The 124,816-nt window shown below is 36.9% G+C and overlaps 19 protein-coding genes across 29 annotated transcripts in view; 12 read left to right on the forward strand and 7 right to left on the reverse strand.

The window, feature by feature from the left end:
* Positions 1–807, reverse strand: part of LOC125192106 (isoleucine--tRNA ligase, chloroplastic/mitochondrial) — a 7,449-nt gene extending 6,642 nt beyond the window's left edge. Inside the window, exons 1-2 of the mRNA XM_048089560.1 lie at positions 619–807; positions 1–164 (exon numbers count right to left, since the gene is read on the reverse strand). The exon at positions 1–164 is cut by the window's left edge and continues 32 nt beyond it. Of these exons, the coding sequence (XP_047945517.1) occupies positions 1–164; positions 619–696 (242 nt within the window). The 5' untranslated portion in view covers positions 697–807. The remainder of the gene's footprint in view (positions 165–618) is intronic.
* Positions 808–2,104: 1,297 nt separating this feature from the next.
* LOC125196244 lies at positions 2,105–7,908 on the forward strand. 2 transcript variants are annotated; one of them, XM_048094682.1, is made up of 12 exons: positions 2,105–2,527; positions 2,717–2,900; positions 3,618–3,686; positions 3,771–3,869; positions 4,004–4,083; positions 4,197–4,995; positions 5,301–6,004; positions 6,361–6,445; positions 6,570–6,621; positions 6,716–6,765; positions 7,351–7,398; positions 7,488–7,908. In XM_048094682.1, the coding sequence occupies exons 1-12, from the start codon at positions 2,202–2,204 to the stop codon at positions 7,539–7,541; spliced, it is 2,550 nt and encodes an 849-aa protein (XP_047950639.1). In that variant the 5' UTR covers positions 2,105–2,201; the 3' UTR covers positions 7,542–7,908. The 2 variants fall into 2 exon arrangements, with proteins under 2 accessions (XP_047950639.1, XP_047950637.1); XM_048094680.1 differs by having other exon boundaries at positions 7,495–7,908.
* Positions 7,909–10,833: 2,925 nt separating this feature from the next.
* On the forward strand, positions 10,834–15,429 carry LOC125192176 (ubiquitin-like-specific protease ESD4). Of its 2 annotated transcripts, XM_048089683.1 has the most exons (9): positions 10,841–11,940; positions 12,024–12,103; positions 12,183–12,276; positions 12,366–12,464; positions 12,653–12,742; positions 12,856–12,975; positions 13,791–13,894; positions 14,291–14,363; positions 14,826–15,429. In XM_048089683.1, exons 1-9 carry the CDS (start codon positions 11,140–11,142, stop codon positions 14,886–14,888), a joined length of 1,524 nt encoding a protein of 507 aa, XP_047945640.1. In that variant the 5' UTR covers positions 10,841–11,139; the 3' UTR covers positions 14,889–15,429. The 2 variants fall into 2 exon arrangements, with proteins under 2 accessions (XP_047945641.1, XP_047945640.1); XM_048089684.1 differs by lacking the exons at positions 14,291–14,363; positions 14,826–15,429 and having other exon boundaries at positions 10,834–11,940; positions 13,779–13,896.
* Positions 15,430–15,649: 220 nt separating this feature from the next.
* On the reverse strand, positions 15,650–21,591 carry LOC125192175 (kinesin-like protein KIN-13A). Of its 3 annotated transcripts, XM_048089681.1 has the most exons (14): positions 21,437–21,573; positions 21,188–21,333; positions 20,811–21,067; positions 20,245–20,472; positions 19,958–20,146; positions 19,745–19,849; positions 19,514–19,591; positions 19,333–19,414; positions 18,238–18,400; positions 17,640–17,978; positions 17,130–17,348; positions 16,450–17,047; positions 16,286–16,351; positions 15,650–16,154 (listed from the first exon to the last, which is right to left on the reverse strand). In XM_048089681.1, the coding sequence occupies exons 3-14, from the start codon at positions 21,021–21,023 to the stop codon at positions 15,972–15,974; spliced, it is 2,463 nt and encodes an 820-aa protein (XP_047945638.1). In that variant the 5' UTR covers positions 21,024–21,067; positions 21,188–21,333; positions 21,437–21,573; the 3' UTR covers positions 15,650–15,971. The 3 variants fall into 3 exon arrangements, with proteins under 3 accessions (XP_047945638.1, XP_047945637.1, XP_047945639.1); XM_048089680.1 differs by lacking the exon at positions 21,188–21,333 and having other exon boundaries at positions 21,437–21,591; XM_048089682.1 differs by lacking the exon at positions 21,188–21,333 and having other exon boundaries at positions 20,811–21,054; positions 21,437–21,569.
* A 7,086-nt stretch (positions 21,592–28,677) lies between these two features.
* On the reverse strand, positions 28,678–30,190 carry LOC125192428 (translationally-controlled tumor protein homolog). Its single transcript, XM_048089993.1, has 5 exons — positions 30,104–30,190; positions 29,547–29,620; positions 29,343–29,471; positions 29,103–29,260; positions 28,678–28,907 (listed from the first exon to the last, which is right to left on the reverse strand). The coding sequence occupies exons 1-5, from the start codon at positions 30,129–30,131 to the stop codon at positions 28,790–28,792; spliced, it is 507 nt and encodes a 168-aa protein (XP_047945950.1). The 5' UTR covers positions 30,132–30,190; the 3' UTR covers positions 28,678–28,789.
* Positions 30,191–30,716: 526 nt separating this feature from the next.
* On the forward strand, positions 30,717–32,286 carry LOC125194573 (E3 ubiquitin-protein ligase RFI2-like). Its single transcript, XM_048092832.1, has 5 exons — positions 30,717–30,813; positions 30,976–31,106; positions 31,276–31,340; positions 31,659–31,868; positions 31,992–32,286. The coding sequence occupies exons 1-5, from the start codon at positions 30,717–30,719 to the stop codon at positions 32,284–32,286; spliced, it is 798 nt and encodes a 265-aa protein (XP_047948789.1).
* A 2,277-nt stretch (positions 32,287–34,563) lies between these two features.
* Positions 34,564–38,486, forward strand: LOC125195822 (chaperone protein dnaJ 49). Of its 5 annotated transcripts, XM_048094070.1 has the most exons (4): positions 34,742–34,756; positions 34,889–34,945; positions 35,039–36,124; positions 38,192–38,486. In XM_048094070.1, the coding sequence occupies exons 2-3, from the start codon at positions 34,929–34,931 to the stop codon at positions 36,120–36,122; spliced, it is 1,101 nt and encodes a 366-aa protein (XP_047950027.1). In that variant the 5' UTR covers positions 34,742–34,756; positions 34,889–34,928; the 3' UTR covers positions 36,123–36,124; positions 38,192–38,486. The 5 variants fall into 5 exon arrangements, with proteins under 5 accessions (XP_047950028.1, XP_047950030.1, XP_047950027.1 ...); XM_048094071.1 differs by lacking the exons at positions 34,742–34,756; positions 34,889–34,945 and adding an exon at positions 34,564–34,698 and having other exon boundaries at positions 34,983–36,124; XM_048094073.1 differs by lacking the exon at positions 34,889–34,945 and having other exon boundaries at positions 34,740–34,756; positions 34,983–36,124.
* Positions 38,487–46,847: 8,361 nt separating this feature from the next.
* Positions 46,848–47,539, reverse strand: LOC125196633. The gene has a single exon (XM_048095228.1). The coding sequence runs from the start codon at positions 47,401–47,403 to the stop codon at positions 47,053–47,055; it is 351 nt and encodes a 116-aa protein (XP_047951185.1). The 5' UTR covers positions 47,404–47,539; the 3' UTR covers positions 46,848–47,052.
* Positions 47,540–57,019: 9,480 nt separating this feature from the next.
* Positions 57,020–62,710, forward strand: LOC125196709 (putative E3 ubiquitin-protein ligase LIN-1). Of its 2 annotated transcripts, XM_048095321.1 has the most exons (16): positions 57,024–57,902; positions 58,361–58,418; positions 58,501–58,716; positions 58,796–58,851; positions 58,917–59,876; positions 59,952–60,093; positions 60,181–60,426; positions 60,516–60,810; positions 60,879–61,000; positions 61,083–61,202; positions 61,280–61,411; positions 61,495–61,617; positions 61,704–61,958; positions 62,035–62,160; positions 62,268–62,384; positions 62,466–62,710. In XM_048095321.1, the coding sequence occupies exons 1-16, from the start codon at positions 57,241–57,243 to the stop codon at positions 62,481–62,483; spliced, it is 3,648 nt and encodes a 1,215-aa protein (XP_047951278.1). In that variant the 5' UTR covers positions 57,024–57,240; the 3' UTR covers positions 62,484–62,710. The 2 variants fall into 2 exon arrangements, with proteins under 2 accessions (XP_047951279.1, XP_047951278.1); XM_048095322.1 differs by lacking the exon at positions 62,466–62,710 and having other exon boundaries at positions 57,020–57,902; positions 62,242–62,372.
* A 1,197-nt stretch (positions 62,711–63,907) lies between these two features.
* Positions 63,908–65,736, forward strand: LOC125192674. The gene is made up of 3 exons (XM_048090295.1): positions 63,908–64,093; positions 64,197–64,287; positions 65,297–65,736. Exons 1-3 carry the CDS (start codon positions 64,024–64,026, stop codon positions 65,430–65,432), a joined length of 297 nt encoding a protein of 98 aa, XP_047946252.1. The 5' UTR covers positions 63,908–64,023; the 3' UTR covers positions 65,433–65,736.
* Positions 65,737–66,860: 1,124 nt separating this feature from the next.
* Positions 66,861–70,036, forward strand: LOC125191739 (UDP-glucuronic acid decarboxylase 4-like). The gene is made up of 8 exons (XM_048089141.1): positions 66,861–67,647; positions 67,886–68,184; positions 68,622–68,769; positions 68,855–68,934; positions 69,025–69,108; positions 69,313–69,387; positions 69,483–69,575; positions 69,661–70,036. The coding sequence occupies exons 1-8, from the start codon at positions 67,383–67,385 to the stop codon at positions 69,877–69,879; spliced, it is 1,263 nt and encodes a 420-aa protein (XP_047945098.1). The 5' UTR covers positions 66,861–67,382; the 3' UTR covers positions 69,880–70,036.
* LOC125191738 (probable 3-ketoacyl-CoA synthase 21) lies at positions 70,011–71,441 on the reverse strand. The gene has a single exon (XM_048089140.1). It carries the CDS (start codon positions 71,422–71,424, stop codon positions 70,090–70,092), a length of 1,335 nt encoding a protein of 444 aa, XP_047945097.1. The 5' UTR covers positions 71,425–71,441; the 3' UTR covers positions 70,011–70,089.
* A 975-nt stretch (positions 71,442–72,416) lies between these two features.
* Positions 72,417–73,387, forward strand: LOC125191740 (phylloplanin-like). Its single transcript, XM_048089142.1, has 2 exons — positions 72,417–72,609; positions 72,917–73,387. The coding sequence occupies exons 1-2, from the start codon at positions 72,417–72,419 to the stop codon at positions 73,201–73,203; spliced, it is 480 nt and encodes a 159-aa protein (XP_047945099.1). The 3' UTR covers positions 73,204–73,387.
* Positions 73,388–77,542: 4,155 nt separating this feature from the next.
* On the reverse strand, positions 77,543–78,715 carry LOC125194575. Its single transcript, XM_048092833.1, has one exon. The coding sequence runs from the start codon at positions 78,713–78,715 to the stop codon at positions 77,543–77,545; it is 1,173 nt and encodes a 390-aa protein (XP_047948790.1).
* A 6,714-nt stretch (positions 78,716–85,429) lies between these two features.
* On the forward strand, positions 85,430–85,879 carry LOC125194576. The gene has a single exon (XM_048092834.1). The coding sequence runs from the start codon at positions 85,430–85,432 to the stop codon at positions 85,877–85,879; it is 450 nt and encodes a 149-aa protein (XP_047948791.1).
* Positions 85,876–86,617, forward strand: LOC125194577. The gene is made up of 2 exons (XM_048092835.1): positions 85,876–86,051; positions 86,245–86,617. The coding sequence occupies exons 1-2, from the start codon at positions 85,876–85,878 to the stop codon at positions 86,615–86,617; spliced, it is 549 nt and encodes a 182-aa protein (XP_047948792.1).
* Positions 86,618–88,037: 1,420 nt separating this feature from the next.
* On the forward strand, positions 88,038–95,080 carry LOC125194578 (Fanconi anemia group I protein). Its single transcript, XM_048092837.1, has 13 exons — positions 88,038–89,083; positions 89,415–89,496; positions 89,844–90,035; positions 90,248–90,312; positions 90,393–90,552; positions 91,069–91,314; positions 91,622–91,738; positions 91,891–92,091; positions 92,173–92,254; positions 92,541–93,460; positions 93,638–94,139; positions 94,218–94,408; positions 94,488–95,080. The coding sequence occupies exons 1-13, from the start codon at positions 88,038–88,040 to the stop codon at positions 94,959–94,961; spliced, it is 4,278 nt and encodes a 1,425-aa protein (XP_047948794.1). The 3' UTR covers positions 94,962–95,080.
* Positions 95,081–103,148: 8,068 nt separating this feature from the next.
* Positions 103,149–103,936, reverse strand: LOC125193314 (FCS-Like Zinc finger 15). 2 transcript variants are annotated; one of them, XM_048091082.1, is made up of 2 exons: positions 103,644–103,936; positions 103,149–103,567 (listed from the first exon to the last, which is right to left on the reverse strand). In XM_048091082.1, the coding sequence occupies exons 1-2, from the start codon at positions 103,832–103,834 to the stop codon at positions 103,366–103,368; spliced, it is 393 nt and encodes a 130-aa protein (XP_047947039.1). In that variant the 5' UTR covers positions 103,835–103,936; the 3' UTR covers positions 103,149–103,365. The 2 variants fall into 2 exon arrangements, with proteins under 2 accessions (XP_047947039.1, XP_047947038.1); XM_048091081.1 differs by having other exon boundaries at positions 103,638–103,935.
* A 3,189-nt stretch (positions 103,937–107,125) lies between these two features.
* On the forward strand, positions 107,126–108,228 carry LOC125194579. Its single transcript, XM_048092838.1, has 3 exons — positions 107,126–107,588; positions 107,676–107,997; positions 108,171–108,228. Exons 1-3 carry the CDS (start codon positions 107,126–107,128, stop codon positions 108,226–108,228), a joined length of 843 nt encoding a protein of 280 aa, XP_047948795.1.
* Positions 108,229–124,816: the final 16,588 nt, after the last annotated feature.

Here is a 124,816-nt window from a genome sequence, read left to right on the forward strand (position 1 = left end):
CGTGATCTTCTCTTTGATGACGAACAATATTCTTGACCAGAGCAAGTAGAATAGCGGGTCACATTTAAGAGGGATAAGACTCTCGATGAAGAGGTTCTTCGTGAATGTAATAGGCTGGAAGCATTTGTATTCCTAAAATATGAGTAATTTTGTAGCAACGGAGCCTGACCAAATTAGAGAATCCATATTAGATGCTCCAATTATAGAGACGACGTTGACAGTTAATATTTCACAGTGAAAGAAGCCAAGCTGTTTCTGTACATGTAAAATCAACTCTGCATTCAAACCAAAACTTATAACAAGCATTTGATCAATCGTTAGAAATGCGATAAACTCTGAAGAGAATGAACTAAAGAGTTAATAGATATCCACTTAAAACTATATTCACCTACAAAGGATATTCAGCATCAACTAGCTAAGAAAAACACATTACACAATGTCTCCTTAATTCCCATTACAACCCCATAAACTACACTATGAAAATTAATCCCCTATTTCTGCACAATCAATTTCCACAATCCAAACTACACCAAGAATAGAGAGATAACAAAAGATTTAAACGGGATTAAAGAGCACATAAATTTATGCATGCTGAATGGAATATCTAAGTATTCCTACCCTGTGAGAAAATTTCTGCGCAGCCATTTTGGTGAGGGAATAGAAAGTTGTGGGTTTAGTGAACAGGGTGGAGTCCATTTCTACTCGCTCTCATTTCTGCAGTTGCATCCATTACTCTTCCATTCAGGAAAAAAAAACACAGACGAACCCCGAATATACCTGATTAGACTGAATTGGTTTCTTGTATAGTTGGGTTTTTTAAAACCTTGAGGATAAAATGCAGTAATGGTGATGATTGACGTTCCAATTTGGACCTTCAGTTGGATTGGTACATAAAACGGCGCCGTTCCATTATTGTTCAAACTAATTTTTGAGCAAATATTTCCACTAAATTAATATTTATAACTGTATTATATTTGTATTGTATTTTTAATAAATTATAACTCTAATTTCAATACTTCTTTGTGTGGAAAATTTAAAGTTATACTCCATGAGTTGTATCTTTTTAATCATTTATTTTAAAATATAATTCAATTAACAATTTAAAATGAATATCTAAAGTGATTATTTAGTTAGGTTTAGCCATTTTCTTCATAATTATACACTTTATAATTTCAATTTTCCAACATAAAGAAGTTCCTATAGTATTTTCTTTTAGAAGTAAATAAAAACATAATAAAAAAATAGATTTTAATCAACCTTGTTAAACATAGAGAGAGTATTAAAAATTGAATAGTAGTAAGAGAATCTCCTACAATAATTGTGCAGGGATTTAAATTGTAAAATTTATTTAAATCATAAATTATCAAAACCGTATAGAGTATAGATGACAAATAAATATAGAACAAATAATGTGGAGTGGAAATACTATTTTCGATTGCATTCTGCACTGAATTTTAAAGTTGATTAGATCCTTAAAGAGAGGGAGTTGCTGATGGAAAAGAAGCATGAGAGAAGGTTGTATAATTTATAGAACTTCTCAACATTAAAACATACTCCTTCCGTCCTATTTCACGTGACACATGTCTTTTCACACATGTTTTGAGAAAATCATATTAAATGTTAAAATATATAGAAACTAAAGTAAGAAAGAGACTAATATAGATGAGAAAATCATAATAAATGTTAAAATACATTTACTTTAGTTTACACGTACTTTAACATTTATTGCTATGATTTTCCTAAAACACGTGCGAAAAAGAAATGTGTCACATGAAAAGGATCGAAAGGGTAGTTTATACAAGGCCAAATTATTCAACTACATATTTATTATTTTCATGTTATATAAGTATTTATTTTTCTAAAATTTGGACATATATAAAAATAATTAAGGGTCTGCATGAACTTAAAAAATTATGTATACTCACTAGTATAGATTTCAATCTTTTCACTAGTAGTATCAATCAAAATGTGAGGTGGACTACTTGTAGTAGATGCCAAAAGTCCAGGGTTGAATCAATAATAAAACAAGAAATATGGGCCAATTCACCACAAAATCCAAAACTTTCAATTGCTTTCTTCCACAATATGAAATGCCCCACTTCATAAAATCTGGAACCAATTCTGTGTCGCATGCATCCTCATTTTCCAAAATTCTCCACTGAATTTGCATCTGCGCACACAATTCATCGTATGCATATGTTATGGAGCCTCCGCCGCCACAATTATTGCCATCGCAACCGCAGCATTTCTCCGTCAGGCGATACAACCACCGCGGCGAGGGCGGCGGGCCGGTGGAGATGACGAAGGAGCACTCCCACCCGGATAATATCGATAGCAGCAGCGCGGCGGAGAGGCGCGGCGGAGGCGAGATGCGCCGCCCCGCGTTGGATTGCAACCTGGCCTCGCTCTGCGATCATATCCAGTTGGAAGGGTTTAACAACGGCGTGTTCTCCGACGTCGTTTTGAACGCCATGGGATCCACCTATCACCTCCATCGCCTCATACTCTCCCGGAGTTCCTACTTTCGGTACGTCTTCATTCCAGAATTGCGTAATCTGTTCAAACACGTCTTCGTTCTGCAGCTGCAATAACTATATAATTGAGGTTGGAAATGAAGTTTCAATTACTTTATGTCTATTGTTTCCTGTTTTTCTGGAGTGAATTATGCCTCCTGCACTTGATCGCATTCGACATCTATCTAAACTGTTGTGTGCAGGAACATGCTCCAGGGACCTTGGAAAGAAGCCAACGCTCCACTTTTAACCCTGAATGTGGATGATAGCAATGTCAATGGTGAAGCGATGGATATAGCTTTGGCCTACCTCTATGGTCATTATCCCAAGCTCAATGATAATAACGCTTTTCGTGTTCTAGCAGCTGCTTCTTTTCTTGACCTTCAGGTAACTAATGGCAACCAAATGTGTATGTCTCACCTTTGAATAAATGATCTTGTATAATTTAGTGTGATACACATTTATAGTTGCCCCTGTGGATATCAAACTCGATTATTGGACTGAATATGCATAACCAAAAATTGTCCTGGTCTTTATGTAGCGTTTGTGCTTAGTTCTCCAAGAATAGTATTTCATTCCTTTTGTTTAGAAGTGTGGTAGTTCCATTAGTTGTCAGAACTTTATCCATTAAACATCACCACAGAATATAATCTTTTTTAACCACTGATTTCAGTTACTACGGGCTCATCCTTTTTTTTAACATCATACCTTTTCAAACATGTTTTTTTTTAGATTTGCATACACACACACCCTAGATTACTCAAACCTCGGACTTATTGGTTGGAGGGGAGCGTCTCACCAACTATGTTTCACTTCATCATCAACCAACTTTCTTTTTGATTTTTCCTAAATGCAAATAAATAAGGTGACTAAATTTTGTGGGTGTCAATATATTTGTAAATTATGTGGTGAGGCTGATGTGGGTCCAATAGCTGAACTTGAAGCTGTTATCATTGCCAATAGCTCTGTGATTGATCTTCCTTCTCATTGCGGGGAAATGCTGGTTATCTTTTAACTATCTGCTCCGCAAGCATCGTTTAAGCTTGTTTCTTAGACCTGTATTGACAATTGATCGTGGTCTTTGTGCACTGCCTTTACCTACAGGATTTATGTGCTATTTGCACAGACTTCATTATTTCTGAATTGTGGTCTACCAACTTCTTAACATACCAGGTCTGAATCCTTTTGGATATAATAGCAATTATAGCATTTAGTCACTTGGATATAAGCATTTATAATGGAATCTTTGATATGCAGGTCTTTGCGGAGAGCCAAGATTATGGCTCACATGGGGCACGTGTTAGAAATGCTTGTTGGGGCTACCTTTGTCAAAGTGGGGCTCAAGAATTGAAAGAGGTAAATGCGCCAATCTCCTGATTCTGTAAATTTGCAATGCTGTTAGCTTTAAAAATTTATTTTCATTTACCTTCTGAATGGTGACAGAATATAGGTATACCTTCTCTTTTCTAAGAGTCTCCTATCTGTGTCAGGTCCTCCCAAAACTTTCCTCTCAAACATTGCTTGCTTTACTCACCTCAGACGAGTTATGGGTGCCCAATGAAGAGAAACGGTGAGGAGAACTGCAGAAGTAATTCAAAAGTTATTAGGAAGGCTGAATATCTTCTAATTTTTCTTTCTTTCTTTTTTTGTCCCCCCCCCCCCCCCCCCCCCAAATTCTGGAAGATTTGAACTGGCACTATACACTCTTCTTGCAAAAGGCACACTTTGCAAAGAAAATCATGAGCAGGACAGTGTAGGTTGCAAGGTCATAGATAGTGCTGATTCTTCAAGAGTAAGCAGAAAATATGTTGGTGATGAAAGCACTAATGCTTTGCCGGAAACTAAAAAAGAGCACAGAAAATCAAAAGATGAAGCTGAAGGCCAGGACACTGCTCGTAAAATTTTGGTGGAGCTTGCCGACTCCATAGTGGATTCTCATTCTAATGTCGGCAACTTTGGTGAAGCCCGAACATTATATGGTGAATCTAATTTGGATTCAAGTTATGATTGTAGCCGTCAATGCCCTTCATCAAGCAATACACTTTATGTGGATGACATTAGTGCTTCATGTTCTTATTCAACTGTTGGACAGAGTGAATTGGCAGGCAGTGGTTTGGCGTTAGAAGGGCCTCCGGATGGAGATCCATGCTGCCAACTGAACAGGAGCTGGGCACCAGGAAATCAAATGCACTGCTTGTCGATGAACTCTTCCTGTAATATGCTGATGCCTAATGAATGGGAAAGATGTAATGTGTCATCTTTGACATGGGGTGGCAGGACTGTGGGCAGAAGAGAGGTAAAACGTTGCCTAGAACGGCTCTGTGGGATGAGCAGAGAAGACTATGATTCTTTTGTCAACATTTTTGAAGGTGGCTCTCTTTTATACTGTAATATGTCCTTTGAGGCCCTCATAAATGCAAGAAAACATCTTGAAGAAATGGGATTCCCTTGCAAAGCAGTGAATGATGGTTTATGGCTGCAGGTATATCACTGGTTTCTTGCATATACTCTCGTCTATTAAATATAATACTACTCAGTTGACAATGTTAACTGTCCATACGTATGGCACACTTGCTTATCTTACTATCTACGCTGGCTTCAGTTCATTGTGTTTAGTTATTTACGCTATTTAACGTTCAGTCCATTTATTTTCACTTTTTGCATTCTTGGAACTTGTATTTGCTAAGACACCCACTTTTGATAATTTATTTATATTTCCTCTGTACTGAAATCTTAGACACAGTTTCATCTATTCAGAAACTACTCATCATTGTCTGCATTTCATAGATGCTCTTAAGCCAAAGAGTGCAAGAAGTTGGTGCTGATACATGCAGAAACTGCTGCCGCGTTAGTATTGCATGTATGTGCAGACAGCCATTTGGATACTCAACTGGAGTTACTGCACCTGGGTACTACATGCAAGATCATGAGCACAATAATCTACCCCCAAATGAAATTGGACATGTCTATAGCAATAGTTCTGCTCAAGGGGAAAGAAACGGCCTCTTTAGGCCAGTCCGTGTACATGACAGAGGCCCTATTGATGGACTTGCAGGCATTGGCCGTGGAAATACATTTGCGCCTGTAGCTACTTGGCCACCAACTCGTTATGTCTTCTCTCGTGTTCCATTTGGAATTGGCAACCGAAACAGTCAGCAAGCTCCTGCCAATGATGGACCAGATAATAGACCTGACAGCAATGCGGACCTTGCTGGGGATGGGTTAACTGTTTTGGTTGGGCTCAGTATGGGATCAAACGACGCCACTAATGTGCATGAGGTGCATCTAGGAAGAGAATTTGAGACAGGTCAGCAGAGCAGGCAGGTGGGATCTTTAACCCCTGGATCAACTGGGTTAACTACCAGTGGCATTCCTATGCAACTGATAGACTCACCAGAGCATGCTATGGGGGTTGAGTGGGAGAATGCAAATAGTTCTATACCATTGGACCTGAAAACACCTTTGAATCACTTCCCACCACTTCGTTTTGCGTAAGTTGTACCTTGTTCTTGCATATCCATTCTGTTTTGTCCTTTTAAGAATCTCCCTTCCATTTCATGGTAATACAGTCCGACTGATGTTTCAACAGTCGATGATAGTTGTCTAACTGGTCCTATCTACTTTTTTGGCAACTCATATACTTTTTAGAAAATTAAAGCCTTATATTTCTCTTCAGTTTTGTTCTGGAGTGTAGTTGAACCTATGCATTACAGTCGAATAAATTTATTCTATGTTTGATTGATTTTATTCATATATAACTTTCGAATTATCTAAATGTCTGATATTTTGTAGTTGATCAGATAAGAGTAATTGTATGTTTTCTGATCATCGGCTGCTGGCTTTTCAGGGTCGAATTCCAGGATGTGCATAGACTCTGTGATGGCCAAGTCAAGCACTCACCTGAAGCATTTTATGCAGGTTCCCTGTGGAAGGTTTGACAAATACATTTTCTCTTTCAAATCTGTTAAAATTGCTATGTAATTATTCATCCATCAGTAATGTTTGCTTTTGTATTATTTTATTTACTTTTTTCAAAAATCTTTTTTGATTTCAAAGGTTAGTGTCCAGGCTTTTAGTGATGAAGATCCACAGGGACGCCGTACACTTGGTATTATGCTTGAACCTTTTGTAATAAACGAAATTATACCTTTGAAGAAATGCCTTGTTCCAATGCTGTTCTCTCCTTATTGCATGTTACTCAGGCTTGTTTCTTCACCGGCGCAAGGCAGAAATCAACGATCCACTGAGAAAGGTACTCAAAAGTCATGTTTGTATGGTGCATTCTGGGCTGCAGACACAATCCTAAAACACATTTTGGGGCTCTGTTATCGGGACCATATTACTGAAATGTGACTTTTAACATTCTTGGCAAACCTTGGTCTGTAAGGGCTTAGGAAGCATGGTATCTAAAATGAAATCCCCTTAAATTCTCTGAAACATGCTGACAACAAAGATTACCAATGATGCTCGCAGACAGTGACGTCTTATTTTTCAGAGCTTCCATACCTCCCTTGTGTGCTATTTAGAAAGATTGAATGAACACTTTGTTGCTGTATTCAGATGAGGTCTGAACAATACTATTTTTTCAGTATCTTACTTATTTCATAAATAAGTAAATTCATTGTCACTGCTGGTCACTATAATGATTAACGGAATCTTATGATAAGGTCAAACACATGATAAATTATTGTGTGAAGATTGTTGGATAATGTTGAGACTTGAGCCTTTATATCATTGGTCTTGCATATTTGTAATTTAAACTCCTAAGTAATGTAAAATGATCATATTATGTTATTAAAACGTAATCCATACCATATCTTCTCTTTTATGATCTCAGGTCCATATGTATGTTGATTCTAGGGAAAAGGTTACTGCTAGATATCAGGTGAAGTAACAAAGCTGTTTCAAGGATATTGTACCATTAGTTAACTGGCTCGTGTTGTTCACTAGTTGGTTTTTTTTTTCTCTCTTGAGATTTCAGTTGATATGCCCGTCGAAGAGAGAGGTGATGGTTTTTGGGAGCTATAAACAAACGGGCACGCTTCTACCAAAAGCTCCAAAAGGATGGGGTTGGCGTACAGCTTTGTTATTCGATGAGCTCAGCAATCTACTCCAAAATGGAACCCTACGAGTTGCAGCTGTAGTGCAGCTTATCTGATTCTTTTAAAGGTTATTAGTAGCTGCTCATGGTATTGGTTGAACTTTTTTAACCACATTAAGGAAGTTGCTATATATCATACGTCTCTAGTTTAAGGTGTAGTAGTTGAGTGAGTTCAGTTTTGTTTTTGTCCAGAGTCGCATCAATAGCTCTATTTTTCTTACAGTTTGTGCAGTTACATTGTGTATATATGAATATGATCAGTCAATGAAAAAATAAGGCTGTTGCCTTGGTGCATGAAAACGGGAACACATCGTTCAAAATCCAGCCGAAGGTGATGGTATTATTTCCATGATATCTTATTAACAAAATGTATTTTGCACCCAAGTTTAGTTGATGCGTGCGCGACTGACATAGCCTCTCAAAAATGTCAAAATTTCAAGACTTACAATGAAGTGTCTTAAGATGCGATTGACACAGTATAATGATTAATGGCCTCTCAAAAATGTAAAAATTCAAGACTACAATCACAAGATTAGAAGAATTTGAGAGAGGAGGAGAGCGGAAACAGTGGGAGATCAATATAGACCACAGCTCGGCGTCATCATGAAATGGAAGAAGAGTTGTCGTCGCCCCCGTCGGGAGAGAAAGAATAGAGACAAGAGAGGAAAACCACGAAATAAAAATGGGTAAGCCCTAATTGCTAATTGAATTTGAGTTGGTCAAAATCGGATAATAGTTGATACTCGAATTTACAGAAAAATCACTATTTGAACACGAACCCATTATCTGATTTTTCGGGTATCGGGTGCCCAAAACCCAATAATTTTCAGGTCGTATCGGGTTTACCCGATACAAGATAACTGAATTGACAATCCTAATTGTGGGGGTGTGAAATGGTTGTTTTCTTTTGTCTTGTTTGGCTATTGATTCTTCATGTCATTTTTAAAATGTGAAATTGAAATCTATATTCGACTTTATATTGCATAATACAAAGCTTTTGAGATATTGCGCATCATTAGTTTCTAGATTTTTTTGGGTGGCTATAGAATATTTCAACCTAAAAAAGATCGATTGCAGTTTGGTGGATTACCATGCATCGCTCAAGGGTCGCTACACGTGTAACTTCAAAATTCCAAATATTCATTATGTGTGTTAAATCTTATATGGTGAGACAATGTATCATGGTAATCCTCGCAATGTTTCATTCAGACATATATGCAATTTTATATAATTATAATTTCGATAGATGTAGACAACTTGAGTCAAGATCATCCCATTCATTTGATTAAAGATGATAGTACAATTTATTTTCCTATTTCGCATATACGGATAATGAGAGACAAGTTAATATTTTGCTAGGAAGTGATATCGAGATAATGAGAGACAAGTTAATGTTTTGCTAGGAAGTGATATTGAGTTGCCTTGAATGTTAGTGAAACAAAAACCAAATATGGAAACGTATGTGGAAATCAATATGCCCTCGAACTCAAAGTAAATTTGAGAGGCGGAAACTGAAGACTAGAGCACGATGTGATGTAGTACTATATCACAACATGCCACCCGAGGGTGAGATATTGGATAATTGTGAAGACGAGGAGAACATGATATGCATAAATATATTTCCTCCATCCATGAAATAATGTCCCAATTTGCTATTTTGGGATGTCCCAATTTGCTATTTTGGAATGTCCACAATTTAAAATCTCACCTGTGGACTTCACACTCCACATTCTACTAGTATAAAACTCATACTTCGTTCCACAATAAGAGTCACACTTTATTATTTTGGTTTGTCCCACAATAAGGGTCATACTTTATTTTTACCAACTATTCTTTATATTTCTTAAAACTCATGCTCACAATAAGAGTGACTTTTATTGTGGGACGAAGAGAGTAGTATATAAAAGTGGGACCTACATTTTATTAACTCTTTTCATCACTTTTGTTTACATTTTTTAAAACCCATGCATGCACGTTAAAATGAGACAATAAAATCGTAGACGGATGGAGTACTTTGGTATCATGCCTTGAGAGTTACGTGGTTGCATTGCAGAGGTGCCATAAATGGATGGGTTGTTGAGAGTGTGAACAGATCGGGAATCCTCGTTCAAGAACCATGATGTGGGTATCACTAACCTATCCCCTATCCACAAAGAGTCTGATACTACGGAGATAGACATGACGATGGGAAGAACAGGCGCGGATGAAGAAGAGAGAACAAAGGAGTTCGAGACAGTGGAGCGAGAGGAGCTTGCGTTGATGGTGTGACGACCAGTTCACGCTCACAGTCGTCCGGAGAAATATGGAGATTGTGTCTCACGTTAGAATTGGTTATTAGTTATTATTATTAATATTTTTCCTTTTTGAATTATTTCCTTTTTAATTTATTTTATTAAACCATTATGTCTAGCATAATTATAAGCTCTTTTCTGAGTTTTCTTTATTGACTTTTTTCTCGGATCGCATTAGAGAGTTGAATTGATAGGACTTGGGGTCCCATCGTTGAGAATTGAGCACCTGTTTTGTGAATGTGGAACGGAAAAGATAAACCTAGCGGCAAGCTAGGGTTGAGAAAACTAGGGTTTACGAGAAAAGATTTGTTTCTTATTTCTCGATGATTTTTGATTCTCTAGTGAACTCTTTATATATAGAATTGGACCCTGATTGATTCAACTCTGCTATTCGGGAATGAATCAAGAAGAAAATCTGAAAAGATTTAATAAATCAAAACTAAGTAATTGTTCGAAAAGTAAGGAAATAAAACATTAAAATAAAATAGATTCCAATTCCAATCCAATGAGATATATGAAATCCTTGAACTTGGCGGGCCTCGGCGCATTCCTCTTCGGATGTTCCTTCCTTGTTTGCGATGGGATCATCCGCTTTCTCTCTCACCCTCTTGCCGGTTCGTCTTCCTTGCATGCTGTGGCTGGTTCCTCCTTGTGCGTCTGCATGGCTATCTCGGTAGAATTCCCTATCATGAATTCACCCTAGTGTTCTTAGATTATAAACGGACTTCTTGTTATTGCTTGATTTACACTCAAGAAATAATAGAGTACCTATCATGACTTAATTTCTTACTACATTAGTATTCATTTTTAAATATGAGTACGAAGTAATTTAATCTCGATTTTAATTGTGATTTTAAATAAATAAACTCTAGCAACCGAAAAGGCGATGAATTATTTACTTCATCTCATCATCTGAGATGCTGAGTGCAATATCACTATTTATGTTTAACAAATCATTTTAAAGTTTATAATTCCAAATCCCTTTTCGTAGCTATTTCCATAAGCCAAATCCTTCGTCGATTGCTCGCAAAATCTTGAAATTAGTTGCTTGCCAGCGAACCTCTCCCTTAAAAACCCTAATTCGCCTCAAATCCGCGACAATTTTCCGATCAATCTCATCTCGTGCACACCCTTTTTTCCCAAATTCAAAAGCCTCACGCCGATTTTACCGCAAAATACCGAACGTTTCGATGATTCAACGGCTGGGGTTTTCACCTGCGTAGTTGCTTGGATAATGGGGGCTCTAACCAGCAACAGGAAGCGAGGAGACGATTACTTCAAAAACCTTTTGTTTGATCAATCGCACGGCCACATCTCAAAAAAACCGAAGCTTTCAGCTTCGATGAGTCAAACTAAGGAGGATACTAATCGGGCGGCGGCGGCGAACTCGTTTGCTGCCAGAATTGCTCAGTATCCGGATAGGAAATTGGGGTTTCCGAGAAAAGTTCACGCCCCAGTTAACCATAGATTTGGAAGTTCTTCTTCTAAGAATACTGTATCTGCTGCTGTTGGTTCTAGGGAATCCCCATCTGATCAAATGGGGAAATTTAGTTTTCTCTCGCGGCTTTTAAACTTGGAAAAACTGAAGGACTCGGCATTTAGATCTATCAGGCATATCATTCCAGTGAAACAGAAAGAGAAGGAGGTGATTGAGCTTGATAGCAGCGAAGACCAGGATTGTGATGCTGTCTCTGATGATTCTAGCATAGAAGAGGTGGAGATTGTGGATTCCCAGGAGAGAAGGTGGAACGGGGGAGAATGGGTTGTGGAGAAAGAAGTGCGGTCTTTAGATTCTTCTGTGGTCACTGATGTTAGCAACGCGGCAAAGGTTGATGATTTGAAGAATAATGGATTGTCGTTGTTGGACCGAATGACTGATGATTCGGAGGTGCCACTGTATAAGAGATGGTATGATAATACAAAGAAAAGCGATGCTAAGCTTGCCCACATAAGTTTTAATATAGATTTACAAGAAAAGAGGGCTCAAGGGTTGCAGTTATTGCGGCCTCCAAAGAAAGAAGAGCCTATTAAGAAGGTGGGCTTTGGTTTTACCGTTCTATCATTTGTGAAATTGCATATTTAGTCATATGTTTTTAATTAGGTTGTACTTACTTGTAGGATGTGACTGAGGAGTGCTTCGTGCCTCTTACTCGTGACGAAAAGGATGAGGTTTCTCGTGCCTTGTCTAATTCCTACAGGTTGTTATTCCTCTCCTATTGAACTGGATGTCTTTCATGTGCTTTTTACTAGAATCTTATATTTGTTCGGTATTTGCAGGAGAAAAGTTTTGGCCACTCATGTGAATTCAGGCATTGATATTTCTGGAGAAATACTACAATGTTTGAGGCCCGGAGCATGGCTTAATGATGAAGTGATTTTTGCTGCATTTTTTTGCATGAATTTCATAAGACTTGGTGGAGATACGCCGAGGCTGTGATTAAATATATTCTTGTATTGCAGGTCATTAATGTGTATCTTGAGCTGTTGAAAGAAAGGGAAAATAGGGCGCCAGAGAAGTTTCTGAAGTGCCATTTCTTTAATACCTTCTTCTACAAGAAGGTTTGCTCATCGCTCATGGATCCATTCTTTAGTACCATGTCCCATTTATTAAATTGTTAGCTTGACATACCTAATGCACGTTATAGTTTCTCTTCCACGAAGATTACACTTACTGCCCCTAAAATTTAGAAGTGCGATTCTAAGTCTAATTATCTAAAGCCTTGTATTGTCACTTGGTGCTTTCTCAGCTCAATGGTCGGGGTGGCTACAATTTTCAATCAGTTCGAAGATGGACTACACAGAGAAAGCTCGGATATAGTCTTTTAGAGTGTGACAAAGTATGTTTCTGGGAATTTTCATTTCATTATAAGCTTTTTACTTTTATTTGTCAAAGTCTCTCCTTATCCCTTTGAATTAATTCATTCATGGTGCTGTTACTTAATTTTCTTAGATTTTTGTGCCTATCCACAAAGAAGTCCATTGGTGTCTGGCAGTAATCAACAAAAAGGATGAAAAGTTTCAGTATCTTGATTCGCTTGGTGGTCATGATTATCAAGTTCTGAATGCACTGGTACGCTTAATTCCTTATTAAGCTGGCTGAACTTAATTTCTGTATGTTAGTTTATAGCTTATTTTCGTTTTTCTACAAGTTCAGCTGTCTGTAGTTCATGCTAGATCTATTATACATGCATATGTGGGATATTTTTTTGCTCTCTTGTATTATATATCTGTTCTATCACTGTCTCAAAATAGCTTTGACGTTTGTAAGTAGCAGTTATGGGAAAAATAAGGAGAGAAAGGAAGGAGGGAGAAAGGGGAAATGAATTAATTGATGCATTAAAGGTGGAATAGATAGGTGTTGTAAAATTGAACTCTGGTTGTTGCACCTATTGAATATATATCATGAAAGCTATTATGCATATTTGTATTTTGTCATATTTATGTTTAACTTTTTCCGCAAAATCTGTTTCCATATAATTTTATTCACTGTATATATAATTAAGAAGTCTTGCAATCTTAATTGCATTCACCACACTCCCACTCCCACTCCCACTCCCTCATTCTATTACTTAGGTCAGGACTCATCTAATCTATTTTTCTTTTTTTTTTTTCGGTGGGGGAGAGGAGGAACTGTACGTGTAAGATCACAATACTGTAATTTATATAACAACTCTTTTGAGAGTGGAGCAGTATCCATCCAATTTGCTGGGAAAATAATCCATTTATGTTACATCATCATTTTGGAACTATAGTCTTCGGTTGCTCTCTGAGGATTGCATCCCATGTTGCGTGGCATTTAAGCTACATAATCGATTTGTTCATAGTTTTTTCTGGTTTCTGTAGTTTTTTGCTATGGCATGACTCTTTTTGAAGTTATAAATGTAGGCCAAGTATTTTATGGATGAGGTGAAGGACAAGTCTGGAAAGGATATTGATCTTAACTCATGGGAGAAAGAATTCGTCACAGAACTTCCAGAGCAGTTAAATGGGTAACTTGTGAAACTTTGAAGTGTCTTAGTTTTTGTGATTGTGAATGTGAAAGCTTGAAAATATATTGGCAAATAAGAGAACAAATTGATATAGCTGAACTAATGTGAAATTGAACTAGCAATTCTTGAATTAATCTGTCAAAAGTAGTCCTCCCTTGTCCCCCCATACCAATTATTATATACTCAGATATCTGTTATTCTGTTTTTTCATCATCAATATTTTGCATGGTGTTATGCTATTGGTGAAGGTACGGTGAAATAGGGTAAAAGCTTTGCTGTATAAACTTCTGAAACTTTGTGGCTCTGTGCACATATAACGAAACAAGATTATTTTTTTACTTAGTTGATGAATAATGTAATTTTTTTTCATTATTATGATAAATTGCTCGTGGACAGGTTTGATTGTGGTGTGTTCATGATTAAATATGCCGACTTCTATAGCAGGGATATTGGACTTTGCTTTAGCCAGGTAAACACTTCAGTGTAGCTTGTAAAAGAAGCTCCATATTTGCCTGCTTTTCATCTTGTCTGTGCCTGACATCTGCCTAGTGGCATACATAGTACTGATATTTAATTGCTACGAAGATAATGACACAATTTATATGATTCATCTGCATCATATTCCTGCGCGTCAAATTGGGCTTTCCTCAGATACATTTTCAAGAAGTGAGCTTATTATTGTTTACCCTTGTTTTGAAAAGTGTTTTCTCATCTGTCATATTAACATAAAATTCATCACATTTCTTTCCTTTCCTTGGCCACTGTGTAGCAGTTCACTTCAATTTTTGTGTGGAAATGTACTTAGTGTCCTCCAAAATTGAACTTTCCTCAAGGAATGAGTAGAGCGCTTGCAAGTCACCTTGTTATGTCATGTCTATTTTTAAAATTTTAAGCGTAACTGAGGTTGATTTGATTGTTTTTTTGGCAATAGGATGATATGCCATATTTTAGGCAGAGGACAGCGAAGGAGATTTTGAAATTGAGAGCAGACTGATGAACAGAGATCTGTTAGATGAGAATGATAGAAATTGGATTATCATATTGTAAGATGTGCTTTCTGTAAAGTACAAAGATGGAGTTCACATTGGGGTGATACATCCTTGCAAATTCAAACCCTGCAGTTGCTGAAGTTGCCAGCCTCTTTCATCAAACTTGCTTGTAAGCTTCAGCGAAAGCACCGAAACTGTACATGAATACAAGTGTTGAGCAACATGGCTTGATGGTCACCTGGTTGATTATAAATAGTCGATCATCAGATTATAAGTTCATAACCATAGCCCATTCCTGAGTTGGTCTAGAAGATCTACTAATTCTTTTTTTTAATTTTACTACAGTGATGATTCGATGCGGTTTTTATTTCATGTAATGTGTCCATAGTAATTTTGCAGTTTAGCTATCAGATTTTGTTTTTTTTGGTGGGGCTAAGTCTCTGATATGTCTTAGTCTTGAGTGTTTAACTTTACTCAGGAAATGTAACTCCATGTTTGATAAAAATTGACGCGGTTAATGGAGATTTTTCGTGTAGATTTGCGTGACTTGCCTGAGTCTTGAATTCTATTTGTTGCATGTACTATTTTTGTCGTGGATATATCTTAATATACAAAAACACGAGGAAACAAATGCAGCTATTGAAATTTATTGAGTAGAAGCATGTTGAAATTCCATCCATTGAACTATTGAAGATTGGTAATGAAAATGGATCGAATGCAAACGACGAAATACAAACAAACAAATGTAAAATAGAAGAAAGGAAGATACATTTCCAAAAGAATTTCATTATAAAATATTGAATTCATAACATACTGGAACTCGAAGAAATGTACAAATTTGCTTAGCATTAGATGTGCGACAGTTGCAGCACTAATTGCACACTGATGTGATGCAAATTGACTACCGTTAGTTTCACAATAGATTTCTTCAACAGTTCTTAGCATTTTATCTAAGTCGCTTTCTTCTGCTTCACAAATACAAACCTCATCTGGACGAATCGTATGTATAGTTGACAGTAAAGGTAGGCTGTAGTCGGTACAATAAACAAGAACAAACGTAAGATTCCTGGGCCTCCGTTACTGTTGCTTCAGCGGGGTACCCTTTTACGACTCAATATTTCCTGCTCCCTTAGCCTGTTCTGGAACCTGGCAAGGCGAGCTTGAAGGCTGACGAGGCTAGCTGCTTTGCGTGATAGCACAAAACTCAGTTGCGTCACATAGTTGTCGATATGGGAGCCTGGTTGATCCACTTCCGCTAATAGTTTCATTTCCTGCCACACAAAGCAAACAAGAAGTAGCTATCTTGGTATCACTGCTTAAAAATGAAAATATATCAATACAATTTTTTTTTAAAAAAAGGATTCAGATTGACATCAAAGAAAGAAGAGAGCACGACTATTACTTCACGAACTATCTCCATAGTATCTTCAATCTCCTTGCGGTGGGCTGTAATGAGGGCCGCTTCTTCCTGTATTCACAAAATAATAAGCAACATAATCAAAGATGAGTTTATAAATGTTTGATGCAAGAACCTCATCATGTATCGCGAGAGACTCTAGAGCCAACCTCGAGTATCTCATTAATACTTTCATCACGAGGCTGCTCAGGTTCAGGCTTAGCAACAGGGTTATTTGCATTAGAGGTGTTGATATTTTGTTGCTTATAACTGGTGGGTGACATTATATCCATATTGTCGAAGTCCCTTCTTATTTCAAGCCCCTGCTTTTCGAGCCTATCATTTCTGTAAGCTTTTTGCCGAGGTGGAGATATTTTCTGCACCTTCTCGTCTACATCATTCGAACTCTGAGTGTATCCAGCAGAAGATGTCTTCTGACTGGTAGAACCCCTCAAAGAATTTCTAACATCAAACCGTTCCTTTTCCATACCAACCACCCCGCTCTCATCACGGCCATTTATGCTAAAATTGGAAGAGAAACTGGAAGGCAGTTTTTCTTCCTCAGTGGAAAAATTATAAGATGAAGTTTCCTTCTCCAAAACTCTTCTACTTGTATCCATTAATTTAGATTCTTGATGTTGCTCATAAAAATCCTCTGCCTCAGCAGCAGCAGATGAAGCTGTAGCTGATGAAGATTCCTTGACGTTTGATGGCAATAAACTAGATTGATCTTTCCTTGGGTTCCCACTTTTTGAAAGACTTTTAACCCTGTCAGACGACGACGATTTGTTAGCTTTGGGTCACACTGATAAGAGGATGAATGACAGCACCGGCCCAGGGGGGGACTCACCTATCAGCATATCTCAAAGTGTTGAGTGTATGCTCGCATGAACCAGCATTTGGAGAAATGCAAGAGATCATAACAGTCCTTGAGTTGCCCACAAAGGAGTCACGAAGAACCTCAGTAAGCTTGCTTCCTCGGAATGGGATGTGAATCTGGTCATTGTCAAGAGCACGAATGCATTCCTTGAGTGCCAGTAAACTTTTATTGATTTCTGCCCCTTCAATCCTGTACAGGAACAAAGACATAATCTGAATAAAAAACATCACCAAATCCTGTAATAATAGGATGATCTTAGAAAAGAAATTTTGTACAACAAAACAAACATGTCAGTGAAAGTGTAGGAGTATCAAATTAACTATACTTGCAGCAAGTAAAAGACACTCGTCAAAGGAACATCAGAAGTAATGTAAACTGAGAAACCTGTCGGTAAAAGTGGAAAAAATTACACTTGGGCAGCATAAACAAGTGCATGTAAAAAGCACGGAAGCACCTGCTGGTAACAGCAGAAATTAATACCGTGTTTGTCGATCATTATCTGTAGTGTCAGCACCCCTCTCACTACCAGCAAGATCAATAAAAGAAATCTTGCCTACAACCTTCCCAACCCTGGATTCATTTCCATCATTATTGTAATTATTCCTCCTAGATTCTTTCACCTCAGGATGCTTCTTCACAACCAGTTGCAAAATAGCATGGGATCTCGAAGACTCCTCATTAGCACCTGTAGAACCGGTGCTTCTAGAGGAATTTCCCCTCTCAATATATTCTTTTACAATAGCCACATCAGAGACTTCAAATTCCTGCAGTCCAACAATGCAGACTTGTTGTCTGCCATCTTCTCTCATGCATAGTTTCCTACATAAGAAGAATCCAAAATCAATCAACATTTTGATTTTAAGAAAGTTAAGTAATGAGGATATATTATGTATACTTGGTGATCATTTTTTATTATTTTTTGGATATGAGGCTAAGCTAATTTCATCAAGGGTCACTTTGTCATATTGTCTACAACAGAAGCATTTCTCATGGATAATTAATTTAGGAATGGTTTCTCAGAAAAAATTTAAAAAGATTCACTACTCCAATTCAAGTAATACCAAGTAAGAGTATTAACTTCCTATCGCTCAGAAGATCATAAAGTTTTCCTCCATATATCTCAAAATAGCTTAGCCACAGCTTGAATCTTTGATTACGATAAACTGGCTGGTGCAGCAATCTCACAAGGTGTTCTGCTGCTCTAAGAGGTAGTGGCTGCATGGTGTATGTCTTGCCACTTCCTGGTAAAATGGGAGACAAAGATTTGTTATCTACCGGTATTTATAGGATCTATATTACAGAAACAGGTAAACATTCAGCTAAGCAGACATAAATAGATTCAGAAAGTTCAGTGTTTCCACAACTGGAAAGCTCATCTAAACTAAAATGATTTTTAGAAAGAAATGTTCCAAAGTTCTAATCATATAGATTTAAATTCAAATATATACAAATGATTGCTTACACCAATTATTACAAGTACAAATAATGCATAGTTAATATTCCATTCGTTATTATAACAGTAGCACAAACACAGATTTTTACAAATAACTATCTTAATGCCATAGAATGCATAAAACTGCGACAAGAGCTTGGCGCAAAATGGACCATACTTGAATAAGACATCTTAGGATAATATAATAGTCTAGAATTGGATCGTCCACGCATATTTCTTATGGAGATTTATACACTAAAGCATTCTTCCTAACTCATCAAACAAATCCTTCTTCCCCCAAGCCCCTAAAATTGTGTTTCCTAATATTTCGTCCAAAAACAACAAAAGTAACAGCTGGAGCTGTTGGGCCTTGCCAGTTTTTTGAAACTTTTTGCAGCTTTGTTTACATGTTAGTTGAAACAAAGACAAACTAAATGACCTTAAGAGAACCCCACATTACATTTGGAATCCTGCACATACACCAATTATCCACGATCAATGAACTTTCACATGCATTAACAATAATGCAATATTACGAAGAACACCAGTATGATTTGAGAAGGTCTTATATACAGCAGTATAAATATACAGTATGACTGACACAAAAATAGGTAATTAAGCTAGACTGCATCCAGAAGAATGTCTAAACAATGGGATAAAATGGTGACTAAACTAGTCAATCACACAAAGGCATCACAAACTTGTATAAATGCATTCCTAGATCAGTGCGAATGGACACACCTGTCTGACCATATGCAAAACATGTTGCTTTCGTACGTTGAAAAATGGTAGGAATTATTGGTTCGACAGTCTTGCGGTATACCTACGTAGACATGTAAGAAGAATCTTAGTGGATGTAACAAATTTTCGTCCCAGGCTCCCAGCTTCGAGCAAGGGTTTTCATCGAAGAATATATTGTTACCTCATCATTTGACACTTGCTCATCCAGGACAGCATCGAAACAAAACTCGTGCTTCTCTATGTATGCAGTCAAATCAACCTTCACCATAGCTCTCAACAGTGAGTTCCCAATGTCACAAAGTTAAAAATAAATAAATAAACCATCAACCATAACCCCAGGATTCTAACTAACCAGCACCAACATAAAAAGTAAAGTATAATAATGTCTCAAGATGCCAAAACATTTCCAAACCTTTAACTTGGGTTCATGGACTGTTAAATAGGCATCATCATACACGGCCACAACATCATCCTCTTTGCGAGCAAGTTCCTTCTTGTTTAATGGCCTCTTACGAACCTTAAATCAAAAGAAAAACACACACTTTATATTTGATAGTGAGTAAAGTTAGTGCACCAAATAGCACAATTGTAGGTAATCCAAAATAACCAGAGATACTTAGCATACCACAACTTTTATCTTAGCCACATTATTTTCCCTTGTGCTCAATTCTTTTTCATTAAAAGACCCGATAGGGGCTTCTGCATCCATCTGTACCCTTTGCTGCCTGTTGGCTACCCCAACAATATCAGTTTCAAAGGCTTTGGTCACAGCAGGCATGAAAGGAGATGGGTCAAATGGCTCTGGGATAACATGCTGAAAATAAGTAAATGAAATTGTTCACTACTAAGTAGATATATATAGTTACAACTATAAGAAGAAATTTTTTAAAGTCAACATTAAGTGTAGCATACATCAGATAAGAGCTCTGTGTCATCCATAGAATGTAAGTCCAAAAGTCCAGCTCCAAAATCGCCCCTGAACTCGGGAGAGTAATACCCTTCTGTTGGAGTAAATGCACCTGAACTCTGGGCAGTTGGGGTTAGGGTATAAGGCTCCGAAACAGTTTCACCATTGAAGTTGAGATTCCTCATTAATTTGAAGAGCCTCTGTTTCTCTTCTGCAGATTGAGGTCCATAGCCCTTCATACACCATCAGATCTCCCAATTAATTGTAAACACAAGCCCAATATACACAGATTGTTATCAATACATTAATTAACACAATCCCAGGAGCATCCTTAACAGAATAAGGAGTGCTGATGTTAACGTATGGTTTTAATCTACACTCAATGGTGCAAGCAAAATGAATTCAACCAGAATTCTATAATGCAACTTCAGCGCAGTGCCACTAATCCCATACAAAAAGTTTCAGCAACCGATGCCCAAGCTCCTGGTTTTCCACATCCACACACTTTCGGGAGGAAACCCATAGCTAAATCGAAAATGAGCAAACATTATTCAAAATAAATAATCTTCACCTGCATCAGGAGGTTAGGGAGCTGGCGGTGATCAACTGCATTGGACGACATTGGAGAGGCCAGATGCTGCAATCCAGCAGATTGCAGCCACCGCGCCATCACCGCATCCCCCGCATCTCCGCCGGACACCCCTGGTCCTGCATTATCATAGAGAGTGGTGGCCGCCGCCGCCGCCGCGCTGCTCTGCTGCATCTGGCCAGCAACGTGGCGCATCGATCTCTTTTGCGGAGCCAATTTTTAAGATCTAGTTTTCCACACTTCAATCAAATAAATACAACAAAATTCCAGAAATCAATAACAGTAGATGATCCAACCACAAAAACATCATCGAGAAAACGAATTTAACAACAAAGTGGCACAAAATGTAGAAATCATACGAAGAATGGGAAATCGGAACCAACAGCCAACACATCAACGCGCTCCGCACAAGGAAAAAAAAAACAAAAACAAAAAAAACAGTTCAATTCCAATCCCCTTAATTTGCGCTATAAATTCCCCAATTCACAGCGTCTACGATGTTATCCTACAAAGATCATAACCGAAACAAAAAAATTGCATTTCCATAAGAATTACACAAAATTCAAGCAATGCGATGGATAAAACAAAACAAATCGGCAGAATCCTACCTGAAACAAAATCAATAGAACACGGAATGCAGACGGATCTGAGAGTTCTATCAAGAAACATTAAAACAAATATTTTTGGGCGGAATTTCGTGCAGATTTCTGAGATTGCTTGAGAGTGGAACGGAGCGTCTATATATGATGATTATATATTTAAATTGTATATCTACATTGCTTTCTTTTACTGTTGGCGGATAAATTATTCATCATTGAATTTTTTGGATAATATATACACAGATATACGTATATGAATTTGCATGTATTCTCACCAAATTGGTGGTGAATTTTTTTGAAATAAACAATTAATAAACGGCTCATTTTAGCAGATTAATAATGGATATTTCATTTCATAATATACTATACCAATAAATAGGTGATTAAGCTTCATTAATCATCACATTTATTTTGAGCTTATTTTAGAACACCCAAATGATCTCAACCTCTCCAAAATAAAATGTATGGTGAGTATTTAAATCGTATTGCTCTATTCTCTTTAAAATAAGTACTACTACTATAAATCATCATAATCGATTTGATCATTGCCAAAAAAGATTATGAAAATAGATATCGTTGCTATAACGTATTCACCATTTTATTTATTTTGTTCTATTATAAATTATATTGTTAATAACGAATGGGTATGTTGATGGCACAACAAAACATACGAAAAGTTATACTATTGTCACGTAAATTATCATTGAGCTGCTATCAAGAATTGAAATAGACAAGCTACTAGAAAAGATCAAGAACTACTAAATGGACTATACCCATCCTACCTAAGTGGAATATAATGTTTTCACCAAATAAATCATAACATGCATATTTATGTAAGTATATTTGCTTAGAGCTTTCAAAATGCCAGTGAAGCATCATATGTCGACCTATTTATGACGGTAACATAATTTATGGAGTAGTATATTAATCACTAGTTTCTAAATCCAATTACTTTAAATCGAAAGAAAATTACACTATACTATAAATTTTTAAAATATATATGAGGTTTAATTTTGTAGGTCTAAATAGGGTCTCAAATACTTCTATCACCAATGTAGATATATAGCTTAATAATGGTCGTAATAATAAAATCATATTATTATTATAGTATTAAGATTTATTTATTATCAAATCACAAACGTAGCATCGAATATGGACTTTTAGACTTGTAGATACTAATTGTAACTTTATGGTTTTAGATTGTTGGGTAGGATTGGGAGTACTACTAATCATATTGAATCAGATGGTGCTACTTGAATCAAACTAATTAGTAGCATTTTTTTTTAATAATTGGTACCACCAAACTTCACTTTCCCTTTGTAAATCTTTTGATTCTGGCAACTTTTTCGTCCTATTTAATTATTACCTCAAACAAATTAAAAAATTGAATTTAAAGGATCTTCTATATAGAAATTTGGTTGTATTTATAAACTTCATAAACGAATTTAGAATAGTTACATGGTAAATGAGGAATTATTTTTATCAACTTATAATTCTAAATAGATGAGTTATCCACCTTATTAAACTATCCCTAACTTTTACTGCGTATTAAATAAGAACTGATAAATTCGGATACCAGTTTAAACATTCTGGATAACCATATTAGAATTTGTAACATTGAATCAATATTATTTTTTCTGTATATAAAATTATAACTACATCCAACCTAAAAAATGATCGAGAAAATATGAATACGTATTTATTATTCCCTCCGTCCCACTTTAGGGGTTCCGGTTGGAATATTCCATAAATGATATAAGGCCCCACATTACATTAGTTTTTTTCACTCGTATTTTATTATAATAAAAAAGTAGGACTCACGTTCCACTATTTTTTTTCACAAACTTTTCTTTATATATCTTAAAACCCGTGTCGAATTCAACTGGGACTCCTAAAGTGGGGACGAATGAAGCATTTAATTTCACCCCAGGAGGAGATTACAAATTTACCCTATGTCGAATTAATTTACATATTTATTGTTTGGTCCCCATATTTAACTATAATTCCAGCACAGAATCGAAGAAATTGGAGCTGTGGGAGCAGACAATGCTGCCTTTTCCAAGATGCATGGGATAATTACTCTCACTTGCCCTACATGGCTACACATTATCACATTGGATTCTGCTGCTTATTGGGACACAATTCGTATGATTTTTTATTATTTTTTTTTTAATCGATTATCAATTTTTGGATGGATTTCTACAGCCAACCAACTTATACAGTATCTGATTTTTTCAGTTATATGAGTTGTATTTTTTATATGGTTTGAACCCATGTTATGGATTTTAGTGACTAGTAGTATGTTTTTTCTTCTCCTATACAACAGGGATATAGAGACAATCTTGATATTTAGTGAAAATATTATTTTATTACACATTTAATTAAAAGATATATATTCTTGTTAATGTCGATATATAAATATTTAAATACTTGTCGTCGTCCTTTATTTGATACACTTGCTATGTAAATAGGTCACATTTGTACTTTCTTGGGCGGTTTAAGTATCAGGGTAAGAGAAAATAGAAAGACATTCGTGAATTATGTATAAGTATACTCAGAGAAAAAATAAAGACATTCGTGAATTATGAATTATGTATAAGTATGTACTATACAAACTCGCTTTGTCTGCATAAAATCTTCCATTATTATTCTTTAATTAATTACGTCATATCTAAATGAATATTTTGCCTTTTCTATTTCAATTTTATAACTCGTACATTATTTATTCGTAAAATTGTAACCCCAAGTCCCTTAGTGTAAGCACATCCAACCCGAACCCAGATGCCCCTCCAGGTTTTGACCCGAAGATCTACGTTTTAACCAACGAAGTTTGGTGCTCTCACATGTTTCTTGAGGACAGAGACGGAGCCATGAATTCTATATGGATGAGATGAAAATATACATAAAGATATTTAAGGATTTAAGAAAGGGCATATATAAAAAATTAAAAATTATGATTAAAATAGCATAGTACTGTTAATTTTTTTTTTTTTTGAGGTGGGGCATTTGCTTCTTGTGGAGATACTTTCGATACGTCCCTGCAGTCAAGGAGTCTCTGGTTAAGCTTAATTCGATTGAGGTCTCATTCTCGTTATTTCATCAATTCTGATATTTATCTCCCTAGCTAGAATTTTCTCATCTCTTTCTGACTTGCACAAATTGAATTTAACAATATTAAAGAATACAAATCGTACCCCATCCCCCTTTGTTCCTTGACCATCAAAAATTAAATCATTCGTGCAGTGTGTATGCAAATAAACACTGTATTGTGTTCCACTTTCTTATCCTTTTATTCAAGTAGGGAATAAGCTTTCCAAAAAAAAAACTACTACGAATTAAGAATCATTGTAGGGGGCACAAATTAAATATAGAGGGAAAAAATGATTTTGAATTATAGAAAATTTATATAGTTGATATGGTCACGTCAGATGCATGCAGCACAACCTCTCATGCCTTGCGGTAAACATCTTTTTTTTTTCAATAAAATATTGCTTTAACTTAAAGTATCCAACTATTAAATAGTAGTATGGTGGTATTTAATTCTATTTTGAATATGAATTTAGTCCTAGCATTGCTTGAATTGAATTATCCTAGTACCCTTTGATTAATTTGCATTTCGCTATCAATTTCATATTTCGTTTTTGAATTAATTATTTAATCATATTTTTGTATGTAATTAATCTAAATATATTTTATTCGAGTACTTTCTCACTTTAACATTTCAAGAAGAGGTAGTTTTCTAATTGGACATTTAACTTTGATTGATATGGACCGACTTACAAACCTAACCAAAACCATGTGGATTTGTAATTAATCGGTCATTAGTGTTTAATTTAAGTTACTTGACTTGATATTTCACTTTCACATTTCTAGGACTATTTTGGTTGTTTTGTATAGGATATGTTTTGGAATGATTAGATTTTGTAGATGCTATTTCTGAAGTACTATTACTCAGAAATGCTCACCATTGTCGGCTTCCATCAAGAAAGTTTGCATCTGTAAATAGTATTTTTAAAATAATCAAGGTTTACATAGTGATGGTTTTATTGTTTTCTCTAAAATGTTTGTACATTTGTAGAATGCTAGCTTTATCAGTTTATCTTATAATTTGGGGACCAATTATATATATTTTCAGTTGACAGTCAAATAATTTGGAGACAAGGACAACTATGTATAATCATGTTTTACTACTATAATTTAGTGGCACTCATGATTTAACCTTTTACAATGTCAAGGTGCATCATACTGCAAATAGTTATTCCATTTGCTATATTTGGAAGTAAACCATGTTAGTAACGTATACAAATAAATTAAAATACTCCAACCATCCAAACATAGAACGTGAAAGTCAAATCTTAATGTCTAAACAAACAGCACATTCTATGATTAAAAAATGCTGTAAAAATTATACTCCATATTCTCACACACCACACATTATATCAAATGCAAGTAATCACCAAATTTAAATTTGGATTCTTGATTTTTACGTATCTGCTAAATTAATTTCGATTCACGTTTGTTTAATGGGTTTAAACTATAGTATAACAAACTGAGCTATATGAATATGTATAAAAGAATTGGACTATTAGAGAATTGTGAGAAGGTGGGCCGCTTAAGGAGTAACTTTTTTTTTCTACTTTATCAGTTAAAAAAAGTTAAGAGCATCTCCAGTGGTCGGCTAGCCACCGGCTAGCCGAACCATTGGGGCCGGCCAGAGCGAAATCGGCTAGACGACCGGCTAGGGCTGGCCGATCGGGGGGCGCTGGCCGATCGGCTAGCCGCCATTGTGGCGGCCCGATCGGCTAGCGATCGGCCAGCGCCTATTTTCGTTTTTTTTTTTTTTTTTTTTTTTTTTTAAAAAACCTATATAAACGCGATTTTAGTTTCATTTTCATTTGCACCACTTGTTTTAACGAGTTTTCTATCTCTCTAACTTTCTGTACAAGAGTATCATCGAGCGATGAGTAACGCGGGTGGTAGCGGTGGTGGTAGTGGTAGTGGTAGTGGGGATGCTGAGGAGTACGCGCGGAGGATGAACGAGGCTATGAATGCCTACATGAACCGCCAGATGGAGCGGTACATGCGTATGGTGGAACAGCCGACGATACCTCGCCCTCCACGGGTTGTCCACCGCCGAGCAATGATTGATCGGGATCACGCCGCTGCACATCAGCGGCTGTACGACGACTACTTTGCAGAGAATCCGCGGTTTCCCGCCAACATGTTCCGGCGGCGCTTTAGAATGCGCAGGGAGTTGTTTATGCGCATCGTTGGCGCATTAGAGCGTCGATATATGTGTTTCCGCTTTAGGCACGATGCTTGGCAAACCCGGCCACACCCCTATTCAAAAGTGCACGGCGGCGCTCAGTGCAGTTGGCCTATGGAGGCGCGGCGGACATGTGGGATGAGTACCTCCACATCGGTGAGACGACATGCCCATGGACCGGCCTGAAGGATTTCTGTGGGGGCGTGATTGAAATATTCGGTGAGGAGTACCTTCGAAGCCCTACTCCCGAAGATTGTCAGCGGCTGATGCAGATGCACGGGGAGCAGCATGGGTTCCCCGGGATGTTAGGCAAGCATCGATTGTATGCATTGGGAGTGGAAGAACTGTCCGACTGCCTGGAAGGGGGCCTACACGACCGGCTACAAGTCAAAGAATCCCACGATGATCCTCGAGGCCGTAGCCGACTACCGGCTGTGGATCTGGCATGCATATTTTGGAGTAGCCGGGTCGAACAACGACCTCAACGTCCCGAACTCGTCTCCCCTCTTCAACGAGAAGTGCCGGGCGTCGGTCCAGCCGTCTCATTTGTGGCCAACGGCAACCGGCATGATATGGGCTACTACTTGGCGGATGGGATATACCCTCGGTGGCCGGTCTTTGTGAAGACGATCAGTGCAAACGACCGACGAAAAGAAGGCCTACTTTGCGCAACGACAGGAGTCGGCGCGCAAGGACGTGGAGCGCGCATTTGGTGTGCTCCGGTCTCGATGGGCGGCAATTAAGGGTCCCACGCGTTTGTGGGATGTCGGATGCGTTTCCGAAATAATGTACGCCTGCATTATCCTCGCACAACATGATCGTCGAAGACGAAGGCGCACAACCGACTAGTTGGGCCAATGACGATGAAGAAGGGTCCAAGCCACGGAACGGCCACCCCTAGTGTACGACAAGGGGTTCCTCTCGATGAAGCCGGCCGCCTCAATGAATATGCCAACATGCGCCAAGTGAATGCTCATATTCAACTCCAAAAGGATATAATTGAAGAGTTGTGGGCACGGAAGATTGCACGGCGATAGGTTTTTTTCTTTAGTATGTACCTTTTGAAATGTAATTTTTTTTTTAACTTTGTATTTTTTTGAATGAAATTAATGAATTTTTCCACATATGTGTCGTAAATTTATTTTCGTAGTTCAATCGTAATTTTAATTCCGTAAAATGCAGTATTTTTTGAATTATTTTTTTGCGGCTGGCCTATGGCTGGACTATGGCTGGCCTAAATCTGATGTGGCATGAGGATTTTGTAGTGCTGCTGACGTGGCAGGGGAGGGAATGGCTGGGCTATGGCTGACCTATGGCTGGCCTATGCACCACTGGAGATGCTCTAAGTTTGCTTTTAGTCTTAAAAAAAGATATTCAAGGGATCTTAATCTCAAATCAAGCCAAATTCTTTACAGAAAACATTTCAAATTTACACTTACAAGTAAATAGAATGGCCTTAGAAAAGTTCTGAAAATAGATAATCTCAAGATTGAAAGCCTCAACCAAAAATCATACTCCTATCAAACAAGGCCATAATTCAAATAATTGTCTTAGAATTCCCAAAATTTCAAGAGCCAATACAATTTTGTTCGTCTCCTATATGCAATTGATGAACTGTATGAAATAAACTAGGTAATTTAATCTATCATATCAAAATATTTCTTTAAAAGGAAAATAAATTTTAAAATACTATATAAGCAAAACAATCTCTGCAATTACAAAATTAAAATCTCAAACCGTTAAACTTTTATGACAAAAAAGAAAACGAAAAAAAAGTGAAAAGCAGATTTTATGCTATACAGGGAGTATAAAAGTTTGGTAAAGAATCTTTATGCCATAAGAAAAGAAAGATGCCTTCAGAAGACTTATAAAGAGAATCACAAGCATATGCTGCAAAGATGCTCACATTCTAAAACAAAATTTTCAGATAAAATTACAAGTCAGAACAAATTAAAGATAAACATGAAATAAGCAATAAAACATGTTGTCAAAACTGCAATACCATACTGATAATATTAAAGTCCACACGAATTTGGGTGTCTAAACGAGTACATATAGAAGCACAACAACATAAAAATATTGGCTATAGGAAACACTCAACACTTGATTTCCTTCAAACCATGGGCAAAGTACAAAAATGTTGGATCGGTAGCACCTTCCCTGTAGTAAGCAAACACCAAGGAGCTATCATCGTGCATGCTCTCTCCGACAAAACTAAGACAATAGAAAAAAATTTACATTAGGTATTCTAGCATATTCACTCAAGCAAAACGCACGCACTGAAATCGCAATCTTAGCATAAATCAAGACATACAAGTTTTGGTTCATTCTTTATATATGTGTACCTAGACATAAACATGGCATAGCAATTCCGATGTTATAAGCAAGAGATAGGGAGAGAATTCATACAATTGAAGATCTTTGATTTTAGAGACAAGATACTTGGTTGCACCCTCAATGGACTTTTTGAACTCTTCTTGCTTCTCTGCATCGAGCTTAGGGGTCAACGCTTTGATGTACTTCTTGATGTACCCAATGAATTGCTTCTTGTCAAACGGAGGTTGCTCCTATAGAAAATATTGTCAGGACTCAGATTATGAAATCCGAAAGATTATTGTCAATCACGTTTAAAAAACTACAGAGGCGAACCTGCAGTCTGAATGTGTCAACAATGTCGACCACTTTCACAGCTTGGTCATCAACACCTTCATCTTCGCCACCACCTTCGGCAGAAGGGTTTGCCCCAATGTCAACATCAACTGCTCCAGTAACTACCCACTGTGTATAAAAAAAGTCAGAACAGAGATTAGACTAAACTAACAAGCAAATCATCACAAAACGTAGAAGTTATACCTTCCCTTCGACTTCCCACAGACAACCATTCTCGATTTCCTTGTATGGGAAAGAGTCAGAGAGGAGTTCATCACCTAAAAATAACATAGACAATTTAACAAACCAAATATACTAAATCAACAACATTTTTAAGATAAATTCATCAAACACAAACACAAGGTTAACAATTAGCCTTAGTTCAAAATGTATGAAGTATTAACAATCTGAATGATAGCAGTAACAATGGAAAAACTAAATCTTTGGAAGCTCTTGAATCATCAATTACACGCGGTGAATTTCAAATCCTAAGATATAAACAAATCTCAGAGCAAATAATAAAAAGGCGTAAATGTTAAACCTTGAGGTAGAAAGGTCTAATCTTTACTATAAAAACCTTAAACCCAAATTAAATTCAATCAGAAACAGATCTATCACCCACCAACGAATTCAATTTAAAGCACCTATCAAACCTCACTACGAAACAAGATAACAGCTCCCGAATAGATCTAGACAATAACATAAACAAGCTCAACTACATATTAAAAACTATAAATTTAAAACAAGATTGACAATTTTACCGGTGAGTAAATCTTGATAGACCAACATGATTGCACAATTTTCAGCCCTGAATCAAGATTTAGCAAGAGAATGAGAAAAGAGAATTATTTATAATAAGAGAGTAGGTATATATACACGAATTCTATTTAGGTCTATTTACAATTCTGCCCCGTTTCCTAACTTAACTATTGGGCTTGGGCCTTTTATATAATGGGCCGGAATATAAAGTTACGATAGATTCCTATTCAAAGATATTACTAATTCACATAGGTGGAAAATTAAATTTATTGTGGAATCACATTTCTAATTATTGACACAAACTCAAATCTATTGTAGGAAAATAGCATTTATTGTGGATTTATGATGAGATTTGGCTGTTACTTGGCTGGTTCTGTTTGAAATTTATTATAGAAGAAACACTAACAATTTCGCATTAATGCCGTGATGGTGAGAAATAGTGTTTCACAGATGTTAAGCTTACCATATCATTATTTGAATTAATTCAAATATTTGAGAAGAAGGAATCATTTCCTGGCTCTATATATACACTATTCCACCCTAATTTTTTTTTTTATTTCTCATTTTTATTAGAGAGAGAGAGAGAGAGAGAGAGAGAGAGAGAGAGGTAGAGAGATGAGTTCGCGGTTATGCAGCATATGTTTAAACACAGTCGTGGATGATAACAGTAGAGGAAAGGCTGAGCTGATCTGCGGCCATCTCTTTCACTTAGGTGAGTATATATATAAATTTATTCTTCACTATTTTTACTCTATTTTATTTGCTCTTTCTTCATGTTAATTTGGTTATATTCTTTTAACTAGGAATGGAAAAACTTTAAACAATCAAGATCCAAAACTATATGAATTTCTAAATTTTTTTTTGGTGGTTGTAGATTGTATCGGTTCGGAATTCAACTACAGAAATGAAATGAAATGCCCAAACTGTAGGGTGGTGGAAAATGGTGAATGGCTAATTCCAGATGAGGAAATGGAGGAAGAAGACGATGACTATTTAGTGCACGTGGTAATATAAATACAGATACAAATAAGCAAGGTGTATCTGTTTTAATTACATTCTAATTTTATTAAATGACTCTGGTTTTAGATTAGTGAATCCTAATTATGACAAATGCACTATGTATCCAATTTATAGTTTATGAAATTGATTAATTCCTTAATTATTTCATTTTCAGCGACGTCTTGAACTCCACATATACACACATGGACTTGGTGCAAGGGGTGGTAATCAGGCTTCCAGGCAAGTTGCGTCACATTTTAGGGTTTAATCTTTTATTTTTGTATTATATTTTCATTTCATAATTTCTGATATCTCAATTTTTTAGTCATGTACTAATTTATAGGAGTACGAGTGGACATGTTGAAATAATTAATGGAATAAATTGTAACTAAATCAATTTACAAAATTCTTACAATATAATTAATCTGCTTTTAAAAACAATGTTATAGTAGTATATTTTACAATTTTTAATTCATGTATCAAAATGCAAATATTTGTGTTACAATCCATAGTATAAGAAATCGTATTATTAAATATTTTATTTTAAAAATGATATAGGGGAGAAATTGGTGTTGAAGAACGTAGAAGATTAGGGATGATGGCCCCAATGGTGCACTACAACCACAACAACGCATTGCATCCTCCAAATTATGGAGCCAACATTTGGGCTAATCCTTGGATCAGCGATCCTTTAAGTGCTGACACATTGTTGAGGGATTATGGTTCAAGCTCCACTCAACCAATAAGGCTCGACCCATCAATCTCGAGGTATTTCTAATTTCATAGTAGTAATTGTTTTCTATTGCATCCTACATTTCACACATTATACCTTACCTAATGTAGTTTTAGTTTATAATCTAAAGTACTATTATTCATCAAACTTTCATTTAGGGCAAATGGTGGAGAAGTGATGGCACAATATCGTCGCACGGGACTCCATTACAATCCACCTATTCCAACAACGATGAATATTGAGTCAAGGTACCAGAGACGTGAAGAAATTACATCTGCGAGCACAAACAGGACGGGATACAATTCACTCCCATCTAACGGGTCATATAACGGCCCGTCTTTAGAGCTTACACTGTCGACAAACCCGAGTGAAGACCGGTCCCAAGAGGAGCAACATGGAAGGCATGAGGGTCACTCGGGTCCTGGAACAAATTTAGGTTTCAGGTACCCCTAGATTAGTTATATGTTGGGTTTGCACAATTAAACAAAAAATGAATGTTGTAGTTAGCATGTAACATTACATTTTATCTTGTTTACTACTTTTTTATCATGACTATTTCTAACATTATAAAATACTTTGTTTTTCTTTTGTTCATATATATTCATAATGTGCAAAATTATATGGAAAATAAATGCCTTTGTTTGTGTTGGTGCTTAGCACATTTAGTGATTTATAGAAGATTTTCAAAGTACATATATATTAGTTGTACAAATTTGCAATCCACGTATTTTGGATAAGAAATTTAAGTTAGATCTATATATCATTACTCCTATATTTCGTTGAGTGCGTTTACCTCGCAAACATTGGTTTGAAGTTCAAGACGGTCTCAGTTTAGCTCTCCACAAAGAGGATTTGAGATGTGCACGAGTGCATGCATAGCTACTGAAATTACATATTTATATATTGAAACATCAAGCAAGGACTCAATAATCCATTGCCCTTTCATACACAAAATTGGCTTTGGGATTTTTATATGAAAAACATATTAATCCATGTAATTTCAAGTCCAAGATTCGAATTCGGACTAAGATGTTTGTTTTGAGTTTGAGAGAAAATCATACTACAAAAACTGAAAATTTAACTTTAGAAATTTTGGAAATGTGTTTAAAAGGTTTAGTCCCAACTACTACAACACTAAAAAAAAATGTGCGTTTTACTAGCCGACAAAATCCGACACTATTAGTTGTAACAGAATATTCGCTAAAATAATTATAGCGGAATCAATAGTGGATTTTTCAATGAATATTGGTGCCAACTACAATTAATGTCCCGATCAACCTAATGCTCACTCACGGACATTGACATATATTCCCGAATAACCCTATTTTCTTCCATTCACTACAAAAGTGCGCGTTTTACTAGCGGACAAAATCCGATACTATTAGTTGTAACAGAATATTCACTAACATAATTATAGCGGAATCAATAGTGGAATTTTCAATGAATATTCGTGCCAACTACAATTAATGTCCCGATCAACCTAATGTTTACTCGCGGACAAAATTGACATATATTCCCGAATAACCCTATTTTCTTCCATTCACTACAAAAAATGCGCGTTTTACTAGCGGACAAAATCCGACACTATTAGTTGTAACAGAATATTCGCTAAAATAATTATAGCGGAACCAATAGTGGATTTTCAATGAATATTGGTGCCAACTACAATTAATGTCCCGATCAACCTAATGCTCACTCACGGACAACATTGACATATATTCCGAATAACCCTATTTTCTTCCATTTACTACAAAAGTGCGCGTTTTACTAGCGGACAAAATCCGATACTATTAGTTGTAACAGAATATTCACTAACATAATTATAGCGGAATCAATAGTGGAATTTTCAATGAATATTCGTGCCAACTACAATTAATGTCCCGATCAACCTAATGCTCACTCGCGGACAAAATTGACATATATTCCCGAATAACCCTATTTTCTTCCATTCACTACAAAAAATGCGCGTTTTACTAGCGGACAAAATCCGACACTATTAGTTGTAACAGAATATTCGCTAAAATAATTATAGCGGAATCAATAGTGGATTTTTCAATGAATATTGGTGCCAACTACAATTAATGTCCCGATCAACCTAACACGCACTCACGGACAACATTGACATATATTCCCGAATAACCCCATTTTCTTCCATTTTTGTTCCCACATTCAAGAAGAGAAAATAGTAATTGAACTGAATCCTCGTATCCATATAAAAATAAAAATAAGAAAAGAAAAGAAAAAAAAAAATAAAAAATTCATGATTTCAAATTGAAAGATGTCAAGTGCTTGTATGGTTGAAACTTGCAAGATAGCCATGTCAAGATAACCTAATAGGAGTAAGAATCATGCAAAGGTTATGGAGGTAAGAGAGTAAAAATATTGGCCTAAGGTATAGCCGTTTGAGCAAACCCTCTCTCAATCCACACCCAAATAGAGTAGCAAAAAAGGAATTTAGTATACAGTTAGTATGTAATACTGTGATAAATTTAGATCTCTTTTACAAACCTTTTGTCAACCATTTTATACTATATTGTATTTTTAAAAATTCATATCATATCAAATATGGACTGTAATCGTAGTCCAACGGAATAGTATTTATTTTATTTAAAATATAGAAAAAGTGGAATACTGCGATAAATTTAGCTCTCTTTTACCAACCTTTTGTCAACCATTTTATAATTTATACTATACTTTATTTTTTAAAATTCATATCATATCAAATATGGACTGTAATCGTAGCCAAAGGAATTTTATTTAAAATATAGAAAAAGTGGAATGGAATGGAAACGACGCAGTTTGATTGTAGAGATGCACATCAACATGCGAGTCGGTCATGGTATTACTGATCCAATACTTATATAGGTAAATTCCATTTTCATGGCATTTCTGATTGATGATGCTAAATTCTTAGTGAATCTGGGTGTGCGCACGGGTTTTACATTTTAATGAGCCCTGCTTGTTCTTTGTTCATATTGTTTTGCACTAATTAGGGTGCTTCATTGCTCATTTTAGTTAAGATCCTGATCTGAGATTTTTTTTGTGTTTCAATTAGGGTAAATTGTGTTATTTTTGGTAGATCGAAGGTGAACTCGATGCAGTGGGAGTGTGGGTGAATTTCCGAACTAATGATTTTGTGGATTTTCTAGGTTTTGGCTCCCAAGGTTGAATTTCAGGACCTTTTTCTGTTTGTATACTTGAGTAGGTTTTTTTGTTGGGGGCAACTGAAATTCGTGATGGATAGCAACAAAGACGAGGCGTTGAGATGTGTAAACATTGCGAAAGAGGCAATTGCAGCTGGTAATAAGCAAAGAGCCGTGAAATTTATTGCAATTGCTCGCCGCCTTAACCAGAGTTTATCCGTGGATGACCTCTTGGCCGCCTGTGAGGATCTCGATTCATCTTCTTCTGCTGGTCCATCTAGTAATGTGAAGAAGGTTTCCACGAACGATAAGGGTGCTGCTACTTCTGATGGGATTTCGAACGGGGAGATGAATTACACGGAGGAGCACGCCGCATTGGTGAGGAAGATCAAGACGAAGAAGGATTACTACTCGATTCTCGGGGTGGAGAAGAGTTGTTCGGTAGAGGAGATTAGGAAGGCGTATAGGAAGCTGTCTTTGAAAGTTCATCCTGATAAGAACAAGGCACCGGGTTCTGAGGAGGCTTTCAAGAAAGTTAGCAAGGCGTTTAAGTGCTTGAGTGAGGATGAGTCGAGGAGGCAGTATGATCAGACGGGTTTGGTGGATGAGTTTGAGCATAATCAGCAGTATCAGGCTAGGAGGAGGCGGAGGAGAACAGGAAACGACTTCTTTGACGATGAAATTGATCCTGATGAGATATTCAGAGCGTTTTTTGGTCAACGTGACGCCTTCAGGAATGCTCACGTGTACAGGACTAGAGCGCGTACTGCTGCTGCACATCAGAGGGAAGATTTGGGTAACACGGGCCCTAATCTTATGCTTCTTCTCCAGTTGCTGCCGTTTTTGATAATCGTTCTGCTTGCTTACCTTCCATTCTCGGAGCCTGACTACTCGTTGCAGAAGAACTATTCTTACCAGTTTAAAAAGATGACAGAGAAACATGGAGTAGAGTTCTTTGTCAAGTCAACTGAATTCGATAAGACCTATCCAGCTGGAACCCCTGGTCGGCATGAAATTGAGAATAACGTGATTAAGGATTACAAGCATATGCTTGGACGTTACTGTCACATGGAAATGCAGAGGCGTCACTGGAATAGGCACTTCCCGACTCCTCATTGCGATAGGCTTCAAAATTTTGCCGCATGAAGGTGAGTTCATGTTTTCGCATGATGTTGTTGTTCATTCCCTTTTTGTTAATATGTTTCAAAATCTTAAATGCTGTGTTTGAAAACTGGTTTGATTCTATATGGTGGGAATATGACTTATGTTGCACCAATTATATCGAGGGAACTAGTTCAAAATCTTTTGCTTGGTGCTCAACGGAAACAAACCAGTATCCTGAAAAAAATAATAGAGCAGAAAAAACAGAAATACCTTTAGTAGGCCTTTTTGTTTTTGCCTTTTTAAACGAAAAATTGAGCCGTGGGAAGAGGGTGGAGCGGTTTGGAGGGAGAGAGATTTGTTGGGCTCAACCAAAATTCTCCATTTGTCTGAATATGCACGGATTACATAAGTAATAAGTTAAGTATTTTATCTTGTGCACCGTACTTTCAATTAGTTCACGAACTAAATAACTAGTGGGGCTAACTTGTTTACAGTGAATCTTTGCTGCAATAAATTGGATTGATTAATATTGTGTGTGTTAGCCTAGTGGTAGAGTAGTTAATACTTGAGACCAAATGTGAGGCGGCCCTAATTCTGTCTGTCCGATAAAAAAAGTGGATTGGTCAACAGCTACTTCTGTAGGCAGATTGAACCCAGTATAACTGTATAAGAGAAGTTGAGGATTGATATTAGGTTGTTAGTGTGTTCGTTTACGTAGCTACTACGTTTTGTAAATGTGTATACTCAAGGCCTTTATCTGTGTCAGTTGCATCAATTAATACTTAAGAGGAAAAATTAATAGAATTGAGCATCTGCGAGAGATCATCGTCGAACAAGAACTGTTATACTTATCTGGACAGCTTATGGGTTGATAGGGAATAAAATCTGTAACCCCATCCAATTGTGTGTATCACGTTTGTGAGTGTGGAGTTTGGGATTAATATTAGAAGGTGGAAGTTCAATTAATTGTTACCTATGCTGTGGTGAGAATTTACTTTGTCAAATCTTGCTTTGAAGTGACAGAGCACCTGTTTATGTATATGTATATATATTAAGAGGATCAGGTGAGAATGAAAAATGTAGGGGAGAAATAAGAACAATTTTCATCTCTTTAATCCCCAAGATCTATGGTGGATGCATCTCCTTAGGGGATGAATCAACATCTGGGTTTGAATCCTATTAGGAGCGAAAATTTTATATTAACTCATTTATTTCTTGTTCGTTGAATTTATGCGGTTATTCGTTCATTTTATGTGTTTGTTCGTCATTCTAATTTTTCATGAAAAATCTTATTATTACTTCAAATGCAACTACTTTATACGTTGTGTACAACTGTTTTAACTTACCCTATATATGTAAGTTTGGCTTTTAAAATGTCACTAAAGGGCACGGGCCAGAATTTGGCATTGAGATTATGATTTTCTGGAAGCTTTCTGTGTTTTGGAAGTAATACAGATGACCTAAAAACAAGTACTATATTCTCGTTGAGATTGCTTTTCCCTTGGCCAATCAAACAAGAATTTGATGCATCAAAGTCTTCGAACAACGTAAAATTTATTGAAGCTGTTTCTTGATTGAATTTAGTATATCAGGGATCTGCGAGGCCATCAGCTGTGGCCTTATTCTTCCTACTGTTTTTTTCTTATAAATGTTTTAGGCTTTTATAAGATGTGAAATATTAACAGTCTTGAAGAAACTTGCAAGCAGCCCCTTTGGAGTTTATGGAAGCCTAACTACCTTTCTTTTCTTGCTTTCGGGACCTCTATAAATGTTTTAATCAGGTCTTGGACAATGTTACCATCGTTTGAGCTCCATCTTTCCATATATGCATACACAGTCTGAACTTAGTTTTAAGTCAAGAATAGCCTTGTAAAGATGTACTGTATAACATTTTAAAGTATAATTTGTGTGTGATAATCTTCTTTAACGCTAAATTGATGTCCATTCTTAAAAGCCACAGCAAGCAATTTACTGAATTTATGCTTGACACTGCAGGCTGTTCTCAAATTACTGCTACTTTTGCATATGCTCACACATTCATTATGCGTTCTTGCTCTGTTCTGCTCTTAGACTTGCAGAAATTCACAATTCTAACTGTATAGTATGAGCAGATCCTCCAAGTTGATGACCTCCCAGTTGGAGATTCACGCATTGTCACATGGAATGATGGAAATCCCTTGCTGGTAGTAGAGCTTGAAAGAGGCTTTCTTCCTCTCGTTTCTAATTCGAGTTCTTAGGCATGAGCTCATTGTTGCCATTGGATTTGAACGAGGGTTTTTGTCCGAGGAAGGTCTTTTTGCAAAGGATCCATGCGATAGTTAGTAATCAATTCGTTTATGTATATCAACATTGCCACACACTGAGATTTAAGCCAATAATAAGGTGAGGGTTGAGAGCTTTTTGTTACGCCAAATTGCTTCCTTATCGTTTTAATCTTTCATCATCTTTGTTTGTCTTCACAAGTATGCATTTGGTATTACAGTACTGAAATGGCTTTATTTGATCGCATATAGTATTTCAATTATAGTAAGAAGATACAGGACCTCACAGATCACAATAAATAGAAAATGAGAAATGAAAGGGAAGGAATTGGAAATTAATAATAGCCTGGTTTAGGTTGTAGGTATTATCTGAAAAGGAAGCTTCAACAACCGGTAGCTGACTTGCTAATGCGGATATGGAAGGACGATAATACCCTTCTCTAGTGTGTATTTTCATTTACGTTTACAAATATGGATTTTGTAGTACTCCCACCGACCTATTATTAGTGATGGAGTACTTTTTTTCCTGTTCGAGTTATACTCTCTTAATTTATTTTCACTATTCTTAGAGTATTAGCAATAAAGGATCCCAAAACCAACCACAAAATCAGCCACAACCCAAAAATTCTAAATTGACTAAATTACTCTTTTTGATTCAATTTCTCAAAAATTCATTCTGCTTCCAGATTATGCGCTCCACTCCAAATTCAATCGAAATACTCGCACCACTTCGCCGTCGCCTTCACCTCCACTCTACGAAATTAAAAATACGTTTACGCAACACCAAACATAATATTAGTACATAAAAAACTGAACTACTTTTAAACTATCAGAGAAGAGCATGGTCGGTTGCACAGAAATATCGTCATAATTGGCCGCTCATAAGGAAACGTCATGGAGGCAACTGCCGTCATTGTGTACATGGAGTGGCTAAAATACTAGTACTAGTAGATAAAAAATTCATATCCTGCTACAACCATTTGCACCAATAAAACAAAGATCAAGAATCTTGAACTGAGAACAGAAATTACAGTTTTTTTATTTGTGTGAGCATCACAAATGAAATAACTAGCAGCGTTATTGAGAGCGTCAAACACATTGTCTCTTCTTAAACTAACTTAAACAGCGGCTGGAAGAGTAGAGAGGGGGCGGATACATCGAAGAGCGGGGAAGAGTGGAAGCGGAGGTGGCAAGAGTGGAGGCGGAGGCAGCGGAGAGGCGCCAGGAAGAGGAGGTGGCGAAGTGCCGAAGTGGTGTGAGAGCGCATAATCTGGTTTGAAGCAGAGTAGATTGAATTTTTGAGAAATTGAATTAAGAGTGAATTTCAAAAATGGTCTATGGACTATGGGTTTATCTCGAAAATGGTCTCTGGACTTTAAAAATATCACCAGTGGTCCTTGGACTAAGGGTTAATATAAAAAACGGTCCTTTTACACTATTTCGAGACGAAAATGCCCTTTTTAGGGGTTTTGGGGGGTTCGGGCAATTTGACCTTTTTACACTTTTAACATTTTAAATATGATATTATTTCAGTTATGTACTAAATCTGATACTATTTCAAAATTATAATTTTTCTTCCCTTTTGTCATCCTTCACTTTGTTTCTTTATTTCAATATTAGATTTCATTTACAAAATTTAATTTTAAATTTTGATTTTTAAATATAAATAAATTTTTTAATTTAAACTATTAATTCATGGACACTATAAAAATTGATTAAAAACTATTAATTTTTGTTATTTAATAATATTCAGTTGAATTGAAGAGATACATGAAAATAATATTAATCATGATGGAAAAATTGCTTGTGATTGAATATTATGAAGTTGACTAAAATTTTTATATAGGATTATCTTTGTTGAAATTTTCTAGTCATTTTGATTGTTTTCAAATTAATAAATAAAAATTATATTAGTCTTACATTAGATGCATATTTATTTCAGAATAAATTATGTTATATGATCTATTTATGATTAAAGCTATTAAATATTGATTAAAACAAAGGCTATGTCATACCTTATTGATTAAATATTAGACACTGTCAAATATTGATTATGACTATTAATTATTGTTATTTAATAATTTTTATAATTAAAAATTTTATTGATATTTAAAAACTGAAATTTAAAATTTAATTTTGTAAAATTAAATCTAAAATTGAAATAAAGAAACAAAGTGAAGGGTGACAAAAAGGAAAAAGAATGATAATTTTGAAATAATATCGATTTAGTACATAACTGAAATAATATCAGATTTAAAATGTTAAAAGTGTAAAAAGGCCAAATTGCCCAAACCCCCCAAAACCCCTCAAAAGGACATTTTCGTCTCGAAACAGTGCAAAAGGACCGTTTTTGATATTAACCCTTAGTCCAGGGACTACTGGTGATATTTTTAAAGTCCAGGGACCATTTTCGAGATAAACCCATAGTCGAGGGACCATTTTTGAAGTTGACTCTTGAATTAAAAGGGTAGTTTAGTCAATTTATAAAACGTCAACAAATTTAATCTCCAATCTTGAAAGGTTAGTTTCCGTTTTAACTTTCATTTCCCGCGCTTAAGATAAAAATGTCCATTAATTAATTAATGTATACTATCGACTTAATTAATTAATTTCTTATTAATTCCAAGAGTGGACTTAACATGAAACGCTTATTTATTATTCATAGAGTAATCAAACTCCAACTAGCTAGGTTCCGAATAATAAAGCCTTGTTTCGCGCTCCTCTTGAGGACATTATCAAACGAGATTCACCTCGCGCACGATTCAACATAATAGCAATCCTAGCACCGCTAGATATTAAGAGTTTTACAGTATTCAATCACTCGAGACGTGATTCCTAGTATACAAACTCTAACACCTGGAAGGGGTTCTACACCACCGGCTACAAGGGAAAGAATCCCACGATGATTCTCGAGGCCGTAGCTGATTACCGGCTGTGGATTTGGCATGCGTATTTTGGGGCAGCCGGGTCGAACAACGACCTCAATGTCCTCAACTCGTTGCCCCTATTCAACGAGCAGTGCCAGGGCGTCGGTCCGGCCATCAGTTTTGTCGCCAACGACAACCGGCATGATATGAGCTACTACTTGGCGGATGGGATATATCCTAGGTGGCCTGTCTTTGTGAAGATGATCAGATGCGCAAATAAGGACAGGAAGGCCTACTTTGTGGAACGTAGGAGTCGGCGCGCAAGGACGTGGATCGCGCATTTGGTGTGCTCCTGGCTCGATGAGCGGCAGTGGTCCAACGCGTTGTGGCATGTCGACTGCATTGCTTCTATAATGCACGTCTGTATTATCATGCACAACATGATAGTCAAAGATGAAGGTGTACAACTGACTAATTGTGTAACATGCTTGACCAAATTATACATCATTTTATGTTTTTGTATACTGCCACTTGCATAATAAACATATTAAAGAGAGATTATAGGAGATATCATTGAAATAATAAATGGGATCAAAATAAATGAGTTCCATATATACAGTAATTATTCAAATCATTAATTTAATTATTAGGAATAATTGTGATAATTCAGGTAATGAATTGTAGTGCATTTATATGAATTTAGTTTATTAACAATATAGATGTGCATGGAAATATAAATACATGTAGTAAAACTTTATTAAATTATAGTAAGTACTATAAAATAATTTATTTGGGTATATATGTATACATGTGCATGGAGGAAAGAGCCCATATGGATAAGAATAGTTTCTTGTTTGCATGAATAAGTGTAGTTAATTTACATAAATAAAAACATACATCTTGTGTAAACATATATACGTGTAAACCGAATACAAATGCCAACAGTTGTAAACATATATACGTGTAAGGAAGAATAATCAGCAACGTGTACAACTATGTATATTAATTTATTTATTTTGTAGCATTGGGGAGAAAACATAAAAAAAGGGGGGACCGACTCTTCTATCTATAGAGAGAGATAAAAATAGTCGACTAAAATTTCATATATATTTATGAAGAACTACAGAACATGGAGAATAATAGAAGGAAGATAAGTCCGAGTAGAAGAAAGATGAGTCTGATATAGTGGAAATGATTGAGAATTTTAGATTTGGAGGTGGGAACAAAGGCTCAAATTAGATGGTCCGTCACATACATGCGTGTATAAATCACATTTTTAATTTTACGTATTTTATGTGCTTCTTTGCTAGGTGTTAAATAAAAGTGAATAATTTGAATTATATGATGTTGGTCACGTGTTATTTGATATTGATGGTGCAATATGATGTGGATATGTGATTTGTGTAATAGATATGCTTATCTATAGTATTGGAGTTAATTGATGGAATATATGGATACGTAATTGATGCAATAGATATGTTTTGCATATGATATATTCGATTAAAGAGGATCTGAGATAGTCTTGTCCTAGATCTGAAATCACAGTGGACATAATGGGACCTTCGAGTCAATCATATTGGGATCTACGGGTCAATTCACAGTGGGACCTACGGGTCAATTCACAGTGGAACCTTCGGGTCAATCATATTGGGACTTTCGGGTCAATCATATTGGGACCTTCGGGTCAAATCATATTGGGACCTACGGGTCAATTCACAGTGGGACCTACGGGTCAAATCATATTGGGACCTTCGGGTCAAATCATACTGGCATATTGGAAATCTCGGCAGATACCAGGCTTGAACTATCACAGAATAATAAACTGAACAGAGTGGCATATGCATATCTATATGGAATCATTTTTTAATTTTGTTGATTTTTGAAATTATATAATATGTGTGTTTTATTTACATGACGAGTGGATTATTTATTTTAAATTTTGAATTTATTTACTATAATTAGTTACGTCAGATAGGATTGGGTGTGACAAATTGAGCCAATGACGATGAAGTCGGTCCAAGCCATAGCGTGACTGTTAAGTTTGGTATACTTAAAAGCATGTTTCGAGCAGTTTCGCGCGAATAGAATCTTGCTTGTATACGTAAAACTCTACAATCCATTTTTAACCCGATTCAGTATTATTCGAGCGGTTCCACACAAATAGAATCACTATTATTATTACATTGTGTTTGCTTGTGCATTTATAAGATGTTTTATAAACATTTAAATGTATAAGAAGCAAACAAAGTCTAAGTCTTTTGCTTAGTAGACCGGTTGTGGGCGGCGTCCACTTTAAGGTAACACGGTCAGATTTATGCAATGCTTTGCAAAAAAAAAAGAAGAATTTCACAACCTAGATAGGCTTAGACTACCTATCGTGAAAGGTTGCAATGTCAGTCCGCATATTTCTAAGCCTTACTGAAATAAGATGACATTGGTGTGGTATAGCACTGAATGGATCTAACAGCAAGACGTATTTTTATGCTATCTACTAAAAGACTAGGTCTTGATAAAATATTATTTCTTAATCTACATATGTTAGTATTGAGCATACGGTATTGATTATGCACTACTTTGACTTATCAAATGGTGCGGGTTTTTCGTAACCCAATAATCCCGATATATTGGGTATTGGTGATTAATATCTAGCGATGCTAGGATTGCTATTATGTTGAATCGTGCGCGAGCTGAGTCTCGTTTGATAATGTCCTCAGAGGAGCTCGAACGAAAGTTTTATTATTCAAAAAACTGGCCGAGTTGGAGTTTTATTACTCTATGAATAATAAATAAGTGTTTCTTGCTAAGTCCACTCTTGGAATTAATTGGAATTAATAAGATATTAATTAATTAAGTCCAAAGCAGACATTAATTAATCAATGGAAATTTATATCTTAAGCGCGGGAAATAAATAATATAAATAACGGAAACCCGGATTACTTGTAATTTCGGATTTGGATGGGGAGAGTTCAATATTACTTTTGTAGTGGCTGCTCGTAATATTCCAATTAAAGCTTGTATTAAATTGTGGGTTCAATTTAATTAGTAAAAGCTAATTAGGGGAGCTCATATCCAAAACCTTCCATAGATCTCTGTCTGGGCCCAAAAGGAACTTAATATAAATAGGAGAGTAAAGGAGAGACATAGATCTCCTCTCTCGGCTCATTGCCGAAAACAGTTTTTATCACAATTATAGTTATTATCATGCCATTTTCAAGTGTCCATCGGGGTTTTAACTTTAGAAAGACCCGAGGCACCAAAATATCTTCTTTCTCAAATATCACGGTCGCGCAACCATTTTTCTCATAGACGTTTACCATATCCTCATTCTACATGACAAGGAATGCGGCCGCAATCCAGGTCACTAGACCGGCCAACCCGTACGCCAGCACTCGGTCTAACATTGGTGTACACTAACCCAAGTAGAGTTTGCGGCTCTACAAGGATCCGAATTCGATTATAACAATAGTGGCATAGCCACGAGGGATAGGCACGACAAAACAAATCAAGGCATGATAACACATCTTTCATTCTCATCAATATCATTTTAGGACAATGTCCTTATTTTAAAAGAAAGCCCACCTCGTAGGTTTAGCTCGATAGATTTCTCTTCTCCTCGTTTATCACGCTGAGAGCGCGAAGTATCACCTTTAAATTAGGCGTATCACAAATCAGTTTCAATCATGGATCAATATTATGCATGACCTCACGTTTTCCCTTTTCCCCTTGATTATTTTCAAATTCATCAATATCAAAATCAAAGTATGATTAACATACCATTTATATTCAAATAATCATTCCAAGATCACCAACAATTCGTATCACACATGAGTGTTCCACACACACAACACATGCACACGATCACCACACATGTGCACGCCGATCGAGGCGTGCACACACACACACACGATCACGCACACACACACACGTTTTCACACACATCCGTGTATCCCCAAAATTCACCGATTAAAACCCCTTTCGCTCGTTCTAGATGCATGTGGATTCAAGAATACCGTTTAATCGGTAGAAGAAGAGAAGATCAATAAATAAAGTACCTTTTTCAAAAGAACGAACGGTAGAAACAAGGAATTAGTCTTGATTCTTCAATAATCTCTTGAATTTCACTTGAATTCTTCTCAATTGATGAAGAAATCTTGAAGAAAACTTGAAGAAAACTTGGAGAGAGTGGGGAGAGAATTTTCGAAAATATGGGAGAAGTGGGCGCCGGTTTTGTGTTCTCTAGGGTTTAGGTTTCTTCTCCTATTTATAGAGTGCCAAAATAATATCCCAATAATTAATTAAATAAAAGATTTGGGAGAGATATTGGGGAAGTGGCGTTGAATTGGTTGAGAAGAAGGAGGATTTCGAAAATTATAGGCTATTTATTTAGCCTATAATTAAATTCAGATATTTTACGGAGTAGAATAATATATCACGGAGCAAGAAAATAATAATATTCCTCCCCAATTAAAAGGAAATAGGCGTGACTTTTTCAACTCCTCCAAGAGATTTGAATTTCAAATCCTAATTTAATTAGGATATGCAATATCTTCTTAGATTTGGCAAGATATGGTAGGATATTCTAGCATATTTATATTTATTCATGGAGTAGAATAAATAAGGGATCAAATAAATAAATAATTCTCTCTTCTCCAAAATATGAGATTTTCGAAAATCTCATGAATATCAAAGGTGGTATTTTTCGAAAATTCCATGATGGAATTTAAGTACAATTGGACTTTGGATTTAATTTGGATAATTATCCCAAACAAATAATTAAATCCAAGAAAAATAGGATTTCTTCTCCAATAATCATGATGGCCGAAAATTCCACATGTTTCAATAATGCTCCTATTTAATTCTCACTCATCCCTTAGGAAAAATAATTCACCCACAATTGTATTTCTCCGCATCAAAAATTCATACCCAATCAATCATCTCCTTATTTCCTCTTCTTTTCTCATCGCATTGACCTTTCAACGGCCACGTCATTTTTTCCACATCTTTGACTATTCAATAGCCACGTCAACATTTCAACAAGTTGACTATTCAACTCAATCAAAATTCCCATACGCAATTAGGTCACATAGACACTATGCAATTAATTACTCATCAAATAATCCACATATCATAGCATTTAAGGCATTTAATGCAAAAAATTTTGTAACCCGAAAATTAGGGTTTGAAAAAGTGGGGCGTTACATAATCGGTCAAATAGATCCTTATCTGATTTATTTGTTTTGTCAAGTCTTCCGCTGTGCAAGGGGCACCAAACCCCAACAATTGGTATTAGAGCCAGTTTTTGGCTCTGATTATGTGGATTAATTTCATGTTATGTGAGTTGTTTGGATGTATGTTTTCTTTGTTACGTGGTCGTTGTTTCTAATAAATCAACATATCGTATCGAAGAAGTTAAATGCCGTGTGAATTAATTATCTGCCCAAATTGAGAGAATTAATTCTCCGAAATCAATTTATACCTTCAATATTTGTAATCATTACACGTAATTGACATACAAATCCCATTCTGTTGTTTTTTAATTTTGATTGTTGTGGCTAGCCTATTACTTGTCCAGATATTTATCCTGATGATGCAATTAGAGGAATTTTAGTGCTAATGATGTGGTATGAGGAGTTTGTGGCTAGCCTAAACCCACTGTGGATGTTCGTCATATTTCAAAATCGCTCGTGTGTGTAAATACTATACATATTCAATAATACACGAGCTACCTTTACATCCGTACATCAGCACTATACGTTGCAAGTATAAAGAAAAAGAAATTTTGAAATCAACAAAAAAAAAGAAGAAACAAAAAATAGATCCCGAAAAATGCATTCCGTTTTGAGATCAGTCAGCGGCATCGTGGCCGCCGCCAAAGATGGAGAGTCTGTTGTAGAGCAGGAAGAGGACGAGGATGAGAACGAAGGCGACGCCGACGGGCGATCCACTGGCGCGGTGGATGGAGTTGGGCTCGCCGGTGGAGAAGACGAAGGATCCGGTGTCGGAGGAGAGGAATTGGATGGTGAGGAGGAGAACGATGGGGATAAGGAGCATCCCCACGGGGCTCACCAGCTCCGCGATGAACTCCGTTAGCGCCTCGCCTTGGTCGCCCACCAATGTCGGCACCACCATTACCAGCAACACCACCACCGCCAGGATGGCCGCGTGCGGAGCTCCGGCGCGCTGTTCTTCTATCATAGTAGTGTTCTGATTTCTGTGTTTTTCGCTTTCTTTTTCAGTGTGTCTGTAATTCGAAATTAATATGGGATTTCAACGCTGTCTGCTTTTTCAAAATTATATTGTTTTTTACTCCTTCATAGTCGATGTTTTTATTGACGAACACTATACACGCTATTTTACTTTTTAAAATGATTATTAAGTATAGATAATAGTAATATTATTATGGCATTTGTGTTAACGCGGTGAGGGAAGTTTCCAACGCTTTGCGCAAAATATCATATCATATGTAACTATGTAAACTAACCATGATTTACAAATAAATAATCCATGAAAAGAAAGGAATTAGTCGAACCTATTCGAAGCATAAAATTAGGGGTCCATATTTATTTAGGACTGAATTTATGTTTTTAAGGACAGATGGCCCTTTTAAGGCAAAAAGAAACTACTTTGGGATCTCTATGCAATTGAGATTTGTGATATGGGACCATATCGCTCATTCTCAAAATTGTATTCTACGTATTAGTAATACAGTAGTATTTTTTTTTTATGGAACAGTCCAGTGTTTTCACTTGATTCTAGAAGATAAAAATGATGATTTGATTATATTAACAATTTATTCTTAATTAAATGTGAACCTCGCCGTTGCCGTCCATTTTAATTTAGTGATTCAAGTCTAAAATAGTCAACTTAAACTAATAGACTAATAGCGATTAGCGACAACTTATTGAAAATTTAACAATACGGGAAAATTAGCAATTTAATACTATTAAGTCAGTCGTCAATGACCCCTTTTCTGTCTCTCTCATGGTGTTTCTTTTTCTTAACGCTACTTACTTATTTCTTTCATAAATATACATAGGCTATGATCAAATAGAATAATTTTAAACGCAATAAGAGAGCATATAAGGACATTATTATTTCGTTTTTAATTTATTATAGGAAATTATTAGGACATTATTCTTTTGTTTTTAATTATTATAGGAAATTTAGATTTTGAAATGAGATAGATCATTTTAGATCGTTTAATTCATTATAAAATCAAAATTTTTTATAATGAACTAAAAACAATTATTATATTTTCTTTTGAAAGTGAACCAGGAGTATTTTTTTCATGCATTCTATTTCCTTAAAAGTCCTATTTCTATGGGTCCGTATCACCACTCTAACTCTCTTATCTCTTTGAACTTAATACTTCACTCCAAATCATATTTTAGTTTGAGCCCATTTACAAGGAAAGGATCTAAGTCCATTTCATTTATAGTAGTATCTCTTTAAACTTGTTATTCATGCACATTGATTCTCTTTTTTCTCTAACAAATACCAAAACCCCGCGCTTCTATTCGTCTTCCTTTGACATCTATACGAGTCATTCCTGCCTTCTCTTTCGCAGAAGTCGAGCAACAGCTGCCGTATAGGCAGATATAACTCTAAACACTGATTATTGAAGTTTTTAGGCAGAACTTGTGGATTAGAGGTGAGATAGGTCGACCCTCCCGCCCACCCATATACGACTCTGGATTCAATGTCTCCTAAGACCACGAATTACATGTGTTTTCCACTGTAGCTTTCACTCTCATGGTATGTAAATAATGTATTTATGGTTAAAAACACATATAGTCGTGGCTGACTGATAATGCTAATTTCATGCATCAGTTATATAGTGAAAAGCATTACATTTTGCTGGGTCTAACACGGTTTCTAAGCCAGGTGTGTGACAAAATCGCTAAATCCAGGAGATGCTGGAGGAAACGGTCTAGCGAAGAAATGAAGGAGAAGTGAGCAGAACTTAAAGAAAAGAAGGCTAGAAGAAGGGAGTCAATAGCTGAGGGCAACAAAGTCTATCTATACCTCACTGGGCCTCACTTCAACGCCTATAAATAGAGGAGCATGCAACACACAAGATCATCACTCTTTTTCGTTCACTCTTAGCTCACACACAACACACACTTGGGAAATGGGAGTTCTGGGGTAGTTTTAGGTTTCAAGGGGTCAATTCTTCAGAGAAATTCCGTCGTAACACCGTCCGCGTGAGGGCGAAGATACAATCTATTTACTTTCAATTTTTTGCACTCTATTTCGTTCGAACTTCACTTTTGGAAGTCGAATTGGCTGTTGATGTTACTCATGATCTATGCATTTCTTAGTTTTCATTATATTTGTGTTATTTCGTGTTGATCTACGTTGATCCTGCTGTTAAGAGTTTTTATTTCGGCAAGTTGCATGTTGATCTCTGTTTTTGTTACTTTGGTGCTCGATCTGGGAATTTGGCTGTAGATCTGCGGTGTTGTTGTTGATCGGGGGTTGTTGGTTGAATCTGAAGCTATGAAATGTTTCTTTTGGCTGGAGTTTGTGTCGGATGCTTGGATCCGGAGTGGATTTAGCGTCCGAGGTTGGATCTGAACAGGGGAAGTCGAGTTATGCATGGATTTTGAGTTTTCAGTTTGCTTTCTGTTTTGCTTCGTCTAGCTTTCATAGATCTGTTTAGTTCTTAATTGTTCTTCATTAAATTGTTAAAATCCAGTCTGCTCTGTTCCGATTTCGCTCATGCTGTTTTCTTCTGAGTTTTTTTTTATGTAAATTGGTTGGAGAAGATGATGTCGCTGTTAGTTAGTACCTTAGTTAGTTGTTTTTCCAGCTTTTCGTCCGTACTCTGCTTTTTCAGTTATGGTCCCCACCGTCAGTTTATTTCCCAGATCTAGGTAATTAGAATAGTTTCTCAGATCTAGTGATTGTTTCGGTTCTAGTTTACGCACATGCTTTTGTTGTTTCGCCTTGATTTAGCTGTTAGCGTAGCAGTTTAAAATCCCAAGTTTAAGTTTAATTTCCTCAACCCAAAAGAAAATGCGTGGCAGCAGCCAACCCAAAAACAATTCCCAAATCCTTGAGCATGATTATTACGCATCCATCTCTGTGGGATCGATCCCTACTTCCCTGTGCTAGGTTTTAGTAAAGTGGTTGAGGGTTTTTGAAGAAGTGCTCTGTGTGTCCGACGATCGGGATCTTCCAACGACCAGTAAGTTCCTAGATCGAGTGATCTAGCGGATTTGCTGGACCTAGAAAACCTGTTATTTCTTTCTGTACACACAGTGACTACCCACACACTAGTTGTGTCCTCTTCACTGACCCAGAATCTTTACAATCTGGGGCAAAAGAAAATTTTAATAGTTGAGGGTATTGTTGGTCGTCGGCGAAGTTGAAATTTCAAAATAATCAAATTTTTTAATTTTTAGATTAGTGTAATGGACGGAGAGGATCATTTAAAATGTTAAAATGTCCAACAGTTTACATTCTAAATGTCTACACTTAGTTGTTGGGTATTTTTTGGTAAAAGATAATTATACAGAAATATAAATTATAGTGAATATAATAGAATAATTATTTTTTAAATTTGTACTATAATTATAATGAGGTGCCGTCCCGCTGGGATGGAACAGCTCGCTCCATCGAGCACAGTTAAAGATGCTCTTGTATCTAAAAAAATACTTTATCTTTTTTTAAAATAGAGACTTTTGAAACAACACAAATTTAATATAAAATTGATAAAATAAAAAAGATATAAAAAGAAAAAATGTCTTAACGAAAAATTGGTCAAATCTATAACTTCAATGATATATTTATAATTTTGTTAATATTTATAACTACATTATATCCTTAATATTTTGTCATTTGAATGTATATCATAATTTACAATGAGAGTTTCACACGAGATTTTGCCACTTTTAATTCACCAAGATATTTGAAATAGTAACAACTAACTAGTACCCGAACTAAAAACGAATAATGTCACGCCAACATTAACCCAAACTGAACAAGAGACAAATGAAACTCAGCATTAAAAACCTAAAAAAAATTATTTATAATTCACACAAATGATGTTACACAAAATGCAGAATTACCATTTTAGCCTCCATAATCGCACATGGAATAAGCGCACGCATTTTTCCTAGGGCACTCCTCAAAACAAGCCCCGCAATGCAGAGGATTATTTCTCGTATCCACGCAATTTCCCCCACAGCAAGCGAACCCGAATCCGCAAACCCGCCCACACGACCCACAGTTATGCGGGTCGTTCATGATGTCCTTGCAATACCTCTGGAAACAGCACGTGGGTCCGCCCCACGGGTTTGCATATGGATCCAAACACACAGCCGGGTCATTTGCGCACCACACAACTTTTTTCCTCCCCTTCAAGAAATTCAAGTGTGTAGGAAAATCCTTTTTGATATTTTTTTGGGCACAAACATGGGATGTTACAAGTATTATTACAAGGATGAATGTGTAGTGAAAGAAATGGCGATGATGTTGATTGAAAATTGGGCTGTTTTTTTTCAATAATTGGTTTGCTACAAGCATGGAAGAAGGAGATGATTAATGGAGTCGCATTGGAGAGACGAATTAAGATGATGTATGTAATGAAATTTGAGGAAAATTAATGGAGCTTTTTTGGATTTGAGATTTACATATAGCTTGCTTAATTAAGGATGCTCTATCACTTAGTAGTAGTTAGTACTAGTACAACTAATTAAAAAAATATTGTGGTGGTAATAATTTATTTTGAAACATGGTATTGTGTTAACCAAATTAGGTGATGATTAAATTAAAAATGTAATGTTAAGTGAGCATGCATGATGAGTGATGACTGGGATACATAACTACTTTGCGTGCATGAAGCAAAATAATATTATAAGATAATTAATTAATTTGACGACTATAAAGTCAGAGATTCCAGAGTATGTACTAACTACTCAATTTTTCTAAGGTAGTAGTAGTTTCTAATGAGATCAGCATGAATTAATCAGGACTAATGAAAATTGAATCACGACTCTTAATTCATTTTAATTCATCGATTAATTTTATCTTTCCTCTCTTCCATATTTTAATGCGAATGAATGACTGAAAAAACAACCAAGACAGAATTCGACAACATAGTGGGCTTTAATAAGTACGGTTTGTTTAGTTAAATTCAATATCTAAAGTAGAAATATTGCACATATACTATTATTTTTCCATTTCTTTAAGGTTTCTAAAATTTGATTAAAATTGTCCGAATGAAATTTTGTTTACAATGCATCATAATCACAACAAAAAATTATGAGATGTTTAAGCACTATAAAATTTTGATGGGTTTGATGAAGGCCCAATATCAAGGGAAGTCCACTTTATTCTTCAAAAAATTATCATTTTATTATTTTGTTGAAGATTTTAAACTGACTAAAATCACTTACATATATGATAGTTGTTGTTACCGAATGAAGCCTTGGGATACAATTGGTGCTGGATTGTTGTTCTATAGTGTTAAAGTGAAATGCATTCTATTCATAAGAAAGAGCCAAGACTAAAGGGATGGAAGAGCAAGTAAGAAAGTGTAAATCTCAAAAGATAGCCCCAAAAAAGTAAGAGTTTGGCTTGTTTTGCATTACCTCATGAAAAATTTCAAACTTGAGTGAGGTGGGCTGTGACATATTAAAATTATTGATTTTATCATTGTAAAAACTATGTGGGGCTAAGTTCCTGGACCACTACTATCTTGTAGCAGGGTTTTATGAAACCATATTCTTCAGTAGTGAAATTATGAAATTTATCTTTTCTATTTAATTCCTAACTATGGTTCTTAATTTATTTTATTGTTCTTCGGACGCTTAAAATATTTTAAATTATGCCTAGTATTTGATGACTCTTGAACTCAAACTTAGAATAAAACATAAATTGGAAATCCTAATACAATACAGTCGTTAAGGGGATAATCCAAAGTGAGTCTAAAATTAAATGTTTATATGTTTTAGAAATTAGTCTGATATCTACTACGCAACTTCAGGGACAATATGTAGAGTCTAGGAGACTTGTTCGACTCATCATAAATGCACAATTTATTCGATGTGTTAAACGTAAAGGGAGTGTCAAATAAATACGACGCTTAATTGCTTAGATTTAACTTAGGAATTTTTTTTGAAGGATTTAACTTAGGAATTTGGTTAGTTGTAAGTGTTGATACCTCCAAAACAAGTTAGGAGTATTTCTTCTTCTATAAATTTTCCACAATTTCTGTATGTGTCGAGTCTTTCCCAGCTCAAGTCAGCTTTCAACAAAAGTTTTCTGGATTTTTTCTTGTTTTTAGAGAAATTTTAGTTATACTGTTCTTTGTGGGATCAATACTTATTGTGCCACTTTTAATCTTGTTTTCTTGTATACAGGAGTAATATTTTTAGGAATTTATTATTTGATTGTGGTAGAATTTTAGACCCTAAAATTCACGTCCACCTTGAAACTTAAGGTTGAATAATTTACAAGAACATATGAAATCGGTTATCCTCTTCCAACTACGAATTTGCTCAATTTGGATTAACATTAAGTCATTATTACATGCGTTGAAGTGTACAATGTACACCATTTAGCCGCAACTTAGAAGTTTTGTTGAATCATCTCAAGCATGTGGCATTACACAAAGAGTAGTGAACTACAAAATTGGTTCCTAGAAAATGAGATTCACACGTTTTAAGTTTCCGAACTTAAAAAAATATCACCACAGGTCTCTGGAAAGTCATTATTCATGTCATTCTCCATTTATTTTTGCCCATTTTACCCCTAAACTCTTTTAGAGAATACTTTATCTAAATTTTTGATATTTAAAGAATTCAAATCTAGTATATTAAAAATATGCATTACATTTGTTAAAGTATACCAATGTATATATTTATTTATCTATAGTACTCTCGAATAACTGAATAAGTGTCCATGTTCAGACTACTAAGGTAGTATTATGATAAAACTTTTTCTTTTACCACTGTCCTTTTAGTTTTTGAGCAAAACTAAAAACTTTCTCATTCCATCTGTTTTGATGATGAACAAAAAATCATGGTGTGACCCTGGCCCTATGATTGGCAATAATTTTGGCCACTAATTATATTTGGACAAAGTTGGTTTGAGCTTTAGTTAGGCTCTAGTCTTTATGAAATGAAACTTGCAAAAGAAATTGTCTTGTCCTCTTTCCACATCATCTTTTACATGTGAGTTTGGACCAAGGTCTACAAATTAATTAAAGTATCTTTTGGTACAAAACCAATTGTTTTCTTTGCATTATTAGTGATTTGATTTCTGCCCGTGACAGACAAGATTTTGCTTGTGCGCAAATTCCTTTGTGTTTTAAGACCCACATTTGATGCTATTATTGACATTCGATTTTGCACATCAATCATGCATTCGATATTTTGTTCATGTATGTACACATTATAGGTCGCAAATCATATATGTAGAAGTTGTTAATTGCGTGTCATTATTTCTCATTATGTAAAAATATGAATTTCACTATTACTATTATTCTTGAAATCACTTTCATAGTAACTTTTACGATTACTATATAAGAGGCTTCAATATCCATTCTACGAGAATATTGAGCATCGAGGCCGATGAGTTAAGTTATTCCTATGTAGCCAGACAATTAATTTATTTTTTAAAACGATTATTTTAATATATGGTCTTATCCTAGAACCCTTGCTCAATCAAGTAGATATCCCCACTTATAAGGAATTTATTGAAAGCCAAATTTCAAGCCCATGCCATTGTAATTATACATAAAGAGGGTGGTTGTTATAAAACTCTCAAAGCCATTTCAACCAAAGAATGGAATAAATTCAAGAAAGAAAGTGGTTTGATGGACTTTATTAGGGTTTGCATTATTATGTAATATTTCAAATTTGTACCATAAAGATTTTAAACAAAACACACCTTGAGGCTTGAGCAGTGGTTGCAGATCAACCAATTTTTAAAAATAGGAAGTATTCACAAGATATTATCGATTGACGATAAAACATAACTTAATTAGTAAGTCGGGAACTCGGGATTCAATTCACGTCATAAGATTATTGAGGGACCATTATGATTCTTTTTCTAAATTCTCATCGACCATCAGTATATTAACGGTTTGGATTATCTCCTCATATGGTAAATTCTTTGTCATTTTAACAGTTCATGGACAAAAAATTACAAGCAAAAGTGTTAGAATGACTCATTTGCCCTCAATCCATGGTCCAAGAGTAGGGATTGATCAATCAATAAGCTGCACTCTCTGTTTGGGGTCAAGTCACTTTCATTACAGCCTCACTTGGTATTTCAAGAATTGTATTTCATCAAACCAAACAAAACATAATTAAATTTGGGTCAGAAACATATATGTTTTCATTGGAAACCATCACACATTTTATCTAGACGATGATACGTGGGCCCAGATTTTGATGGGGAGTCTTTGGCATAAAACTTGAATATGAGGAGTAAATGTTTTCTTCAAGCATTGTTACAAGTTTTGGGATTGATTGAGAAATTTAGCATATGTTGGGGGTGTTTCTCGAAATAGGAAAACTTAATCAGCCTTAAATTTTCTTTCAAATGGGGCCCCAACTAATCGGAACTGAATCATTCTGTACTGACAGGTCAAGCTGCAATTGGGCAGCATGTGGTTATAAATTTTTAATATGTGTATTAAAATTTATTCATTCAACATTGTAAATGCAACATTATCATAGGACGATAGAAGAAAGGAAAAGGCGGAGTACCTTTTTTGTAAAAACAATATAATTAATTAAATTTTTAATGGAATCCAGTTTGAATTGAATATCTGTAAGAAATGTTACTCCGTTTATGAATAAAAAATAGTTGAATACATCCTAGTACCCATATGGGATAAAGGATAAATTTCTTTTGTATTCCACCACTATGAATATGACAGATAGTGATCTGAGACTAAATACAAAATATATAACCATTTTGCCCATGCGTGCCATTTACAGCAAAACACCTTTCAAAACTTTGTAATTTACAACACATATTTTGGCTTATTTATTCACCAATTATAAAGAATCAATATTAAAAAATATTATCCTATAACAAGGAGGTGACATAAAGAGCAAATTAAGCATAGTACACATTACATTGCATTAATCATTGTCTAATCATCTGTAAAGTAACACCAAACTAAGTCGTGACGGCAAACAACTAGTACTCCACTATTTACGTTTGCAGTATCTTCTACTATATTCTTTTTAGGACGAGAAAAATCTACATTAATACGCCGTGAGTATTGGGTAAATCTGGCTACTAAATTCTACTCCCTCCGTCACATTCAAAATGCAACGTTTTTTTTTTTTAGGTTGTCCCATTAAAAATGAAACATTTCTTAAAATAGAAACAACTTTATCTCTATCTTTTCATCTCTGTTACTTTACTCTCTCCTCATTAACTCACAAAATAACACTACATAAAATCATGTGCCGACTCTCAAATGTTTCATTTTAAATGGGACGGAGGGAATATAATTTAATATATTGAAAACCAAATGTATGAAGGTCAAAACTGGTTCTGAACATATGTCCATTTTACGATTTTTTAAAACCGCCAAAATGGGGTTTAAACCGTTTAAAAATTGACGGAAATGTTAGTGTAGGATCAATTGTGATCCGGGTTGAAATGTACAGCATGGAAAAATTCAAAAGATAAAGTATAGGTCTAAAATCATAAAATAAACATATATTCAGGATCAGTTTTAACATTTACTGTTTTATATTTATAGGACGGAGGGAGTATGTATCATAAAAAAAAACCCACACTGAAAAGCTCCCCACAATTTCTAGACATCTCCCAATCAAGATAAGAATTAAAGTAATTGATTGTTAATCTCTGTTTGTGGATTGAAGCAACAGCAGTAACTTATGTGAGTAGCAGTGTGTATGTATATTCGGAAAAAAAACACCTAAAATGGAGTTTGGAGTTGTCTCCATTCGTCACGAGCTGCTCCATTATCAGTATCACTCACTCCCACACATATAAACACATCTCGATTATCTTCTCCACCTTCATGACCTCAAAATGCCACCACCACCAGCAACAATCGACATCACCGCCGCCCGCGATCTCGCCGGCGCAATCCAGCGCCACATGCAGGCCGCCCTCGCCAACAAATCCCTAAAACACAAATGCTTCTCCAAGCTCAACATCCAATCCCAGGAATTCTTCGAATTCTCCGACCACTCCGTCCTCTCCAACCTCTACTGGGGCGTCGAGAACGCGGAGGCCGCGCTCGATTCACACTCCTACGAGGAGAGAGAGAGCAGGCTCGACGCCTCCGAGAAAATGCTGCAGATTCCGGCCTCCCTGGACGGCAGCGGCGCCACCTTAGGAATCCCCAACGCCTACCTCCTCTGCTCCTCCTTCCTCTACCTCGCCGCCGTCGAGTTCGCGCGCGCCCACCACTGGCGCGGCGCGGCGCATTTCCTTCAGGCGGTCTCCATTTGTCCGAGGGTCGTGTGTCGTGAACTCGCCCCCGGAATATGGCGGGAGCTTGTGCCGCTGCTTGTGGGGCGTGGGGTTGGGGAAGCTATGGACTGCTCTGTGGCGTTGGATGAGTTTGACGATGGGATGATCGATGATGCCATGAGATGGATCGCCGGAAGATACAAGCCCTGGTTGATGTACTACCAGATCATGTCCGCAGCGGATTCCAGCCGGACCGACGCCGTTTCTACACCTTTGTCAGTTTCTCTTCGTTGTCAATTTTGTCCTATCGTTTATTTTACATGTGTGTGTTTTTTAAATATTAGTAGTACAAAAAATTTATAGCATTCGGGATATCGATGTGACATACAAAATTACACGTCAATTGCAAAAAATTATAGTATGTTAATTACAAGAGTTTTTACATCGGTTATTCAATCTACGTGTAATTTCAGGTGGTATGTCATATTTCGATCACCAGAAATTTTGCATGCCAATTTATTCTAAAAAAATGAGATGAATGGTGCTAAATGGTAAGTAAATGGCTAGATTTTTTTTTCAAAATCGATTATTTGTCCTTCAGTAGACGCACCTAATTCAATTACTTTGACATTGAATTTTTCAAATACGAAATTACTTCTGACCATAAGATTTTTTTGTTTAATGTTGTGCGCTGTGTGATAAATGTTTCTGAAATTAATTATGAGATTTTTAGGAGCGGAGTTCAAAAATCGTGCAAGCAAAGAATTGGAGTCAAAGCTAATGATCCTAATGTAAGTGATCATAATGAGTTCATCTTAAAATCAGCTTTCATATGATACAGTTTTGAAAAGTAATAGTACTATACTCGTGCAGCGACCTACTACCAACCAAGAAAGCATATCTAACGACGTGCAAGAAGAACTACGCGTCGTTAGTTGTGCCCCAACGTTGGAACGACGTCGGAGCATAGAAGCACAAGCTAGGAGCAATCCGAACACCAAATGTCTCAAAGACATACTTACAGAATCCCAACCAGACACACCAAAATCCTCAATTTCTGACAAACTTGATGATGATACTTTCTCTGAGGTAGGTACTTTCTTGTTTTATAGATAAAAAACAAATCAACCAATTTACAACTAAAATCAAACAATTTTGTTTCAACTAGAGTTGCGATGAAGATGAAGAAGAAGAATATCCGAATCACATTGGTACACTATCATGGTAAGTTTTAACACTTGACTAGCACTAAAAATTGGCATATAGCTGACATATTAGAAGCAATGTAGGAATGCAAGAACATCCATTGGCAAGAAGAGGAGAGGATCTCTTAACATTGATAGAACAAACATGGAATGCATTAACCGGAGTTTCTCCACTTCCGGCCTCAAATCAACATATCAGTATGCTCCCCATCATGGTGTATGGAGACGGGCAAAGAGCCTAAGCTCCCGAGCCACGCAACAGCTAGAGGAAACCGAACAAAATGGAGTAGTCGAGAGAATAATCTCCAAGCTCTGCTTCACTGAAGAGCTCGGCAAAACCGAGGTAGACTACACCGTGGAAATAAACACCATCTACCAAGCGCTAAACACAAAGACAGGCCTCAAATACTCCCTTTTAAAAGACATGATCTTAGATCAGCTCATTATATCAATCTCCACCTCAAAAGAAGACATGGTAGTAAGGACATCACTAGCCATACTCTCCACCATTATCACTTCCAACACATCCGCCGTGGACGACATAAAACGAAAAGGGTTGCACCTACACGACCTTGCTGCTGCCCTCAAACGGCGTATGCACGAGGCAGCCATCCTTATCTACCTCATCAACCCACCGCCCGCGGAGGTCAGAACGCTCGAGCTCCTTCCCTGCCTCGTGGAGGTAGTCTGCACTGCCTCCACGAGCCATAGGGTGGGGCCGATCACCCCTCCCGCTGCCTCATTGATGATCATAGAGAGAATGGTGACCTCGTTCGACCCTGAGACGAACAGCACGTATCTGGCAGCGATCACCCCGCCTGGGGTGCTCTCTGCCCTCGTTCGTGCCCCGAGGAGGGACAGCCTCGATGAGGTCGCCTCCTTGGCTCATATACTAGCAAAGAGTATGTGCTTTGATGGGAAATGCAGGAGATACATATCCCAAATATCCCACACAACGCCATTCGCCGCCCTCCTTTCGAGTAACCAAGAAAGAGCTGCCTCTGCTGCTCTCGAGTTCTTCAACGAGTTGCTGAAAACGCCAAGGTGCATATCTCATCATAAATCTACTTACACAAAACTTATCACTTTTATTTAGTTGTGATCATGAATTTGTACTAGATCATCTGCCATATCCTTATTGGAGGAGATGAAGAAACAAGGAAGCAGCAGCAATTTGTGTACTCTTTTCTTACTTGCCCAGAATTCTACTCCTGAATACAGAGTTCTAGCAGCAAATGTACTACTACAGCTAGAAGTTTTTGTAAGTCAAGTTTCTTAACAAAAGAAAAAAAAACATAATCATGGAATCATTCTTGTCATAAGCTGAATTTATCCCTCATTCTTGTAGGAAGATACATCTGCAAAATCCACGTATGGAGAAGAAGCGGCAGAGGCCCTTTTTGAAGCACTGCAACGCGAAGAATCCCCACAAACACAGGCCCTTTCATCGTTCATCCTAGCAAATCTTGGTGGGACTTTTTCTTGGACTGGAGAGGCCTACACAATGGCTTGGCTGGTGAGGAAAACTGGTCTGAACTTATCACAGCATAAGAATCTGATCAAAACCTATGACTTTCTTGATCAAAGTTTGCAGGTAATTTCATAAATTGGTCTCTAAATCTTATGAAAGTCAAGACTCCTTATATAAAACAGCTTAAATGTTGGATCTTTTTGGGATTGCAGGATGGTGGAGTAGATTCATGGTGCAGCAAGATCGCGCAGCGGATACTGAAGCTAGGGACACGTGTATTTGAGGCATTGGACAAGGGACTAAAGAGCAAGATAAGAAGAGTTGCAAGAGAAAGTTTGGTAGCTACTGCTTGGTTAGGACTTGAGCTCATGAAAGGTCATGATGAACTGAGGCATGCTGCTTGTGAGATCCTGCTGCATAGCATCGAGCAGTTCGTGCACCCTGGTTTTGAGCTTGAGGAACGCCTTGTGGCTTGCTTGTGCATCTACAACTACACTTCAGGCAGAGGTAAAAGAAAAGTTGCTAAAAAGTGTGTTATTTCATCGTTGTAATATTGCTTGAGTTTTATCTTGCAGGGATGAAGAGAATAATGAGTCTATCAGAAGGTGTCAGAGAATCACTTAGACGTCTGTCGAATGTGACTTGGATGGCTGAGGAATTGCTCAAAGTGGCTGACTATTTCCAGCCAAATAAGTGGGTGAGTAGCCTTGTTTTGGTGTTAATGATTTATTCCACATGTTTTGGTTTCTGATGTTAAGCTAAAACAACCACATATGCAGCGTATATCGTGTGTTCATAGCCAGATCTTGGAGGCGGGGACTAAATGTAGTGCAGCTGTGACTGCACTCATTTACTACAAGGGCTATTTATGCAGTGGATATGCTGATGGATCTATTAAGGTACACTGATCTGCTTTTTTCTTGTATATTGTGCTGCTAAATTTGTTTGATTCATAACGCGTATGACCTAATGGCAGGCATGGGAGGTGAAGGGTCAGACAGTGACGCTTGTGCTTGAGAGGAAGGAGCACAGAAAGGCTGTAACATGCTTGGCTCTCTATGATCCGGGGAGCTGCCTCTTGAGTGGCTCACCTGATAAAACTATCAAGGTAGTAATCATGATTGTGGCGGATGCTATGAAAAAACACATTTTTTGTTGACGCTGCGTCTGTGTTGTTTTTTTTTTGCTTAGATGTGGCAAATGCAGCAGAGGAATCTTGAGTGTATTGAAGTGATACCTACAAAGGAATCTATTAGAAGCATAGATTCTTTAGGGGAACTGATTTTTGTTACTACTCAAAACCATAAACTAAAGGTATATATCTGTAGTTAGGAAACATAACAAGTTATAACAAAAGACAACAAATGTGAAACAAAACTTATGTGTTTTTTCTTCTTCAGGTGATTGATGGTTCAAGAAAAGCAAGAGACGTGGTCAAGAACAAGAACGTAAAATGCATGAGAGTGGCGCAGGGAAAGGTCTACGCAGGGTGCGTTGATTCAAGCATTTTGGAGGTGATGATAAGCAACAATCGGCAACAAGAGATCAAAGGGCCATCAAAGGGCTGGATGCAGAACAAGCCTATTAGGTCACTTTCTTTGTATAAAGACTGGTTGTATAGTGCAAGCTCTTCCGTTGAGGGCGCAAAGATGAAGGTAAAGAAGAATGTGTTTTCAGACTAGCATTAAAGTTCATTTGCTCTGCATTGAACTAATGAGATAGGTAATGTAGGAATGGAGACGAAGCAGCCGGCCTCAAACATCAGTGGTGCCGGAGAAAGGATCAAGCATTCTAGCAATGGAAGTTGTGGAGGATTTCATCTACTTAAACTGCAGCACATCAATGAGCAGCTTGCAGGTATGCAACCACATAGACTTCTTGAATTCTCATTAAAATATTTCACTTGTTGTACATTTGCATTCAAGATTGAAGTTTTAGTGATACATTTGGCTGAAAAAACACAGATTTGGTTGAGAGGGACACAACAAAAAGTTGGAAGGCTATCAGCTGGAAGCAAGATTACAAGCCTACTTTCAGCCAATGACATGATTCTTTGTGGCACTGAGAAAGGAGTGATTAAGGTATATTTCTCATGTTAATTATTTCTATTTTAATTTTTTAATAATTTCTTCATTAGTACTAAACTTATGCTAAAATGACAGGGATGGATCCCTCTTTAGAGGAAGATGAGCAGTGACAATTGCACTATTTTTTTTGGTGATTCTTATGGATTTTGGGCAGAAATACAATTTTTGGTGTAAATATAGAGATGAAGTCCTTGTAAATTGTTTGTCATATAAGGGTGTAAATTGATTGAATATCTCTAAAAGTCAATAGTAAGTGTGTATTCATTGTTTTTCTTTAAATACTAATGTTATTGCGCGAGTGAGCAATATGATTTTAATCATCAGTGTGTACACTTGGATAACAAAAGATGTTTCTTTTGCACATCTTTTTCTTGTATTTTATTAATTTTACTGCCAGTTAAAATTTTGTTGGAATTAGGAGAGACGAGTAAGAATTCAAAAAAATGTAGAGGATGATTTTAATCATTGTATCACGTTGTAAATGAACATGAAATACCAAATTTTGCTCTAAATCGATTGTATTTTTTGACCAACCCCCCTCCTCAGTCCTCCCTAAAAAAATCAGATCACGACAGATAAATCTTTAAATTTTCAATGTTTCCTTCAAAAAGATGTTCGCAAAATATTCAGTTACTGTCAGTTCATTAGGTTTTAGAATTTTCTATTGGAATTTTGCTTTTAATGAAATTGGACGATGATACATCATTAACTAATACTATTTGAGGGATATAATCAATTGCTAGTTGCTAACTTGCTAACTCATCAATGTAATGTATTAAAAACGTAAACAGATGACATTAAAATATCGACGCATGATTTTTTTGAACTTTAATATAATATGTTGATAATTTGTGTTGACATTTTAATATCACCGTATTGACATTTTTAATATACTGCATTGATGAGTTAACAGAGTTAGCAATTTAAATAGTTAGCAACATAACGCACCCCTTCTACTTGAATAGCTATATACAAAATTTTCTGTTAGAATTTTGTTTTTAATGAAATATGACTATGGAGAACTTGAGTAGCCATTAATGCATATATACTGTATACTAGACTACTAGCAATAGAGAATTTAATCAATTTATAGTACTCTCTTTTTTCCACTTTAGATCGATTATCAGTTTTGGATGTCCCAATTTAAGAATTCTGAGTAAAATATTTCATAAATAATAATAAATTCTATATTTTAATAATCTTTTTCTACTCACACTTTATTGCATAAAATTAATATATAAAAATAGGAATCACGTTCCATTATTTTGGTATAATATCATTTTTGTAAATTGAGTGTGCAAAAAATTAAATGTGACTCCTAATGTGGGACAGAGGCAGTATAATACAAATACTTAAGCTTTAAAAATTCACGTTTCAATAGGAAATTAGATCTTTTTGTCGTAATAAGATTCCTTGATTTTCTTTTTGGTATACCGTATTTAATTTTCTTGAAAATTAATTTTTCTGAATTTCCAAAAGTCGGTTAATATGAAACCAAACACGCTACAACAACGTGTACTGATGGAATTCCTGTTTTGCAGCTGCGCTCTCCACATTAGAATTCTCTTCTGGTAAAAAACCCTTTTGAATATTAGAAACTTTGAAGAAAAAACGAGAAGCGAAAATAAAAAAGATGGGAGAAGAAAAGGGCAAAATTCAAGCTTTGAGGGAATGGGTTGTGGAGCACAAGCTTCGTGCTGTTGGTAACGATGAATTCAATTTTGTTTTTCACCTATTTTTTCTCCAAGATTGGCTTTTTATTGGTATTTTTATCTTTTTAATTTGATTAGAATACTATGTTTTTAGGGACTTTGTGGGCGAGTGGGATTCTGGGCTCAATGGCATACAATTGGTCTCAACCTAATATGAAAACAAGCGTCAAGATCATTCACGCTAGGTACGCTTCTACTTTTTTTTTTCTTCTTTACCGAATTCACATTTGGATTTTGTGGTTAAAACGAGATTTTCCCCCTTTTTTGTGAGTTTTGCTGTTCAATTGATGTGTATGATGTTGTTATAATTTGTGCATATGCTGTTTCGTGGGATTGTGATGATTACAATTGCAATTAGGTCGTTTCTGGGAGATATATAATGAGTTGTGAAGTAATGGTTTTGAATGTTGGCATATCTATGAAAAGAAATGTTTTTGATGCGTTTTCTAATGTGCTTGTTGTGATTCGTGGGGTATTAATTGCTGAGGTTATTGCCTTGATGATAATGCACGTGATCTTGGTTTCTAAAACTGGATTGAGGACTGAAAACTTAATTTTATGGTTTTTGTATGTTGTTGGCAGAGTGCATGAATGATGAAAATTTTGCTTGATGTGTTTTCTTATGTGCTCGTTGTGATTTGGAAAAATGTTAGATGCATTCGTGTAATTTGCTTCTCAATTGTTAGCATTGGTTCTTGCCTTGCTAACAGGTTACATGATTTTGGCTTCTAAAGTGGATTGAGGATTGAACAGTTGCATGATAATTTGAGGTTTGATCATTAATTTAGCTTGTAGATACAAATATTGCAATTTAGGAATATATTTTGTTGTATCCCTTTCTGTTTATGTCGCAAGAAACATACCCCTGTACCTGAGCATGGTGATATCATGTTTCTTCCAAAGCTGGATCTTGAGTGTGGTTATATCCGATTTCTTGTGCAATGGGCTAACTGAAGTCAATTTAGGGTTCTTGATTTCCCTTGTCAAATTTAGAGGTGAGATCAAAAAGGGTATTTTACTGTCAATCTTGTCTGTTTGCAGTAGCATAACATCTTAAAGTCTTGTAATGCCGAGTCGTGTGTTTCTGTGATCGTGAAGCTGATGAGTTTTTTCCCCAGCAGCGTGTTAACACAGTCTAGTATCTTAACAGTTGAGGTTGATTTGTTATAAAAAAACACTAACACTTGCAATCAGGTTGCACGCTCAAGCACTTACTCTTGCTGCGTTATCTGGGGCTGCTATTGTCGAGTACTACGACCACAAGTCAGGAGCGAAAACAGAACGAGTGGCAAAGTTCCTAGACCTGAAAGAGAATCAGCACAAGAATTGAATCTTGACTTTTGGATGAGTAAGAAACCGTTTGCACTTACCATACTCCACTTCTTAATATCCGTAATAAAACTCAGATGCCATATTGGATAGTCATACATGGTGCGGCCGCAATCTATAAAGATTAGCAAACTTTATTCGATTTTTATGCTTCAGTAGGGGATTTGAATACTGAGATGAAGCAACGAGGTTTTTTTTCCCTTACTCTAATTTGGTTGTGGATGTGTTGTTGTAGTGTTAAGCTTCTGCTCATATTCTTTGCAATTTCAACAGTTAGGGGAAAAATGCATACCATTCTTATTCTTTGTTCGGTGTGTTTTTCTACATGCTTTTTTGTATCAGATCTTCTTTATATGGTTAAAGAATTTATGCTGGAAGAGATAATTGTGGATTAGAGTGATTAATAAAATTTTAGTCTCCAAACATATTGTCATGTGCTGTCCCATCCAATTATAGTTGTAAAAATATTCTCCCTTCTTATTTTCCTCTTTCTACAATTATGATTGGCTGGACATGCTACGAGGCAATGAATTTTGATGAATAAAATTTTAGTTCTCAATACATATTGTCATGTGGTGTGTTCAACCAATTACAATTGCAAATATACTCTCGTAGTATTTTTCTCTTTTTCCTACAATTATAATTGGATGTATACACCACGTAGCAATATGTTCGGAGTATAGATTTTACTCCATTGAGAATTTGAGATGATATTAATAAATTGGGTTTAAAAGTGAAAATGAGCATTGTAGACGCAAGCCTTCGAACTGTGGACATGGGCCGAGAATTGCAAACGCAGGCCAAGATTTTTTATAGCATCAAAAAAATCATAAAATATTATTGATCCAGGCAATAAAACATTTTAACCAAACAATTAAAAAGAGAATTATGAACCAAATTGTACAGCACAATCAAGAAATATTCAATTTTAATTTTATTGAGACAAATCATATGTACTAGGATCAACTTTACGAGACCTACAAGTTAGGTTGCCATGGAAAATGTAGCTGCATGTGTAATGTTTGTGAATTTTGATGATCTAATAATGTACAATTTGTATAGTATTAATTCAAGACTGCTAAATAGTACTCTCTCCCCATGCCATAAGAAAATTGCCCCACTCCCCCAAAATAATCAAGTGATTTTATTGGTGAAGTGGCTTGTAATCAAAATATTTAGGAATTTATCATATTTACCAACTTCTCAACAAAATTGGCAAGAAATCAGATTTGCTATATACTCCTAATAAATATACATAACTTCTTGATTTTTTACCTTTCCCATCAAAGATATGTGCATGTTTGCTCTATAATCAATCACCAATTTACTCAGTCATATATTTTCCTCTTTTGAGACGATTTATTCATCATATATAATAGTACTATTCATTATTTATTTTATAAACTGAGTTTAATATAGTGGAGTAAATTATAATCGAACCAAAAGAAGTAGTAGTATTTTCTTACATCTACTGACATTTCCCATAAAAGAAAAAGGAGAAAAGAGAAATTATGTGAAAATCAATAGTACTAGATTTTATTTTTAAGAAAAGGAAAGTGTTAGAAAAATAAGAAGCAAACAGAAAATAGCAAGAGTCACGCACAGACAGCGATCTTACGCCGAAATTTCATGCAAAAGCTTTAGATCTCATCTCCCCACTCCCTATTCACTTTGAGTTTTTCACACACAACACACACTCCCATGCAAACAATCTCACGCAAAAAACCAAACCAAAAAAATGAATCTATTTCATTTCATGCAAATGCATTAATTCATCGCTACTATCTGATTTTCTCCACCTGAATTTCTCTTGTTTCTCAATTTGGAGATCTTCATTTATTTCGCAATCCGAAATCTGTGTATTCCTCTTTTATTACAGCCATCATTTTCAGACATAAACAAAGAGAGGAAGAGAAAAGGGACAGGAGAACAAAGGAAAAGGAGAAGAAAAATGGGAAGTGATGAGCAGTTGCTGAGAAGGAGCAACACCAAACATCAGAGAAACATTTCTGCATCTTCCCCTTTTCGATATATTCTTCAAGAACAAAGATTTGTTTGTTTGTTGATAGGAATCGCGATCCCGTGTCTGGTTTTCGGCGTTATGCCTTCATCTTCCCGGCCTCAGAAGGGGCCGATCCCTCTCTCCGATCAATCTACCGGGATTCAGACCCAATTTTCGTATTTACACAACGATCAAATTAGTCATTTTCGAGCAGGTAATTTTCATTGTGATTTTTTTTAATGTTTCTTGTTCTGTTTTAGGGCATACTAATTCAAGATCCATTTATTTATATTTTTACTTTCTTTAATTTTGCTACACCATGGCCTAAAGCATGAGGGATTGCATTGTTTCTCATAAACTCTTTAAGAAATTCTCACATTTTAAGAGGGGTGGTTTAAGCTCTCTTATTTCTTGGTGTTCTGTTTTGAGAATGGACAAGTGCATAAATGCAGGTGGAAGAGTTCCTTTGGGATTGAAAAGCAAACGTTTGAGGGTATTGGTGACTGGTGGAGCTGGTTTCGTAGGGAGCCATTTGGTGGACCGTTTGATTGCCCGTGGTGATAGTGTGATCGTCGTTGATAACTTCTTCACGGGGCGGAAGGAGAACCTTGTGCAGCATTTCTCAGGTCATAGGATGGAGCTCATCCGACATGATGTGGTCGAGCCTATCTTGCTCGAGGTGGATCAGATATACCACTTGGCCTGCCCTGCCTCTCCTGTACATTACAAGTACAACCCTGTCAAGACAATCATATCCTTGCAATCTTTGTTTACATATGTTTTTGTTCTGTTTTTCTTGTTTGGATTACATTTTGTAATTTTGAGGGGAGTCTAAATCCACTTTTGATTTTGCAAGAATATTTTTGGGCATTATCCATATAAGGTTATCTTAAACAAAGTAAAACTGTCAAATTTGTCTCTTGCTTATGCAAAAATGGAGATGATGGTACTTTTGCAAGCTACATTGGCCAAATTTGTTCCCCTGGTTTCTTGCTCACATTTCTTGATTTTTGAGGAGAATCTAAAATGCACTTTGGATTGTTCAAGAAAATTGAAATAGGTGTCTAAACAAAAGGAAGATTTTCCCATTCTGTTTCTTGCTCATGAGAAAAAAGGAGATGATGGAACTCCATGAGCACTACAAAGTTTGTTATAGAATTGAAGAATCCTTAACTTTACTTTCTTTACAAGACGAATGTGATGGGAACGTTAAACATGCTCGGACTGGCTAAGAGGGTTGGAGCACGTTTTCTGCTGACGAGCACAAGTGAAGTGTATGGTGATCCATTGGAGCATCCACAGACCGAGACCTATTGGGGCAATGTCAATCCCATTGGTAAGTTTGTTTCATCTCATCCTCTATCTTAGAAACTTAGGATACAAAAATCTTGTTTGAATAAGTTTGGATTTTTGATAATTAGGTGTTAGGAGTTGTTATGATGAGGGAAAGCGAACGGCTGAGACCTTGACCATGGATTATCACAGGGGACTTAATCTTGAGGTTATACGATTTCATCAAAATATTAGTACTTCACTATTTGCAGTTTATGCAGCAAGTCACACATTGTATATATATGTCATTGTTTTTCAGGTTAGAATTGCTCGAATTTTCAACACTTATGGACCGCGTATGTGCACTGATGATGGTCGCGTCGTTAGCAACTTTGTAGCTCAGGTAAGTCCAAACACTATTTTCCACATTTTTTTACTTTAAAATCTTCCCTGAGGCACAATAATTGGAATTCAGACATAAAACAATCTCGTTACTGCTGTTCTTTGCCTGCAAAGGCATAAACAGATCAATCACACGAATGCTCGTTTTCTAGCATCAGAGATAGTAGTACAGTTTGTTACATTCTGATGAATTTTCTTTTTGCAGGCTTTGAGAAAGGAGCCTTTGACTGTTTATGGAGATGGAAAGCAAACTAGGAGCTTCCAATATGTTTCTGATTTGGTAAAAACAAAAACAATCTTTTGATTCTGTCATATGTTTTGAACTAGTTGGTAAGAACATGAGCTCTTGTTGCAACCTGCGCATGATATGGACAGGTGGAGGGCTTGATGAGGCTAATGGAAGGCGAGCACGTGGGCCCCTTCAATCTCGGGAATCCCGGTGAATTCACCATGCTTGAACTAGCTAAGGTAGAACAAAGACATGTTCTAATTTGGAAGGATTCTGATTAAGGCAGTTGGAATATATATATGTTCTAATTTTGCACATATATAGGTAGTGCAAGACACAATAGATCCAAATGCAAAGATTGAGTTCAGACCAAACACAGAGGATGATCCACACAAGAGGAAACCAGACATCTCAAGGGCAAAGGAGCTTCTCGGGTGGGAGCCGACTGTCTCACTGAGAGAGGGCCTTCCTCGCATGGTCAATGACTTCAGACAACGCATCTTTGGCGATGAGAAGGAGACTGTAGGCACCTCTAGTGCTTAAAAATTGTATGCATCTCTAATGCATGAATCTATGTAAGCCAAACTCATGTTATCTATTAGCTTGCTTGCTCAAGAATAATACAAATGTGTGTGTGTTTTAGGAAGACATGGAAAAAACTCTAATATATCTCAATCATATTTTGTTAATAGTGCAGTTATTTTAAATGTTCAATTACTAACTAAGGCAACACATCATAAAATGAGCATCAAATTAAAGTATGTTGATGGTCTCTGGTATCTCCACCGGATATGAATGAATCCCATCACTCCACACATTGGTCTCGTCGTGGCCTTCGACGTTGCACAGACACTTCCACACCGCGCTGTTGCACTTAAATCCACTCCCAACTGCAAGCTGCCACACTCTATCACCTTTCCTCATCCTCCCCTTTGCCTCAATGTAGCTTAGCTCATACCATATCGACGAAGAGGAAGTGTTCCCGAATCTATGCAGCGTCATTCTAGAAGCTTCCACGTCTTCTTCCTCCATGCTCAGGCTCTTCTTGATAGCAGAGATCACAGCCCTGCCGCCAGGGTGAATGCAAAAATGCTCAAAAGCATTTTTGAATTTAGGTATGTATGTTTTTTTCAAGATAAGGGAGAGAGCATAGGTTATTTGCTCCTTTAAAGGCAAAACGCTAGGCCCCAACACGGCCATGTTCGCCTTCAGGACTTCCCCGGCTACAGCCACAGTGTTCTTTGTGATGGAGACGCCGAGTTTGTTGTCTTGGTCGAGTTCTTGAATGATGCAAGAGTATGATCTGTCGTCTCGCCCTTTGTGAGTTCTTTCCAGATGTTGTAATGAGTATTTGGCCTTTTCCTTGTCTTGGTCTCTGCTTGACATGAGTATGGCGGCGCCGCCTAGGCGGAAGAGGCAGTTGGTGAGCAGCATGGACCGGTTCTTGCCGGTGTACCAGTTTAGGTTCATAGCCTCACTGCTTACAATGAGGGCTAGTGAGTTTTTGTGGACTTTGAGTAGGTCTTTGGCTAGGCCTATGGATATAATCCCTGCACTGCATCCCATTCCTGAGAGGTTGAAGCTCATGATGTTGCTCCTCATCTTGAATTTGTTCACAATTAGGGCACTCAGTGAGGGTGTGGGGCAGAACATGCTCGAATTCGTGATGAGGATGTCGATGTTCCTAGGGTTTGTGTTCGACTTGTGGAGGAGGGTTTCGACCACGTTGAATACGACCGTCTTTGTCTCGTCGATGGAGAAGGAGATGGACTTGTCGATGGGGAGGCGGGCCAGGGCCGGGGGGATGCTGGTCTCCTCCCCGAACCCGGACTTCTCGAGGATCTTGACCTGGAAGTCAACGCTTTCTTGGTCGAGCTCGTGCTCGTGTTCTAGGTGCTCCACGAACATGGATGCGGGGGCGCGGTAGAAGGGCGGGGGCTTGTAGCATGCGTAGTCGAGGAGGTGTACCGTGGTCTTCTTCTTGTGAGTGAGGTAGAAGATGGATGCTATTAGGATTGGGGCCAAGCCAAGCAAGTTGTTGGTGAAGGTGGTGAGATCACATAGGCTATGTAGTAGAGATGCGGCCATATTTTTTTAAAAATTAAGTTGTTGAATGTTTGTTTTCTTGGATGTGTAATTTGTGAGGTTTTATTGTTTTGGGGTGGTGTCGTAGTATGGGGGAATACAAGTCATGGAAATTGTGGGAGTAGACACTCATTTTGTGCTTGTTTGTAGGAGGTTTTGTGCAAGAAAGGTGCATTGATTTATTGCTTTATGCCTTGCACTCATCTACTCCTATTATCTTAACATTTTATAGTTATAGAAGTCTACTATTCGTAATTTTAACTTGAATAAATTGGCATTATAAGAGCCTCAAAGTCCCAACCAAAAGTTAAGGAGTCACCAACTTAAATCAATTGGGCCATCGGGAATGCTAGGGGTTGCGGGCTTTAAATGAGTTGGGCCACCAACTTAAATAAATTGGGCCATGACCAAATTAGTTATCGATTGGGCCACAATAATATTACATAAAACAATTAATAGTAAAAAAGAGGTGGGAGTCTTCTTTTTTTCTTGTTTTCCAACACTTGACATGTCTGCCTAATTTCTTCTCTCTCGTTAGATATGAAGATGATTCAAGAAAATGTCAGAATTCAACTATGGTGACTGAAATGTACTACTAGTTAAATAAATTTTGACCATATTCTAATATGAGAAAATGCCGGTATTAATTATAGAAATTCAACTCTGCGGAGTAATAGAAAATGGAAAAAAAATGGTAACCATTTGTTTCCTATCCCAGTTTGCATGGCTAGCATTTCCACAGCTAAAATAGTAGCACAAAAAATACAAGAAGTAGCTCTCAAATATGGCAAAAATTTCAAAGAAGGGTTTCCCCACTTAGGACGTAGGTGAAGCCCACAAAAGTGCATGAGCATCAACCAATATCCCAACTTGATACGTAACCATACAACTTGTACATGCATACATGCACGCTTATGATCAACATAATAGACCCCTTCTTGTGTTTCATCTATAAATATGGCACCATTCCTAATTGAGTTTCACCAACTCGAAAAATGGCACTAAAATCTCTTCTTGGGTTAGGTCTCTTGATCGGGTGCATCGCATTGCCACTCGCTCAAGCTCAGCTTGTTGGGCTTGGAGGCCTTCTTGGCCCTAATTTTGGCCTTCTCCGAATCCAAGGCGTTCTCTTCTGCACTTCCAACGGAAACGTTGGTGTCAATGCCACCGCCACCCCCGTTTTCCCTAGTACGTTCGCATCTAAACTCATATTCAATTCTTGATTCCGATATGAACGTCCCATACAAATGTTACTTTGGGGTGACAAAATTATTTTTTAGTAATGATATGTAACTTATTAAATGTATAAGATTATTCAATTCATATTCAACTCTTCAATCCAATATAATTAAAATCTTCCAAACAAATGTATAAAATTATTCCTTTAATTAATGATGTGTAAGTTATTGAACTTTGACCAAATTATAATTTTATGCACCAACTTAATCCTGAATTTATCCAAATTTATAGTACTATTATTTGGTTTGTGGTGTAGATGCTTTGGTGCAGCTGCAGTGTGGTGGAAATGTGGTGTCTACTGCTACAACAGATGGTTCGGGTGTATTTTCGATATTGATGGACCCCGTCAACCTTCTTCTCTCGACACTCCTCTCCGGCTGCAGGCTCGCTGTCAACACGCCTCTTGCCTCGTGCAACGCGAGCTTGCCATCTGTCGGCGGCCTAGTCTCGAACCTGCAGTTCATCGGAAACACTGTGACCGGTCTCATGAACGTCGCCAACTTGATTCCCACCGGTTTTCAATTCAATGCTAATTTGCACTAGTGCTCTCAATATATGATGTTGTGTTCCACTACATATATCAATAAATGGAATGTGGACATGATAAAAATGACTTGAAGAAATTACTAAGATACTCATTATCAATTCGCAACTGTATTACTATTAATCATGTATTGAACCTTGGATATTTATATCACATGTCACATGTATCATGCATTTATGTCTATCTAATTCAATTATCATACTAATTTTTTAGCAGTTTACATTATTAAATCATGCGTATTTTGGACGGAGATTGTGACATTAACGGCCTTAGAACTGAGTTTAGTGGCCAGAAAGTAATCATTTCCCTCTAATTGTGGAAATGTGGGTTGGTTTATATTATAGGGTTGAGACCACTAGCACTGCCCTTAATTATGTGATAATCATTTCAGGTATATACCGCAAAAGTAAAAGGGGAGACTATATCTATATACATAAACAAAAGTAACATTAAATCAAACTAATATATATCAAAATAATGTTTCATTCGATTATCCTAACAATTATAAGAAATGTCACGCAAGAAATTAAATCATGTTGATTTCGATTGATCTACGTAAAAAGTACTATATATAAATCAAAATTGTGGACAAAGTTAAAATATGTATAGATTATAAGATCAAATATAGGTAGATATAATTTAGAAATATGCGTGACGAACAATTATGGAAATCGAAAGAGTTCTACTGTTCTAGTATCATAAAATAAGTCATAAAAGTTACTCCTACTTCTTAGTTCAGAGTTTATCACCGACTGCTGCTGGAATGTATTTGACAATCTTGTATAAGTCTTGGTATAGCTTTAAAGTGCATTTAATGTATAAATATATATATAAACCATTTGTTGACAGATAGTAATATTCTTTACACACGATTTGAATCCCATATGTATTACTCTCTCTTTCTCTCTAAACCATCTTGTTGAGACGTAATATTCGTTACAATTTATTTAATCCCAAACAATTTTGTTGAGGCATAATATTCATTACAAATTATTTAATCCCAAATGCATTTATCTCTTTCACTTTTTTGGGTAGGACTATGAGCTGTCGCATGTGCGCGTACGCTTCTTGCAATTACCAACTAGTCTTGCTTGGAGAATTTTAATTAAGTAACGATCTTGCGACATATCAAAGTAGTTTATTACCTATGAATTGGCCATTAAAGTTGAATGTTGACAACTGAGTGAGTGAGTTTACAGTGTTGTGACATTTATGTTGCCGATGTCTTAAGTAGCTAGCATAAAACAAAGTAAAATTATATACTACTCCCTCCGTCCCCAAAAAATATGAACTATTTCTTTTTTTATCTGTCCCTAAAAAATATGAACTTTCTAATGTTGAAAAATTCAAATAACATACTATCCCTACACATCATTTTATTTACAACTTATATTATTACCATTAACACTTATACCATTATAATAATGTGGACATCACTCTCCACTAACATTATTTCTACTACCCTCTCTCTCTCTCTTTTACTTTTCCCCTTATTTACTAAATCTCGTACCGAACCCAAAGTTCATATGCTTTGGGGACGGAGGGAGTATGTAAATTGAAGGGAGCAACATGTGGGATCCATTTGTGAGATTTGTGGCTTGAGTTGTGAGTCCAGGTGGACGTACATTGTTACATTATTGGAAGTATGACTTTCCTCGCTTGGACTCCTGTTTCCTTGATAGCTCTTCTTTTAAGCAAGTGGTTTGATCTCTTTTGAAAAAATTACCCTATGAAGCCTTTGGATTTTTTTACTTGTACCGCATAGAAAATATTAAAGATGAGAAATGAATTTTACTTATAGCAAAAAGTTTTTAACTAAAAAGAAATCCTTTCATTGACGCATAAAAATTGGATGAAAATATCTGACAATTTTGAAAGGGATGTTGTAGATAAGATTGGACGTTGTTGTTTGCAGAAATGGGAACCTATTCCATCGTGCACTCTTATGATGAATAGTGATATAAATATTCTCTAGGAGGGTCGAGTTGGATTGGGTGTGATCTTTAGAGATGGAAAAGAGGTTGGTTGTCTTCGCTTTTAAGACTGAACTTAGAGTGGCTAGGTCGACAACATTGATGGAAGGTATCACAATTCGGTATGGTATGAATATGGTCCTTTTGCAGAATATCTCTATGGTATACATGCAATGTGATAACCAAAAATTGGTTAGGAAATTACATGGTGACATAGACCTTGATCCCTACAGTGAGGTTGTGAAAGATGACATCTTGGCTGTTGCGAGAAGAGTTGATGTATCGATTTTCAATTCATTCTCAGAGCTTATAGTCGTGTTGTTCACTTATAGTCTATAAGTCCAAACTTTGTAGGAGTAAACTTTATTCCAAAAAATATTTTGTCTATTGTATCCGAACAAACATGCATCATAAATTTATAAAATTAGTACCTTATTTCTAAAAAAAATTACTAAACATTTGTTTTTTTGTTTGATATATTACTACCAATATTTTGATCCATGTGTTATTTCGCCCTCTGCCGTGAATGTTTATAGATTCCATTGTAGAAGTAAATTTTGTCACACTTGAAATATTCGACCATACAATGAAATGAATGTCAAACAAATTGAACCCCTTTACCACATTTCACCGAGTAGGTAAATATCCCTAAATTAGTGAATTGAGGGGCTGGCAAGTTGCAATGGCATGGACATCTATTATGAAATGGGCACTTAGTAGTATCTCTGTTTTGTGGGTTACAAAATAGTGTCCATCCAAATTTCGATCCGTTGTTAATAATCCTCTACATGGATTTTTGCACATAACGGTCATTTTGCATATATTATCAAACCTCATAAATCTACATCTCCATTTTCTCTCACACACATTATCAAAAGATGTATTGGTGTATAAATCATTAAATATGGATTTGGATGATCATTTTACAATGAATAGTCTCAAGCAAGATTCTCACTTCATTGTTGGATATATAGAGCTACTTTCTATGCAATGAAAATGTTAAGGACTCAACTTTTAGTTACAAGTAAAAATAATGTTACCCCATCCCCATTCGAGATAATAAAAATGCTACTCCACTATTAAGTATTAAAAATAAGATTGTGGTCTGGCTGTATGAGAATTGAAGGCAACTGACAAAGGAGGTCCTACTCATGTCATGAGTCTTGTAAAATCATAGAGATGTTATGCATCTGTATCTTTCACAAGTGCATTGTAACTCATTTTCAAGGCTCAGCATTATTTACTCAATTCATAGTATTTTCTTGGTAAGGTAATTTCACAGTTGGATAGTTTAACCTTATGCATAAATGTTTTCAAGTCTTCTAATTCAAAATTGTGATACTAAACAAATCCATAATAGTACATTGATCTCAAGGGTCAAAAGAGTCTTTTTGTCTCTCTGTCTCTCTCTTGTGTGTGTGTGTGTGTGTGTGTGAACATTATTGAATGGAATACCAAACTTTTGCGGCCTTGAATAGCTGCTTTCCTAAATTATATAACACCAGCTGCATTGTGTAGATTAGATGGGCATAAGTGTAGATTAAGACCTTTCAAATGTGTCTTTATGTACACCAAAACATGTGCAACACTTTGACTAAACCAAACTATATGATTCTTTTCTTTTGGTTTTGATCAATGATTAGACTAAGAAGATGGGACCTTGCACATGCTCAGCTTGAGACATGTGATCCAACCCTTTTTCAGTTTTTAATTTTTGTGACATCTTAAGTGGCAACACATTAACTAGAAAGCCTCCTTGATGGAGACAAGCACAAACACAACTACATCTAAACCCCAAATCCATTCTTTTTGCATGTAAAGTTGATTAGCATCCCATCCCATGCATAAACTAAAAGTCACCAATCATGTCAAACAATCTTCTTCTACTATATCAAATGCCTTTTCATGATCATCATTATCATATAAAACCAATTCTTGCCATCCTAACAGCAAAATGATATTTCAATTGTATCCCATATTTGGACTCAGAAACAAAAGGGAGAAACAAGGAAGTTTTGAAAAACAAGTCTAAAAAGGATCAAGAAAATTCTCCACCTTTTATTTAGTATTTCCCAGCCTTACATCAAATCTCATCATACCAATATCTTATTAGATATACAAAGAAGAACCAATACTCCCACGACTGAAAACTACAAAAAGAAATAAACTAAGATTAACATATCACAACTGGCAAAAAACAAACTGCAGCAACATGATTAACAGAGTAGCAGCAACCACATGAAGAAACACCAATCTTGAAATGTAAAAATGTATAGTAGTACTAACATATCAACCAATTTAACTCAGTAAATTCAACTCTTTTCCCTTGTCTCCCTCTTCATCTCCCTATCTCTTCTTTCCCTGCTCAGCCACTCACAGCCAGTAAAGAAGGAATTGCAGCCAAATTAGGAGTCACATTCTTATTACCATTATCCCTCTTGACAGAAGAAGGCTTACTAAAAGCCCTCATTGGACTTGCAAGAGCCCAGCCCCAGCTCTTGCTCCTCCCATGGGAGACCTGCCTCGCCTTCGAATTCCCACCGTTATCCTCTGCAGAGGACGAAATCCAATGCGAGGAAGACGAAGACGATGAGGAGGATGAGGTGATCATGAATCCACCAAAGATCCCTCCACACCTAACCCTCTCCTTGATGCAATCTTGGCCATTGATCCCACTGTTCCTATGTGCAGCTTGAACCTTGGGCTTCCCTTCCCTCTGCGACTCAACACGGCGGAGGGTACAATCGCCAAAGCCGGTCGAAATCCTCTCAAAGAAATCACCTGAGAAACTCCTGTTCCCACAGCCAACAGATCTGGATCTTGACACTTTCCTATCAAATGCAGCTTGATCAGGACTCCCATTCTCATCCACCACCACAAAATCCTCCCTTTTCTTATCCCTTGGCCTAACCCCATTACTACCACCACCGCTGCCATTGACAGAAGATGATCCAACAGTGCTACTAGCTGTGGCTGGTGTAAAGTTCGAATCTTTCAAGCTTTTCCCACTCTTTTTACCACTAGAATGCTTTGACATGTAAAGAAATGACCAAAAACCCCTTCTATGAGGGCTATAATCATCAGAGAAACCTCCATCCAAGAAATGCATACCTCTTCTCGGAGTTGCAGTAGATTTGCTTCTCTTGAAAACAATGCTGCCGGAATCCGAGCCCCCCACCGCCACTCCATCTTTCATCTTCTTCGTCTTCTTCTTCTGCGTCAAAACAAAGGGCAGTCTCGACCTCCTCGAGTAGTAATTGCATTCGCTGCTCGCATTCTCGGAGGCGTTGGAGGAGGATGGGGCGAGGTGGCGAGGCTGGAGGGCGGCGGCGTTTCCACCGCCGAAATCAGATCTGGAGGAGGATGAAGAGGATGAGGAAGGCAAAATGGTGACCGGTAATGAAGAGGAGACGAGCTTCCCGAGCTTTTCTTGAAGGCAAAAAGCGCAGATCCCGCCCGGGGTGCTGTTTTTGTAAGGGTGGCTGGTGCATTGCATGCTGCCTTCCCCCAAATCTTCATGCACCACCTCCATCACCATTGTTGGAGCTCGAGATAAATCAATTTTTGTGGCTCGGATGGGAAAAAAATTGAATCTTGATTTGATTTTTGTATGGGATGTAGCATAGGATTCTTGAAAGTTTGGTGGCAAGAGAAGAAAGATTAAATGTTGCTATCTGGGATGATGGTATGTGAGTTTGGACATTAGAGAGAGGTGTTGGAAATTACAGAAATGGATGGGGAGATAGAGACTAGAGAGAGGGGTCAAAGGAGGTGAGGTGTATAGAGAGAGATTTGGGGAATGGCATTGAGTGAGTGGGGATGGAGAGTGAAGGGGAGAGACTCCGCAGAGCACGTGGAAAGCAGACTTGTTTATGCAATTAAATCTGACAACAGAACAAGACAACAAAAACCTAATTATTCTATGCGACACATTCTTGGGCCTTGTTTGGGCTATAGATTAGATTGCGATTAGGTATGAGTATGACCGATAAATAATCTGGGCTAGTCGAGGCCTCGTTGATGTCGCTCCGTGGTTGCATAGTAATCACCGTCATCTACATCTGTCAAAGCATTTGGCCTTACATAAATAGGAGTAAGAAATACGGCCTAGAGGAATTATTAACTCATGGAGTAGTCAAATATGCCTTCTATAAATAAGAAATAAGGTGGCCACGGTTCGAAAACCGCCGGTTCCGGTTCATCGATATCGTGAACCGTAATCGGTCCGGATATCGGTTATCCAGTTCCGGTTTAACCGCCGATTACCGCCGGTTCCGTTTCCGGTTACTAACTGCCGGTTTTTCACCGGTTCCGGCGGTTCCGGTTCGGTTCCGGTTTAATTTTTTTTTTTTTTTTTAGAGTTATTTAAATCTTAGAGTTATAACTTTTATTGCAATTCTATAGTAAAATCCAAAGAGAATTGATAACGATAAAGAATTGCAATTTTATTGATTTGAAACTTTGAATGTAAATTTCTACAATACAATATTACAATTACAAGTTACAAAATACAACAATACTACAACTATACACTTGAATTTAAAATTTAAATACAAAATTACAATTTACAAAAAACATATTAAAAGTAAAGTTGAAACTTGAAACAATTAGAAAAAAAAAAAGAAATAAAAGGAAAAAGGACTTGAGCTCAACTTAAATTTTAAATTTAAGTTGAGGTGCCTACGTATCCTTAATGCTCAATTGCATTGAGGAATCAAAGTCCACGTAGTTCTCTTACCTTGCTTACCTTGTTGGTTGGCGGTTGTCGGTTGACGACGGTTGACCTTCATTCTCCACCTTCATCCTCGGTGTCGGTGAAGGTTTCCTCACTCTCTTCACGAGCATCCCAATCCGGTTCTTGCGCTCTCTTTGCAGCTTTTCCCCAATCATCAAGTAACATCACAGCTTCCATATTTCTCGCGGAGAGTTTGCTTCTTCTCACGTCCAAGACACATGCTCCAACACTGAAAGCGGACTCGACGGCTACGGTGGAAGCCGGGATTGCAAAGATCTCCTTAGCCATTGACCCAAGTATGGGATAATCTTTCTCGTGTGTTCTCCACCACTCTAGGACGTCGATTTGGGCGGGTGTAGGACCTGCATCACTAAAAGTATGGTGGCGTGCTTCCAAATAAAAATCTAACTCGCTTACCGATCCCATTGAGGTGGACCTTGAACTTGAGCCTGTGCCGTAGCCGTATAAGTCGGATAATTGTGATTGAGCATCGGGGGCATCATAAGCAAAACCAAAACCGCCGTATTGCTGCGGTTGAGGAGCATGTTGTGTACGTGGACGAATTTGGTGGGTACGGTTATACTTTTCTTCATATTCGGCAAAGAGAGTACGCAAACTACTTTCAAATTGAGCTTGAACAAGTGATCTATCAGGAATGGTTAGTTCAACAACTCTCGAGGTTTCATCATCATCAAAAGACAAATTTTGAAGTGGACTAAGATCAATAGAACGCAAATTTTGATAATAGAAATCTAAGATCTTAGTTGTGCCAGCTAATTTCCATTTCGGATCCAAGCACTTAGCAATTAAAAACACAGTTGGAATTTCACTAAAATACTTCAACCATTTTTCAATCATATAAAATAAAACACACATTAACTCACGAGATCTAGCATTTTTCATGCATGTTTTAAAACCAAGTGCTATATACATGCAATGCTCTAACACACGAACAGATGTGCAATAGTAAACACCCGATAATTCAACGGTCGCACATTTGAAAGCTTTGAACAATTGACATAAACTCATGCTTTGGTCCCAACAATTAGGCGTAAAAACTATATCACCATAGGGATTAGTTCTAAAAAAATCGCACAAAGCATCTCTATGCTCCAAAGTAGAATTAAGGCAATCATATGTAGAGTTCCATCTAGTAGACACATCCATTATAAAAGTTGTATACCTGATGTTCCTGTTACGGCAATATTTTTTTCAAGCCTTGCCAAGCTTGAAATGGATCGCTCTAACTGCATTTCTAATATGATCAACATGCTTTTGCCATAAAGAAAGCGCATCTTGTACACATAAGTTCAAAATATGACATACACATCTTTGATGAAAATACTTACCATCGATAATCGGAGAGCACGCATCAATCAAGTCGCTAATACTTGCAGTATTAGCAGTTGCATTATCAAAAGCAATAGAAAACACCTTATTGCATAATTGATATTCATTCAAAACTTGAATAATTAAAAAAGCAATTGCATTTGCAGTGTGTGGTGTAGAAAAATCTCTAAAAGCAATTAAACGTTTGTTCAAAGACCAACTATTGTCCATAAAGTGAACCGTAATTCCCATGTATGCATGCTTTTGGAAAGCGTCAGTCCATACATCAGAGCAAATATTCACTTTGTGTCCCAAGTTACTCAAATATCGTGATAAATCTTTTTTCATTTCATTATATTGATTTTTGGTAGATCGTTGAATACTAGTTCTAGGTAGTCTTTTTGAGTTCAAATTATAACACTCTTTCATCGAATCTTCATAATCTTGATTATCATAAATACCAAAAGGAAGATGATGCATGGCAGCAAATTTAGCCATAACGTCAGTAGTATGCTTATGATCATATCTTAAAAGAGCGGAGGACGGCGTACCTGTTTGAGACGAACCGGAGGCGGAGCCATGGGCACTCGCACTTTGGAAGTTGAGTTGGGTTTGGCTAGCGGTATGCCCATATAGTTCGGGATGAATCGTCTGCATGTGACGGATGAGAGAGCCATATCCCCCGGACTTCTTGAATTTGTATTTTTTGGTGCAGTAGTTACAATATGCCATAAAAAATACCGGCACTTCATTAGCGGAAGAAACTATTGGGACCTTTTTGAAATGTTTCACAAATATATCAGATTTATATTTAGTTTTTTCTCCGCGGCCGTCTTGTGAAGGGGGGGGGGCATTTCCTCATTTTCGTGGTCACCGTCACTGTCCTCATTATCATCGTTCAGATTAACACTAACGTCATCAATATCGTAATCATCGACCGAGATGTAATTATCAGCATCGGATTCGGCGCCAACCGCGCCATGACCACCCAATTGGGATAGTGCAATGGCTGCAGCTGCACGACGATCTTCTTCCATCTACAAATAGTAGTATATGTAGTATGTACGAATTAGAATTTAGAAGATGATGAACATAGAAAAATCATGAACTCAAACTTATTAAGTTATGACTTTATGTATAAAAAAAATAATATGCAAAATATTTTATAACTTACTTGTAAGCGAACAGCCTCAGCATGGGAAACCTCTTCCAAAATTTCTCGACGAGTAGGTCGTCGTGATTTTTTCGGACGGGTAGATTGATCTTCTGCAATTCCTTTGCCCCGTCGATCACGGTCACCACCACCACGAGAAGAAGACATATTTTTTTTATAGTAATGTAGTTGAACAAGTTGTAAGTTGTAACTAATATGAAGTGCAAATTATGAAAATTGATGAACAACTTAAGTAAACAAGTAGAGAGCAAATTGAGAGAATGAGGTAGAGAATAGAGAATTGGAGATTGAGAGAGAAATCCTTGTTAACACAAGAAAGGGGTGAGTAGAAGTGATGAAGAAGGGGGTATTTATAGATAAAAATGGGAAAAAATCTGATATTAAAAAAAAAAAAAATGAAATTCAAAATTTGAAACGGTCGGAAACCGCCGGTTTTCGGCCAGAAACCGCCGGTTTTCTGACCGAACCGCCGGTTTGTGTCAGAAAACCGCCGGTTTCTGACTGAAAACCGGCGGTTTCCAACACCTTTTCAGACCCTACGCTGCAACCCTAAACCCTGCGCCTGAACCGTCGGGAACCGGCGGTTTTGTGTCAGGAACTGCCGGTTTTCTGACACAAACCGCCGGTTTTCCAACACAAACCGGCGGTTAACCGTCCTTTTTCAGACCTACGCCCTGCAACCCTACGAACCTATCGGCGAACGGCTACATTTTCCGGTTAACCGGCGGTTCTGAACCGGCGGTTAACCGTCGGTTCCGGTTGCATATTTCTTGAACCGTAACCGAACCGTAAAAACTATGTAACCAGATTTCGAACCGGAACCGTCGTCCGGTTCCGGTTCCGAACCGCCGGTTGGAAATCGGCGGTTAACCGGCGGTCCGGTTTGGTTTGGCCACCTCTAGTCATAGGACAATTCTTTCGCTAAAATAATTAATTTAGGATCAAACATAGTACTTCAAGTAGTTTATAAAATCATAATTGACACAATTTATAGTGACAATTTTATTAGTCTGACTAAAACATGACCCTAGTATTTTTTCTTTTAGGGATTTAAGAGTGTCCATGATAGGGAGCCGCAGTTCCCCACGGGGGTGGAAACGGAGGGCCACGACGTGGGAGGGGGGGTATGTGGAAGGGCGTGGACCGACTCCTCGGCGGGGACATGGCGCATGGAGTAGGGCCGGGGCTCTGCCCGCGGCGCCCTATTGCATGGTGCCGGAAAAACTTATTTTTTTTTATTTTTTCGGTTTTTTTCCTATAAATACTACATTTTACACATTTTCACCTGACACACATTTTACACCCTAATTTTCGCTGTATGATTTTTCCCTATTTATAATACAACGAAGATTTGGTTTCAAATTTTTTTAATTAAATTATGCATTTTTTTTCTAATTATTATAGTCCTATAATTTTTTTTATAATTGAATTAAAATATACCTATAATTGATAAAATAATGTGATTTGTGGCTTGGCCTTGGACTTGGCCAAAGTATTGTGGACACTTTAAGAGCATTTATGATGCAGACCGATCTGGGGTGGCCGCCCGAAAGGGCTTCTTTCCAGTCCTCCTAAACCCATCAGCCGCCCGGCTGTGCACCTTCAACCCAGCGCAATCACCTGCCGCCCGGCTGCACGATTTTTTGAATTTTTTTTCATTTTTATTATTTTATTTATTTTATATTTTTCATCTTTTAAACTATTACATTTTATTTTGTTGTTGGTATTTATTTCTTTATTGCAATTAATGTATTTTTCAATTAAAATTTAATTATTTAAATACTAGAAAATTGGAGCTCAAATTGGGGTTAGCTACACTACAACTATTGGGACTGAAATGAGAAATACAGACATGACAGCTAAAAAATAGAATTGTGATTGATTTGTCAGGGTGCATTGTGGATGCTATAATAGACATGACATCTCTAAAATCCTATATGGAGACGCCATGAGCTAAATAAAACAGTTGTGATTTTTATGGCGCATTGTGAATGTTCAAATGACATTGTCTCACAAAATCTGCATGTCAAAGTGCTAGCTTTGTAAGACTCTTCACTATGAGTGTACAAATCATCGATGGCCTCGTCAGAAGTTTGTGTAGCCAAATAGAATAGGTGATGAAGAAAAAGTAGGAGGACTCATCCCATGCGAAATACGGAAAACAACCAGAGCTTTGGACACGGACCACACGACCCATTTGAAATGCAACAAGCAATCCGGAACATTTTGTTCGAATCGCATGGTTCTTTAATGTCTAAAGAGCAAATGAGTCTATCTTGAGTTGTAGACTCGGGTAGTCAGGTAGAGACATTGCACAGTCAATACCCTGCATAAGTGAAACAATACAGTAAAGATTAATCTACACGAACAAAACGGAGATGACACATAGCGACGTTGTGTGATTGCAAAATCTAATTGCCACATTGTTATTGGTTTCATCAGAAAAACAATATGTGAGATAATTGTGAAATATTTGACTACACATTTTAAATTAAATATATATAAATTCTAACTGATGGTTTTTTTAGTATGTGGACTGTATTTAGATTTATTGAGATGTTTGATTACATAATGAGTAGTGATTTAGAGACATAATGTCTCCATGCTATAATAGCCTTAGAGCATCCACAATGGAGTGGACGATGTGACGGACGATACAGTCGTCCGTCACTGTGGCGTCGCAGACGATGGCTTAACCATCGTCCGCGCCCCGATCGATCGTCCGCAGACGAAGCGCGGACGATGCTTATCGTCCGTCGCATCGTCCGCCACTGTGGCATCGCAGACGATGCGAACACATTTTTTTTTTCCAATTTTTTTTCTTATTTAAACACCACAATTCTCTACCATTTCACACACACTACTATTTCACATCTCTTCAATTATTCTCTCTCATCTTCTCAAAAATTAATCTCGGCGACTACGAGTTGAGTACATCGGATGGCTGCAAACATGCCTTGACTCGAGCCTTGTTCGATGCCGTTAATGAAGCCGCGACAGAGTGTTTGGCACAAATGCAGCGGGAGGCGGAGGCGGCGGTGGCGCGGGTTCCTCGGCCGATACAACGTCGGACGTATGTCCCGCACGAGCACGACGTAGCTCACGAACATCTGTTCGCAGATTATTTTGCCGAGCAACCACAGTGGGGCCCAAATGTTTTCCACCGCTGTTTTAGAATGAGCCGAGATCTTTTTCTCCTCATTGTGCACACGTTGGAGGGACGTGATGAATACTTCCGGTATTGGGAAGACGGTATCGGCGGACCCGGACTTAAGCCGCAGAAGTGCACGGTTGCGATCCGGCAGTTGGCCTACGGCACCACAACGGATATGTTCGACGAGTACCTTCACGTCGGGGATACAACTGGCCGCGAATGTCTCAAGAAATTTTGTAAGATAGTTGTGGAGGCTTTGGCGACACATATTTGCGACGCCCGAGTGCTGATGATTGCCAGAGGCCGATGAGGATGCACGAGACGGTGCACGGCTTCCCTGGGATGCTAGGGAGCATCGACTGTATGCACTGGCAGTGGAAGAACTACCCGACGGTGTGGAGAGGCCAATTTACCAGTGGCTACAAGGGCAGCCACCCTACGATGATCCTAGAAGTCGTCGCTGGCCACCGCCTTTGGATCTGGCATGCCTACTTCGGTGTAGCCGGGTCGAACAACGACATCAACGTCCTCAACTCGTCCACCCTCTTCGCGGATCAGTGCAGGGGTCGCGGCGCGATCATCGAGTTCACTACCAACGGCCGCAGACATCATATGGGGTACTACTTGGCCGATGGCATATACCCAAGGTGACCTGTTTTTTTTTAAGACGATCAGCTGCCCAATTGGTGAGAGGAGAGTCTTGTTTGCGGCAAAGCAGGAGTCTGCGCGGAAGGATGTGGAGCGGGCTTTTGGGGTGCTCCTATCGCAGTGGGCAATCGTGAAAGGTTCGGCGCGTTTCTGGTTCAAGGAAGTCATCACCGACGTCATGTATGCGTGCATAATCATGCATAACATGATAGTCGAACAAGAAGTTGGACATGTCACCGATTGGGTGGATGATGAAGCTGGACCTAGCTCCAGCACCGCGACCCCGCCTGTCGCTCGAGGATTACCAATGGGCTTCAGTGAGGTTCTACAGCAACAGACCTCAATGCGCAGCCAACAAGACCATACTCAGCTCATGACCGACATGATTGAAGAAGTTTAGAACCGCAACCGCCATTGAGAATTTGTAGTGTTTTCACATTCGTAGTGTAATGTTTTTATTTTAATGAAATGAAGTTTTTTTTTCCCAAATTTTGAAGTATTTAAATATTCAAATAATAGATAAAATGCTTAGGGCGTGACTTAGGGCGGATTATAGTCCGCCCCATTGCAGGTGGAAGTGGCGGATGATAAAATGCTGACGTGGAGGTGCATAAGGCGTCACTTAGAGCGAACTATAGTCCGTCCCACCGTGAATGCCCTTGTGTTTATTTTTCATACATATATTTCACATTGGGACTAATTTACCCTGATATCAAATTAAATGAATAAATATCTACTTAAGGAAAGCTAAATCAAATTAAATATCATTATACAAATCATATTCATTAATTAGAGATAACTAAAATCATGCATATATTAAAGAAATAAACGTATTTAAAAATAATCATAGGTTATATACCATTTGTGTCATGATAATTTGACAGTAATATTATTTTTGAAAATATCATTAATTTAGATTATAAATTTTTGAAATTAAACCAAAAACATAATTAGTACTATTAATGTATCATAGCAAATTTTAATTTATTGCAAGTTATAGTAAATTGAGCTAAAACATTATACTTTTATAAAAAATTCTGGAAATCCGATGGTTTACATTTGATAAAAATTAGATAACAAATTTTCAATACTTCATATAGCTAATTATTATTAAATTATTGAAGCTAAAATTAATAGACTAGTATGATGAAAAATAGTCATTAGTCATTCGCTACATCATTATTTTATTTGGTAGATAAAATATATAAAGCTAATGAAATTTTAAAAATTTAAAATTATATCCTTAAACAGATAGTATAATAAAAGATGGAGAAATAAAATTAATTATCCATGCGGGGTCCCATATTGCCAAATGAATGACTCTTGTACATTCCTAATTGTAAAGCTAAGTATTTTTAGATGTGTAATTAATGAACAAGGGCAATATAGTACATAATAAAACGTAAATTTAATTAAAAATAAAATACAATGTATAATTACTATTTAAACCCTCATTACTTTTGATGGTCCAACTAATGACCAAACTATTGTTTAAATTTTATAATGCTGTATTCTATTATCAAATACACCATTGTTCACATTTATCATTTTAGTATATTACTCTTACTTAGTTTTTTTTTCATTTTTATAAATACATCTTATTTTCCATTAATTCATCACATTCACATTTTATTATAAAATTAATAAATAAATTTTGTTATAAAATTAATAAATAAGAAACTCATATTTCATTAATCTTAAATAACTTACTAATATAAGTACTTAATACTAGTCTTAACTTTTTATTTACTCCATAGTATCTTATAGTAGTAATTGAGTTTGACACCTTTTCCCGCTCAAACCTAACGCCGCGCGCCACCATGCGCTCACCGGAAAACTCCCGCGGCGCTATGCACCCTCCGTCGCAACTGACAGACGCCGAAATCATCTCCCTCGCTCAAAACCACCACCACTTCAACCCCGTTTCCTCCCAGCTACCGCCTTTCCTTCTCGATGAGTCATCTCACCCAATTCTCCTCTCCTTCCTCCACTCACGCGCCGCCTCCGCCGACTCCTCCACCGCAGTCTCCGATTACGTCTCCTCCCTCATTTCTCTCATATCCCACCACCCCTGCGCCGCACTGTCCTCTCTCCTCCCTGCCCTCCTCCACGCCTACCTCTCTCTCTTCACTTCTCGCAAAATTCCACACGACCGCAACTCCTTATCAATCATCCAGCAATTCGCGGGCCACCTAGACGCCATTGAAATTCGAAAGATTCCTGAAGTAATTGATTTAGTTATATCGTATTTCCCCCAAATCAGCGAATTGGATGATGCTCAGGTGTTGATTCTCCTTCCGAAATGCATCGAATTGGTTAGAATCTCGAGCGAAATCGATAAGCCTGTAGAGTACGTGAACTCGGTCTTAGACGCTGTGATTGAGTGTGATTGGAGTAATGTTCTGTTGATCAAACTAGTGGAGAGTATAAGGGATTTTGCGTCGTGTATTGATAAAGTTAGGCGGAGGGAGTTCCTGCAAAAGATTTTTGCGAAAATGAGGGAAGACGTTGAAATGCAGGATTTGCCTGGGCTGGTTTATCAGCTGTTGGTGCTGGCTGCCAAAGGGTTTGGGAAGAGGGAGGTGATTGAAGGGATTGTATTGTATTTTGGGGGTGCCAATAAGGCCGGTTCTGTGATGAAGCAAGTAGAAGGGACGGTCTTGCTTCATGTCAATTTTGCAGTTAAGCAGGATCCATCATTGGGGCAGGAGGTTTTGGGACTGGTGAGGCAGGATTCTAGGGCTTTCAATCATTTTACTGTTACAGTTTTGTTGTCCGTTGCCAGAATTAGGAGGTTCAGCGATAGTGCAATTGACATTCTGAAAACGGCATTGTTTAATGCTTACAAAGATTATAAGTTTGCCAAGTGAGTGTTTAGCTCTTGATATTCTTTTTATGATCTTTACAAATGCTCCTTGCATCTGATGTTACTTTAAAGGTATATCCATTTGCACTCATGTAATCAACTTGAATATTAAGTGTAAATAGACTTTTTGATAAATTATACTTTTAGAAATAACTATACAAGATTTTATTGGAATTATGATAGGTCCCTTTCAAATTAACCTGTCAAGTTTGAATATAACAGCTTCAGACAATGCTCATCAATATTATGCATAAATTGTTTCAAGATTATTGAACTTTGATTGATTTTCATTCTTGTCTAATCATTTCCATGCCCCATTTCTTCGCTGCAGAGTCTGCAGATGGCTACCCGATGAACTGAAGGAGGAGTATCTGGAGAACGCTCGAGTAATAGAAAAAGCTATTCTTAAATCTGTGAGCTACTTTTTCCTTTATATTCTGCTATTGTTTTGAGAAATTATGCCTCAATTTGTATAGAGTAAATATTTGGACTCGGTAAAGTAAATCAGCCTTGTAATGTGGTGATCAATTAGTGCACAAAACAATGTGTAGTTTACTGTCATCTATTTCAGTTATTGAGATATACTCTATACTTTCATATGCATTCCTGATTTCTACTTGTCTAAAATAGTAAATATTTCGGACCATGCTCATGATTTTAAATTTTTTTCATTGATTTATGATTTTTTTGTTGTCTGGACGTCTAGTTATTATATAGAACATTTATTCTTTTATAACCATTTTATGTCCTCTTTTTGTAGGTGAATGGAAGTCACTATGGAAGAGAGCATATAGTACCGAGTATAGTGCAACTGGGATTTGGACTGCTTCATGCAGTAGAAGAGGGATCCCAGAAAGAAATATCAAAATCTGATGGTCTTATGGGTACAGAGGAGCTAGGTACACAAGTACTGAAATGTCTGTTCGAAGTGCATGATATGTCAAGGAATGAGGTTAGTGATTTAGTGTAATATGGCACATGAGGTGCTGCCATTTCTGCTTTTGGTTCCTAGATAGGGAGTCAGGATTCGAAGCTTCATCAGGGAACACCAAATTTAAGAAATACTACAAGATAGTAATATTTTCTTTATTCATGGTATTCATTTTCTATGTTCATCAGTTCATGTACACAGTAGAGCATGATACTGAGTTAATTACATTTCAGATAATTGAGCAATGCAAATACCATGTCCTGTCTATGAAGCCTGAAAAATCCTTCCCGATAACAAGGTGAAATTTCTTACGTTTATAGTGTTCATCTATTTGGTTATTTTCTTCCTATTAACCTCATTATATTTTACTACTTCTAGATTACTTGGATACTTGGTCCAAGTTCATCCACACCCAATGTTGGAACACATATCTCATTTGAAAGAAATGCTGGATTATTTCACATTTATGGATAGCAGGATTTCCTCTAACCTCATTACTGTTCTACTTCCTCTTATGAAGTTTAGTCGTAGTCTTCAGGTACTTATTTTGCAACATGCCAAATACTGCAGCATCTGTCATGACTCATGTCACACGATACATAGACATATTTTTAACTCTTGTAACTGAAAGCAAACTGCTTACTGATTGTGAACACGATATTTGTACAGATTAGCATATTTTTAGAAAATTAGGGGTTAGTGATTCGTGACACCTATGTATTTTCTTTGGTAATTTTATATTGTTATCGATGTTATAAATGTTACTCCCTTCGTTCCATAGTAATTGAGGCATTTCTTTTCGGCACAGAGATTAAGAAAAATTGTGTTGGTGAGTGAAGTAAATGGAGAATAAAGTGGAAAATGAAAAAGGTAGAGAGATGAAGAGAGAAAAAAGTAAGAGAGAGTAAAGTAGGTGTGGAAAATTGTGTTGACTTTTACTAAAAAGGGAAATGGCTCTATTACTATGGAACGTACCAAAATGGCAAAATGACTCTATTACTATGGAACGGAGGGAGTATTTTTCTAACTCCCATCGGTAATCTAACCATTTCAGGATTACACTATCTTGGTTCTAAGGAAGGCTATGTTCAGACGAGAAAATTCAGTTCGTCTTGCGGCATGTAGTGCCATTTTTGACCTGCTTTCTGCAGAAAAACAATCAAAACCAGTTGGACTTTTTTCTTTTCAAGAATCAAGCAGCCAGGCCAGTTGCAGCCAGCAAGCTGAAGAACCTCATGCTACTAGAGCAGACCTTTTCCAAGAGCTCAGTGGTTTGCTACAACGATGCCTTTATCAGCAGGTTCATGTTAATGGTTCATTGAGTTTTCATGCAGATACTTTACTTTTACTGCTTTCTGATCAGATGCTCTGGACAAATTCTGAGTTCTAATTTAAGTGGTTATATTACTTGAACCACCAAAGTGAAGGCATGCTAAGGAGCTGCTTGAGAATTTTTAGCTGTCTATTTGCATCTAAATTTGTATAGACTGAATTACCATGAAATATCCTTTTTAGTTTTGTCAAAATGACCACTCTTGATCTAAAGTAAAGGGTCACTGACTCACTGTATCCAAGTTTAACTTCTTATTTTTTATTTCTGTAACCAGGCAAATGTCCGGGAAAATGTTTACCATGGTATAATGAAGCTTGTTGTGGTGGATCCTCTAAGTTCCGGCACCATTTTTGACCTTTTACTCTCCCACTTCCAGCGATTTTACAAAGAGGTATTCATATACGGGAAATAGCTTGTAACCGGGCTATCCTGGTAAACCTTCTAGAGAGTAATATCTATTTGTACTTTTCTACCAGTGTTCAGGCAAAATCATCTTTACCTGTCCCATCAATTGACTTTATTTGTTAACATGATTCTGTCTAGAATGAAGAGCTTCCGTTGGGAATCGATCAATGTGTCAAACTAGAAAATGGGAAATTTTGTATTGAAGAGCCGTTGGACTGCCTTCTCTTTTGTGTCTCTTGGATTCTCATTCTTCAACCACAAAATAGGTCTGAAAATAGGTCTGATCATCCTTCAGAATCACTCCCTTGTTTTGGCTTCTCCATCTCCCAGGACAATGAGGTTAGTGAATTTCCTTCAGCTGATTTAAATTGCTAGTTCTCTTTCTTTTAACCGACATTTTATTGACACAACAATTATCAGGCAGGTAGAAATTTTTCTGGAGTTTCATTCTCAAATGCTTTAGCACAGATTCGGAAGTTTCTGAGAAACGGGAATTTGGAAGGTATTTTTCTGGCGCAATATCACCAGTAATCAACTCAATGAGTCAGTTGTTATTCCTATCAAATAAAATGTGTATTTCTTGTGGGTTTGTATTGGTCCAATGCCTGTAAGAGCATGTCTTTTTGCGAAAAAAATTCCAAGTCGTTTCATTCTTCATTCCTGGAATGCAGGTGTTTTTCTCTAGTTTCTCTAGTTCTATTTGCTTATCAGTTTCTAACTTGTTTCCTATCCCTGACTTGTTCCTATGTTACTTCAGTATGTAAATCGCTTCAATTTGTATTAGTTAGGTCTGCTGGGCAAGAAGCAAGATTCAGACTCTACCCCAATAGAAGAAGAAAAAAGGAAGTGTTCTGCTACACTTTTATTAGGGATTCTTGAGGTTGTGATGAATAATATTGTCAATGAGTTGGTCAAAGCTGCTAATGAGCAAAAACTGGAACTGGAAACGGAGCTTTCTCAGTTTGTTGAGATTCACGAGTTTGTGGACAAATATACATCTAATTCTAGACATGGCAGTGGAGCTAAAAAACCAGTGATACGACCTAGTGCCAGTGATGCTGCCGATAAACTTGCTATAGGCTGCGCAAAGCAGTCTCCAGATCGAACTCCTCTTTTGGCAACTTCTAGCATCCATCATCTCTTGCGAATTTCACTAGAGTCATGGAAACTTGAAAATTCTAAGAATGGTGCAGCCTCGCAGAGAAACAGTCAACCTTCTTCTGGAAAGGTGCAGGTTCTTGGTTCGAAAATTCTTTCTAGAGTCTTACATATGTGCTTTCATCAACTAAAATTCTTCTCCCAAACGGGAAAGGATGATCCATTCAAGACGTTAGTTTATGGTGAAATTAAGCTTATCGGGCCTCCACTGCTGAATATAATTTTCTCTCTCAAGTCAGTTAGCAAGAAGGAAGCAAAGGTACAGAAAGATGTTGAATGTAGAAAGGAAAATATTCATTTGGCCTTGCTATGTTTGAAAAAGATAATTGAGGTAGGTTTGTCCAGCGCAAAGTATTTATGTTTGATTGATCACTTAGTATCAACCTCTCTGCCCGAGGAAAATGTTGCTGCGGGTGACTGGGGCGATGATGAATGCAAGCTAGCTGAAGGAATTGATGACCAGAGCACAAAAAGCAAAGAGTTATTCCTTAAGAGCATAAAGCCGCTACTTATTGAGTTTCTCGGCTGCTCTTTTTTCCGTGAAGCCGAGGTAAATGCACTGTGCTTTATCCATCCTATTACACCATCCATGTTAAAGAGATTAATTATACTAGTAAACTCCCATCTGATGCTAGGTTATATGAAATTGATCATCACCTCAAAGAGATGCTGTGTTTATGTCGTGACATTTGTTATAATGCTATTAAACATACGTATGTATTATCAGATTTTATGTGACATGGTACTGATGATTGGCAAGAAGCTGCCCGAAGAAAGGAGGAATCTTGTTGGTTCTCTGGCGACACAACTCTGCAGGAGAAGTGATGTATCAAACTCAAAGGTTGCAAAATGTTTGGTCTTCATTGCTGTCACTTTAACCTCACCTCCAGCGGACATGGTTATCGCTGAAAATATGGCTTCTGAGCTAGTACAAGTTCTAGGCTCGGAGGATATGGATCCTGTAGATGAATCTGAAACCTTTCCTATCATAAGAAAATCAACCAGTGCTGCAATTTCTACAACTATATTGCAGTCAGTTGACTCATCCATAGCTGACATGGACTGGATTGCGATAAGGCTAAAGACATGCTATATGGCTACTCAGAAAGGCATTTCTTTTAATCAAACTGGAAAAGAGGCTCCTGAATTAGCAGTGGAAGAGGTATTGTACTCGAGAGCAGAAGCTGTGGTTAAAGTGCTATCACATTTCGTTGCCATGAACCTGAAGGGTACGTATGCATGATATTGAACTCCCAATTCTTGTCTGTAGTTCTTTCTTCTTCTCTAACTCCCTGTAAACACCGCAGATCCTCAAGCAGAACATTTGCTGAAACTGGCTGCAAAATTTTACAAGAATCTAGCTCGGATCTCAAAGCTCCGGATCAGTCCTAAAGGGTGCAAGCAATTCTTACCCAGTTCCAAGTACCAAAGGCTGGTGGAAACAACTTGTCGGAAATTAACAGCACCTATTTATAATTTTGTTACTAAAATGCAGCAGGTATGAGGATTTAGTACTGAATTTTCTGCAAATATTAGTGCATTTTCAAATGGTTGTTTTGTTGCTTTTTTATTTATAGAATCAACAAGAGAGCAACACGAATAAAGGACTAGTCAACAAAATCAAGAGGGAAAACAGATGCATCCCTGACTTGATTTTCCAGATCGAAGACTACGAGAAGTATCTTATCCAGCTTAGCAAAATCACCAAACTCAATCTGTTGAGACATGCCAAACGGAGCACCTCTAGGGACTTCAAGATTGTGGAGTCAACTGAAGATGCACCGGAGGAGCAAAACCCCAATCATGAAGAAGCAGATTCCCATCATTCTACTGCACATAGTTCATCTGGGAGCGACAACGAAGGAGAGGGACCTGATGACACTGAATGTGTTAGCTCTTTGGCTGCAGGAGATGGAGCTGATGGTGGTGAACGTGGTAGCCCTTTGGCTGCAGATGACACGGAGAATGAGGATGAGGAGGAAGCAGCGCTCCGTCGAGTAAAGAGGGCGAGGACGAGCAAAGTAGTGCAAGACTCTGATGAAGAAGTGTAGCAAAATGCAGATTTCTTGTATGCTAGTACATGTTTCCTTCATGTTCGTTTAATTAACAGCCAAACAGGAATGTTGCTAGTCGAGCGATTGTGTAAATGAATGATTGATATTATATCATATTTTGGTACAATGTTTATTGTTTAACGTTTTTTCATTCTAGTAATGATTTTTTTTTACAGATTAGTACACAACGTTTCAACATTCATTAATGATATCACCAAGGGGCGGATCCCCTGCTATGGTAGAAGACACAGCACATAATGCTGTGCATAAAACGCAATAAAATATACTCCCTCCGTCCCCCATTAAGAGTCACACTTTTCCATTTCGGTACGTCCCCAATTAAGAGTCACACTTCACTTTTATCATAAATAGTAAGTAGGTCTCACATTCCACTAACTCAATTCACTCACATTTTATTATAAAACCAATATAAAAAAATGGGTCCCACATTCCACTAACTTTTTCAACCAACTTTTCTTTACATTTCTTAAAACCCGTGCCCGGTCAAAGAGTGACTCCTAATAGGGGACGGAGGGAGTAAATGAAACGCAGAGAAAGTAATTACCCACTACTTAAAATCAATACTACTAGTGCAATAGGCTTATGGTGGAACAGAGAAAGTAAGTATATGTACACGCGTAGCGTCCGTGCAATGTGTGTGCTAAGACTACATAGCCACTTAGGATTGAATTAAAGATGCACTTTTTAAATTGATCAAATAATTAATTTTAGCAAAATATGAAAATTTACCAGTGTCCCAAATAGTCCTATGGATGCCGGACAAGAATCAACTCCAAAGAGTTCACGTGGGACCATCAACAATAAAGACTGAATTTAATGAAATTTTACAAATTTTTTATAGAGTTTTTAAACTGTGGTAGAACCAACCTCAAGGCCGAATTTTATGGAATTTTCTAACGATGAATGGGGGTCGGCAGCAACTCATTTGGATTTAATGAAATTTTCAAAATTTAATAGTTTATCGACCGTAGTACAAAAAGGTTGAATTTACCAATACAGAAAGTATTAACACATAGAGTTGGTTAACGCCACAAGCTCGAGCTCTAACTTTGGGGCTGCACCTGCTCGGGTAGGAGAATTCAAAGCCACAAACTCCGAGCTCCTTTATCGCATTAACTGCAGCTTTGCACGTCAAGAATGGTTGTCAAAGTTGCTACTTGCTTTGACTAGGCAGACATGTAGGAAAGCATTCTTCGACTAGGCAGACATATACTATAATTCTCCTTTTAATTAGCTTCACACATCCCCGAATTAATGTAACTGTGAGATTTGTAATATATTGGTTTCTTTGAGTTAATGCTTTTGGAGAATCTTTAATTGATACTTATCTTAACTAACTATATATGCTAATGACTTCTATAATGCTATATATACATATATATATATATGTACACGTGTAACGTCCATGCAATATAATTGTCCGGACCAATAAATTGACATCATATATAGGAAGTGATTTATAAATAACTAAATCCTAATGCACAACTAGACTAGATTATCATGTTGGAGAAGCAATAGAGGACATTCTTGGTGCACTACAACCAGGGACGGATCCAGAAATTCTGTATAGGTGGGGCAAAATTTCATACAAAGACATTTTAAAGATTTTAGAAGGGGCATTTATAATGGTATTTCAAAAACTTTTTAAAAATAATGATCAAAATAGCACTAATGAATTTTTTTGAGGTGGGACATTTGCCTCTTATAGGAGGCATATACATCCGTCCCTGACTACAGCCCCCAAGCTAGACTCAGTACTAACAGAATTGCAATGGAGCCACCTATTGCCACGTCGACGTAGCGGAGAACATGAAGGACATAACAAAAATGGTGGCGGAGAACAAGAAGGACATAACAAAAATGGTGGTGGTTCCAGACAACGGATGGCCGCTGCAACTACTTCTCAGGTGCAACGATATTACGGTTTCTACTGCTTTTACATACATTATGACTTCATTCGTTTTTTTTAGTAAATGCTTTTATGAAGTCTTTAATCTGGTATGTTTGTGGTTTCTATATAGCTTATAAGTATACTAGCGTCCGTGCGATGTGCGTGCCTCGATCTATATAATAACAATATATATACATATATTTGGAGGAACTTGTGATGTTTTTCGCTATCCTCAGACTGTGGGAGAATTGAGTTTTGTAAGGGCATGTTATTCACTTGTTTTCATTAATGATATAAATATGTCTCACTTTAATTATCATGCTCTTTCATTTATAACGAATAGTACAAAAATTATATTCAACAATTGAGAAATTTTCAAAAGTTATGATTTAATTTTAGTTTTCTATTTTCAAAAGTTATGACATTGAACAGAAATTGATGAAATTGAACAGAAATTAATGAAAAGTTATGATTTAAATAATAATTTCTCTTTATTAAATATATAATAGAATTTATTGTAGCTTGCAACAAAACTTTTGGTGAAAATCCAAATATTGATGGGGACACTTCTTCGGAAGTATGCAAATGAATGTGACGAATGCGTGAAGGCGAGAGAGGTCTTACGATTGTTTCTAATTTTGAATTTATTTCAGTTATTATGTTTGAGTTATAAATGTTAGATTCAATTACTATACAAGACAAAGTAAAATATTCGACAACAAATGCTTATTAGTAAATGAGCATATGACATCGAAAACATATTCTAACAAGTCTCACATTCGTTAATCCCCTCATCGCCATTAATGGAGAGATGTGGCTGCCTGATCCTTCGGTGACATATGACAAAACATCGCACCATTCAGCACGGACCCTCTCAAGTGGAGAAGATGTCGGACTTGATGACCACCTTCTTGAGGTCGATATTACGGTTTCCTACTGCTTTTACATACATTATGGCTTCATTCATTCTTTAAGTTAACACTTTTAGGAAGTCTTTAATTTGGTATGTGTGTGCTTTCTATATTGCTTATCAGTATATATGTACACGTGTAGCGTCCGTACGATGTGCGTGCCTCGATCAATAAAATAACATTATATATACATATATTTGGAAGAACTTGTGATGTTTTTCTCTATCTTCAGATTGTGGGAGAAATGAATTTTGTGAGGTCATGTTATTCACTTGTTTTCATTAACTATATAAATATGTCCCACTTTAATTATCATGCTCTTTTATTTATAACGTATAGTACAAAAACTATACTCCCTCCGTCCACAAAAAATAGATCACTTTTGTCATTTTGGGACGTCCATAAAAATTAGATCACTTTCTAAAAATGGAAAGTTTATCTCTCATACTTTTCCCACTTTTTCTTCCCTCTCTCATACTTTACTCACTTTTTCTCCCTATCTCTCTTACTTTACCTACTTTTTCTCCCCATCTCTCTTACTTTACCAATTCTACATTAAAACCCGTGCCGAACAACAATAGATCTATTGTTTGTGGACGGAGGGAGTATATGACAATTGAGAAATTTACAAAAGTTATGATTTAATTTTAATTTGTTATTTTTAAAAGTTATGACATTGATCGAAATTAACCAAAAGTTATGATTTAAATAATAATTTTTCTTTACTAAATATATCAGAGAATTTATTGTAGCTTGCAACAAATTTTTTGGTGAAAATCCAAATATTGATGGGGACACTGCTTCGGAAGTATGCAAATGAATGTGACGCATGCGTGAAGGCGAGAGACGTCTTACGATTGTTTCTAATTTTGAATTTATTTTAGTTATTTTGTTTGAGTTATAAACGTTCGATTCAATTACTATAAGCGACAAAGTAAATTATTCGACAACAAATGCTTATTAGTGAATGAGCATATGACATCGAAAATACATTCTAACAAGTCTCTCATCCGTTAATCCCCTCATCACCATTAATGGGCGGATGTGGCTGCCTGATCCTTCAGTGACATAGAATTGTCTTTGTGAAGGTAGAATGTGTTTACATTCCTTGACAAAACATCGCACCATTCAGCACGGACCCTCTTAAGAGGAGAAGGAGTCGGGCTTGATAACCACCATCTTGAGGTCGATATTATGGTTTTCTACTGCTCTTACATACATTATGGCTTCATTCATTTCTTTAAGTTAACGCTTTTAGGAAGTTTTCTTTAATTTGATATGTTTGTTCTTTCTATATTGCTTATCAGTATATATGTACACGTGTAGCGTCCGTGCGATGTGCGTGCCTCGATCTATAAAATAACATTATACATACATATATTTGGAGGAATTTGTGATGTTTTTCGCTATCCTCAGATTGTGGGAGAAATGAATTTTGTGAGGTCATGTTATTCACTTGTTTTCATTAACTATATAAATATGCCCCGCTTTAATTATCATGCTCTTTCATTTATAACGAATAGTACAAAAATTATATTCGACAATCGATAAATACACAAAAGTTATGATTTGATTTTAATTTGCTATTTTTAAAAGTTATGACATTAATCATAAATTAGCCAAAAGTTATGATTTAAATAATAATTTTTCTTTATTAAATATATCAGAGAATTTATTGTAGCTTGCAACAAAATTTTTGGTGAAAATCCAAATATTGATGGGGACACTGCTTCGGAAGTATGCAAATGAATGTGACGCATGCGTGAGGCGTCTTACAATTGTTTCTAATTTTGAATTTATTTCAGTTATTTTGTTTGAATTATAAATGTTTGATCCAATTACTATAAGCGACAAAGTAAAATATTCGACAACAAATGCTTATTAGCGAATGAGCATATGACATCGAAATCACATTCTAACAAGTCTCACATCCGTTAATCCCCTCATCGCTATTAATGGATGGATGTGGCTGCCTGATCCTTCAATGACATAGGATTGCCTTTGTGAAGGTAGAATGTGTTTACATTCCTTGACAAAACATCGCACCATTCAGCACGGACCCTCTTAAGAGGAGAAGGAGTCGGGCTTGATAACCACCATCTTGAGGTCGATATTATGGTTTTCTACTGCTCTTACATACATTATGGCTTCATTCATTTCTTTAAGTTAACGCTTTTAGGAAGTTTTCTTTAATTTGATATGTTTGTTCTTTCTATATTGCTTATCAGTATATATGTACACGTGTAGCGTCCGTGCGATGTGCGTGCCTCGATCTATAAAATAACATTATACATACATATATTTGGAGGAATTTGTGATGTTTTTCGCTATCCTCAGATTGTGGGAGAAATGAATTTTGTGAGGTCATGTTATTCACTTGTTTTCATTAACTATATAAATATGCCCCGCTTTAATTATCATGCTCTTTCATTTATAACGAATAGTACAAAAATTATATTCGACAATCGATAAATACACAAAAGTTATGATTTGATTTTAATTTGCTATTTTTAAAAGTTATGACATTGATCAGAAATTAACCAAAAGTTATAATTTAAATAATAATTTTTCTTTATTAAATATATCAGAGAATTCATATATAGGAAGTGATTTATAAATAACTAAATCTCAATGCATAACTAGGCTAGATTATCATGTCGGAGAAGCAATAGAGGACATTCTTGGTGGGCACAGCTGCCCGAGCAGGTGCACTGCATCCCCCTAGCTAGAGTCAGTACTAATAGAATTGCAATTGAGCCACCTATTGCCACGTCAACTTAGCGGAGAATATGAAGGACTGAATAAAAATGGTGGTGGTTCCAGACAACGGATGGCCGCTGCAACTATTTCTCAGGTGCAACAATATTACAGCTTTCTACTGCTTTTACATACATTATGGGGGTGTTCGGTTTGCAAGATTGTATCCCCGGATTAAATATGTAATGTGTTTGGCCAATGAGATTCAATCTCATAACTCAACCCTAGATTAATAATCATGAGATAATTAGTCATAGCTAACCCCATGTGAATAAAATAATCCCACAATTCAATCCTAAATTATATCTTGGTACTATTTTATCTAGGAAACCGAACACCACATATGGCTTCATTCATTTATTTAAGTTAATGCTTTTAGGAAGTCTTTAATTTGGTATGTTTGTGCTTTCTATATTGCTTATAAGTATATATGTACACACGTAGCGTCCGTGCGATGTGCGTGCCTCTATCTATAAAATAACATTATATATACTCCCTCCGTCCCATAAAAGTTGAGTCGTATTCCTTTTTAGTCCGTCCCAACAAAGTTGAGTCATTTCCTTATTTAACAAAAGACAAAACATCTAATCACTCTTATTTTATTCCATCATTTACTTTACTCTCTCTTATCTTTCCTACTTTTTTCATCTTTCATATTTATTTAATATAAATTCTTAATCTCCGTGCCCAAAAGTTTTGTCTCAACTTTTATGGGACGGAGGGAGTACATTTTTTTGGAGGAACTTGTGTTGTTTTTCACTATCTTCGGATTGTTGAAGAATTGAGTTTTGTAAGGCCATGTTATTCACTTGTGTTTCATTAACCATGTAAAATGTCATGCTTTAATTATCATGCTCTTTCATTTATAACAAATAGTACAAAAATTCTAGTAACAAATTTTATCAAAAATTTAATTGTATTCGACAATTGAGAAATGTACAAAAGTTATGATCTAATTTTAGTTTGTTATTTTTAAAAGTTATGACATTGACCAGAAATTAACCAGAAGCTATGATTTAAATGATAATTTTCCCTTAATAAATATATCAGAAAATTTATTGTAGCTTGCAACAAAATTTTTGGTGAAAATCGAAATATTGATGGTTGACTATAAGCAACAGCGTAAAATATTTGACAACAAATGCTCATTATTAAATGCAATGCGCATATGACATCGAATATACATTCTAACATGTCTCACATCCGTTAATTCCCTCGTCTCCATGAATGCACGGATGTGCCGCCTGACCGTTCAGTGATACATGATTGATTTTGTGAAGGTAGAATATGTTTACGTTCTTTGACAAAACATCCCACTATTCAGCACGAACCCTCTCAAGAAGAGAATATGTCCGTTTTGATGACCATCTTCTTGAGGTCGAAACTTGTGGGGCTCCAGTGCCCCACCAGTCCACCACCACTGTCGCCGCTACTGCTACCATGCACACCCTTCTGCCATTTCTCACTTCCACAAAAGTTCACTCTGTGAGACAAGTAAAAGTTTTTCTGCTAACAAAAATTAACCTAATAATTAGATCTTTATCTACATGCACCATTGCACCTTGGATTAAGTGTGAATTTGAATAAAATAAAATATTTAGGTGTGAGTTTTCAGCCAGAAGTGTCACTTTAAGCTAATACTATAATTATGTGTGAATGGCTAATTATAATTGCCACTTTGAATAAGATATTGTTATTTCATCCTTTTAAAGAGTACCAAAGGGACTAAGGTCACTTTCGTTGTTTGATCATTGCAATACTCTTAAGTGCATAATTTATTACTAATTATTATTATTATTGCAATGCTTTTCTCGATCTTTTTCTTTTTTCTATTTCTATTACATGATCAAAAATCAAAATGTCCAAATTTTAGCCTGATCGGATGTAGTAGTATTCTTGATCCGACGATAAGATTGAATAAGAATACAAACGTTCAGATTCTCAATATCGATTGTTTATCTAATACACGTGGATTCCTTTCAAATTAAAAAAAAAATAAGTAAGAAGGCTATTTTGAACAGGAAAATGTATTTAATCCAATGCAATATGGAGTAAAGAGATAAAGTACGCACTTATTCAAAAACACAAACATAGTATTGAAGCAATTTATTATGGGGAAAATATAGTCGACCCGATATTAAATCTGATAATAAATTAGTCCGTACGTAAAGTATAACCTGGCAGCCAAACCATAAATTCAAATAAATATAACCGATGACAACATAACCAAAAATAGGAAGCCAGACCATTTTACGATGACGACAAACATATACTTGTACACACATGTCTCAAACTCCATAAACTTTTAATCTTCAACAAATATACCAATAAATATTTACATTCACTGTATACATATACATTAATTTTAGCTAGTGGAGTATGTAATTCACCTAAATGAAGAAATTGTTAAACAAACTCACTCATCAAAACTGCAGTTTCACCCTTTTGCATAATAATTAATTTCTTGAATCAAATTATTGATCAACTAATATTTCTAATACTACTATTTAGGTGTGTTCGAGTAATTAAGTGGAATTTGGAATAATAATAACTAAACCAAATAAAGAAAGTAGGGAGATCAAATGACCATCCATATCAATCAAGTGAAAAAAATTAAGGATTGATTAGCTCTAAAAGATTAAAAACAGCATCCGAAAACACCCTTCAACTTGAGAAAATTCCTATTTCCTCCCCAAGGAAAAAACCAGAGGAAAACCAAAAAGCCATGAGCTAACCTAAGATTACAAACCAGCCCCTGGCACCGAGCACAAAAAGGAAGGCGTAAAGGATATCGACCGAGGGCAGAAACGGAAAAACACTCTCAACACGCAAACGCGTTAGTTGGCCGAGCTCTCGCCCCCTTACCGGCGCGGGAAGACGAAGAAGAAGTTGGAGACGGAGATGACGTGGCAGCCGCGGAACAGGTGTACTCCAACGTACAACCACTCTTTTCGCAGCTCTCCTCTTCATCCATGAACATCTGCCTGTACCTGCACTCCACACTGCAAAATGCCCTATCTCCTCTGCAAAAAAATTGAGTAATTTAGCATCGATTACAATAATACGAGCAAAATTAATGAGTTAGAAGATTACTTGTACATGAAGATGTCTTTCCCTGGCAACAATTTGTGGCGGCAGAGGAAGCAATTCTCGAGAAATCCACAAGGGGGAGAGAAATTAGAGAGAGGAGAGGAGGGTTTGATGATCATGGCGCCTTTGCTGAGGATTTGGGGGCTTCTTTTCTCGGAGAGATCTCTGCAGCTTTCGAGGATTACGCTGAGGCCTACCATCGCATGCTCTCGTTGCTGCGGCGGAGGGCGGCGGAGGAGTGGTGGAAAGATGGTGGGAATAAATAGGAGATGGGGTTTTGGGGAGAGAGAGAGAGAGGGCAGTAACTTGCTGTGCTTGATAACTGCCACGTACCCTTCTTATAGCTATCAATCTGTTTCCACATTTCCAGTTTTCATTTTCATTTATTTTATCATCTGATTTTGTGAATTTTGGTTTTTGTCGTTTTGTGTTTTTTCACTGTCGTTTGCGTTGCGACAGAATAAGGTGTACGTATGAATTTTAAGTAAACTTCTCTGAAATAAATAAAAATTAATTTTAGACGAATATTAGAATTTTCAGATGTATTTTTGAAATATTTCAATAATAGCGTGATACTCCTCTTTTTGCCAAGAAGAGTAAACTATGCATCCCAAAATTTTGAACTCATCCAAAATACTCCCCCCGTCCCATAATGGATGTCACACTTTCCTTTTGAGTTTATCCCATAAAAATATCACATTTCATTTTTTAGGAAAAAATCATTTCTCACATTAATATAAATATACTATTTTCTCTCAACACTCAATATACAAAACAACAGCTCCTAAAATCTCGTGTCATTACCCAAATGTGTCATCTATTATGAGACGAGATCGGTCTTTCTTCTCAATTTGTCCGCATTTTAAGGTCGGTCTTTCTTCTCAATTTGTCCGCATTTTAAGTACTACTACTAGCAATTAACTTAAATTTATATTCTTTTAGAGTTTAGATATTGTTTGGCGAACTTTACAAATTTTGTTGTTTACCACCTAAACTTTCAAACATTTCTATTTTCTTCAAGAATGTCGTTATGAATGACTATGAAGTTGTTACAAACTGATGTTTTGTGTAAATGTTTAAATACTACACTTCTTTATTTTGAGATAATTGAGTTATTATTCTATTTTAAAAAAATTCAAAATAATTGAGTATTTTTAACTTTAGGAAAAAAGTAATACTAGTACTAAACATTTTTTTTTTCTTTTTTGTGCCAAAAGAAGCAAAAATGAGGTGAGAAAAATAAGAGAGAGATCAAAGTAGAAAATTTTTCATAATATTTTATTATCTCCTTATCTTAACTCGTTTTTTAAAACTCGTGTTTAAAAAAATGCATCATTTACTATAAGACGAAAAGAGTATTAAAATAAAAAATCGCCTTAAAATTATTTTTCCATCTCCATATGGGATTCAAATATTGTTGCACCAACACCTGCATAACTACAAAATTTTGTTTTTCAAGACCTCACACAATGTCATATTTTATGGCCAATCTCAATAAATTAACGTTGTCAAGTTATAAAAATATATTTTATTTTGGAGCCTTTTACGAGAGCTACACAATTGTCATAGAGTTACCAGAGTCAGAAGATAAACCAACTAGGTTGTAGCTGGCGTCTGGCGGTGGAAAAATTGAGTGTTCGGTGATTTTTTTTTTTTTGTCTAAATTACAACAATTACAATCGTAATTATCTTTATTATTCATTTGATATTCCGACTTAAGATTTTGCCAACATTTTTATTCATGTGAGGAAAGTTTACAAATTATTTGAAAGCGTTGGAAACCATACATACAATCATAAGAATTCCACTCGAAAAGTTTCACTTAGTATATAACAGTATGCTTTTAACAGTATGCATATAACAGTATGCTTTCAGTTTTTATCTTTGCGTATTTGATTAATTCCTCAAACAAATAATTTTGGCTGATTCGGAGAAGCTCTCGGATGTATTAACTTCTATAGCGTGAGATTGATTTGTAAGAAAGTATTTTAATTATAGAAATTACTACATGTATAGACAAATTACTACATGTATCAAATTGAATTGCATTTTTATTCTGTAATTTCATTTATTTATGAAATTACTACATGTATAGACAAATACGGCACAATATTATAATTATTTCTATATAGTTTAATTAACTTTATATAAACTAGAATTTCGTACGATGCTTTTAACGTTTGTGAATTTAATACTTATGAGAATTGCAAACTCTTTGGAGTGGGGTCGTGCAGATTTGATGAGCCCAATTGATGATAAAATTCCTTAATTATGGGGTTCGTACTTTGCATCATAAGGTTGGGGACTAAAATTGTGAACTTGATCATTTTAGTGGTATGATTTCATTTTGATTTCTCTATTCCTTTTTCAAGGTTAGTCCATATGTATGTGATAATTCAGTCATTCGACTTGTTTTGCAAGTAAAACCTAATTTATACTATTATTTCAATTAATTATATAAAACTTCTAAGTTTTTTATTTGAAACTTTCCCTATATATATGGATGACCCAAATGTTCCAATTATATAAAACTTCTGAATTTTTTATTTGAACCTTTCCCTATATATGGGGGTGACTAGGTGAGTGAATGTAAAAACACATTAATAATAGTACTATTATTAAAATTTTGGGGGTATAACATATCCCATGTTGCATTATGGGGCTATGCCACTCTTTATATGCAAAATTTTTCCTTTGTTAATGCCATTTATTTTGACTGCAATGCAAACGTTGTAACTTTATGCAAATATTTCTATTCGTGACCCTTCATATCATGTATAAGATCATATGATCATAAGCTCAAGCCCCATTTATTATAAAGGCCGTTAAAGGTCAATTAACTCATCATTTTGTGACCTAACAAAAGTAATATCAAATCAGTACACCTTTTCTACTTAAGCCTAGAAAAGTAATAGTACTAGTATATTAGATTTATCGAAATAAAAAAAAATACTACTAGTCTATGTTATGTCCTTTCTTGCGTATATTATCACCATAAGGGCATCCACTATAGGGGCGGCGCGCCGGCCGCTCCGTTCGCGGCTTAGCCGCGGCAGGCTATTGCGGATGGGCATTCGCCCCGAATGCGGCGAGGACGAGCCGGAGGAGAGAGAAGCGCGGCGGCCGCCGCGCCTATCTATTGTGCGGCGAAACCGCCGCGGCGGTCGCCGGTTTCAATTTTTTTTAATTTTTTTTTTAATTTCTAATTTGCAACGGTTTTTTTATAAATATTCCTCCCATTTTCATCTTCTCTCCACACACATCTTCACACCCATTTCACTTTCTATCCAAATTTTCTATCTATAAAAATTTGTCAATTTCCATTGCTACTTATGGATGATTTGTGGAATGAAGCATGAGATTCTTTGATTCAAGAGGTGCAGAGGGAAGCCGACGAGGAGGATGAGGCGGCGGCGGCGGCAGCGATCCCTCGTGAGATTCGTCATCGTCGGACAATCCCACGAGACCATGTCGGAGCGGCTGAGCGGCTTATGGCCGACTACTTTAGCGCTGACCCTCGTTACCCAGTTGAGATTTTTCGTCGGCGTTTCAGAATGTCGCGACCGCTCTTTACCCATATAGCGACGACATTGGCGGACCGGTACGATTGCTTCACGCTCCGGAGTGATTGCGCTGGCCGGATCGGACTGTCTACTTTGCATAAATGCACCTCTGCAATAAGGCAGCTTGCCTATGCCGGACCGGCTGATATGTTCGACGAATACCTACAGATGGGTGAGACGACTAGTCTAAATGTGCTCCGGCAATTTTGTAAGGGCATTCGGGAAGTCTTTGGTCCGGAGTTCCTACGAAAGCCAACCCCTGATGAGTGCCAGAGATTGCTAGATATGCACGGTGCGGTGCGCAGTTTCTCCGGGATGATGGACAGCACTGATTGCATGCATTGGGAGTGGAAAAACTGCCCGGTGGCGTGGAAAGGCCATTTCACTACCGGTTTCAAGCAGAAACATCCTTCGATGATCCTCGAAGCCGTTGCTGACTACCGTTTACGGATCTGGCATGCGTATTTCGGTGTTGCAGGTTCGAACAACGACATCAACGTTCTGCAGTCGTCGCCTATCTTCAATGATGAGTGCCGGGGAGAGGGTCCAGAGATCAGTTTTGTAGCAAATGGCACGCAGTATCGCAGGGGATACTATTTGTCATATGGATATACCCTCGTTGGCCCGTATTCGTCAAGACACTTCGCCAACCGGCTGGAGCGAAGAGACAATATTTTGCGCGAAAACAAGAGGCCGCTAGGAAAGATGTTGAGCGAGCTTTTGGTGTGCTCCAAGCGCGATGGGCCATTCTACGCTGCCCGGCACGAGTTTGGCACGAAGATGATGTCGCGAATATTATGGTAGCGTGTATCATATTGCACAATATGATAATAGAAGATGAAGGATTTGCTGCAGAACGTTGGGCACCGGAAGATGGTGCAAGTACAAGTCACGGCGTTGCCTCCGCGCCGATACAGATGGGTGTACCACGTAGTAATGAATATCTGATCCAACGTTTCGCTGATATACGCAGGAGCACAGCACATGACCAACTCCAGGTCGATTTGATGCACATAGGGGAGACGGCGTAGCGTGAAGAACATGTGTGATTTTCCGTAGATCAAATTTTCGTTGTAATTTTCCCCTCACTTTAATTCGACGAAAATTTAGTTTTCAATTTTAATTTTATTGCACTAGCCGTTTTTATCTAATTATTTTTAGTCCGATAATTTTAATTGTAATTAAATTAAAATATATAACAAATAAAATAAATTGAAATGTGGCTAAAAAAAGTGTCAACTATTGCTGCGGACACTTATTTTTGTGGCCGTGGACAAATAAAAAGTGGCTATGGAAAAAAAAAAGTGTCCACCAAAAAGTGTCCACCTGCGGTGGATGCTATAACTATATATCAGTATTTTCCTTCTTTATCAATTTGTATCCATGCATGTAATATAAAATAAAGATTAATTGTAGCACATTTCTATATGATCACAGGATTTATATTTTGCTTTGATTGATCTTTTTATAAATATTCCAAATTTACATTAAACAATATTTTGCTCACACATGCACAATTTAACACTCAATTCTTCAAATTATTTGCATATGTATATTTTTGTCCCGCCTAATGGTTTAATTCCTGACTCCACTCGGCTTATATAGCTCCAGTAAATATGTAGTATTGTATGACACGAGATTTACTTCAGTAAAATATATATAATTGTATGACATGGAGTACTTTGTAACACTATAAATATAGTACTCAACTTATAACTATTAATATCTTTTCATTAAAAATTAGGAGGGCCGCATGAATTTGTAACTATCGAATAATATATATATACTCAAATATTATGACATGCATGATTTTATATCACAACTAGTTCATGGCCAAGTTGAATAAATAAATAAAAATATTGTGCGTTCGAATATTTTCCCTTCCTAATCCTATGGTGATAGTACTTGCCCTTCATAAATCATGATCCAGATACATAGAGTTTAAATTCCATTACCATTTTTTTCGAATAAAAAAAATATCTAACGTCCTACCTACCATATACTATCATAATTAAGGAATTGAATACATATACCAATTTAACTCGAGTAACTTCACATATCGTCCCATCTAATAAATTTCAACAGCTAGGGCCACAGTGACCCAAACCCTATATCTACAAATTAAAATTTTTTAAACTAAAATCGTAACAATCTATGAAAAGAAGAAGAAAAAGTCGTAGTGCAAAATGAGGTAATTAATTAATTACTAGTGTTCATCAATTGTTTCTGCAGTTTTAACATTGGATCGTACAAGAATTCTAAATAAAGCCAGCGGTTGCAGCGCCACTTTACATTTACTAAATCCATAAACAAGGTACTTCTAATCAATGCTCTAATTAATCCCCCTCACACATATCAACAATATCATTAATTAATTATCTTGATTATTTTTTTATTTTTTAGATGTCGGTTAACGTCCGATCATTTATTTGCCAATTTTGATTTGTTTTTATCATGTGTGATTTGGGCATGTTGTGTTGTCATTATATTTTTGCTGTAATTTGTGATACACTTGTTATAACTTGGAAATGGTATGGTCAAAAATCACAAAAAGAACGTGACACTTTAATGGTGCCACCTCAAAATGGCTATTGGGATATGCCTTCATGAGTAAATTACTTCCAACAACCTTTGACATCTAAGCTTAGTTTAGTAGTACTATAATTGAATAAACATTTTTCGAAAATTTCAAACTCGTTGTTCAAAAGTTGGGGTGAAAAGTCATTTTTGCTACTCACTCTAGCTACATGAAAACTAGATGCATGTAGATGTTAGTTAATGGTGTAGATCATATGATAAAATTTTAAGGTCAAAATTTGCATTTTATTGAAGTCATTTATTGTCCAAACAAAGTTTGTACTGAGATGAAATAAATGAAGGGTAACCACAATTCTTGTATAAATCTCACTTTTCGTCTTTATATGTAATACGATGAGAAATCTTAAATTATTTTTTAGATGGTAATGTAAATTCGAGATTGCAAACCAATGAATTCATATTTAATTACTAGTATTATTTAATTGAGTAACACCTTAATAACTTATTCAGCTAATATATGGAAAAACATGTTATATAAAATTGATTTAATGGAAATGTGCTTTTTATCTTGTTTTTGAAGTGGCTGACATTGTAATGTGTTTTGGGTCCTATAAAGAATCCTTCTTTTTTATGTTTGTTCTTTTTTGCATCTCTTACAAACTTTGCATATGTGATGCTTGAATAACATATTCATAATCTGGTGGTCATAATTTCGTATGGCTACAAACACTCGTTTATAGTCAATTGCCCATTTTATTGGAACAAATAATCTCTCTTTATTAGGTCATCTAATTAGTGAAGCTTGGCCAGTTCGAAATCCAAAGTTTATAGATTTGACTTCCACATATAACTTCCAAATTAATCATGATTACTAATTCAGTAATTTGTATTTTTCAATTATGTCTTGGAGTGATAACATTTCGTATTTTTTTTAAAATGTAAAATGTTTAGTAGAGAGCACAATTAACAGGATACTATAGTAGCTCCTACTCCTATGATATACAATTTCGTAAAATTATCTCTATCTATGTTAGCTAACTATTCGAGATTGCAATTTGTGCCCATACTAATACATTTAGGAGGAGATAATAGTTTGTTAGTTCACCCCTTCCACTAAATTCCATCTCTTCAATTCTTTTTACTCCATCAATCCATAAAAAATAGTCTCATTTGTGGACGACACGAATTTTAATGATAAAATTAAAAAAGTAAGATAGAAGGTGAAAAAATAGGTAAAGTAAGAGAGATAAGGAGAAACAATGGGTAAAGTATGAGATATTTCTTTTTTAGAAATCAGGACTATTTTTTTGGACATCCCAAAATCGTAAAATGAGACTATTTTTGTGGACGGTGGAATAATATTTATGAGACATATATTACTTTTTTTCCCCATCAATTTGATTTAAATTAAACATTATTAAAATCTTAAAAATGATATTTTATTAAAAAATTTAAAAAGTACATAATTGAAATCCTAAAATTACAATTTATTGTAAGCAATAAAATGTACTCCATAATAAAAAAAAATCAAATCCGTAGAACAAGCCATTAATAGAATTTTAGTGGAAAAGCAACTATCACTATGAAGAGTTATGCCAGAAAAATGTTGCGCGAGATCGTCTACATAATGTGTTTGATTAGATCTTCTAAAGTTGGTGGTGGGCGACGGAATCGCAAGTCGACTCCCGACGTTTGCCCAGTAGCAAGTTGTCAGATTGCAGATGTACGCTCTTGCAATGCCGTAAGACTCTACCGACCAGTAGCGTCTGGTTGTTTTTGAAAGAACTCGTCATCCGAGCGCAAATGTATTTGGGATGCGAAAAAATGACTCTCAATGAGTGCAGAAACGACGTCAGAAGTATTCCTCTGCCCACCGTGACTGCTCGAAAAAATAATTCTGAATGAGCCTTTGGGCGGCTTCCTCCCGATCACGATGGATCTAGCACAAGGTTCTTTGTACGGGAGGAGGAGTGGCAAGGTTTTCGTAATACTCTTTATTACTTTGTCCGCTAAGACAATCAACGAGTTATTTCCTCATTGCCATCCACACTTGAATTGAGCATATAAGTTAGAGAGAAAATTGAGAGAGAATTTTTGATATGAGATATTTATAGATGATTTTGGAATGAATTGGAAGGATAAGAAAAAAATAAAAATAAAAATAAAAATAAAAAACTACTCCCGGAGGGAGTATAATATTAATTTTCAATATTTTTTAAATAATTAAATATTCAATTGTCAAAATATGACATCACCGCCCCAATAAAACAATGCCACATGGGGGAGGGGGGGCATATCTCGTGGCTCTCCCCCTCCTCCTTGCTGCACGACACCCGTCGGGAGGAGACGCTCGCAACGCGTCTCCCCCTATCTTGTCTCGCCAATACAAGCCAAAACGTTTTTTTTCTAACTCGTTATTGATGCTCTTAGGAAAAATTCTTCGATGATGGAATTTGTCCTGGAAAAATAGATTAGGGTATCAATTTTATTATTTAATTTTCTAATCCAATTTTTGTGAACTCTTCTTTCCATCAATAAAAGTACACGCCTTTGGATAAAGAAAAGGTTTTTAATTCATCATGATAATGATTTTGGTAATATATATACCCACAAAGCTCAATATATGTGATGAATCCCCCCCACCCCTATTTGAGATTTGAGCTCTTGGTATGATAATTTCATTTCTATACGTCTGTTCAAACCTATCATCTACCAAATCATATTATATGAGATATGATTGATAATAATAATTTTAATTAATTAAAATGTTTTGTTTGCGTGATTAGACATCTTAAGCATAACGCGACCACGATCCAGTCCCTCAATTGGATTATTAGTTTCTCATCATAAAGTTATGATATTTAATCATCCTCCAATCCAATCTACAATACAAAATTTTTTAAATACCCTCACAAAAATTATTAGGACTATAATTATTGGTTTTGTTTGCTACTCCTATCCTAAGTTACGTGAGTACATTTTATTCAGGCACTAGATTTTAAAATTAACATTAAAAGTTAAGTGAAAAAAGATTAAAATAGAAAATAAAATAAAATAAAAAAAGAAACAAATACTCCCTCTGTCCTGCAATAATTGTCACTATTTTTTATTTCACTCTGTCCCACAATAATTGTTATACTTCATTTTTATCATAGCACATTCCACGTACTTTTACAACTAATTTTTATTTATATTTTTTAAAACGCGTGCCCACAATAAGAGTGATAATTATTATGGCAAATAGGGAGCAAAGTTTTTGTTAAAAAGAAAATGGGAACCTATTGAAAGTAGCCCGAGACTAGGGGCAAATATGTACTTTTCAAATTAGATTTTGATGCATGATGAGATGGGCCCGAATGCTGGCCCAAATTTATCTAAATGTATAAAAGAGATGTATTCGGGCTTTGATTCGTATTCAGACCCCACTTTTGAGACCCAAATAGTGAAAGGCTAAAGTGACACCTATTTTCACAGCATTTTGGATTGTTGCGAGGTTTTGGGCCATGTTTATCGTGACAAAGACCTCTAGTTTCAATGGCCCATTTAATGGGTGACATGACAGATAGGCCCTGTTTGGTCGGAGTAAATGAAGTTTTCGGGAATTATGCATGATATGATGAAAACAATTACTGCTCCTTCTGTCCAGCTCATATGACAAACTTTCTTATTTATTTTGTTGTCAAATAAGATAGACACGATTCTATTTTCGGAAACTATCTCTTTTCAATTGACCACTAATTCTCTCTTCAATTAAAATATTCAATTTTCAGCTTTTCTTCTCACTCAATTTAATACTTATACTCACTTTTTCTCTCTTTAATTAAACACATTAACTAAACTCCTAAAATTTCGAATCGCATGCGCGTCGCCACGTGATCGCAACCCCTCGGCACTCGATGCGCGTCGGTGAGCTTGATGTGAGCCGGCTAGGGTTTGATCGGTTTCGCCGGCGGCGCGCGCGAGCCCTTGCTCGCCGGCGCGTCGCCCGATGCCCGGCACCCTCGACTCCCACTCAATTCGACAACCCTATCTCCGATCACACGTAGCGTGATTCGTCCCGGCGCAAGCGCCGACGAATCACACATCTCGCACGTTCGAATAATTCAAGTTCTATGATTCGAATGTTCTTGAGTTCAACATGCATAAACATAAACAATAAAACAAGAACATGCTTCGTAATCAAATAAGACATGCATACATGAATTTCGCGAAATTTAAATCCAAATAATCAGAGCCAAAGACTGGCTCTGATACCAATTGAAGGTGCTGGCAGCGGAAGCGGGCGCATAATAAATCACATAATTTTCAGATCTATTTAGCAGATTATTTAGACAAAACCTATTCGCGTAATTATCACATGTATCATGCTCATAACTTGAATTAATCATGCTTTAAGAATATTGAAACCTAAAACATGCTTTTCTACGGAGCAGAAAAATACCTAATTAATTCTCCAAAGAATTGAAGATGGCTAGCTTCTTCTCCACGTGATGCTTTGAGTACTAAACCACAAATCTTCTCTCTGGTTCCCGAACTGTATCCCAATATCAGTGTGGGCTGATCTTACTAGAATACTAGGACTTAAATAAAGAAGACAGAAGAAATCCTTTTTGGAATAGGAGAGGAATTCGAAAATTCCTACAGCTTGTGAGAGCTGAAATTTTCGAAAATTTTAGCAAATAAAATTGTGTTATTTCTGTCTCCTTTATTCTCCTATTTATATTAAGTTCCTTTTGGGCCCAGACAGGGATCTATGGAAGGTTTTGGATATGGGCTCATCCAATTTACTTTTTACTAATTAAATTGAACCCACAATTTAATATAAGTTATAATTGGAATATTACGAGCAGCCACTACAGAAGTAATATTGAACTCTCCCCATCCAAATCCGAAATTACAAGTAATCCGGGTTTCCGTTTAACTTTCATTTCCCGTGCTTAAGATTAAAATGTCCATTAATTAATTAATGTCTGCTATTGACTTAATTAATTAACTTCTTATTAATTCCAAGAGTGGACTTAGCATGAAACGCTTATTTATTATTCATAGAGTAATCACACTCCAACTAGCTAGGTTCCGAATAATAAAACCTTGTTTCGCGCTCCTCTTGAGGACATTATCAAACGAGACTCAGCTCGCGCACGATTCAATATAATAGCAATCCTAGCACCGCTAGGTATCGATCACCACTACCCAATATATCAGGATAATTGGGTTACGAAAAACCCGCACCATTTGATAAGTCAAAGTAGTGCATAATCAATACCGTATGCTCAATGCTAACCTACATTGATTAAGAAATAAATATTTATCAAGACCTCGCCTTTCAGTAGATAGCCTAAGGCAAGTCTTGCTGTTAGATCCGTTCAGTGCTATACCACACCAATGTCATCTTATTTCAGTAAGGCTTAGAAATATGCGGACTGACATTGCAACCTTTCTCGATGGATAGTCAAATTCCATCTAGGTTGTGAAATTCATCTTTTTCTTTGTTTAGAACTGACCGTGTTACCTTAAAGTGGACGACGCCCACAACCGGTCTACTAAAACAAAGACATAGACTTTGTTAAGTTAACTTATACACTTAAACATGCATTAACATCCATTAAATGTAAAACATAACAACATTATGACAAAAATAATCTGTTTTATTTATTGGAAAATAAAATAAGAGTTTTACAGTATTCAATCACTCGAAACGTGATTTCTAGTATACAAACTCTAACAACTGAAAGCGGATTGAGGTCTTGAATTAGTCGAACTCCCATTCCTTCAACATGGCTTTCATACGGCTTTACCGCTAATGCCTTCGTGAAAGGATCTGCCAGGTTGTTTTCTGACTCAATCTTGACCACTTGTATGTCTCCTCTCTGCACTATATCTCGAATGATATGATATTTCCTTTCTATGTGCTTGCTCGCTTTATGAGCACGTGGTTCCCTCGAGTTTGCCACAGCACCAGAATTATCACAATAAATGGTGATGCTCTTGGGCATATTCGTAACCACACCTAAGTCCAGAAGGAAGTTCTTAAGCCATACAGCCTCTTTTGCAGCCTCCGAAGCGGCCACATATTCGGCTTCCATGGTAGAGTCTGCAATGCATTTCTGCTTTACACTCTTCCAAATTACGGCTCCACCTCCTAAGGTAAACACATATCCGGAAGTTGATTTTCTCGAATCTACATCAGATTGAAAATATGAATCTGTATATCCTAAAGGACAGAGCTCGGCTGCATTGTAAACTAGAACATAGTCCTTAGTCCGATTAAGGTACTTGAGTATGTTCTTTACGGCAGTCCAATGTCCTTGGCCGGGATTTGATTGATATCTTGCTACCATGCCAACAGCAAAGCAGATATCGGGTCTAGTACAAAGCATAGCATACATGAGACTACCAACAGCCGAGGCGTATGGTATCCTTCTCATCTCTGCCCTATCTCAGATGCTTTGTCTTAGGACACATCTCTTGAGATAAATGGATGCCATGTATCTAAAAGGTACAAGGAAACCTTTCTTGGAATCTTGCATGCTAAATCGTCTAAGTACTGTATCGGTGTAAGATTCTTGGGATAAGCACAACATTCTCTTACCTCGGTTCTAAGAACCTTGATCTGAGAATATGTCACTGTCCTCAATATCTTTCATCTCGAACTGGTTCGACAACCAAGTTCGTAATGATGACAACATCTTTTTATTGTTTTCAATTAGAAGAATGCTACATATAAAACTAAGAACACGACATTTCCCTTTTTCAATCTTTACTTATACCTGTGACTTTCATTAGGGCATTTTTTGAATCCAAACTTTTGAGCGGTTTGATGCCGAAACTTGGTTCCATGATCTGACGCTTGCTTGAGCCATAAATGGCCTTCTTGGCCTTCAGAACCATATGTTCACCTTACTTTATCACATAGCCTTGGGTTGTTCCACTTCATAGATGGTCTCCTGAAGACTCTGATTTAGGCGATTAACTAGCGTCCATCGCCATCTTTGATCCATGTAAGCTATAGACAAAAGTATACGGATCGATTTGGCTTGCATAGCCCACTTTGGGGAGAAGAAGTCTGTCGTAATCGATGCCCTTCGGGTATGCCACTTAACCAACTGATCTTCTTGGCAAGACTTCCTTCGTCCATCGGGTCACGTTTACGTTTATATATCCACTTGCTCCCAGTAGCGATGCAGGCCTTAGGGTAGGGACAGGACAAATCATTGACGTCTTTGTCTACCATTGATTATGAATTCCCGAATCCATTGCTTTCTCACCCATTCGCAATGATCGACATCTGCTGCTTCTGAAATTCGAGGATCAAGTACATTCTTGTCAGGAGTGATCCATGCACTCCCACCCAAACCCCGATGTATCTATCGGGCTCATGAGAGATACTCCAACTGGCGACCTCCACAATATACAGGTATTAGTTAATTGGAATTGTTGTTACCTTTAGGTGATTGTTCTTGAATTTAATGGAAGTTGTGACTTGAGTTGCTTTCTTGAGAGCTATCTCCCTTTCTTCAGACTTATGATTTCATTACATAGTCTTCCTCCTAGAATGTGGCATGAGTGCTCACAATCACTTCCCGATCTACAGAATATAGAATTCATAAGCTTTCGTTCTCTGAGGGTATCTATAAACACCTGAGCACCTCTGATCTAGACTCCGGCTTAGTTGGATCCTTTCCAATGCATAGTAGGGATTTCCCCATACTCTGAGATGTTCTAGATTGGGTTTAGCCCATTCCACAATAGTAACAGGTAGTAGGAACTAATTTAGAAGGTAAGTGGTCTAAGAGATAAGTTATGGGCTTGACGCATGCCCCAAGCAAAGCAGTGTAGATCACTAAATGTAGGCGGACCATATTTAATAGATCCTATTCTTCTTCATTTCCTTGATACTCTTTGGGGTGTGCCCGTGCATGGTCGTTTAGGATTGAATTTCCCGCCAGCGTAAGTAGTCCAAGAAGCTACGGCACTTAGGTACTGCTTCTCATGATGGATGTGAGCATTTGATAGTCTTGCCATGGCCAACGTCTACACTTTAGCCTTAAACTCCTTGAACTTGTCAAAAGTTTTAGGACTTGTAGCGCATCAAATAGACATATCCAACTTCGAAGTCATCTTAGTGACAAAGTATCGATATTTGCCCTTTGCCTCGGTTGACATTGGTCCGCATCGGTATGAATGAGCTCAAATCTTCCTTGGCCTGACCCTTTGACCTAAAAGGTCTGTTAGTCATCTTGCCTTCGAGACGGGATTCACACTTGGCAGTTCCTAAGACCTTTAGCAGATCTTGATGCTTATAGCATGAATCCTCTTCTTTAGTTGGCATGACCAATCGTAGGTGCCATAAGTACGTATCGTTCGTCTGAACTTGAAGGTTAACTTTCTTTCTTAGAAATTTTCGATGTAGCATTGAGTTGATTTGCGTTGATTAAATTGTGTAGAAGTAGTGATGTGATTATTTCCATGATACCACGGCCAGAGATATAAGAACCATCTTTCTTAATAACACGATTGTCATTAAAGAAATCGAATATCCATCGAAAATTTAAAGCTAAAATTAAATTTCTTCTAAAAGAGGAGTATCAGAAACATTCTTCAAAATCAAAAATCTATCACTAGAAAAACGTAAATAAACGTCTCCCAACTGCCAGCGGCCGCCACTAGTAGCGTGGCCAGTGGGGACTTGATCTCACGATCATGTAGCCGTCTTGTCACCTGCATTAAGTCGGGATCAAAACATATATGATCGGTTGCTCCGGTATCAATAACAGTATGAGTAGATGTCGAAGCCAAACATGACTCGACTACTAGAGCATGGTGCATGCCTGTAGCCTTGCCCTTTTTGGACAATCTGGCTTCCAATGACCTTTCTCTCCACATTTGAAGCACTTTCCTGTTTGCTTCTTGTCACACCCCCATGTTCTTGCTTTCCATAGCATTCTTGTTTGCCACTTGAGTTCGGTGCCTTTTTCTTTCCTTTTCTAGGCTTAGAGCCGAGGAATTAGAGCGCCAATTCTGACATAGCTACCTTAGCTTGAACCATGAGTCTCGCCGGCAGAAGTTAGGTCCCGGCTACGCAAGTGTGTTCGCTTGTTCATCTCGAAGTTGAGCTTGAAGCTTGTTGGAAGGCATTTAGGGGAAGACTCACAGAAGGATAATAGTAACTTTGGGACTCGGGATGAATCAGTCCACTCGATACCTCAATTGGTTGAGGTGACTCGTAAATCTCGGGACGTGTTGCCTCACGAGACGAGCCTTCCTTCATAGACTTCGTCATGATACTCAGAAAAGCTTGAGACTTGGCCAAAATTCGGTCCCAGGTACAAGATTTGCGAGATTTGTCATGATCTCGGCGTGGGATTCTCCATGGCGGAATGCGTGCTTGATGCTTGATGACATAAAAGTAACATATAGCACTTAGCCATCTCATTCGCCTTATACCCACCTGATCATGCGCGTCTCATGATGCTTGGCATTGTACGTTAGCCGGCGCTTTGTTGGGCGTGGAGTAGTGAGCACGAACTTGTACTCTTCGATTTGTGAACGATATCCAAAGTTTTGTTTCCATCCCGATGTAATTTTGGCCTTCGAGTTTGTTTTCTTTGAGAATACTTGAAGAAAGAGGATTAAAAGACATCATGACGGATTTTATTGCCTTCTGTGAAGATTTTACTATTTGTCATAAACTTATGTAAAAATTAGGTAGATTAACCATAGAACTTTTCAAAATCTTACAACAGCAAAATTAATAAATTGTATCCTCCTTTGGAGGTTAGTACGCATCCAAAAACTTTACAATATTCTTTTGGTCACAACAACAGAAGCATCAATATCTTCACTCCTTTGAGTCCAACACGCCAAATCTTTGCTAAACTTGACCATCGGAATTTAGCATTACGAATTTTTATTTCTACAACACACTCCCATAACAATGTTCGATGTGACGATAACAAAGCCAGAAATTGCTCTAAAATAAGTCCACAGTTGAGCACTTGAAAATTACGGTTCTTAGGATTGTCCCAGCTGCAGTGTAATAATATTGGGAACCAACTTTCTAGTTCATTCTATTTATTATGTGAGAAGTCCGCCCTTATGAACTTACCGTTTTCGTATGATTATTGTCTCTTTATGGGTGGCGATAATATTAGAAAATAGAACATAAAATTTAATGGTCAAATGATGGAGACCATATGTAAACGCCAGTTCATAATTATCGGCTTACAGACATTTTAGTTGTGGTTTTTCATTAATTATCCTTTAGCCTTACGACAGATTAAGACTAATCAAATTACATTTGGTATTTAATTGAACAAGATAATTAAATCTTTTATAATCTTTAAAGTCTCATTATAGAAATTATTAATCTAAATTTAATTCTTATTCATATGCATTACTATAAGATATATCTAAAATAAAGTACATTATTTATAATCTTAATTAGACATGAAAAATTAAATTCATATAATTTCCCAGAAGTTCAAGATTAGGAAGAATATTAAATTATATTATTTAATACTTAATCTTATATATCTATGCTATTATAGATTCTAGATATATTATATTTAGGAAGCTATTAAATTATTCTCATCTATATCATCTAGGATATAAAATATTCATAGATATAGAAAATAATCCAAATATTCCTAAAATCAAAATCTTCCCAAAATATTTATTTCATTAAATAATATTATTTGCAATGATTTCTATTAATTTAAGAATTAAATAATCATTGAAATAATCTTTCGTCAATATCTTGTGATTCGAGTTGTACGAATCTGACGAATTTGAAGATATCCTCCCGTAGACTCTAGCCGGGCCAGCGTGTTAAATCGCCCGACGGCCCTTGGCCGGTTCGCGCGAGCAGCGTCGCCTCCCTCCTTCGCGGCTTCTCACGACTCCCTTCTTCCGGTAAAACATGAAGTCACCATCCATACGTCGATCACCAACCGCGGCTAAAGCGCAGAAGCTCTCGCGTTCTCCGACACTCCGGCGGTCTCGCGCGGCCCAGAAGCCCAACCGCCGCGCTAGGGTCGGCTGCTCTCGGTCGCGTACCACCGGCGCGGTCGACTAGGGTTCTGGTCTTTAGGGTTAGGGTTAGGGTTAGGGTTCCGGCGAAGTAGGACAGCGCCTCGGCGGCTCTCGGACAGGCCACCGTCTTTGTCTGCTCCCACTTGAAAACCTTGGAGTTGCGGCTAGGAGCTCATGATCTGACGGCGGCTGTAGCCAGCGAGCCTACATCCGCATACGCGTCGGCACGTAATCGCAACCCACCGGCACTCGATGCGCGTCAGTGAGCTTGATCATGAGCCGGCTAGGGTTTGTCGGTTTCCTTGGCCGATGCCAGCACCTCGCTCCACCAGTTCGACAGCTTTATCTCTGATCACCCAGTAGCGTGATTAAGTCCAGAAAGCTTAACCGACAGATTTCTTACATCATAACGTTCGAATAATTCAAGTTCTATGATTCGAATGTTCTTGAGTTCAACATGCATAAACATAAACAATAAAACAAGAACATGCTTGGCCAATCAAATAAGACATCCAAATACATAAATTCATGAAATTTAAATCCAAATAATCGAGGCAGTGACTCGATGCAATTGAGTGCTCGCGACGGAAGCCCGGGCGCATAATAAATCACATAATTTTCGGATCTATTTAGCGAGATTATTTAGACCCAAAACCTATTAGCGTAATTATCACATGTATCATGCTCATAACTTGAATTAATCATGCTTTAAGAATATTGAAACCCTAAAACATGCTTTTCTACGGATGAGAAAAATACCTAATTAATTCTCCAAAGAATTGAAGATGGCTAACTATACTCACGTGATCACTTTGAGTACTAAACCACAAATCTTCTCTACGGTTCCCACAGTATCCCAATATCGACAGGCTGATCTTACTAGAATACTAGGACTTAAATAAAGAGAACCGGGAAAATCCTTTTTGGAATGGAGAGAAATTGAAAATTCTGGCTTGTGATATTTGAAATTTTGAAAATTTTAGCAAATAAATTGTGTTGTTTTAATACCTTTATTCTCTATTATATTAAGTTCTTTAGTAGGACAGGATCTATGGAAGGTTTTGGATATGGGCTCATCAATTTACTTTTTACTAATTAAATTGAACCCACAATTTAATATAAGTTATAATTGGAATATTCTGACCGCTCTGAGTAATATTGAATTTCTCCCATCAGACGAAGAATTACAAGTAATCCCGGGTTGAGCTTCACTCGGCGATAATTCTCTCCCCTAGCGACTCTAAGCCCAGTTAGAATTCCCCAGAGCTCCACATTTTCAATGATGCAATCCACTCGGCGATAATTCTCTCCCCTAGGGAATTCTATCTGGGCTATTTTTACATTTTGGGCTACCTATTTCTTTTGAGCCTTTTAAATTAATAAATTAAGTAATTAAATATGCCAGCCCTAGCCCCTAAGCCTTACACAATTAGCCCAATTCTCAAATCTTTCTCACGCTGAGATTGCAAAGTTGCAGACACGCGCAACTTGTCCCTGAGTATTGACGCTGCGTAATCGTCGAGTCGTCGTTCTTCAGACGCACCTTTCGTAAATTCAGGTAACAATTGAATCAATTGATGATCAATGAGTGATGTATATCAGACTCGGTATACAATTTAGGACTTAGTGCAACTCATCTAATTTCTCAGATTTCAAGGCTCAATTTCAATTCTCATGTTTAATGTTTTATTTGCCTAAAATGTAATTAAAATTTGTAGTAGTACATCTCATGTTTCTATATAAATTTTTATGCCTCAATGCTTTTAAATTTAATTTGTGTACAGATTGTATAACATACTTGATTAATCTTCATACTTGGCTACTTGGATTTGATCATTTGACAAAACAAGAATTAGGATACAATTGAATGCATGTCTATTCCATATCAACTTAAAATATAGTTGATAAACTTATTTAGCAAAGATTTTGGTTTCTACCTCAAGAGATAAAGCTTTCCCGTTGATGTACCGTTTGATTGAGTTGACACTGATCCTCCCGGTTGCAACAGCTTCTGTCGAGAGAGTAATTTCTTCCATGAAACTTATTAAGACAGATTTGCGCAATATAATGAGAGACGTGTTGATAGTTAATAGCTTAGATGCTATGACATAATTGCTAATCTCTTCTGGTTTGTACAGGAGCCGTTAGATGTGCTCATTTGTGGAGATGGAATCCTAGCCATAGGATTGATTGTTAGTTAGCTAATTAGAGGTTTACCTTTTAAGTGGGGTTTAGACGCCCAATTCGAATAGTAATCTCACTTCTCAATATTCAATTCAATAGAAATTCTTTCTCCCAAAATTCTCTCTCTCGAAAATCCCTAATTCACACATCTATCCACTCGTTGCAATTGTCGCCTCCGATCAAGAAATCTATCAAGTGGCGCCGTCTGTGGGAAGCGACGGAGGTGACGACCGGCTGTTGAAATCGATTGAGTTCTGAATTGTTGACGATGGCTTCAAGATTTGAAGCTGAGAAACTCACCGGTAAAAATGATTTCGGTTTATGGAGGATGAAGATCCGGGCATTGTTGATTCAACAAGGATTAGGAGATGCGTTGAACAAAGAGGATCCAGACGTGGTGCTCGATGAAAAGGCCAAGGCTAAGCGGGCGGAAGTTCTCGCAAAGGCGCATAGCGTGGTGGTATTGAGCCTTGGCGATACGGTTCTACGAGAGGTTTCTAAGGAGACCACCGCGATGGGGATTCTTGAGAAGTGCGAGGGATTATACATGACAAAGTCGCTCGCGAATCGGCTATTCATGAAGCAGAGGTTGTACTCTTATCGGTTCACAGAGGAGAAGAACATCTTGGAGCAATTGGAGGATTTCAATAAAGCAATCGACGACCTCGAGAATATAGATGTCAAGCTCGATGAAGAGGATAAGGCTATACTACTCTTGAACGCTCTGCCAAAGGTGTATGATCAAATGCGGGACGCGATATTATTTGGAAGGGAAGGGACCGTCACATTGTTGCAAGTGCAATCTGCTTTAAGGTCCAAGGAAATCCAGAGACACGGCGAAAAGGTGAGTGAAGTGATCCCAGAAAGTTTGAACATCAAAAGATTTAAAGGCAAGAAACCGTTCAAGAAAGAGAAAGAAATCCCCAAAGCTAGTGGCAGTGATCAGAAGGAGACGCGTTCTTGTCATTGGTGCAAGAAGCCAGACCACTTAAAGAAGGATTGCTATGCGTGGAAAAGAAAGCAAGCGCAAGAATCTGGTCCACCCAAGCAGAGTTCAGATTGTGTACAAGAGCAAGAGTCTCCACATGCTCTAAACATCATGGAAAGATTATGTGAAGAGTCTTGGATTTTAGACTCTGGGTGCAGCCTCCACATGTGCCCAAGGCTAGATTTATTTGAGGAAATTTCTGAGACTGATGGTTCTGTGGTGTTGGGCAATAACCAGGTTTGCCAGATTCAAGGAATTGGTAAGATCCAGTTCAGGTTAGATGATGGATCAACTGCTATGTTAAGTGAAGTGAGGTACATCCCTGATGTGAAGAGGAACCTCATTTCACTGGGACTTCTGGAGAGAAAAGGATGTTCGTTTAACTCTGCTGATGGAAAGATGGAAGTGAGGAGAAAAGGGGTTCTGGTGTTGAGTGGAAAAAGGAATGGCAGCCTGTACTACCTATGTGGATCAGCTGTTAAGGCTGAAAATGAGGCAAATGTGGTGAGCTCAGAGTCATTGGAGCTATGGCACACAAGATTGGGGCACCCAGCTGAAGGGAGCATTAAGGAGCTCATGAAGAGAGAGGTTATTCAAGGCACAGAGAAGACAGCTAAGAAACCATGTGAGGAGTGCATCCTGGGAAAGGCAAAAAAACTTCCTTATCAGAAAGGTAAACACTCCTCTATGGCTCCTTTAGACTATGTGCATAGTGATCTATGGGGACCTTCTCCAGTCTTGTCTATTGGTGGGGGAAAGTACTACATGACTATGATTGATGATTATTCTAGGAAGTTTTGGGTATATATACTCAAGGAAAAATCTGAGGCTTTCTCTAAATTCAGAGATTGGTGTGCTGTTGTAGAGAAAGAGAA

Source organism: Salvia hispanica, chromosome 6 (assembly GCF_023119035.1).
Source record: "Salvia hispanica cultivar TCC Black 2014 chromosome 6, UniMelb_Shisp_WGS_1.0, whole genome shotgun sequence".
Lineage (NCBI taxonomy): Eukaryota > Viridiplantae > Streptophyta > Magnoliopsida > Lamiales > Lamiaceae > Salvia > Salvia hispanica.

Bases quoted from the DNA above. Each gene is read 5' to 3' on its own strand.
- LOC125196709 (XM_048095321.1), top strand. From the start codon at position 57,241: ATGCCACCACCACCAGCAACAATCGACATCACCGCCGCCCGCGATCTC. The intron at 60,094-60,180 runs GTAAGTCAAGTT...TCATTCTTGTAG, and splicing joins TACTACAGCTAGAAGTTTTT to GAAGATACATCTGCAAAATC. The intron at 60,427-60,515 runs GTAATTTCATAA...TTGGGATTGCAG, and splicing joins TTCTTGATCAAAGTTTGCAG to GATGGTGGAGTAGATTCATG.
- LOC125192175 (XM_048089680.1), bottom strand. From the start codon at position 21,023: ATGCGCCACGTTGCTGGCCAGATGCAGCAGAGCAGCGCGGCGGCGGCG. The intron at 19,592-19,744 runs GTTTGGAAATGT...GCTATGGTGAAG, and splicing joins TCCATGAACCCAAGTTAAAG to GTTGATTTGACTGCATACAT. The intron at 19,415-19,513 runs GTAACAATATAT...ATGTCTACGTAG, and splicing joins AGCAAGTGTCAAATGATGAG to GTATACCGCAAGACTGTCGA.
- LOC125193314 (XM_048091081.1), bottom strand. From the start codon at position 103,834: ATGGTAGGCCTCAGCGTAATCCTCGAAAGCTGCAGAGATCTCTCCGAG. The intron at 103,568-103,637 runs GTAATCTTCTAA...ATTTTTTTGCAG, and splicing joins AAAGACATCTTCATGTACAA to AGGAGATAGGGCATTTTGCA.
- LOC125194576 (XM_048092834.1), top strand. From the start codon at position 85,430: ATGCAGCGGGAGGCGGAGGCGGCGGTGGCGCGGGTTCCTCGGCCGATA.
- LOC125194577 (XM_048092835.1), top strand. From the start codon at position 85,876: ATGAGGATGCACGAGACGGTGCACGGCTTCCCTGGGATGCTAGGGAGC. The intron at 86,052-86,244 runs GCATGCCTACTT...TAAGACGATCAG, and splicing joins GGCCACCGCCTTTGGATCTG to CTGCCCAATTGGTGAGAGGA.
- LOC125194578 (XM_048092837.1), top strand. From the start codon at position 88,038: ATGCGCTCACCGGAAAACTCCCGCGGCGCTATGCACCCTCCGTCGCAA. The intron at 91,315-91,621 runs GTTCATGTTAAT...TTCTGTAACCAG, and splicing joins AACGATGCCTTTATCAGCAG to GCAAATGTCCGGGAAAATGT. The intron at 91,739-91,890 runs GTATTCATATAC...GATTCTGTCTAG, and splicing joins TCCAGCGATTTTACAAAGAG to AATGAAGAGCTTCCGTTGGG.
- LOC125192176 (XM_048089683.1), top strand. From the start codon at position 11,140: ATGGGGGCTCTAACCAGCAACAGGAAGCGAGGAGACGATTACTTCAAA. The intron at 12,104-12,182 runs GTTGTTATTCCT...CGGTATTTGCAG, and splicing joins GCCTTGTCTAATTCCTACAG to GAGAAAAGTTTTGGCCACTC. The intron at 13,895-14,290 runs GTAACTTGTGAA...GCTCGTGGACAG, and splicing joins CTTCCAGAGCAGTTAAATGG to GTTTGATTGTGGTGTGTTCA.
- LOC125192674 (XM_048090295.1), top strand. From the start codon at position 64,024: ATGGGAGAAGAAAAGGGCAAAATTCAAGCTTTGAGGGAATGGGTTGTG. The intron at 64,094-64,196 runs GTAACGATGAAT...CTATGTTTTTAG, and splicing joins GCACAAGCTTCGTGCTGTTG to GGACTTTGTGGGCGAGTGGG. The intron at 64,288-65,296 runs GTACGCTTCTAC...ACTTGCAATCAG, and splicing joins GTCAAGATCATTCACGCTAG to GTTGCACGCTCAAGCACTTA.
- LOC125194579 (XM_048092838.1), top strand. From the start codon at position 107,126: ATGGCCGACTACTTTAGCGCTGACCCTCGTTACCCAGTTGAGATTTTT. The intron at 107,589-107,675 runs GTTTCAAGCAGA...TCGGTGTTGCAG, and splicing joins GAAAGGCCATTTCACTACCG to GTTCGAACAACGACATCAAC. The intron at 107,998-108,170 runs GTAGCGTGTATC...TGATATACGCAG, and splicing joins ATGATGTCGCGAATATTATG to GAGCACAGCACATGACCAAC.
- LOC125196633 (XM_048095228.1), bottom strand. From the start codon at position 47,403: ATGATAGAAGAACAGCGCGCCGGAGCTCCGCACGCGGCCATCCTGGCG.
- LOC125194573 (XM_048092832.1), top strand. From the start codon at position 30,717: ATGAGTTCGCGGTTATGCAGCATATGTTTAAACACAGTCGTGGATGAT. The intron at 30,814-30,975 runs GTGAGTATATAT...TGGTGGTTGTAG, and splicing joins CGGCCATCTCTTTCACTTAG to ATTGTATCGGTTCGGAATTC. The intron at 31,869-31,991 runs GTATTTCTAATT...ACTTTCATTTAG, and splicing joins CTCGACCCATCAATCTCGAG to GGCAAATGGTGGAGAAGTGA.
- LOC125196244 (XM_048094680.1), top strand. From the start codon at position 2,202: ATGGAGCCTCCGCCGCCACAATTATTGCCATCGCAACCGCAGCATTTC. The intron at 2,901-3,617 runs GTAACTAATGGC...CTTTACCTACAG, and splicing joins CTTCTTTTCTTGACCTTCAG to GATTTATGTGCTATTTGCAC. The intron at 6,005-6,360 runs GTAAGTTGTACC...CTGGCTTTTCAG, and splicing joins TTCCCACCACTTCGTTTTGC to GGTCGAATTCCAGGATGTGC.
- LOC125191738 (XM_048089140.1), bottom strand. From the start codon at position 71,424: ATGGCCGCATCTCTACTACATAGCCTATGTGATCTCACCACCTTCACC.
- LOC125191740 (XM_048089142.1), top strand. From the start codon at position 72,417: ATGGCACTAAAATCTCTTCTTGGGTTAGGTCTCTTGATCGGGTGCATC. The intron at 72,610-72,916 runs GTACGTTCGCAT...TTTGTGGTGTAG, and splicing joins CGCCACCCCCGTTTTCCCTA to ATGCTTTGGTGCAGCTGCAG.
- LOC125192428 (XM_048089993.1), bottom strand. From the start codon at position 30,131: ATGTTGGTCTATCAAGATTTACTCACCG. The intron at 29,472-29,546 runs GTATAACTTCTA...TTTTATACACAG, and splicing joins TGTGGGAAGTCGAAGGGAAG to TGGGTAGTTACTGGAGCAGT. The intron at 28,908-29,102 runs GTATGAATTCTC...CTATTGTCTTAG, and splicing joins AAAATCAAAGATCTTCAATT to TTTTGTCGGAGAGAGCATGC.
- LOC125194575 (XM_048092833.1), bottom strand. From the start codon at position 78,715: ATGGTGATGGAGGTGGTGCATGAAGATTTGGGGGAAGGCAGCATGCAA.
- LOC125191739 (XM_048089141.1), top strand. From the start codon at position 67,383: ATGGGAAGTGATGAGCAGTTGCTGAGAAGGAGCAACACCAAACATCAG. The intron at 68,185-68,621 runs ATATCCTTGCAA...TACTTTCTTTAC, and splicing joins ACAACCCTGTCAAGACAATC to AAGACGAATGTGATGGGAAC. The intron at 69,109-69,312 runs GTAAGTCCAAAC...TTCTTTTTGCAG, and splicing joins TTAGCAACTTTGTAGCTCAG to GCTTTGAGAAAGGAGCCTTT.